The sequence below is a fragment of the Triticum urartu genome, chromosome 1A (assembly GCF_056163025.1).
Source record: "Triticum urartu cultivar PI428250 chromosome 1A, HENAU_Tu73, whole genome shotgun sequence".
Classification (NCBI taxonomy): domain Eukaryota; kingdom Viridiplantae; phylum Streptophyta; class Magnoliopsida; order Poales; family Poaceae; genus Triticum; species Triticum urartu.
Genome location: NC_141873.1, coordinates 592,024,445 through 592,168,623, shown reverse-complemented (window position 1 = coordinate 592,168,623; position 144,179 = coordinate 592,024,445). Strand labels below are relative to the sequence as shown.

At 44.5% G+C, this 144,179-nt stretch overlaps 6 protein-coding genes, 1 long non-coding RNA gene and 2 pseudogenes across 9 annotated transcripts; 6 read left to right on the top strand and 3 right to left on the bottom strand.

Annotated features, from left to right (window-relative positions):
- Window positions 1-31,936: 31,936 nt before the first annotated feature.
- Window positions 31,937-33,068, top strand: LOC147993242 (uncharacterized). Its single transcript, XM_087533865.1, has one exon. The coding sequence runs from the start codon at window positions 32,052-32,054 to the stop codon at window positions 32,907-32,909; it is 858 nt and encodes a 285-aa protein (XP_087389991.1). The 5' UTR covers window positions 31,937-32,051; the 3' UTR covers window positions 32,910-33,068.
- Window positions 33,069-33,210: 142 nt separating this feature from the next.
- Window positions 33,211-35,412, bottom strand: LSM8 (Small nuclear ribonucleoprotein family protein). The gene is made up of 5 exons (XM_048696447.2): window positions 35,204-35,412; window positions 34,952-34,992; window positions 34,753-34,827; window positions 33,661-33,713; window positions 33,211-33,564 (listed from the first exon to the last, which is right to left on the bottom strand). The coding sequence occupies exons 1-5, from the start codon at window positions 35,241-35,243 to the stop codon at window positions 33,474-33,476; spliced, it is 300 nt and encodes a 99-aa protein (XP_048552404.1). The 5' UTR covers window positions 35,244-35,412; the 3' UTR covers window positions 33,211-33,473.
- Window positions 35,413-35,423: 11 nt separating this feature from the next.
- Window positions 35,424-40,690, top strand: LOC125532339 (WD-40 repeat family protein / notchless protein). The gene is made up of 12 exons (XM_048696437.2): window positions 35,424-35,720; window positions 35,814-35,895; window positions 36,001-36,090; window positions 36,205-36,330; window positions 36,627-36,754; window positions 37,065-37,264; window positions 37,755-37,818; window positions 39,311-39,421; window positions 39,567-39,704; window positions 39,945-40,087; window positions 40,208-40,262; window positions 40,388-40,690. The coding sequence occupies exons 1-12, from the start codon at window positions 35,571-35,573 to the stop codon at window positions 40,526-40,528; spliced, it is 1,428 nt and encodes a 475-aa protein (XP_048552394.2). The 5' UTR covers window positions 35,424-35,570; the 3' UTR covers window positions 40,529-40,690.
- Window positions 40,691-40,932: 242 nt separating this feature from the next.
- LOC125532353 (alpha carbonic anhydrase 2-like) lies at window positions 40,933-42,225 on the top strand. The gene is made up of 2 exons (XM_048696443.2): window positions 40,933-41,087; window positions 41,216-42,225. Exons 1-2 carry the CDS (start codon window positions 41,012-41,014, stop codon window positions 41,998-42,000), a joined length of 861 nt encoding a protein of 286 aa, XP_048552400.2. The 5' UTR covers window positions 40,933-41,011; the 3' UTR covers window positions 42,001-42,225.
- A 3,040-nt stretch (window positions 42,226-45,265) lies between these two features.
- LOC147993239 (uncharacterized) lies at window positions 45,266-92,107 on the bottom strand (annotated as a pseudogene).
- Window positions 48,447-52,024, top strand: LOC147993241 (uncharacterized; annotated as a pseudogene).
- On the bottom strand, window positions 54,979-56,094 carry LOC147993240 (uncharacterized). The gene is made up of 2 exons (XM_087543176.1): window positions 55,225-56,094; window positions 54,979-55,149 (listed from the first exon to the last, which is right to left on the bottom strand). Exons 1-2 carry the CDS (start codon window positions 56,092-56,094, stop codon window positions 54,979-54,981), a joined length of 1,041 nt encoding a protein of 346 aa, XP_087399302.1.
- A 7,557-nt stretch (window positions 92,108-99,664) lies between the features above and the next one.
- On the top strand, window positions 99,665-104,523 carry LOC125532471 (uncharacterized). 3 transcript variants are annotated; one of them, XR_007294161.2, is made up of 9 exons: window positions 99,665-99,946; window positions 100,110-100,166; window positions 100,273-100,350; window positions 100,623-100,681; window positions 101,142-101,401; window positions 101,617-101,910; window positions 102,069-102,591; window positions 103,654-103,684; window positions 104,092-104,523. It is a non-coding gene; the product is annotated as an uncharacterized LOC125532471 (long non-coding RNA). The 3 variants fall into 3 exon arrangements; XR_007294162.2 differs by having other exon boundaries at window positions 99,667-99,946; window positions 101,575-101,910; window positions 102,191-102,591; XR_007294160.2 differs by having other exon boundaries at window positions 99,668-99,946; window positions 102,191-102,591.
- A 6,230-nt stretch (window positions 104,524-110,753) lies between these two features.
- On the top strand, window positions 110,754-112,254 carry LOC125540719 (uncharacterized). The gene has a single exon (XM_087539263.1). The coding sequence runs from the start codon at window positions 110,754-110,756 to the stop codon at window positions 111,888-111,890; it is 1,137 nt and encodes a 378-aa protein (XP_087395389.1). The 3' UTR covers window positions 111,891-112,254.
- The last annotated feature ends 31,925 nt before the right edge of the window (window positions 112,255-144,179 follow it).

Below are 144,179 nucleotides of genomic sequence, written 5' to 3'. Positions count from 1 at the left end.
AAGGCCCATTAGTTCCCTCGGGGGGTTCCGATAACCCTCCAGCACTCTGATAGTTACCCGGTACCTCCCGGAACTCATCCGGTGTCCGAGTAACATCGTCCAATATATCAATTTTAATGTCTCGCCCATTTCGAGACTCCTCGTCATGTCCGTAATCTCATTTGGGACTCCGAACAAACTTAGGTCATCAAATCACATAACTCATAATACAAATCAGCATCGAACGTTAAGCGTGCGGACCCTACGGGTTCGATAACTATGTAGACATGACAGAGACACATCTACGGTCAATAACCAATAGTGGAACCTGTATGCTCATATTGGCTCCTACATATTCTTCGAAGATCTTTATCAGTCAAACCACATAACAACATACATTGTTCCCTTTGTCATCGGTATGTTACTTGCCCGAGATTCGATCGTCGGTATCATCATACCTAGTTCAATCTCGTTACCGGCAAGTCTCTTTACTTGTTCCGTAATGCATCATCCCGTAACTAACTCATTAGTCATATTGCTTACAAGGCTTAGTGATGTGCATTACTGAGAGGGCCCAGAGATACCTCTCCAATACACGGAGTGACAAATCCTAATCTCGATCTATGCCAACTCAACAAACACCATCAGAGACACCTGTAGAGCATCTTTATAATCACCCAGTTACGTTGTGACGTTTGATAGCACACAAGGTGTTCCTCCGGTATTCAGGAGTTGTATAATCTCATAGTCAGAGGAACATGTATAAGTCATGAAGAAAGCAATAGCAATAAAACTAAACGATCATTATGCTAAGCTAACGGATGGGTCTTGTCCATCACATCATTCTCTAATGATGTGACCCCATTCATCAAATGACAACACATGTCTATGGTCAGGAAACTTAACCATCTTCGATTAACGAGCTAGTCAAGTAGAGGCATACTAGGGACACTCTGTTTGTCTATGTATTCACACGTGTACTAAGTTTCTGGTTAATACAATTCTAGCATGAATAATAAACATTTATCATGATATAAGGAAATATAAATAACAACTTCATTATTGCCTCTAGGGGATATTTCTGATACGTCTCCAACGTATCTATAATTTTTGATTGTTCCATGCTATTATATTATCAACCTTGGATGCTTTATATGCATTTATATGCTATTTTATATGATTTTTGGGACTAACCTATTAACCTAGGGCCTAGTGCCAGTTTCTGTTTTTTCCTTGTTTTAGAGTATCGCAGAAAAGGAAAATCAAACGGAGTCCAATTGACCTGAAACTTCACGGAACTTATTTTTGGAGGAAAGCAACCCGGGAGACATGGAGTCCACGTTAAGGAAGCTTCAAGGAAGCCACGAGGTAGGGGGGCGCGCCCACCCCCCTGGGCGCGCCCTCCACCCTCGTGGGCCCCTCGTGGCTCCCCTGACGTATTTCTTCCTCCTATATATACCCATATACCCAAAAACGATCAGGGAGCACAATAGATCGGGAGTTCCGCCGCCAGAAGCCTCCGTAGCCACCGAAAGCCAATCTAGACCCGTTCCGGCACCCTGCTGGAGGGGGAATCCTTCTCCGGTGGCCATCTTCATCATCCTGGTGCTCTCCATGACGAGGAGGGAGTAGTTCTCCCTCGGAGCTGAGGGTATGTACCAGTAGATATGTGTTTGATCTCTCTCTCTCGTGTTATTGAGGTGACACGATCTTGATGTATCGCGAGCTTTGCTATTTTAGTTGGATCTTATGATGTTTCTCCCCCTCTACTCTCTTGTAATGGATTGAGTTTTCCCTTTGAAGCTATCTTATCGGATTGAGTCTTTAAGGATTTGAGAACACTTGATGTATGTCTTGCGTGGGATAATCGTGGTGACAATGGGTTATTCTATTGATTCACTTGATGTATGTTTTGGTGATCAACTTGCGGGTTCCGCCCATGAACCTATCGACCAATTTATTGCCATATCGGGTGATTTATCGGGCGATTTATCTTATCAGTCAGACAAGGGTAAGCGATAAATCGGCCGATTTATCGGAATATCGGAAGATATCTTGAACATTGGCTGCAGATATGAAGTCTTTCATGTGTGGTTGAATTGACAACTCAGCTGCTAATACTTGAGAATATTCTTTGGCTCCCCTTGTGTTGAATCAATAAATTTGGGTTGAATACTCTACCCTCGAAAACTGTTGCAATCCCCTATACTTGTGGGTTATCAAGATCTTTTTCTGGCACCGTTGCCAGGGATCATAGCTCTATTCTTTGAGTCACTTGAGATTTATATTTGTTGATCACTATGAGGAATTTAAAAGATACAAGAACCAAGATTTTACCCTCTACTACGAGGGGAGGTAAGGAACTGTCATCTAGCTCTGCACTTGATTCACCTTCTGTTTTAAGTAAGCTTGCAACACCTACACCTGCTATTGATTCCGATATGTCGCATGTTATTGATGATGCCACTTCTGCTATGCATGATGCTTATGATGATGCTACTCCTTTGCTTGATAATACTGTACCATTAGGTGAATTTCTTGATGAACAACTTGCTAGGGTTAGAAAGAATGAAATTACTGAAACTGATGATATTATTGAAACTGAAGATTATGATTATCCCCGTAGATATGAATTGCCTATTGTACTTGAGGGTTATATTATGGATGAGGAAACTGCTAGAGACTTTCTGGGTTGTTTTTTTACCGGTCACTGATCGGGCCGCCCGCTTGGGTGTTTGAGGCAGGTTTGGACTACCCGACTGTAGATGCTCTTTGTAGAGAGAGAGAACACATGCATGATTGAAGTTGTAAAAATAAGACGATGAAAGTAGTTTTGGTTAATTTTGGTGTGCGGTGTTTGACTGTTAGCAAGCGGCTCGTGCAGATGTCCATGTTGTTCTTTCACGGCTGCAGGTGGTGGCTGGTCCGGCACCTCACGTTGTTGGACCTTTGGCTAGGGTGTGCCAGATGCGGATCTAGCCAGGGAGCTCCAGTTGGGTGTCACAAGGGTGGTGTTGGTGAGATGGTGAGACAGATGGGTGCGCCGATGTAGTCAGGCCACCCGTCATAGGCAAGGGTGTCTGTCATGGACATGGTCCACTCCCGTAGTTTCACCTCTTCCCAGATCTAGTGGATCCCTGATCGATCTAGTCAAACTAGTCACCAGTGGCTTTGTTGGTCAGTTCATCGCTCGCAGCCATGGATGGACTCTAGGTGTCCTTTTTCCTGGGCAGCGTCCCGTGTGGTGGGAGTTGTGGCGCTCGTGGGCTGAGCACGCGGCTCAGGTACAGGCGACTAGCTGCCATGGCTGCATTGGCGGTGTGGTGGTTGACATTTTCACGTTATGCAACGTTGTGCGACTGTCGTCTGTGTGACTCGGCGCACCCTGGGCATAGGCGGAATATACTTGCGGAGATGAAAACCATGTCTGGCTTTGTCCAGGCAGTGCTCGTGGACGTTGTCACTTCTTGAAGTCTCTGTTGTGGTTGCTCCTAGTCCTTCGCCATGCTCCTAGTGAAAACCTTGATCCTTGGATCGGGAGGTGGCGGCGCTCCGGTGTCATGTCCTTCCTAAAGGCATTGTCCTAGAGTTCACGGTTCATTGAATTTCAACTTCACCTCTTCGGAGTTCCGCCGGGAAAAGCTCTGGCGGCTCAGTAGCAATGCTTAGTGTCATTATGTAGTTCTTTGAGTCGTTTGGGGTATTGTAGTTGTTGGTCTTTGGCACCTACATATCTTGCCTTGTGTGTGTGTTTGTCTGTGTGTTATGGTTTGTGTGGTTTGCATTGGCTTGTATGTTGGTTGTTGCTATACGTAGGCGAGGAAAAAACAAACAAAGCGATCAGATCCGCCATAAGCAAACTACATCAATGACTATATCCGCACCATTCATCTCATGACATCACAGGAATGACGAGATTCTTCAACAGCAATGCCTTCAGGAAGGAACGAGCTCAAGCTTCATCGCCACCGGATTCAACCACTCAAGGCCAGAATCTAGGTTTTCACCCTGAAGAATTAGACCGAGCATACTCGAGCAATGCCTTCAAGAAGGTAACGATGTAACAGCATCGCCATTACCAGGTATAACCAACTGGGTCAGACCTAGGCTTTCGCCCCGGAACTCGAGACTAGTGCTCGAGAAGCACCACCGTCAATGTCACTCATGTGTTTGACTTTGCTATTTGTCGGCATGTTTTTGTGTGTGTGCGCGTTGGTGTTGGCTGTGTGCATCCTAAATATGCAGAGGCCGGGTGTGTGCTTATTAGATTTGTATTATCTTGATGCTTTATTTTGAGATAATAAAATCCACCCTTCATCAAGAAATGTTGGTTGTTGCTTTAACTCTAAAGCGGGGTGAAAGCCTTTTTTGACATCGACACTGTCTCTCGCGTGCGACATGACCAGCTCTAAATCCGGGGTTTCCTCACCTCTGGTGCCGTCAAGAGGAGGGGGAGGGGGAGAAGGGAGCTTTATGTCTCCTCTGACGGCGTCGGTGGCTCAACTAAAATCTCCCTAGTACCAAGTGAATGGTCGGGTCGATAGGTTTGTGGGGTTGTCTTGTGTTGTTCCTTGAGAAAATTCCTTATTTGACACTGTCTTAAAATCTGGTTCCTTATTTGACACTGGAAAAGTTTTTCTTCCCTATTTGACACTAGTCCTAAATTTTATTCCCTATACGACACTTCCGTTCATTTTGAGTCTAAATGACACCTGAAAAGACGATTTTGCCCCTCATGTGGTATGTGTGCGCGCGTGCGTGTGCTGTTGCGTGTGTGGGTGCAGGCGCACATGTGTGCTGCTGCATGTGTGTGTGCATGTGTGCTGCTGCGTGTGTGTTTGCTACTGCGTGTGTACGTGCGCGTGTGTGTGTTGTTGCGTGCCTATGTGTTACCTGCGTGTGTGCTGCTGCGTGTGTGTGTGTATGTGGGTGTGTGCTGCGTGTGTGTGTATGTGGGTGTGTGCTGCGTGCGTGTGTGTTGCTGCGTGTGTGTGTGTGCACGCGCGCGTGCGTGTGTGTTGGTGCATGTGTATGTGTTGATGCGTGTGTGCTTCTGCTTTCGCACTGATGCTGCGTGTGTGCGCTATTGCCCTCCACACACATACCACATGAAGGGCAAAATAGTCTTTTCAGGTGTTATTTACGCTTAAAATGGACGAAAATGTCATATAGGGAATAAAATTTAGAACTTGTGTCAAATAAAGAAGAAAAACTTTTTCAGTGTCAAATAAGAAAGCAGATTTTAAGATAGTGTCAAATAAGGAATTTTCTCATGTTTCTTTGGCATGATTATTTTTGCGTGCATTGGTTCTACCGACGGTGCGGCAGCGGCAACATATATGGTTTTTGTTCTCTCGTTGGAGCACTTCCGAAGCTGTTGATGAGTGTTACAGAGCATGGCGGTGGTGGTTGTTTCAGGCGATGACCTTGGACAGATTCTTCGCTGCACATGCACCGGCTTCTCGTTCGGGGTTCCAAAGGTACAAGACCGCCGGCTCCCAAAGGCCTATATGTAGGTGATTTGCAGCAAGGTTTTTAATTTCATAAACAAAATAATTCCGGAGCTCACTGAAATATGCGATATTTCGGATGTTGCGATTTCAAATTTCACTTAATTTTAATGAATTTTAGCATAATGTAAATTTATTTTCAAATCAGTATGAATCAGGATCAAAATTTCGGGGATAAAAGTATTTCGAATCCCACTAAAATATGTGAAATTTTGGAAATTTCACTGAAATTTTTAACCCTTTTGCAGTGCAGGAGTGGATCTTAGTGTCCGGTGCCCTTCTGTGAGAAAAATAAAGTCCCGTGGTTGGGTATACACGTGCCATCGGGGTTGTTGCATCGATAGGGTGCTAGCTCGGAGTTGCTTTGCTCGTGCTTAATTAATTTGCACCACGGGCTGGCTGGGTATATACTGTACGTACGTGCTCCCTTTCTCGTGACGATCAACTGAAAATTGATTAATTTGGATCTTCTCTTTTCTCGTGGCGGCTGGTTATATATCATCTTTCCGTATGCATTTTTGCATACTCACGGGACGGGAGAGCCGATCGAAACCGGGTTGAACTTTCCTCCTTTTTGTGGAGGAGATGCACGCACATTGCATGCTCTACTTTTTTTTCTTTGTGTGGCAACATTACATGCTCTATTTAGGGTGTCTCCAACGGACACCTATAAATTTCCTCTCCATGCGGCGGTCCGCGGGTACGAATACGGGAGGCTGTCATCCAACAATATCCACATACATCTAGTCTGTTTTTTATAGTGCATACGTTCAAATAGTCGCACACACAGAGTTCAGACATTCAAATAGCCGCGTACATAGCGCACAGACATTCAAATAACTACATGCAGCACTGGTTTAAATTTTAAAACATGGAAATTCTACATTCCAACATTGTTGTCCACTTTTACCGCCCACTCATGGTCAACCAGATCTACCTTCAGTTGCTCGTGAGTTAGTCGATGCTGAATTTATTGATGCAATTGAATAAACTCTTCAAAGGTGGTCGGATTCTGATCTGGGAGTTCGATAGGATCAGCCATGTTCTTAAATTCATCGAAAGGTTACCGGGCATGGTTGAAGGAAATATGCCCTAGAGGCAATAATAAAGTTATTATTTATTTCCTTATTTCATGATAAATGTTTATTATTCATGCTAGAATTGTATTAACCGGAAACATAATACATGTGTGAATACATAGACAAACAGAGTGTCACTAGTATGCCTCTACTTGACTAGCTCGTTAATCAAAGATGGTTATGTTTCCTAACCATAGACAAAGGAGTTGTTATTTGATTAACGGGATCACATCATTAGTTGAATGATCTGATTGACATGACCCATTCCATTAGCTTAGCACCCGATCGTTTAGTATGTTGCTATTGCTTTCTTCATGACTTATACATGTTCCTATGACTATGAGATTATGCAACTCCCGTTTGCCGGAGGAACACTTTGGGTGCTACCAAACGTCACAACGTAACTGGGTGATTATAAAGGAGCATTATAGGTGTCTCCAAAGGTAGATATTGGGTTGGCGTATTTCGAGATTAGGATTTGTCACTCCGATTGTCGGAGAGGTATCTCTGGGCCCTCTCGGTAATGCACATCACTTAAGCCTTGCAAGCATTGCAACTAATGAGTTAGTTGCGGGATGATGTATTACGGAACGAGTAAAGAGACTTGCCGGTAACGAGATTGAACTAGGTATTGGATACCGACGATCGAATCTCGGGCAAGTAACATACCGATGACAAAGGGAACAACGTATGTTGTTATGCGGTCTGACCGATAAAGATCTTCGTAGAATATGTAGGAGCCAATATGGGCATCCAGGTCCCGCTATTGGTTATTGACCGGAGACGTGTCTCGGTCATGTCTACATTGTTCTCGAACCCGTAGGGTCCGCACGCTTAAGGTTACGATGACAGTTATATTATGAGTTTACATGTTTTGATGTACCGAAGGAGTTCGGAGTCCCGGATGAGATCGGGGACATGACGAGGAGTTTCAAAATGGTCGAGACGTAAAGATTCATATATTGGATGATATGGTTAGGCCAAGGGGTCAAGCCCATGAGGATTTAGGTCGGTGCAAAAGGAGTTTTGCGGAGGCCAGGGGGGCCAAACGCCGGAGACCCTGGCGTCTGGCCCTGGGCCAGACGCCGAGGCCCATGGCGTCTGGGCCAGACGCCAAGGATTGTGGCGTTTGGTCCTGGAGTCCGAGTGGGACTCTTGCCTTTCGGGCAAAACCGACTTTGAGGAGGTTTTTGCTCCAAGTTTCGACCCCGGGGCTCAACATATAAATAGAGGGGCAGGGCTAGCACCAAAGAGAAAACAAGTTGATCCACGTGATCTATTTCTTAGCCGTGTGCGATGCCCCCAGCCACCATAGTCCTCGATAATACTGTAGCGGAGTTTAGGCGAAGCCCTGCTGCTGTAGTACATCAAGATCGTCACCACGCCGTTGTGCTGACGGAACTCTTCCCCGACACTTTGCTGGATCGGAGTCCGGGGATCGTCATCGAGCTGAACGTGTGCTCGAACTCGGAGGTTCCGTAGTTTCGGTACTTGATCGGTTGGATCGTGAAGACGTACGACTACTTCCTCTACGTTGCGTCAACGCTTCCGCAGTCGGTCTGCTTGGGTACGTAGACAACACTCTCCCCTCTCGTTGCTATGCATCACATGATCTTGCGTGTGCGTAGGAAATTTTTTGAAATTACTACGAACCCCAACAGTGGCATCCGAGCCTAGGTTATTTATGTTGATGTGATATGCACGAGTAGAACACAAGTGAGTTGTGGGCGATATAAGTCATACTGCATGCCAGCATGTCATACTTTGGTTCGGCGGCATTGTTGGACGAGACGACCCGGACCAACATTACGCGTACGCTTACGCGAGACCGGTTCCCCCGACGTGCTTTGCACATAGGTGGCTTGCGGGCGACTGTCTCTCCAACTTTAGTTGAACCAAGTATGGCTACGCCCGGTCCTTGCGAAGGTTAAAACGGAATCTATTTGACAAACTATCGTTCTGGTTTTGATGCGTAGGTGAGATTGGTTCTTACTTAAGCCCGTAGCAGCCACGTAAAACTTGCAACAACAAAGTAGAGGACGTCTAACTTGTTTTTGCAGGGCATGTTGTGATGTGATATGGCCAAGACATGATGCTATATTTTATTGTATGAGATGATCATGTTTTGTAATCGAGTTATCGGCAACTGGCAGGAGCCATATGGTTGTCGCTTTATTGTATGCAATGCAATCGCGATGTAATGCTTTACTTTATTACTAAGCGGTAGTGATAGTCGTAGAAGCATAAGCTTGGCGAGACGACAACGATGCTACGATGGAGATCAAGGTGTCACGCCGGTGACGATGGTGATCACGACGGTGCTTCGGAGATGGAGATCACAAGCACAAGATGATGATGGCCATATCATATCACTTATATTGATTGCATGTGATGTTTATCCTTTTATGCATCTTATCTTGCTTTGATTGATGGTAGCATTATAAGATGATCTCTCACTAAATTATCAAGAAGTGTTCTCCCTGAGTATGCACCGTTGCCAAAGTTCATCGTGCCCAGACACCACGTGATGATCGGGTGTGATAAGCTCTACGTCCATCTACAACGGGTGCAAGCCAGTTTTGCACACGCAGAATACTCAGGTTAAACTTGACGAGCCTAGCATATGCAAATATGGCCTCGGAACACGGAGACCGAAATGTCGAGCGTGAATCATATAGTAGATATGATCAACATAACGATGTTCACCATTGAAAACTACTCCATCTCACGTGATGATCGGTTATGGTTTAGTTGATTTGGATCACGTAATCACTTAGAGGATTAGAGGGATGTCTATCTAAGTGGGAGTTCTTTAATTAATTTGATTAACTAAACTTAAATTTATCATGAAACTTAGCCCTGGTAGTATTAGCATATCTATGTTGTAGATCAATAGCTCGCGTTGTTGCTTTCATATGTTTTGATATGTTCCTAGAGAAAATTGTGTTGAAAGATGTTAGTAGCAATGATGCGGATTGGATCCGTGATCTGAGGTTTATCCTCATTGCTGCACAGAAGAATTATGTCCTTGATGCACCGCTAGGTGACAGACCTATTGCAGGAGCAGATGCAAACGTTATGAACGTTTGGCTAGCTCAATATGATGACTACTTGATAGTTTAAGTGCACCATGCTTAACGGCTTAGAATCGGGACTTCAAAAGACGTTTTAAAACGTCATAGAGCATATGAGATGTTCCAGGAGTTGAAGTTAATATTTCAAGCAAATACCCGAGTTGAGAGATATAAAGTCTCCAACAAGTTCTATAGCTAAAAGATGGAGGAGAATCGCTCAACTGGTGCGCATGTGCTCAGATTGTCTGAGTACTACAATCGCTTGAATCAAGTGGGAGTTAATCTTCCAGATAAGATAGTGATTGACAGAATTCTCTAGTCACCATCACCAAGTTAGTAGAACTTCATGATGAACTATAATATGCAAGGGATAACGGAAACGATTCCCAAGCTCTTCGTAATGCGGAAATTGATGAAGGTAGAAATCAAGGAAAACATCAAGTGTTGATGGTTGACAAGATCGCTAGTTTCAAGAAAAGGGCATAGGGAAGAAGGGGAACTTCAAGAAGAACGGCAAGCAAGTTGCTGCTCAAGTGAAGAAGCCCAAGTCTGGTCCTAAGCCTGAGACTAAGTGCTTCTACTGCAAAGGGACTGGTCACTGAAAGCGGAACTACCCCAAGTGATTGGCGGATAAGAAGGATGGCAAAGTGAACATAAGTATATTTGATATACATGTTATTGATGTGTACTTTACTAGTGTTTATAGCAAACCCTCAGTATTTGATACTAGTTCAGTTGCTAAGATTAGTAACTCGAAACGGGAGTTGCAGAATAAACAGAGACTAGTTAAGGGTGAAGTGACGATGTGTGTTGGAAGTGGTTCCAAGATTGATATGATCATCATCGCACACTCCCCTATACTTTCGGGATTAGTGTTGAACCTAAATAAGTGTTATTTGGTTTTTGTGTTGAGCATGAATATGATTTGATCATGTTTATTGCAATACGGTTATTCATTAAAATCAGAGAATAATTGTTGTTCTGTTTACATGAATAAAACCTTCGATGGTCATACACCCAATGAAACAAGTTCATTGGATCTCGATCATAGTGATACACATATTCATAATATTGAAACCAAAAGATGCGAAGTTAATAATGATAGTGCAACTTATTTGTAGCACTGCCGTTTAGGTCATATTGGTGTAAAGCGCATGAAGAAACTCCATGCTGATGGGATTTTGGAATCACTTGATTATGAATCACTTGATGCTTGCGAACCATGCCTCATGGGCAAGATGACTAAGACTCCGTTCTCCGGAGCGAGCAACTGACTTATTGGAAATAATACATACTGATGTATGCGGTCCGATGAGTGTTAAGGCTCACGACAAGTATCGTTATTTTCCGAACTTCACAGATGATTTGAGCAGATATGGGTATATCTACTTGATGAAACAAAGGTCTGAAACATTTGAAAAGTTCAAAGAATTTCAGAGTGAAGTGGAGAATCATCGTAACAAAAATGAAAGTTTCTACGATATGATCGCGGAAGTAAAATATTTGAGTTACGAAGTTTGGTCTTCAATTAAAACAATGTGGAATAGTTTCACAAACTCATGCCACATGGAATACCACAGCATAATGGTGTGTCCGAATGTCATAACCGTACTTTATTAGATATGGTGCGATCTATGATGTCTCTTACCGATCTACCACTATCGTTTTGGGGTTATGCATTAGAGACAGCTGCATTCACGTTAAATAGGGCACCATCTAAGTCCGTTGAGACGACACAATCTGAACTGTGGTTTGGCAAGAAACCAAAGTTGTCGTTTCTTAAAGTTTGGGACTGCTATGCTTATGTGAAAAAGCTTCAACCTGATAAGCTCGAACCCAAATCGGAGAAATGTGTCTTCATAGGATACCCAAAGGAGACTGTTGGGTACACCTTCTATCACAGATCCGAAGGCAAGACATTCGTTGCTAAGAATGGATCCTTTCTAGAGAAGGAGTTTCTCTCGAAAGAAGTGAGTGGGAGGAAAGTAGAACTTGATAAGGTAATTGTACCTTCTCCCTTATTGGAAAGTAGTTCATCACAGAAATCTGTTCCTGTGGCTACTACACCAATTAGTGAGGAAGCTAATGATGATGATCATGTAACTTCAGATCAAGTTACTACCAAATCTCGTAGGTAAACCAGAGTGAGATCCGCACCAGAGTGGTACGGTAATCCTGTTCTGGAAGTCATGTTACTAGACCATGACGAACTTGCGAACTATGAGGAAGCGATGATGAGCCTAGATTCCGCGAAATGGTTTGAGACCATGAAATATGAGATATGATCCATGTATGAGAACAAAGTATGGACTTTGATGGATTTGCCCGATGATCGGCAAGCCATGGAAATAAATGGATCTTCAAGAGGAAGACGGACGCTGATAGTAGTGTTACTATCTACAAAGCTAGAATTGTCGCAAAAGGTTTTCGACAAGTTCAAGGTGTTGACTACGATGAGAGTTTCTCACTCGTATTTATACTTAAGTTTGTCCGAATCATGTTAGCAATTGCCGCGTTTTATGAACTCTGGCAAATCGATAAACAAAACTGCATTCCTTAATAGATTTATTAAAGAAGAGTTGTATATGATACAACCAGAAGGTTTTGTCAATCCTAAAGGTGCTAACAAAATATGCAAGCTCCAGCGATCCATCTATGGACTGGTGCAAGCATCTCGGAGTTGGAATATACGCTTTGATGAGTTGATCAAAGCATATAGTTTTATACAGACTTGCGGTGAAGCCTGTATTTACAAGAAAGTGAGTGGGAGCACTACAACATTTCTGATAAGTATATGTGAATGACATATTGTTGATCGGAAATAATGTAGAATTATTCTGCAAAGCATAAAGGAGTGCTTGAAAGGAATTTTTCAAAGGAAGACCTCGGTAAAGCTGCTTACATATTGAGCTTCAAGATCTATAGAGATAGATCAAGACGCTTGATAAGTTTTTTCAATGAGTACATACCTTGACAAGATTTTGAAGTAGTTCAAAATGGAGCAGTCAAAGAAAGAGTTCTTGCCTGTATTACAAGGTGTGAAGTTGAGTAAGACTCAAAAGCCCGACCACGGCAGAAGATAGAAAGAGAATGAAAGTCATTCCCTATGCCTTGGCCATAGGTTCTATAAAGTATGTCATGCTGTGTACCAGATCTATTGTATACCCTGCACTGATTTGGCAAGGGAGTACAATAGCAATCTAGGAGTAGATCACTGGACAGCGGTCAGAATTATCCTTAGTGAAATAAGGATATGTTTCTCGATTATGGACGTGACAAAAAGGTTCGCCGTAAAGGGTTACGTCGATGCAAGTTTTGACACTGATCTGGATGACTCTAAGCCTCGATCTAGATACATATTGAAAGTGGGAGCAATTAGCTAGAGTAGCTCCGTGCAGAGCATTGTAGACATAGAAAATTGCAAAATACATAACGGATCTGAATGTGCAAGACCATTGACTAAGATTCTCTCACAAGCAAAACAATGAACCCACCTTAGTACTCTTTGGGTGTTAATCACATAGCGATGTGAACTAGATTACCGAATCTAGTAAACCCTTTGGGTGTTGATCACATGGCGATGTGAACTATGGGTGTTAATCACATGATGACGTGAACTATCGATGTTAATCACATAGTGATGTGATCTAGATTATTGACTCTAGTGCAAGTGGGAGACTGAAGGAAATATGCCCTAGAGGCAATAATAAAGTTATTATTTATTTCCTTATTTCATGATAAATTTTTATTATTCATGCTAGAATTGTATTAACCGGAAACATAATACATGTGTGAATACATAGACAAACAGAGTGTCACTAGTATGCCTCTACTTGACTAGCTCGTTAATCAAAGATGGTTATGTTTCCTAACCATAGACAAAGGAGTTGTTATTTGATTAACGGGATCACATCATTAGTTGAATGATCTGATTGACATGACCCATTCCATTAGCTTAGCACCCGATCGTTTAGTATGTTGCTATTGCTTTCTTCATGACTTATACATGTTCCTATGACTATGAGATTATGCAACTCCCGTTTGCCGGAGGAACACTTTGGGTGCTACCAAACGTCACAATGTAACTGGGTGATTATAAAGGAGCATTACAGGTGTCTCCAAAGGTAGATGTTGGGTTGGCGTATTTCGAGATTAGGATTTATCACTCCGATTGTCGGAGAGGTATCTCTGGGCCCTCTCGGTAATGCACATCACTTAAGCCTTGCAAGCATTGCAACTAATGAGTTAGTTGCGGGATGATGTATTACGGAACGAGTAAAGAGACTTGCCGGTAACGAGATTGAACTAGGTATTGGATACCGACGATCGAATCTCGGGCAAGTAACATACCGATGACAAAGGGAACAACGTATGTTGTTATGCGGTCTGACCGATAAAGATCTTCGTAGAATATGTAGGAGCCAATATGGGCATCCAGGTCCCGCTATTGGTTATTGACCGGAGACGTGTCTCGGTCATGTCTACATTGTTCTCGAACCCGTAGGGTCCGCACGCTTAAGGTTACGATGACAATTATATTATGAGTTTACATGTTTTGATGTACCGAAGGAGTTCGGAGTCCCGGATGAGATCGGGGACATGACGAGGAGTCTCGAAATGGTCGAGACGTAAAGATTCATATATTGGATGATATGGTTAGGCCAAGGGGTCAAGCCCATGAGGCTTTAGGTCGGTGCAAAAGGAGTTTTGCGGAGGCCAGGGGGCCACACGCCGGAGACCCTGGCGTCTGGCCCTGGGCCAGACGCCAAGGCCCATGGCGTCTGGGCCAGACGCCAAGGATTGTGGCGTTTGGTCCTGGAGTCCGAGTGGGACTCTTGCCTTTCAGGCAAAACCGACTTTGAGGAGGCTTTTGCTCCAAGTTTCGACCCCGGGGCTCAACATATAAATAGAGGGGCAGGGCTAGCACCAAAGAGAAAACAAGTTGATCCACGTGATCTATTCCTTAGCCGTGTGCGGTGCCCCCAGCCACCATAGTCCTCGATAATACTGTAGCGGAGTTTAGGCGAAGCCCTGCTGCTGTAGTACATCAAGATCGTCACCACGCCGTCGTGCTGACAGAACTCTTCCCCGACACTTTGCTGGATCGGAGTCCGGGGATTGTCATCGAGCTGAACGTGTGCTCGAACTCGGAGGTGCCGTAGTTTTGGTACTTGATCGGTTGGATCGTGAAGACGTACGACTACTTCCTCTACGTTGCGTCAACGCTTCCGCAGTCGGTCTGCGTGGGTACGTAGACAACACTCTCCCCTCTCGTTGCTATGCATCACATGATCTTGCGTGTGCGTAGGAATTTTTTTGAAATTACTACGGAACCCAACAATGGTGAGTATAGTAGTAGCGGTACCTGGCGGGGCGGTCTACGGATAGGGGTTGAACGGCGAAGGAGGAGAAGTGGGGTGGAGCCCTCCTGGAACGCCGGAGGTGACGAAGACGTACAGTTCAGTCAAGGGTGTGGCATGACGGCCGGGGTAATGGAGCAGCGGCGAAGGCAAGAGAGAAAGAAGGAAGGAGAGAAAATTGGGAGGATGGAGGCGCGGGGTCCGGGAAGGGTTTTGGGTGGGTCGGGGGTGTCGGAGTCCTACATGTGTGTTGTCCGGACTCCCACAAAGCTCTCCGTGTTTGTCTTTCGTTTGTAAGAGAAAGTACGTCCGGACCGCACCGTGGACCGATACAGTCCGACGTTGTATGGCGTTCGCGGTCCGAACAACATGGCCCGGACGTATGCGGGCGGTTTGAGGGTCCATTTACATATGGTTGTGTGTATCTACATAAGTCGAAGATTTTTTTTTCTTTTCGAAAAATGATATGCTCCACTTTTAGAGCACGATGGCGTGTGTAAAAGGTCAAAGAACAAAATAATGTGTCAAGAGTCTATACCTCTATACCTATACCTATAACTACTTTTTTACTAATAAAGCAAGGGGTGTTTCATCAATTTTCTTATCCATTTATCATCAAATTTTTTTTCTATCCAAGATGGTACTAAATTTTTATGTGTTCGTCTGCTAGTAAAAAAAGATTATTCCGGAATTTCGTACGTGGGCCGTGTGTTGTGGCCCAGCGAAACCAGCTCACTAATTTTTCTGCCCACGCAGCTGGAAAAATTCTATTTTCTGCACAGGGTGGCAAATAATCGGTTCTTCACACAGGACAACCAATAATGGGTTTGCCCATTTTTCTCTGTTTCTTTGTTTTACTTTTATTTTATTCTCCTTTCCCTATCTCCTTTTTTCCTTTCCAAGTTTATTTTTCTTACAGAATTTATTTCATAAATTCAAAATTCTCCAAAAATTTAGAATTTCAAAATAAAATAATAAATTTTTGGAATTTTTTTCTGAATTTGAAAATTTTGTTCCTATTTTAAAAAATATTCGGAACTTGAAAAAAGTTTCCCATTTTTTTAAAAAAATTATTGCTTTTCAAAATTGTTTGAGATTTATAAAAAGAAAATGGCATTTCAAAAATTCGAAAAATATTCTTGGTTTATTGAAATTTTCACAATTCAAAATAACATTTGTGTATAAAAGATAAACATTTTCGAAAAAATTTATGAATTTTGAACACATGTTCTCGTTTAAAAAAAATGTTCACAAATTCAAATATTGTCCATGTTTTTATTTAAAAAAATTGGTGTTTTCAAAAAATGTTCGTGAGTTTTAAAAGATGTTCTTGTTTCAAATTTTGTTCGTGCTTTTCTGAAAGTGTACATAATTTTAGAAACCTATTTAGTATTTAAGAAATGGTTCATGTTTTTTACAATATTCAAAAATTTCATACCTGAAAATCTCCTCGATTGAATAGAAAAGTAGATTGAATAATCCATGGACCTTCTCTGGCGTACGATGACGTAACAATACTCTTAAATGCCCTTCATCAATGAATGGAAGAATAGCGGATTGATTATTTCACACCCGGCGAATCCAAGAAGCTAAATGTTCCTTTTCCACGTGCATACGGGGTTTTGTTTGCACATATAATTCTCATTAACTTTAATACATGTTATTTTTTCCTCATTATAACGCACGGGCATATGTGCTAGCATATACTTACATGTCAACGCACGCTTGCTGTACGATGCAATTTAGTAGCTAGCTTTAGATTTCACTATACAAAAAAAAGACGTACACATGAACCGGCACACCTCTCCAAACCCAAGGCAACATCGCAACTCTTCGACACAAATTAAGAGGAGGCTAAGTGAACGTTTGAGAGAGTTGAGGGGCCTAATTTAGGCGTACACAATGATCAAAATCTGAATAAGATAAATTTGGCGTAAATAATGACCAATTTTCGCCCTGAGGGGCCTAATATTAAGTGTTAAGCTTCAACACAAAAGTAACAAAAAGTAACATCCAAGTTCCAGAAGCACTTGCACAACAGACAATATTTCATTATTTCAAATCAATTCCGCCACTATCCATTGATAAACAAAGTGTAGGCTAGTTCATCAAGTGATAATTACGTTTTAGAGCATCCACATGATTGGCATACTCCCGAGGTGGCAGAATGGCACACTGCCCAAGGAGGCATTTATCAGTATATCTATATCTCCAATAAAGAGAATTTGACATTTTCATCCTTTCATCTTTTTTTTAATCCTCTCTCTTATGGAATCATATGCAGTAATGATTCTTCGCTTCTTAGCATTAGGCTGGTCGTAATGAAAGTATTATAGCTAGTATCATGCATGCCAACTAGGCAGTTTTGATAACGTGGCATAGAATTAAATGAAGAAAGAGATGGTTGAGTATCATATTATGATACCGTATCATAATAAATGCTAAACTACTATGCGTCATGCATGGCAATAAATAAAGACATCTATAATACTAATACATGATACTATGCATTAGAAAGGTAGTATTATACACTAGTATCATAAGCATGATACTAACTTATGATACTATCCATTACAACCAGCCTTAGTGAATCCACAAGCATTCCCTAGAATGCAAAGGGATTTTACCAACCCCACAAGTGAAAATTTCATTGTACTCCTATTTTCTCAGCATGGCATACCCTAGGCAATAAATGTTACTACCTCTTATAGCATCTATAGTCGGGTACCACAAACCCCCATATACACCTGGGCGGGCAGCCCGATCACTGACCAGTCAAGAAAACCAAACCCAAACGGATGCCTCATACTGGTCCTATACGCCCGGGCTGACCGGCACCCCTCATATCTAGCCCCAATCTGGGGCGGGTATGAGGAGGCTCGGATGCATCCGCCAACGTCGGACAGGACTATCCAGACACACTGCAAATCACACCAAAATGAACAAGTCCACCAAACCCACCGCCCTCCTCCCGCTTCTGTCCACCATTTCCCACACCCGAGCCGTCGTGCAGAAAGAAAGGATGGATTGGGACCGGGGGAGGGTAAACAAGAAGTTTGTAAGTGAGAGCGACAAGTTGGCAATTGAGATGGAGAAGATAGAGTTGGAGAAGAAAGAGACGTATCTCAAATGGGAGATCAAGAAGGCCTAGACTATCAAATAAATAGAGATTGAGAAGGAGAGTTTGCAACTTGCTCAAGACAGAGGGGATTCGAGGATAATGTTGGCGGACGCAGGCCTCTAGGATGAGAAAGCAAAGATATGGCTTGTCGAGGAGAAGGAGATCAACGAATGAAGAGAGTACAAGATGGCGAGAGCGGCGATGTCATCAGTGGAGCAGGTGAGGGAGTCCTGGACTAGGGGGTCCACGGGCTGCCGGCCTATCTCTCATGGGCCGGACAGCTGGGCGGCGCTATAGCTGTTGGAGGGCCGGACTACGGGGCGACATTGTATGCGGATAGGAGACCTTTGGTGCCTTGGTGTGTGCTCCAAGTCAAGATAGAAGATTCGGCATACTAATTCCTTTGTTGTAACCGACTCTGTGTAACCCTAATATCCCTGGTGTCTATATAAACCAGAGGGTTTAGTCCGCAGAGGCTAGAACAACAACCATCATCCTACTAGCCTAGGGTTTAGTTCATCTGATCTCGTGGTAGATCGACTCTATAATCCACATATACACAAGCAATATAATCAAGATGGACGTAGGGTTTTACCTCTTAGAGAGGGCCCGAACCTGGGTAAATATCGTGTCCCTTGTCCATTGTTCCCCATTGATCCAAGATCCACAGTTTGGAACCCCCTACCTGAGATCCGCCGGTCTTGATACCGGCAGCAGGCGACATGGATGGAGGCGAAGCAGGCGAAAGGGATGTCGCAACAGAGAAGACGGCACACGGATGGCCTACAACGAGTGATCCGTCATGCTTGGACTTGATTTTCATTTTGGCATGTTTTAATTATTGAACTATGATTATTATTATTTTGATTTGTTGGATTGTTGAACTGTTAAATTGTGATGAATTCGTGTTGTATGATCCATGTGCATGGATTGCACGGACTTGAGGGTTGAATTTGAGGTGTATGGATGCCTTGCATGCCATATGAGGGGCCGTCTGGCGCTGTCCGAGTACGCTTAGGGGCCCGGATATGCAAGTCCGGTTGTAGATGCTCTTAGTGTTGGATCTAACATTTAATTTAATGTTATGAAAACCTAAATTTGTGGAGGGATTAAAACTATAAAACTAGAAACATCGAATAAGGTAATACATATTAAGAATCACCGTAGAAACCATTCTTACTAACAAATCATCTCTTGGCTAAGAGAAAGAAAGATCCTTTTTGGGTTTTTCTCTCTTCCACCTCATCAGTTATACTATGTGTTGGGGATATTACTATCAGTCATGACCCGCCCAGGAGGGGCCGGGTCAGCCCCAATGGCGGGTTACGCAAGAAACCCAGTAAACATTCAAGACGATAGTTTATTAAACCTTATAGAAGGCCCAAGGGCCTGGAGGCGGCTTAAGGCCTGATATTGTAAACCGCAGTATGTAAGGAAAGACTTGTAAAGAAAGGCATGTAAAGGAAGCCACCGAGCCGGACACGATTATGAGCCGGCCGGGACTCTATAGGCCACCAGGCGTCAAGCCATGTATATAAGGGGACGACCCGGTGGCGGCTTAGGGCAAGAAACAACAAATCGATAACCAAGCCGGCGAGTTGAGCCTCTTGGTGATCGAAACCCTAGCAATACCAATCCCAACTAGACGTAGGCTTTTACCTTCATCGTAAGGGGCCGAACTAGTATAAAACCCTCTCGTGTCCTTTGTCCCGATTAACCCCTTCAAGCTTCCTAGTGCGATGGCCCTACGACTAAGTCCTTGCTCTAGGACATCTACTGTGACAATTCCACGACAGTTGGCGCCCACCGTGGGGCCAGCGCACGGTGGATTTGAGTTCTTGAAGGGTAGCTTCGAAGGGCTCAAGGGATACGCTGTGGGCCGGATGACCAAGAGTCGTTGCGGCAAGCTCTACATCAACGACGAAGGCTGGGGCCCCGAGGCCGGCTCAATTGAGTACGGGTACCGGGTCCCCTTTGGCGGAATTCACGTCTTCATCGGCCGGATCGGCGAGTCAGGTCCTGAGACGGACGTCCACACCAACCTCATCGAAACGGCTAGGCACGCGAGGACCGCCCGTGTTCAATCTGCCGTGAAGCATGCCTTTGTAGGTTGCGTCCACGGCGGTGAATACTCTGAAGGATCGGTGGAGGGCGGTGAGACGGCCGTCTGTTCTGACACTGCATCATCAATGGGCGAGACAGACTCTTTGTACCAACTGCAGGATGGCGTGCTCGGGGGCTGTTCCGATGGCAGCAGTATTCTGGACCCTCTTGAGCCGCCGAATTGGGCCGGAGTCTTCATGGCAGGGACACAGCCCGGGCAGAACTCTACAGCAGCGGCGGCAACAGCTACCGGGTCGGCTGCAGCCAGGTCAGGAGACCCCGTGCGCCCTCCGGCTCAGATCTTGATGGACCTCATGGATAAACTGACGACTCTGTTGACTGCCGTGGTAGAGCCGGCGGATAAGGCCCAGCATGACGCAGAGGTGGCACGCGTACGTGAAGAGATGGTGCAAGCTAAGGAAAATCTAGCCGCGGAGGAAGTCGGGATGGCGGCAGAGCGGGCGGCTTTGGACATTCGTGCTCAACAGATTCAAGCAGAGACCTTCCGGCTCTCGGTGGATCTGAACGCGTCGAACGAGGTCATGAGGAGGAGGCATCAGAAAACCCAATCACGTCTGCCTCTGACGCTCGATCCTAGGAATCTTTTTCACACACCCGGAGCCGAGGCAAGTAACCTGCCGGAGGCACCCCGGATTACAACACCCAACGCACTGGTCCAGCCGCGTGTCATGGATCCACCTCATATAATTACCGCTCCGCCTCATTACGTCCCAACGCCGCCGGGTCACTTCTCCAACCCTTTGGAAAACCTCATCGCAGCATCGGCTCGTCTGGCGGCTCTTCCGATGGAAGGTGACTCACCAGTGGCAGTTGAAACACGGAGGGTAAGAGAATTTCTTCAAACAGCTCTGGCGCGGCAGGATGCATACTCCTACAGTCGAGACAGGATCCATTCAACTCCTCGCCCAAGCCAGAGCCCGAGTTACAATAGGCATATGGAATTCGCAGATATGTCAAGCAATGCTCAACGCCACAACCGGCCATACAGGCATGAGCCGGTGCGGGCTGGAGCCCTTAACTTGGCGGATCAGGAGAGGATTCGACAAGAGGCGGAATGAGCAGTTCAAATGGCAGCAGATCAGGCGGCTCATCAAACTTTTCCGGCTTATCCAGCAACCTCAGTCGAGGCAGGAGTGGCCACAAGAACTTGAGGCGTTCCTTGCTTGGTGCCGGCCATACGTAATGAGTGTTTGCCAAAGGATTTTAAGGGGCCTCGTAAGGTGCCTAATTACACAGCTGACTTACAGCCCGGGGCTTGGATTGAGAGTTATGAGATGGCTATGGAGTTATTGGAGGTCAACGATGCAGCAATGGCCAAGTATTTCACTATGATGTTAGATGGAACAGCTCGTACTTGGTTGAAGGCATTGCCACCCAATTCTATCGGCTCATGGGCGGAGTTGAAGGCCCGGTTCATCCAGAACTTTAAAGACACGTGTAAGCAGCCTATGTCGATTGTGGACCTGACCAATTGCAAGCAAGAGGATGGTGAATCCACAACCCATTGGGTGCGCCGGGTCAAGGAGATAATACATTCATCTAATAAGATGGATGCCGGCTCAGCAGTCTTAATGTTGGAGAAAAATTGCCGTTTTGAACCTCTGAAGCAGAAGCTGGGGCGGCTCAAGCGTGACTGTAATGACATGGGAATGTTGATGGCGGCTCTCGTCAAGTATGATGATTCTGATACTACCAAGGACCCGGTGTATGACGAAGAAAAGGCGACGAAGGGAAAGAAGAATGGCAACGGCAAGGGTCACCAGCATAACCCGGCGAATCAAGGAGGTAATAAACGTAAGGATGATGAGTTTGTTGCTAACACCAATGCACAGGGCGGAAATCAACGGCGCAAGGGCAGACAGCCCCCTTGGTCGGGCGGGTCAGGTCCCACCCTTGAGCAATTATTGAATGAGCCTTGTCTAAAGCATGGCACCCGGGAGAAGCCAGCCACCCACCTGTGGAAAGATTGTATGATCATGAAGGCGTTTAAAAATTCAAACACGTTTGATGGAGGTCACGGCCCAGGTGGCGGCTCAGGTGGAGGCGGTTTCCAAGGCCCGGGTGCCGACTCAGGTGGAGGAGGATTCCACAGTCAGGGCCATCCCGGTAACCAAGGAGGGTATAATCCGCAACCCGGCCAAGGTAATCAGCAGCAGCAGTCTGGATATCAGAGCAACCCGAAGCAGCTGAATAGTGGGCAATACCATGTATTCACCACTAGCTTATGTAAGAGAGACCAGAAGCTTCACAAGAGGGCCGTCAATGTCGTGGAGTCGGCGATTCCACGTTACTTACGTTGGTCAGAGCAGCCTATTGTGTGGAGCAGAGAGGATCACCCACTCCGGGTCGATAATCCGGGTCACTTGGCTTTGGTAGTGGCACCTCAAGTTGGTGGATACAAATTCACTAAGGTACTCATGGATGGAGGCAGCAGCATCAACATCCTCTACTACGAGCTATCCCCACCTTGGGAAGGACCCTTTGTGGTCAGCAATAACTTAAACAACGGGTCGTATTACCTCATTGACGTTCGAGAACACAAAGATTCATGTAAGTCGGGGGAGGAGACCCTCCGGCCGTGGAACATTGCTCAACTTCGGCCATACTACACCTGAGCTACCGGCTCTCATCATGTACATACTTTAACATTGTATATACCATGATAAGTAATAAAGTAAGACCATAGGTCTCTTTTCTTTTCAAAGATTATGCATCTTTGTTATTTCTTATTTTCAAATGACTATTAAGGAGCTGATCATATTTGAATCAAGTCTAACCTTTTTTGGTCCGGCTTATGATCGTATTCGAATCTAGCTGCAATTATCATGGTCACTTGGGGGCTTCCTGTTCAAACATAGGTCATATTCGAACCAAAGAGAACATAGCTGTCGTAACCCTCTTGATCGGCTCAAGGCCAAACTCACTAGGGGGCTTCTTGATCGTATCCGAATCATAGCTTAACCCCTTTTGGGTCTGACTTGGATCGTATTCGAATCAGGGTCGTTAAAAACCTCTCAAGGTCATTTGGGGGCTTCCTGTTCAAACATAGGCCGTATTCGAACCAAAGAGAACATAGTTGTGGGTACCCTCTTGATCGATGCAATGCCACAGCCACCGGGGGGCTATATGGTCGTATTCGAACATTAGCTTAACCCCTTTGGTCCGGTTTACTGATCGTATTCGAATCAGAAGCCACCAACCTTTAAATATAAGGTCAAATCATACTTGTTAACTGTTATTTGCCTTTGAGTTTCTTGTTGCAAATAATTAGCATGATCTTCTTTGTCGGCTTGTCTATTTGACAACAAGGCTACCAAGGTATGACGATCATTAAAGTATTCAAAGGTATTGATTTCTTAGAAAGATTGAGTTATCAGCTTCATTACCTGGGTTACTCAAGCCGGTGGTCTAAGGATCAAAGGTACAAGTATGGCTATTATTTATATATAATTGTCTGCTGCATTAACTAAAGAGTTAGTTTCAGCCCTTGTCCTTTATTTATATCTGTTTTCTGTTTTCTATTATGATAAACATATTGGATATAAGCCGAGTGTTTTAACCCGTTCGGTTCTAAGCCGTCAAGCCAGTCTTTTCTCTTGTATCTATAGGGAACAGAGTTAAAGTGTTGCAGAAACAATCATCAAATATAATGCATATATTGCCATCAGGAAACACGGAGTCACATACAGTGTTTTATGCATGATGGCATAAGCAAGGCATTCAGTGTTTTGACAGCTAAACTATACACGGCTTTTTATAAGCCAATGAAGATGGTTATTATTCCTCCCTCGCCGGTTCACCGCCCTCTATTGGCTGGAAGTTGGGTTTTGACCAGTCAAAACCATTCACGGTGACGAATTCTGCTTCATCGTCGATCAGGCCTGCCGGGTCAACTTCCGGGGCAAATGTATTTTCTCTTACAGGCGGGATCAAATCCGTCACCTTGTACGAGGGAGTCGCCATCTTCTTATTTTCAGCATCAAAACCCGGCTGATACTTGTCAATGTTGGTATCATCTCCAAGGGTAGTTTCCTGAGGCCAGACTCCGCGCACGCAAGCCATGAAGTCATCCTGCTTAAAGGGAGATCCGTCTTCCTTCACGGTGGGATAGCCTCTGGCCACGTCCGCCGGGTCTAGGTCTGGCACCCAAGCCTTGGAGCAGCTCAAGACAGTCAAAGCCCCGGCTCCCGCACAGGAGCGCTTCACTTCTTGAAATCTGGCAGGCAGGATTGATAGTTTCTTCAAAATGTCGCTGAGCCGGTTGGGTCCTTGATTGGCAGGAGAGATGGCGGCAAGTGCCTATTGTGCGCCAATATACAGTTGTTCTACTAAAGTGTACACTGCCTTCAGTTTAATCAAAGGATCTTGGCTCGGGTTCTTGCTTCGTGGGCCTGCGCATGTTTTAAAAACAAAGTCAGCTGGCGGCTTATATTCCGGATCAGCAAAAAGTACATAAGATTAAAAACGGATGGCTTACCAAAGATGATGGCCACCATTTGAGACACCCGGCCCTTTAAGCCGTTCAGCTCTGTTGACACCTCTTCAAGGGCTACTTCGGCTCTCTCAGCGTGTTGTGTCAGAAGCATTTTTTCCTCTGCCCAGGTCTTCTTCTTGGCAGCCAAACTAGTCTTTAAGTTTCCCGTCTCAGAGAGACTTACTTGCAATTTGGAGTTAGCAGACTTGATTTCTGTTTCCTGACCTGCTAGTCGGGTCTTCGCATCAGTCAATTGTGAGTTTAGTTCAGATAAAGCATTCTGCAAAAAGAGCATACTCAAATGAGTCAAGATTTCGCTTCAAGTTCAACAATCAAGATTCAAGTCTCAAGTACTTTACAAAAAACCACTTGACACTTGGGGGCTAATGTATGCCAAATCAAATTTTTATGACTCTAAAGACAAACTTTAAGTCCCAAGTACTTTACAAAGTAACAGCACTTGGCACTTGGGGGCTAATGTATGCAATTCAGCAAGTTTCTCAAGGTTAAGCCGGAATATTAAGTTCTTTGAATACGGTACAAAACAATTTAAGGTACCGGCTCATTTATGATTAAAAAGAACCGGCCCTTGGGGACTACAGGTGAAGTTTTGTTTTATTTTATTGAATTCAAGAAAATCAAAGGTAAAGGTCTTGGCCTATATGCTAAAGTCTACAGATCATTCCGGTTGTCTCATAATCAGACTTGGGGGCTAAAGGAATATAGATAAGCCGGAAGAACATACCTCGTATTTCAGCTGCAACTGTTTGACCATTTCGATCTCAGAGTCGCGACTGGAGTGCACATGACTGAGATAGCCGGATAAAATATCGTTGGCATTTAGATGGTCGTAATTGGCAACGTCAAAGCAAACTTTCTGCCTCTCAAATGCCTCTTGTTTCACAGTACACCGAGCCAGCACGATTGGATTCCCCGGTTCAATAAAGCGGCTCCCGGTGATCTGAGCGTCTTGTGCAGACGGTGATGGAGGGTTGGATGAGCTTGATGGTCCAGTAGCAGAAGGGTTCACAGTGGTCTCATCAAACGACGGCTCGGGAGGATTTGCTTCTGCATCAACAGGCGGGTCTTCTGGAGCGTCGGTTAATGGAGAAGATGGCCTGGCCGGGTCATATGCAAGCACCGGCGGGTCTTCCGCCGGTTTAGCTGCCTTTGCCTTCTTGGATTTAGCTTGGCCACTAAGAGAAATGTTGCAGGATTGTCAGTATAAAGATACAATTTGAACAACTCGGAAAAAGGAGGATTTTTCATTACCCATGGGCAGTCTTGAAGGCCGGAAATTGCGTCTGCGATGAGTCGCCAGAAGAGCGAGACACCTCCTGAAAAGATAAAACAAAGTTAAAGTAAGGCAGGGGAAAGGATCCATTAAACAGAGTTAAAGACAGAAAGAAGTAAACCTCGTTCGGGCGCTTCTGAGGAGTCTGTTGAAGAACAACAGTCGGCTCATCCTCGGTTCGAGCCTGACGGCGGCTTTCATGTTGCTGTTTTTTCAAACAAAAGTTGGGATCCAAGTGAGCTAACGGGTTAGAAAACCTTACTTTACGGATCACTCGTCAATTTTTTTGTCTTGGCAAAGGCTTTGAGTCGGAGGAAATGATAGTTACCTCTGCTTCCGCGGCCTGACTGGCCCCGGTGTCATCCTGGTAATGATCAGTGTTAATAATATTGTTAAAAAATTGGCCAAGGGAATCAAGGGCTACCTCCGAATCAGATGTATCATCAAGCTTCATCCAATCTTCAGCAGTGTTCTTCTTCTTCTTTTTCAATCTCTGGGTCGTTTTCTTGGCGTTTATGGCGGCAACTTTCGCTTTCTTGGCAGCCTCGTGGTCATACTTAACTTTCCAGAAGTCAGAATTGGCCTGCAGACAGGTAAATATGAAAAGTCGGGCAAGTATTAAACAATAGGTCTGGGAAAAATACAAAGGAGAGAGTTCAGAATATTCTTAATTCTGGCACCGGGTTAAGCTTGCAGAAGGGGTTTAACCCAACAATGCTGCAATCTTCGTATTTCCCATTCACTAGAAGGGTCGACATTGAGACAATATCTTCTTCTGTCAATTGAACGGGGCTGTGGCGAAGAGAGTCATCCGGGCCTCCACCATACTCATACATCAGCTTTGACCAGCGATTTAAAGGAATGACCCGCCATGAGATCCAGCAGCGGGTCAGATCAACTCCAGTTAACCCGTTCCCCAACAGAGCATTGATCCTTTTGATGGATGGTATCAACCTCTTGCGTTCAGCGACAGTAAGCTTATCAGGAAGCGCAAACTTGGAGTCAAGATGATTGGGGCGATAATCCGACAGTGGCTTCTCGTTTGCTGGTGAATTGTCCTGGCAGTAGAACCAAGTCTGGTTCCAGTCCTTTGGGTGACTTGATAAGACAATGAGGGGGAAGACGGCACCCTGCCGGCGCTGAATTGATATGCCTCCAAGCTCTAAGCTAAGGCCGTTGGTGCACTCGTTCTGCCGGTTCAGATAAAAGTATTCTCTAAACAACTCCACGGTCGGCTCTTGTTGAAGATATACTTCACAGAGTACTTGGAAGTTACAGATGTTAGATATGGAATTAGGCCCGATATCTTGAGGATGGAGCTTTAAAAAGTGGAGGACCTCTCTGAAGAACTTTGAGCCGGGCGGTGAGAAGCCACGGTTCATCTGGTCAGTGAAAACAATCACTTCACCGTCTCTTGGATTGGGTCGTTCTTCTTCCGAGTCAGGGGCACGGTAAGACATGACGGTTTTCGCTGGCAAAATCCTATGGTGAAGAACTCTTTCAAACGTTCCTCAGTTACGGTTGAGGGAACCCAGTTACAGATGGTTGGTGCTTTGGACGGCATGATGTGCAAAGACGAACTAAAAAGAAAGGCAACATGTCGGTTCAGTTTAATGGTGAGATTGACAGTTAGCTAATGATGATGCAAACAAGTAATGGCGGCGTAGTTAAGGGCTAATGAAATCTAAGGAAAATTAAGCCGGCATGGTAAGCCGCCATGACTACAGATATTTGAGGAAGGCAAATTAAGCTAAGTGTTGAGACAAACAAGTTTCCTAAATTGTTTGGTATTATTCCAGATCAAATGGCTATTCAAAATGGAAAAAATTCTAGACCTAAAAAGTTTAGTGCAGAGGAGTCTGAAAGTTCTAAAGCAGCCTTTGAATCAGAAAAAGGGATTTGTGGATCAAGAAGAGGTACAAAAACACTACCGCGCGAGCATATATATAGCTTTTTGGATCAGAAAAGGCTTGCGGTGGAAGAACTACGATGAAATATGGAGAACATGCAGGAGCTCAGAAACCCTAATGCAGATCTGAGAAACGAAGGAAAGAACACTTACGGTTGCAGGTTTTCTGCGGAGGTCGCCGCGGTCTCTCTGAATCGGTTCGGGTTGATGCAGCGGCCAAAGTCGACGGAAACGGAGATGAGGCGCGGCGGCGGCAGAGCTCGAGCAGCAGGGGTTTGCGAGATGAAGAAGACGGAGTAAGAGAGGAGAATGAGAAGGCCGAGGCATGCCTATTTATAAGGAATGATGTGAACAGACGGGCGCGAAAACCGAGGAGAGCCGAATAAAGGTTATCTAGCTACATAGACGCCTCGATTCTCGGGAAGCATTAAAGATAAAAGATCCGTTGGGAGATGACATCATGAAAGTTCTTTGCGTATTCAAGAGATGACATCACGACGGGTTACGAAAACTTCAACGAAGATAAGAAGATGTATTTTTGTTAAGTATTGAAGATTGACAAAGAATGAAATTCAAAGTCAACCTGGGGCCTAATGTTGGGGATATTACTATCAGTCATGACCCGCCCATGAGGGACCGGGTCAGCCCCAATGGCAGGTTACGCAAGAAACCCAGTAAACATTCAAGACGATAGTTTATTAAACCTTATAGAAGGCCCAAGGGCCTGGAGGCGGCTTAGGCCCGATATTGTAAACCACCGTATGTAAGGAAAGACTTGTAAAGAAAGGCATGTAAAGGAAGCCACCGAGCCGGACACGATTATGAGCCGGCCGGGACTCTGTAGGCCACCAAGCGTCAACCCATGTATATAAGGGGACGACCCGGTGGCGGCTTAGGGCAAGAAACAACAAATCGATAACCAAGCCAGCGAGTTGAGCCTCTTGGTGATCGAAACCCCAGCAATACCAATCCCAACTAGACGTAGGCTTTTACCTTCATCGTAAGGGGCCGAACTAGTATAAAACCCTCTCATGTCCTTTGTCCCCATTAACCCCTTTAAGCTTCCTAGTGCGATGGCCCTACGACTAAGTCCTTGCTCTAGGACATCTGCCGTGACAATTTCACGGCACTATGTGACTTGATTAATTTAGCACTATTGTACATGCCCTTTATGCACGGCTATGCATGAGTTTGTTTAAGCGTTATATAGTTATTAGTTGATTTTTTGGAACCGGGCGGAACCCCTTTCCATTGCAAATGAACGGAAATACAACATTTCAAGAAACATCATCAGGGAGAGGGGAAGAGGTAGAGGAAGTTCGAGCACTGTCAAGAAAACCACTACATCCGCCCGCCTTCGAAACGGATGCCATGGGGCGAAAATCTGAGGAGTACAAACCATCAAAACTAGCCCCATTACATCTCCAAAACCAAAAGGAGAGCAGGAGAGCTAGTGCAACAGTACACATAGTTAGAGAAACCTCACACCAAGAGCCAAGAGAAAAGCTAACTAGAACGAAGCACATCCTAGAGACCGCCATCTACTGTCCTTCAATCGGACATCTGGCTGAATCACATAGCTTCATAAGATGCATAGTGCTTGCCCTCACCATCTCAGCACCTGTGCGGAGAGTCTTCGCGTCCTTGCCTTGTTGTAGACCTACTCAATATAACAAGAAAGAACACATGGATAAAACAACTTCAGATGGGGATTTAATCTACTTCTTCTCAAACATAACACGGTTACGGGCCAGCCAAGTTTCCCAGGATATGGCTACAAGTCCCACCGTATAAAACTTCTCTCCATCAGGGAGGAAAGTCTGGCACCAGGCAAAATATTGCCAATAAGTATTAGGACAGCTCTCGGTTCCCAGCACAACTCCAAGCTATCGCCAAACAATTCTAGCAAGAGGGCAGGTAAAAATAGATGCCGGGAAGTTTCTAACTCGCTGCAAAAGGAGGGACACGAATTATCGAGCCACTTTTTCTTCTTCATCACCTGCCTGGTAAGTACAACAACTTGTGACAACCGCCACATTTTTTTATCTTGAGAGGCATCCTAGCTTTCCAAATCCATTTAAAGTTATACCCACTAAGGGGTCTCTCAAGCCATTTGTACATAGACTTTGCCATATATTTACCATTGTTGTTGAGCCCCCAGTAAACATGATCACTATCACCGATAGGTGGATATCAGAGATAGTTTTGCACATCGAATCCCACTGCCCAGTCATATCAGAACTGAGCCTCCTTTACAAAAAGGTAGCAACATCTACAGACCGAAAGGTACTCATAGTACAATCTTGAAAGTTACAAATGTCAAAGAGCATAGGGTATTGAATCTGAAATGGGATCAGCCCATTAATAGAGTCTTTCTAGACCCTAGCGACGTTCCCAGATTCAATCCTAATTTTCTTACCAACCATGTAAAGATCTTTAATTTTTAGAAGGGCTTTCCAACAGGGGGGATCCGAGAACCTCAGACCAACTAAAGCTACAGTTTTGTTTTTCAGATATCTGGCACGGACGATGTCCTGCAAAATCCCATATTGGATCTCAAGCTTCCACAACCATTTGACCATCAAGTTGATGTTCTGTTTTCAGAGGTCCTTAACCCCTAGCCCTCCTTTATCTTTCGATCTACAAATTCTCCTCCATTTGAAAAGATAGTATCTCCTTTTTTATTACAAGCTGCCAGAAGAACCTTCTATTGTGCTTGTCAAGTTTTTCAATAAATGTTTTGTTCGTGAGCCACATAGACATATGATAAAGAGAGGTTTGAGTGAGGACATAATCTAAAAGGGTGTGCCTCCAACCCACAGATTCGGCATTTCCTACCCAGGCATCAAACTTTTCCGGGTACTTGCCAATAATAAACTTCCAATCCGAGTTTTTAAGCGTTGTAAAACTAACAGGCATTCCAAGATACTCAAGAGGGAAGCTACCAATATCGCACTTGAATAGTACTGCATATTATTTCACCACAATATCATCTCCCCCACTATTAAGATCTCACTTTTCTGAAAATTAACCCTAAGCCCGGACATCATTTCAAATATGTAGAGCAGCAACTTCAGATTAACTGCCTTGTCAACATCATGGTCTAGGCAGATGTATTGAAGTAGGGCCACACCATTAGGGATGAGGTCAGGTGCCATGACCACCACCAGGTTATTTTTTGGGGCATTCTTTATCATCTTAGTGAGGCTATCAGCATCTAGATTAAAGAGAAAAGGAGAATGGGGGTCACCTAGACGCACTCCTTTGGCACTTTGATGCTAACCGTGCGATTATGGAGAATCTGCTTGATCCATCCACACTAGGTATCACTAAATCCTCGGAGTTTGTGACATTCGAGGAGAAAATCCCAATTCACCTTATCATATGCTTTCTCAAAGTCCAATTCCAACACCACCCCAATTCTTTTCTTCACATGGGTATAGTTCATGAGTTCATCCATGATATTTCTTCCTTTAACAAAGGCATTGTGCCATTCTGGGTAGGGCTAATTAACTTGTCGGCATACTTAGCTACCTGACGATCTAACACCTTAGTTAACAGCTTATTTGGACAGTGCAACAGGCAAATAGGCCGGAATTGTTGAATCCTGCCAGCCCCGAATATCTTGGGAAGGAGGGTGATAACGCCATAGTTGGGACGCTGGACATCCAGTGTCCCATTATGAAAGTGCTTGAACAAGGACATAATATGGTCCTTGACAATCTCCCAGCATGCCTGATAAAAGTCGGCAGGGATATTATCTGGTCCAGGGGCTCTATTAGAGTCCATTGCAAACAAAGCTTCCTTCACTTGTTTCTCACTAAACTCTCTACACAGATCGATATTGTCATCTTCGTTTAACCACTCGATCGTTTCAAGATGAAAATGATTACCAGGAGCCGGTTATTAGTTGATGGTGATATGGTGTCCAAAATAAGCAAGTTCCGGTTTGTATGTCATGCATGCACGTCAAAAAAAGGTGAGGTAGCATGGACGCCGGCCGGCCAACCAAACTCCTTTCCTCTCCTCTCCACTCCTCCTTTGGTGGTGATATTATAGGTATCAATCATACAGTTGCATCCACGTCCGTACGTCGGCATTGAGATTTGAGAGAGAGGCCGGCGGCAATGGCGCGGACGACGCTCCTCCTCGCCGCACCACCACCACCTGCTCTACCACACGTACTGCTCCTCCTGCTCCTCCTGGGCATGGCCGCCGCCGACACCACCTCCACCACCAGCAGCACGGCCGCCGACACCACCAGCAGCAGCAGCGAACCGACGAGCGACCAACAGCAGCAGCAGGCGTCGTCGCCATCATCATCGTCCTCTCCAGCAGGAGCAGAAGCAACACCATCATCGTCATCATCCTATCCAGCAGGAGCGGCAGCAACACCATCATCGTCATCATCCTATCCAGCAGGAGCGGCAGCAACACCATCATCATCTCCAGCAGCAGCAACAACACCGGCATCGTCTCCGGCAGGAGCAGGAGCACCGCCGCCCCCGCCGGGGGCGGGGTTCTACAAGGGCATGTCCCGCGAGTTCGTGAACGAGCACAACAAGGTGCGCGCCAAGTATGACGCGCCGACGCTGGCGTGGGACAAGACGCTGGCCCTGTACGCGCGGCGGTGGGCGGCGCAGATACAGCAGGACTGCGACCAGGCCCGGCACTCGCCGCAGGCCCATCCGCTGGGCTACGGCGAGTGCTTCTTCGTGGGCAACAACGGCACCGCCGAGGACGCGCTGTGCAGCTGGGAGAGGGAGGAGTACATCTACGAGAAGGGCACCAAGCACTGCACCTCCGGCCACGACTTCCGCGACTGCGGCCACTTCGTCATCATGATCGAGAAGACGTACCACTTCGTCGGCTGCGGCCGCGCCCCCTGCCTCAGCGGCCCCCGCCAGGGCCAGTTCTTCATCTCCTGCAACTACAGCGCCGTTAGGCCCAACGCCACCACCGCCGGCGCCTCCAACCCCTCCTGAACCACCACCGGAGCCGGAGCCGGAGCCGGACCACCATCATCCACCTTTTTTTACCTACCTTTTCTATCTATCTAGATATCTGCTCTACTGTATTATATATTACCCTTCCTTCCTTCCTCCCTCCCTCCCTCCCTCCCTCACATGCAATGCATTGCAATGCAGTGCAAGCAAATGTGTATCATCTACACACATACATAGTGTATATTTACTACGGAGTACCTGTGTAAAAAATCGATTTCAATTTCCTTTGGGCGATTTCTCTTCTCTGCTGTCAACTAAATGGATCATCATAATATCAATGTAGCTTCCAACATCAATTGCCTACTTCATTCATTCATTCATTACTTACGTGCACAGAGATGCATGTATCACTCTCTCATACAAGAACATGACCGGTCCATCGACGGAGCAAACCCTGTTTTTTTTCATCATACAAGGGTCCATGATATGAGATATGAGATACGAGTGAGCGATCAATCGATTAACCTACGGTACAGATTGACTGAGCAACATCAGCTTCGGCTTGCGCGATCAGGATCAGATCGATAGAACATTTCATCATCTTCAGTGGATGACTGGCTTGAGGGGCTGCGCTCTCAGCTTCGACATGTCCAGCGCCGCGTCCAGCTCCTCGTCCACCTCACCCACCACGCCTCTGCATACGCCGTCAACAAACAACTCCATTTTTACATACATACATACAAAAAATTCAGTTAATGCATACATGTACAGAAGTGAAAGGGGCACGCACATGTTATCACCCCTGATGATGTACAGACCGAGGACAAGCTGCTGTACTCCCTCCTGCAACACAACACGGCGTCTGTCAGCAGGGAGATTGACAGGGAGGGTATAAAACTCAACAAGAAGAGTCAGTGTCCAAGGAACTAGTACGTATAATTTATTTATGCAAGAAAGACAGCAAGTCTTGTAGGATTTCCATATGAAAACCTTGATGATTACAAAAAGGAGCCTAACAGAAATACCGAAACTGGAAAACCAATCACCGCATGGGCAGACAGAGGAAAAAGGATGGGGCTGAAAATTTGATTTCATAAAAACCGGGGCAGCAGAGCACACAGAGTAAGCTTACTAACTAGCATGACACCTTGTGAACAAATAAGAGACCAGTAGAGTTATAATAGAAAGCTGGACTGGTCCTTGGTCCTAAGAAGATGATGTATACATGTACATATGGGGGGATGAAGTGTTGTGGTGTTGCATGGTAAAGCGTGGCACGGCTAGAACGAGGATTCCTCCTTCCTTATGTAATCACATGAGAAAAAGCTAAGCTTGGTAATTCTGTGCAGCCGCAAGGCACAGAGAGGATCACAAGCATGTACGTACTAGTTTACAGAGGGAGTACATGTTTGTGGATACTAGAACAGAGTGAGTGTGTGTTTTGTTTTAGCGGATTTGATTTATTATTGTTTCTCATCATCACATCACGGCAGACAGAATCAGGGGACATTGTAAAGATAGATAGACTAGAGGTAGGGTAAACAGAGCATGATAAGTAAGTCATTTTGGGGGAAGGAATGTGTTGTTGGATCATGAATTCATGATTGATGATACAAGCGAGCACACAGGCAGGAAGCATAGCATAGCATGAATGAATGAATTATTTGATTTGTAAAACAGACAGAGCAGACAATTGATTGGTGTGTGTTTCAAGTAAGGCAAAGACAAGCGTAAGAGAATTACAAGCGGCGATGGATTTTTGTGTCACATGACAGCAGCGCAATGCGATGTGCCTCTATCTACCTTAGTGAGGATGTAAGTAAATACAGTATATGATGACGATGTATTGGTATTGGCAGTTGAACTAAAGAGATAACCTTACCTTAGTGGAGTAGACCCTCTCGTGGGACTCGTCGAGGATTATGTTGGTGGCCTGGTCGAACCCGCGCAGAGTCCCCTGATTGAGTAAAGAAGAAAGATTTTTTATTTTTATTTATTTTTGTTATGAAGACAGCAGAGCAGAGGCAGCAATAGCAATAGTAAAGAAGAAAGAAAGAAAGAAAGAAAAGAGCTTAAATTACCACGATGTTGCGGCCGTCGTTGGTGATGACGGAGATCACCTCTACATACATACATACATACATACATAAAGAAGGAGAAAAGAGTTGAGTGGACGAAGAAATCCAAGGAAATTGAAACAAGCTACTCCTCTTGATTTGAAGGAGTCAGTCAGTCAGTCAGTCGAGGGACAGAGAGGATCACAAGCATGTACTCCTCTCCTTCTTTAGCATAGAGAAGGGGAGTAGGAAGGAAGGAAGGGCAGGGAGACTCACGGTCGACGAGGGACTCGAGCGTCGGCCCCACGGACGCCATCCTCTCCCCTTCTCTCCTCCTCGGGCTTGGGCGGCGGCGGCGGCGGTGGTGGAATCGAATCGTCCTCCTCGGGCTTGGGCGGCGGCGGCGGCGGCGGCGGAATCGAATCGAGCTAGGGTTCCCTCAGTTCACTTCATCAGACCAGACCAACAAGAAAGAAAGAGACTTGGTGGGCTGGGCCGTCTTCTTCTGTTATTATTAGCAAGCAACCGGCCCAAACAGTCTTTCCCTCCCTCCCTCGTCTTCTTCTTCCTCCGCCGCCGCCGCCGCCACCCTCCCCTCCCCTCCTCTCCTCTCCCCTACAGAAAAGAAAAGAAAAGGAGAGAGATGGACGCCGCCGGCGGCAACGGAAGCAGCAGCAGCGTGATGTGCCAGCTGGTGAGCGCGGAGGGGGAGCAGCTGGGCGCGGCGCTCTACCTGCCGCACAACGTCGGACCGCCGCAGCTCCAGGACATCGTCAACCAACTACTACACAACGTACCCACCTATTGCTTCTTCTTCTTCTTCTTTTCTTCTTGCTCTCTCTCTTCTTTTTCCTACCTCACCTCACCTGATGCAACGCAACGGCAGGAGGACAAGCTGCCCTACGCCTTCTACGTCGGCGACGAGGAGCTCTCCGTCCAGCTCGGCGCCTTCATGCAACGCAACAACGGTCAGTCAGTCAGTCAGTCAGTCAGTAGAATAGTAGTAGCATATAATCAACAACCAATCAATCTTCCTTCTCAAATCAAAATCAACAATTTGATTTGATTTGAAGCCACCGCGGAGGTCACCCTGCGCATCGTCTACCAGCCGCAGGCCGTCTTCCGCATCAGGCCCGTCAACCGATGCTCAGCCACAATCGCAGGTCAGTACGCTCACTACTTCCATCCAATCCATGATTCTGCTTCTCTGCTCTGCTCTGCTTCTTTCCGGTCAGTAGCAAGGAATGATGACAATCTTACCGTCTGCCTGCCTGCAGGCCACACCGAGGCTGTATTGGCCGTTTCTTTCAGCCCCGACGGGAGATGCCTGGCTAGTGGTTCAGGCGACACCACTGTTCGCTTCTGGGACCTCAGCACACAGACCCCATTGTACACATGCAAAGGTCAGTTTCTCAGCTTGAATTCTTTCTGCCCATTCTCTATGCTAATAACTATGCTTGTTACATTCTGCTGCTCATATACTGGAGTAATGGGAATTCATCTTTCTTTGCCTCTGCTAGTGCTAGCTCTCTTGTAACATTAATTATGATGCTAAAATTTGATTGTCTTTCTCATCTCTTCTGGGACTCTTATCACTCTTTCAGCTAGTTCCATTCGCACATCTGCGTTCCTTTTAGGGTGTTGTGATTTTGTCGCTACTTTCAAAGTGTTATGAAATAACCCTGTATTTTGTGAGTAGGCCACAAGAATTGGGTTCTCTGCATTGCATGGTCACCTGATGGGAAACATCTTGTTAGTGGAAGCAAGTCAGGAGAGCTTATATTATGGGACCCCAAAACAGGCAATCAATTGGGCACTCCTCTTACGGTAAGATTGCAGCACATTTCTTTATTTTCGGACATCTAGAATCTACTGTAAGATAGAATAAGATTTTATCTCATTTCTTCATTTGCACATCACACTCCATTATATCCTAATCATCAAGTGAGAATTTGCTATGAACCATTTACCAAAATAAATGCTAGTTAGCAAGAACTACAAGTTTGTTTGTTTCGTACAAGACTGAATTTCCTAACTCAGATTGCTAGAAAGAAGATATCCATATCGAATTTATTTCTTGCATATGTTTTTCCACTCTTGCTACATCTAGTCATTCATTCTGGTGTTTTTACAATAGGGACATAGAAAGTGGATTACTGCTGTATCTTGGGAGCCAGTTCATTTGCAATCTCCTTCCCGTCGTTTTGTAAGTGCAAGTAAAGATGGCGATGCACGAATTTGGGACATTACCACAAAGAAGTGTGTTATTTCCCTTTCAGGTCACACCAATGCTGTGACCTGTGTCAAGTGGGGTGGAGACGGTTTGATATATACAGGGTAAGATTATTACTTGGCTGTCCTTTTTCTTCTTGCAGTAAAAGGAAACTGTATACGTGCTATTGTGTAGTAAATCACTATTGTTTGGCCCTCTGATACATGATGTGTGGAAGACAATATATAAACTTAACTGTATAATAATACTCAGCGTTTTCTCTTTGGATAATTGTTGTCAACAAGAGCAAAATGTACCCTGTAGTGGTAAGCATATATGTTGTTGCGGGTAGGTTACTTTCGCTGGTTCATCAGTTCCTTGTTATTTTTACTTTTATTCGCTCTTAAATCCTTATAGCCACAATTGTTGGCAAAGCGGTTGACTGACACTCCCAGCACCCTTGATGGCTAATGCCATTAACTGAAAGCATGTTCTGAATCACTTACGTCCTAGACCGCAAGTGTCTAGTGTTGTCGTGAATGGCGTTTGTGAATTTCCCCTCTTCAGGTAATATATTACATATACAATTCTGAAAATAATGTCTTTCTACTGCAGTTCTGAAGATTGTTTAATCAAAGTATGGGAAACTACTCAGGGCAAGTTGGTCAAAACACTGCAGGTAATGTTAACAATTCCAAGCATATTCTTCTGCAAATGCTTATGCACAATAATGAAATCAATGTTCTTTTTTCAACCCACTGTATGTATGCCTTTCAAGTCATGTCATGTAGTTATTATCAAAGTAGGATCTGTCCAACTTGTGTAACTACATTAATGGCCAAGAACATGCCTGGTCAACTTTCTGACTAAATGTCAACACCAATCCACCTTTTTTTGATTGGCTATGGGAATGAATAACGGTATTGAGATTGGTCAGAAATTCCCTTCATAGCCATCTTTGTCATCTCAATAATTAATCATATTCTAATTTGGTATGTTAATGGTGTCACTATGTTTGCTTAGATATTCAAAAATTGCATTTACAACACACAGGGATATTACCCGAGTTGCTTGGAAGATTTCTTCGCAAATGAGAATTCTTGTAGCTGAATGTGTTTAGCCAGTCTCTCACCCAACTTGTTGTCACAGTGTAAAAATTGTTAAACAAGTTTTATTTTTTTCAACCAATGAGATATGATGAAGTCACAGTCTTGAAGTGAACAGCTTGTAGAAGTGTCTTGTCCTTTGCAAATTCTGTGTTCCGTTGAGCATATAACTTTCATCTTCAGTAGGGTGTCAGTTTATAACGTTCATGTTCAGCCCTGTTAGAAAGAGGGTCATATTGGCAAAAGTTTAGGACATAACTGGGCGTTAGGTTCCCATAGACCTCCATCTCAAGGTATAGGCTTTGAACTCAAGTATCTACTAGATTGATCTGCCAACCTGTCTAGTTTCATGGGCGGAGTGGAACACTTGAGGAGGCTGACCATAGCGCACTAGACTATCAGATTTTGGTCATGCTGGGATGCTAGCCATCAACAGAATAAGCTCATGTTTATGGCCTGTATGCTAATATCAACAGCATATCAGCCGACCATGGTTATTTCACTTGCTCTTCTATGCATTTAGACTATCAACTTTGATTAATCGAACAAATCCACCTACGAAAAAATTCCACTGTAAAAAAGGGTTTATTCGATACATGCGACATCTTTATTGGCATTTATTGATCTACCCAAGTGTTGGCAGCGGCATTTCTGTAAGCTTTTTTGCAGTTCTTTTTTTCAAATAATCAAAGTTGGCAATGGCACATATCGAATTAACCCTAAACACTTTTGTACCTGCATGCTATGAGTAGATCTTGCTCTGGTTTCTCAACTCTGCTTTTCATTTGTGTTTTAATATTTAATATGTATGTTGTGACCAATATACCAGCAAATACCAAGTAGAGATCCTTCAGTTGTGAGCTGTGAGCTCTATTGTGGGTGAATTGAGTTTGTCGAATGCTTTTCAACTGATTTTCATTGTGATTTTGGCGTGCACTTGGTGTCGTGTTCCATGAGTTGTTATCACACTATCAAATCAGCGATCCCATTTTTTTGTGTGGTGAAACCATCCCATATTAAGTTTTTGCTATGCATTTTTGACATAATTTTATTTTATGTATTCAGGGTCATGGGCACTGGGTAAATTCGCTTGCCTTGAGCACAGAATATGTTCTCCGCACTGGGGCATATGACCATACCGGCAAGACATTTTCAAGTCCAGAGGAAATGAAAGAGGTAAGTTCACGTGTGGCACAATTTGTTTAAAAAATTATTATGCTTGCCGGAACGATAAATTAGATTTTACTTAAGCTGCTTGACATTATTCTTATGGTAAAACTTTGGAAGCGAGACTGCACAACTGACAGCTTTGCATGTTTAGGCAGCTCTTGCAAGATATGAGAAGATGAGGGGTAATGCTCCTGAGAGGCTGGTCTCTGGTTCAGATGATTTTACCATGTTTCTTTGGGAACCAACGATTAGCAAACAGCCGAAAGCTCGCATGACTGGTCATCAGAAGGTATAATTATGATATAGTGTTTTGCGCTCCCCCACCCCGTGTAACCTGGACATAACAATGAATCTCTGACGTTAACTCAACGGAGTCGTCGCATAAAAAATCATTCAGAAAGAAAAGCAGAGCAGTGTTGAAATTGTTAGAACTTATGGCTTTGCATTCGTGCAAGGCAAGGAGGCAACTCATTTGGCTGAAGCTATGCTTACAACTGTTTGCGCTGTCTGTTTTGCTGTGTGCACGCAGGTGGTGAACCATGTCTACTTCTCCCCTGACGGGCAGTGGCTGGCGAGTGCCTCCTTTGACAAATCGGTCAAGCTGTGGAACGGCATCACGGGCAAATTCGTCGCAGCTTTCCGAGGGCATGTCGCGGATGTGTACCAGATCAGGTCAGCAGCAGCAGCAGGAGCCTTTCTTCTCTAGTCTAGAAACATATACATTGCCAGTTTAGTTTCACATGGATATCTGATGCCTATAACAATCTAACATGATGGTTGTCTTTTGTATAGCTGGTCCGCCGACAGTCGGCTTCTGCTGAGTGGAAGCAAGGATTCGACCCTAAAGGTATGTAATGTTATGTTTTTGTTGGCATTTCATCATGTCATTAGAGTAGAGAAGAAGATGAAGATGAAGACAGTGCATTTTGTTCTTGTGGATTGGTTGATGACATGGACATGGACATGAATCAGGTGTGGGATATCCGGGCGCGCAAGCTGAAGCAGGACCTGCCAGGGCACGCGGACGAGGTGTACGCCGTGGATTGGAGCCCCGACGGCGAGAAGGTTGTCTCTGGTGGCAAAGACAGGGTCCTAAAGTTGTGGATGAACTAAGCTTCATTCCTCTTGTAGTAGTAAGTATCTAGTACTACTCTACGTAGTAGTCTGTTGGGGAGCAGAGACAAGCTGGTGTGTTGGTCGGATCAACTAGAAATGTGATTGATGATCAATTTATTGAGCATGTGGATGATGAACGTTAATTACTCTACTACAGTAGATGCTTGTGTTGATTTTATATAATTTATTTACTACTATACTAGTAGAGTAGTAGTAGTAGTAGTATTTAGGTTTGGTGATTATTATTATTTTTTGATTGATTGAAAATAGACAAAGTTTGACTGTTGTCTATTTTTGGTCCATCCATATCCATATATAGAAGAAGCAAGCATACAAGGCAAGATGGCCACAAAATGATTTAGCGGTGCCACGCTATCTATATGTTTCTCCTTCCCTACTATTTCCTTCCTCCCTCCCTTACCTATTTAAGCCACTTGCCCTCAACAAACAAACACCCATCCAATTTCATCATCCAGATCAATGGCGTCCCAAATGTCATCGGCATGGGCCGCTGTCGTCGTCATCGTCTCCTCCCTCCTCGCCGTCGCTCTCTCGCGTAAGTGTCTCTTTCTTTCTTTCTTTCTTTCTTAATAATAAAATAAGAGATGATAATTGGTGGAGTGGAATTGCATGCGATGATGAAGAAAAGATGATGAAGAAAAGAAGGATTGAAATGAAATGCAGATGATGAAGGTGGTGGGCCCAGCTTCGGGTACACGCCGGGGACCCCCGACGGCCCGGAGAACTGGGGCAAGCTGAGCCCGGCGTACAAGGCGTGCGGCGACGGCAAGGCGCAGTCCCCCATCGACATCGTCATCGCCAACGCCGTCCCCAACCCCAACCTCGACACCCTGACCCGCGTCTACGCCCCCTCCAACGCCACCCTCCACAACACCGGCAAGGACATCGTCATGAGCTTCGAGCAGGGCGGCGAGCCCGTCATGCCGGGCTCCATCAACGTCACCACCGCCGACGGCACCGTCAAGGAGTTCAAGTTCAAGATGATCCACTGGCACGTGCCGGGGGAGCACACCGTCAACGGCAAGCGCTTCCCGCTGGAGCTCCACATGGTCCACGTCGACGACCAGGACCACAAGGCCGTCATCGGCATCCTCTACGAGATCGGCAACCCCGACCCTTTCTACGACCAGCTGACGGAGAAGCTGCGCGAGCTCAAGACGACGCCCACCGTGGCCGCCGGCGTGGTGGAGCTCAAGTCGCTGCAGAAGCGGACGGGGAGCTACTTCCGGTACATGGGGTCGCTCACCACGCCGCCCTGCACGGAGAAGGTGATGTGGAACATTCTGGGCAAGGGCAGGGAGCTGAGCCAGGAGCAGTTACAACTCATCACCGCGCCGCTGCCTCACCAGGACAACAGGCCGCCGCAGCCGCTCCATGGCCGCCAAGTCGCCTTCTACAACCCGCCAAACACCACCATCTCCATCCAATCCCTAGTACTCCCTCCGTAAACTAATATAAAAGCGTTTAGATCACTAAAATAGTGATCTAAACGCTCTTACATTTGTTTACAAAAGGAGTACAATAAGCAAGACATAGTACGTACTCCCTCCTCCGTCCCACAATATAAGAACGTTTTTGACACTATACATATCAAAATGAGTAAACATCTACATACATACCAAAAGGTGTTTGAATACGTACAAAGTTGAAATAAACATACTTACATACTAAAATGGGTATATATATATATATATATATATATATATATATATATATATATATATATATATTTCAATTTTGTAGCAACCGTCCAAATGTACTTTTGGGATGTGCGTGCACCACACCACAAGGCAGTCAATGCTATACGTATGTATCTCTACTCTCAAAAAGAAAAGTGGTGGGTAGTGGGCCAACATCTACAAGACAGCCAGGTCCGAGACGACAACTTGCATGCGCTCGACCACAGACAGAGATAACCACCAGGACGCAGCGGCCACGCAAACGATTGAGGGCTTGCTCATTGAGGACGTACGTACGGCTTCCAATCGATCCACGACGAGCTCCCGGATGCCGGCCGGCGTCCACACTAGGACGGGACGGATAGCTCGCAGAGGGCGGCGTCCACCCAAACGACGGTGGCGGGCGACGACGGCCAGCATCCATACGGACAAGGGCGTGCTGGCGGAGTGTGGCGTCCTCCCGGATTGCTGCGGCGGCCACAACATGCATGGCTAACAACAAGGGCCACTAGGCACTCCCAGACATACGATGTCAACAGCATGCATACTCGCGGACGGCGGCCGGCGTGCTCAAGGCCAGTGCTTGCGGAAGGCGGTGTGAGAGCGGCAACCAGCAGGACAAGGACAACCATGCGCAGCGATTGCCAGCAGAACGACGATGCACGACGGTATGTACGGCACGCTGCACCTGCTGGCCTGCGTGCTAGCTGACGACATATATAATGGCCCGATAACTGGTACACCAGAGGTGCGTCCTTCCCGGTCCTCTCGTACTAGGTAGGGAAAGGTCCATGTGAGGCGCGCGTGGACAATGCATGGCGAGCTCGCTGCTGGCGGTTCACATACTAGAATTTTCTGACTAATGGTTTATATATGTAGTGGAAATTTGACAATGATATGCTGGTTACCAAGTTCAACATGGCAATGTGCTAATGACATGGTACTGACTGCTCATGTCATGTGAGCCGCCGACTAGCATGCATACCGCACAGCGTGGGCAGGTAGGGAGGCTGAGCGGGAAGGGAGGTCGTCGGCTCGTCGCTGGGGTGGGTGGGAAGATTATATTGTGGGGAGAGAAAACATGCTGAGTGAGATTGGTTCTGTTCTGACTTGTGAGAGAGAGACTGAGAGATCGAGAGGGAGGCTTCGGCTGAGAGAAAGATTAAGATTTATTTTTCTTGTTGTTGTAGATTGAGTCGCTCTAATTTGTGCTCGTGCAGTGCTTGCTTGGTTCTAATCTTTGCAGCTTCTTCTTCTTCTATTACCCTGAAACTTTCTTCTTTTTATTTCTCAACTCTCCTTGTATTTTCTTCATTCTAGATTTCTGAATTAAACTGGTTATATATTAGCTTCATTACTTCCTTTCTGAAAATGATTCTAATAGTATTCAGTTCATTTCCTACAAAGACAGGAGTTAGAAAATGACACGTGGAGCCGCTGCTTTATTTTGTTTTCATGAAATTAAGAGGCAACTGTATATTCATGCATGCTGGCCAGGTTGGTTTATTCAGTTGCTAAAACGAGAATGTACAACTTAGTTATTTTTCTAGATGGCTAGAAAATAGTGGTATCAATAAATCTTATTAGGAATTTCCATCATACTTAATAGACGTACAAACAGTTTGATTTTTTTGTGTGTGTGAAGTACACATTGTTTCCAACGTTTGGATTACTGCCCGCAGATGGGGGGCCTACCCGTTGGTCTTGGAGAAAAAACGAGACATTCTTAACTACCCTTTTTGTAGAACTAATTTGTGCCAATCTTTCATTTCTAAACGGAATGCATAACACATTTGTTAATTTTCCATTCATATTTTTTATAGGTTTTTTCCTACCTCTTGTAGACCTTCACTTTATGCTAGCTATTTTTATTTTCCTTTTTCTCCTTCCCTGGTCTATGTTTTCTACTCCTCTCTGACGCAATATGGAGGATGTTGGTTTCAAACGCTAGCAGGGCAGCCAGTGCTGAAGTATTTTATACTCCTCTCTGACGCAATATGGAGGATGTTGGTTTTAAACGCTAGCAGGGCAGCCAGTGCTGAAGTTATCAGTGGTTTAGTTAGGTAAATATAACAGAAGTATAAGGTGTTAAGTAGGTGCAGTAATTGTTCTACTTCCACATATTTTTTCCCCTTGATTATACCATATACAGAATCTCAGGGGTTGTGCCCCAGGGGTAGATAATACTCCCTCCGTCCCATAATATAAGAACGTTTTTGACACTAGTGTAGTGTTAAAGACGTTCTTATATTTTGGGACAGAGGGAGTAGATTCTTATGACAGGTTATTACTTACAAGTTGCTAAGGTACTAAATTTTATGATAAGGAGTCCTGTTTATTCAGGTTATGCAAATTGTCAGAAGATTCTGTATTTTGTAGATTCTGGGACCTTGCTTATTCTTTCTATGTGATTGTTCAAAACCCACTTAAGAATTCAGGTACAGATTGGAAAGATATCCGAACACAAATTATTTTCTTGTTGTATAATTAATAACTAGCTTGATTCCGTTTTTTTTAAATAACTAGCTTGATTGCTTTGGAGGAGGATGGGGTTTATCTTCTAGAAAAACCATTAGTTACTCCAGAAAGTTATTGTTAGCACTAATGAGAAGATTCTGCAGTCAAAACTCATCCGTGTTCATGACATTGTTTCTTTGCCTCAACATTTTTTCTTCTTTTCTCCAAATTTTGGAGTCATGTTTGATGAACCAAACTGTGTCAATTATCAGATTTTTTTTCCAATTCTAACAGTGCTTACATTTCTTGCCTTATAAATATGTTACAGTGAATGAATGTATATACGAGGATTACATCCAAAGAAGGCCCCATGCTTTGTATGTAGGTTACATAACAAAAACCATACGTACTATGTGATTGTTTCATGTAACAACTAATTTTAAAAATCATGCAAATTGTTTCATGTAACAACTAATTTTAAAAATTATGCAAATTGTTTCATGGCTTGGGGGTAGGATAATCCAGAAATGGGCTTAATATGTTGTTGTGGCTTTATTAAATTGTGGCCGCTTGTCCAATGATTTTCCATTTTATCTAGCGCAGTGGCTTAGATAATAGAAAACACAACAATTCTATGAATCTGGCACTTTTGACAGTGTTATTTTCAGCGTCGTGTCTAGCACTGCTTCTGAATTCCAAAAAGAAGCTTTCATCAGTTATGTTGTATCATAATATTTTATGCACTAATACAGTGTATCGATTAAGAATTGATAGTACATAAGATTGTTGTACTTACAATTGCCTTCTTGATAAATTGCTATGCTTATTAATTATTTTACTGGTGTTGTGACTTGTGTGTCCTCCTACTCACAATGCCAAAATGCAAAAGCACAGTAAACTTCTTTTCACGCTGAAATACAGAAGCACAACTTACTCATGAGGTTCTTTTCTCAGAATAGCTCAGGTGAACCAACCATTTAAGTGTAATTGTTTATCTCTGTTACATTTCCTCTATAATCTTTTGATGGCCTTATGTTATGTACGCCACATATTGTGACATTGTCGGCACCATTTTCAATTGGTCTGTTGGTATAACTTTACTTAGTTATGTATAGCTTATAGACTGAATGGTTCGTCTGTGTACCCAAGATTGTTGAGATCCATTGTTGTCATTCCGTACGGCGGGTCTATCTTTATCTCGCCTCCTGTCAGATTGACCCATTTGCACCGAAACAAAGGGACCTTAAACGAAGGTCCGTAGTCAAGTTCCCATATCTCCTCTATGTAACCATAATATGTGTCTTTTTTCCTATTGTTGTTTGTTGCATCAAAGCAGACACCACCGTTTTGGTTAGTGCTCTTATTATCTTGGGCGATCGTGTAAAATGTATTCCCATTTATCTCGTACCCTTTGAAAGTCAATATAGTCGAAGATGGTGACCTGGCCAACAAGTACAACTCATCTCCAACTGATGGGTCATTCATGAGATGTTTTTGCAACCAACCACCGGAAGTCGCCATGTGTGTACATTTAATCCAGGGGTCAGATTGCCCCGGGTTCTTGGAGCGTACAATATCCATGTGTTCCTCGATATACGGAGCCACCAAGGTGGAACTTTGTAGACTGTTTAGTGTGCTTGAGTAAAAGAATGCCCGCCCATACATATTACTGAATCCTTTCCTAGCGTGCCTTTTCCACTCAGTCTCCCCTCATGCCGCGTTTGAGGAACACCAATCGGGTTAAGGTCAGAAATAAAGTCAACACAAAACTCAATAACCTCCTCTGTTTCATGGCCCTTGGAGATGCTTCCTTTTGGCCTAGCACAATTATGAACATATTTCTTTATGACTGCCATGAACCTCTCAAAGGGGAACATATTGTGTAGAAATACAGGACCAAATGGGCAATCTCTTCGACTAGGTGAACTAGGACGTGCGTCATAATATTAAAGAAGGATGGTGGGAACACCAACTCGAAACTGACAAGACATTGGACGAAATCATTCTATAAACTTGGTAGGATTTCTGGATCGATTACCTTCTGAGAAATTGCATTGAGAAATGCACATAGCTTCACAATGGCTAATCAAACATTTTCCTGTAGAACCCCCTCAAAGCAACCAGAAGTAATTGCGTCATAATCACGTGGCAGTCATCTGACTTTAGGTTTTGGAATTTTTTTCTCTGCCATGTTTATTATTCCCTTTATATTCGACGAGAAGCCAGACGGGACCTTCATACTGAGCAGACATTCAAAAAAGATTTTCTTCTCTTCTTTGGTAAGAGCGTAGCTGGCAGGACCTGAAGGAAATATGCCCTAGAGGCAATAATAAAGTTATTATTTATTTCCTTATATCATGATAAATGTTTATTATTCATGCTAGAATTGTATTAACCGGAAACAAAATACTTGTGTGAATACATAGACAAACAGAGTGTCACTAGTATGCCTCTACTTGACTAGCTCGTTGATCAAAGATGGTTATGTTTCCTAGCCATTGACATGAGTTGTCATTTGATTAACGGGATCACATCATTAGGAGAATGATGTGATTGACTTGACCCATTCCGTTAGCTTAGCACTCGATCGTTTAGTATTCTGCTATTGCTTTCTTCATGACTTATACATGTTCCTATGACTATGAGATTATGCAACTCCCATTTACCGGAGGAACACTTTGTGTGCTACCAAATGTCACAACGTAACTGGGTGATTATAAAGGTGCTCTACAGGTGTCTCCGAAGGTACTTGTTGGGTTGGCGTATTTCGAGATTAGGATTTGTCACTCCGATTGTCGGAGAGGTATCTCTGGGCCCACTCAGTAATGCACATCACTATAAGCCTTGCAAGCATTGCAACTAATGAGTTAGTTGCGGGATGGTGTATTACGGAACGAGTAAAGAGACTTGCTGGTAACGAGATTGAACTAGGTATTGAGATACCGACGATCGAATCTCGGGCAAGTAAACATATCGATGACAAAGGGAACAACGTATGTTGTTATGCGGTTTGACCGATAAAGATCTTCGTAGAATATGTGGGAGCCAATATGAGCATCCAGGTTCCGCTATTGGTTATTGACCGAAGACATGTCTCGGTCATGTCTACGTAGTTCTCGAACCCGTAGGGTCCGCACGCTTAAATTTTGATGACGGTTATATTATGAGTTTATGTGTTTTGATGTACCGAAGGTAGTTCGGAGTCTCGGATGTGATCACAGACATAACGAGTGAGGGAGTCCTGGACTAAGGGGTCCTCGGGCGTCCGGCCTGTTATCCATGGGCCGGACTGATGGGCTATGAAGACATGAAGACCGAAGATTATACCCGTGTCCGGATTGGACTCTACTTGGCGTAGAAGGCAAGCTAGGCGATTGATTATGAAGATTCCCTCTTATGTAATCGACCTCATGTAACCCTAGATCTCTCCGGTGTCTATATAAACCGGAGAGCATAGTCCGGATAGGACAGATTCATTACCATATACTCATAGGCTAGACCTCTAGGGTTTAGCCATTACGATCTCGTGGTAGATCAACTCTTGTAACACTCATATTCATCAAGATCAATCAAGCAGGAAGTAGGGTATTACCTCCATAGAGAGGGCCCGAACCTGGGTAAACATCGTTTCCCCCGTCTCCTGCTACCATCAATCCTAGACGCACAGTTCGGGACCCCCTACCCGAGATCCGCTGGTTTTGACACCGACATTGGTGCTTTCATTGAGAGTTCCACTGTGCCGTCGACAAAAGGATTCGATGGCCCCTTTGATCGTCAGTAATGGCGCCGTCCAGGGAGAAACCTTTCTCCCCGGACAAATCTTTATGTTCGACGGCTTCGTACTGCGGGCCAACTCACTTGGCCGTCTAGAGCAGATCGATAGCTACACCCCTGGCCACCAGGTCAGGTTTGGAAGCTTGAACTACGTCGCAGATATCCGTGGAGACTTGATCTTCAATGGATTCGAGACCGCGACAGTTGCTTCCCCGTGCACCGAGGAACATAACTTAAATCTGTTATCGGAGTACGTCCAGAAGACAGATCCTGTTGCTGCAACGGTTTCAGAACTGAAGCAGATCATGCCCTTCAAAGCCACGAAGCCCATGGCATTGGAGCCGCACACGGACTCGACACCCTGCAATGCTTGCGCCAATGGGACTCCGGACTCGTATCCGGCCATGTGTTCCAGACCAGATGCACCTGCGGACACCGAGCTGGATCAGTTATCGATTTTCAAATTTAGCGCTGCGGACATCTTCCAACATTCGCCTTTGGGTGATGTACTAAATTATTTGAAGAACTTGTCCTTGGAGGAAGACTCACAGCCGAACTATGTTTGGTTCGTGCTAGAGGCGGACGACGAGGAATTTTGCTTCCCACCCGCCACCCACTTCATAGCCACCGTCGATGACTTAACCGACGTGCTTGACTATGGCTCTGAAGACATCGACGGTACGGACGACGATGCCGACAGGGAGCAAGGCCAAGACCCGCCATTCACCGGACGTTGGACGGCCACCTCTTCGTACGATGTGTACATGGTTGATACACCTAAAGGATCTGGCGACGATAAAGAAGAGCCAGATAAGTATAAACCTTCTGAGACGCAGTCCAAGCGCCGACGCCCCAAACGCCGTCCTAAGCCTCACCGCTCAAAAGACGACAACACTGGCACCGGAGAAAATAGCACTCCGGGCGACGCCGAAAACAATGAAGACCCTGTCGGAGCTGCATCCGAAATGGAGGAACATGTCGACAGGCAAGACAACCCTGATGAGCAGGCCATAGAAGATGACTCGGGGGACGATAGTTACCGTCCACCTTCCAAAGAGGAAACAAGCCTTGGCAACGAAGATTTTATCGTGCCTGAGGACCCTCTGGAACAGGAGCGCTTTAAGCTTCAACACATAGCCACCGCAAGGAGCCTGAAAAAGAAACAGAAGCAGCTTCAAGCTGAACAAGATCTGCTCGTCGACAGATGGACTGACGTCCTGACAGTGGAAGAATACGGCCTCAAGCACCCAACCAAGAGCTACCCGAAACGCAGACTGCTACCTCAATTCGATGAGGAGGCACCGGAGCACACATCTCCCTCGCGTAATGTGGAACGACCACCGCGTGGTTGAGACAGGGCAGCTGACCGGCCACCCTGCGGCCGGGACAAAGCGGCAACTCAGGCCGAACAGCAGCCTGCCCCACCACCTCGTAAAAATAGAGACGGAAGAGTTCGGGGTCACACATACGACCTCCGGCAAATCCTGGACGGTAGAACAGGACACACAAGATCGATCTACGGATCGCGAGGGCGTGCTTCGAGGCACAAAGAAGGATACCTAGTCGGACATGATAAATCTAACCACGCCCAGGCCGAATACCGCAGACGGACTCCATCAGAGCTACACCACGACTCGGCCCAATATAGAGGCGCCGCACACCCTCTCTGCTTCAGAGATGAAGTACTAGACCATGAATTCTTCGAGGGGTTCAAGCCCGTCAACATCGAATCATACGACGGCACAACCGATCCCGCAGTATGGATCGAGGATTTCATTCTCCACATACATATGGCTCGAGGAGACGACCTCCATGCCATCAAATACCTCCCACTAAAGCTCAAAGGACCAGCTCGACACTGGCTTAACAGCCTGCCTGAAAATTCTATCGGCAGCTGGGAGGACTTGAAGGAGGCTTTCCTGGACAACTTCCAAGGGACTTATGTCCGGCCACCTGACGCCGATGACTTAAGCCACATAGTTCAACAACCTGGAGAATCAGCCAGAAAATTTTGGACTAGGTTCCTAACCAAAAAGAACCAGATCGTTGACTGTCTGGATGCCGAGGCCTTGGCAGCCTTTAAACACAGCATCCATGACGAATGGCTAGCACGCCACCTCGGCCAAGAAAAGCCGAAGTCCATGGCAGCCCTCAGGGCACTAATGACCCGCTTTTGCGCGGGAGAGGACAGTTGGCTGGCCCGTAGTAACAACACAGCCAGCGAGACATGCCCCTCAGAGGCCAAGAATAGCACTGGCAAGCTCCGGCGCAACAGACACAAACGCCGAAGCAACGACAACAACACCGATGACGCCACAGTCAACGCCGGATTCACTGGCTCCAAGTCCGTCCAGTGGAAGAAGCCCTATAAAAGAAATAATGAAGGACCTTCCAGCCTGGACCGCATACTCAACCATCCGTGCCAGATACACGGCACCCCGGACAAGCAAGCCAATCACACCAACAGGGATTGTTGGGTTTTCAAGCAGGCTGGCAAGTTAAACGCCGAAAACAAAGAAAAGGGTCACAATGTGAGGACGAGGACGAAGAGCCCCGGCAGCCGAACACTGGGGGGCAGAAGAAATTTCCCCCACAGGTCAAAATGGTGAATATGATATACGCTACACACATCCCCAAAAGGGAGCGTAAGCGTGCACTCAGGGACGTCTACGCGATAGAGCCAGTGGCCCCCAAATTCAACCCATGGTCGTCATTTCCGATCACCTTTGATCGTCGAGACCACCCAACTAGTATCCGTCATGGCTATTCGGCCGCATTGGTCCTCGACCCAATCATCGACGGATTTCACCTAACACGAGTCCTGATGGACGGTGGTAGCAGCCTCAACCTGCTCTATCAAGACACGGTGCGGAAGATGGGCATTGACCCCTCACGAATCAAACCAACAAAGACTACCTTCAAAGGAGTCATACCAGGCGTCGAGGCCCGCTGTATGGGCTCAATCATGCTGGAAGTGGTCTTCGGTTCTCCGGACAATTTCCGAAGCGAGGAGTTAATCTTCGACATCGCCCCATTCTGCAGCGGCTACCACACACTGCTCGGACGAACAGCGTTTGCTAGATTCAATGCAGTGCCACACTACGCTTATCTCAAGCTCAAGATGCCCGGCCCACGTGGCGTCATAACAGTCAATGGCAACACGGAACGCTCCCTCCGAACAGAGGAGCACACCGCCGCCCTAGCAGCAGAGGTACAGAGCGGCCTTCTCAAGCAGCACCATAGTGCGGCTGCCGAGCCCCTGGACACCATCAAGAAGTTCCGAACTACACTACAACAGGACAACAAGGCTCGTCAAGAGCTCGACTAGCAATTTGGCCTCCGTCCTAGTCCCGATGAAGTAGTGGCACTCGTACCACACGTACATAATTACGCACTTGAAGTTCCATGGACGTCGACGGAGGCACAAGCTAACCCGGGATCTACAGTTCGGCTATACCAACCCGGGACACACTTTTTCCTTTCCGTTTCAGGTTCCTTTTCTCGCAAGCCTGATCACCAGCCCCTTCGAAGGATCGGCATACAAAGGGGGCATGCAGCATAGGTGCGTAGGGTAACCTCCATACATTCTTCTTGACGGTATTTTTACTTATTTCCCAAGACCCGCACGCTGCCCCTTCTTGATCCCGGCATGTTAAATAGCCCGGGTGCTTATCGCACTATTTGTATAAGATACGCCTTGACGTATCCATTCAGTTATAATAAAAAATGATTTGCGGCCCAGTTTCTATGGTTTTCGCTTCTTACTTCATTTTATTTCGATCTGCTTATCAGCCACATCGGTACTCTTTTGTACGTTTCATATTCGCCAGGGGCTGCTTATCGCCCCATAACACGGCAACAAAGTCCGAACACTTCTTGTATAAAAGTTTGGCACCCCGAAATTTAGCATTATATGCATTGGCTCCGAATCATGTCTTTGGTCAATAGTTGGGTTGCCCAGCTCCTGTGCTTGCTACCCTACGTTCCGGTCTACCGACTAGGGTAGTAAAGGGAGAACTACTGTGATCGTGCCCTGGCCTTGACCGGATGAGCACCTCAGTAGAGAAAGCCGAAAACTGATTGTCATGATACGGCGAGAGCCGGTCAGCTGTTCGAGGGTTACAAAATCGTTGGAGATTTTTTCCGCGTCATGCGAAGGGTCGGCACTTCTCGATCAGATGCTGACAGCACCCTGGCTTGGACCAGGGGCTACACACTTGCTTAATTAGAAAACTCCTATGGCTAAGTGAGGGCGTTTAAGCCGTATAGTCTGATTGCCTTGTTCGTTGCGCTAAACAACTCCTTCAAGGACCATATAATTGTATCAAGATTGTTTAGATCCCATCCCGAACACCTTCGTACTAATTACATGAGGGCAGAAGCCGACGACTGGCCAACCCTCAGATTGCATATAACACGGCCGCACAGGAGGAAACAATTTAAAGCATAAACAAAATTACATTACAAAACAAGCTTTGTCTTTATAATACAAGGCAAAGGACAACATGAATGTATTCATTCTAGAATAATGTCCTTCAAACATTGAGCTGCCACAAGTCGAGACCCTTCTAGGACATCCGCAAAATACTTTTCGGGTGTGCGGTGCTCCTTGCCCGCTGGCGGCCCGCTGGCCACTTCAACAACAGTCATCTTCGCCCACCACATCTTGCAGCGAGCAAAGGCCATACGGGCACCTTCAATACATACAGAGCGCTTGATGACGTCCAGATGCGGACAGGCTTCCACTAGCCGCCTAACAAGTCCAAAGTAGCTGCCGGGCATAGCTTCGGGTGGCCATAGCCGGATTATTAAATCCTTCATGGCTAGTTCGGCCACCCTGTGCAGTTCCACCAGCTGCTTCAGCTGATCGGTGAAGGACACGGGATGCTCTGGCGTCGCATACTGCGTCCAGAATAACTTCTCCATCGAACCTCCTCCTTCGGCTTGGTAGAACTCTGCAGTGTCTGATACGCTATGTGGTAAATCCGCAAAAGCCCCTGGGGAACTCCGAACCCGGGTTAGTAAAAGGTATTGCTTCTCCACATACTTGCTTTGCACCTTAAAAGCCTTACCCGCCATGATCTTCCTAGCCTCCTAGATCTCCTGGAGGGCGGCCCGGGCCTCATTCTGTGCGGCCCCGTGCGGCCTCCACGCTCTGACGAGCCTTGGAGAGTTCGGCCTTTTGAGCCGATGCATTATTCTCCAAGATCTCACATTTTTTCACCGCGTCTTGGAGCTCCTATTGGACCTCCTTGACTCGGACCTCGAGCTTTTTTCGGGCAGCTTGCTGCTCAATGGCCTTCCCTTCGGCTTCGGCCAAGGCCTTTTTAGGGCCTCCACCTCGGTTGCGGCTCCTGCACATATTATGACACTACGGTCAGTATACAACTCTTGTTCTTTTCGAACACACAGCACGTCATCATTCACCTTGCTTCTCCCGAAGCCGAATCATCACCTTGCCGAGTTCGTTCTCGGTCCGCTGCAGCCTCTGCTTCAGTTCAGAGACTTCGGCAGCATGCGAGGTTGCGGCCAACAGCGACGCCTGCTTATGCATACATATCATGTAAGTCTCCTACAATAAAAGATTGATCCTCTGTCCGATTCTTGTCGCCGAACACTGGATAGTGTCTCAGGGGCTACAGACTACATGGGGTTTTTTTCTTTCTCTGTCACTTACCTCGAAACCCGTCAACAGGTTGCTGCAGGCTTCGTTCAGTCCACTCTTGGCAGACTGAACCTTCTCGATCACCGTGCCCATAAGGACACGATGCTCTTCCATAACAGAGGCGCCTTATAGCGCCTCCATCAGGTTATCCGGCGCCCCTGGATGGACAGGGACCACCGGCGGAAGCGGTGCACCCCCTCCTTCAAAGGGGGCTGCCCGCCCGACTCCGGAGCCATATAGGCCTCCGGAATCGTATTCAGATGAGGGCCAAGCTGGACACGGCCCTCTTTGCCAGTCTCCATGGGGATCGTCCCCTCCATATGTCCGGCAGAGGAGGCTTCGCCTCATGGTGCCTCCTGGATAGCGTCCTGGGTTCCTCCTGGTTCCGATCAGCCCTTCGGGATAGCACTTCGGTGTCGTCCCCGGCCCCGGGGGAATAAGCGGGCGGTAGCGACTGGCTCGCCATCTCCGATGGGGCCAACGAACTTCCAGACGAGGATCGCTGGATCAGGTCGCCGGCCGGACTGCAATGGTACGGTTAACTACATCAAGATAATGGAGAGAAAGGGCTGGATGTGCGCATAAATAAGCCATGTCACTTACGACGCGACCTGGGGCTTAGTGCGGGGGCGTCGTTTCGGACTGCTATCAACGCCCCACGCGGTGTTGACCGCGGGAACGCCCTTTCCCTTTTTGGGTGCCTCCGCCTCTAGATGCACCGGAGCCGCCCTCTTCTTCTTCCACTCCTCGGGGGGAGGATTGTTTTCTTCCTCCTCCTCCTCCTCCTCCTCTTCCCCGTCATCATCCTCAGGGACAGAGGAATGAGTTTCGTCATCCTTGGACGCCACGTCCTAAGTACCCTTACGGCAGAGGCCGCTCTTGGCCCCCTTTGCCTTCTTCTTGGCCTTCTTCTCCGGCGCCTTATAGGGCGCCGGTACCAGCATCTCCGCTAGATGCGGGATGACTGGTTCCTCAGGCAGCGGAGCCGGACACTGGATCCGCTTTGCCCTCTCCATCCAGTCCTGAAAGAGCAATAAGAAGGGCTCAGACATCATCCTCGAAACAATTAGGTTGGGGACTCGTTCAAAACAACATACCTTGCTGACGGGGTGTGTACAATCGTGACCACGGTCCGAATCTGTGGCCGGTGGTTTCTCATTGCCCTTGAAGAGCAATTTCCATGCACCCTCGTGCATAGTCTCGAAGAGCCTCACCAAGGTCCGGTGCTTCTTTGGATTGAACTCCCACAGCGGGCGGCTTCGGCGCTGGCAAGGAAGGATCCGACGAACTAACATCACCTGGATCACATCAACAAGCTTGATGCTCTTGGTTACCATGCTCTGAACACGCGTCTGCAGCGCTATTAGCTCGTCAGGAGAACACCAGTCTGTACTCTTCTCGACCCAGGAGGTGAGTCGCACAGGAGCGCCAGAGCGGAATTCGGCAGCCGCGGCCCAGGTGGTGCCACGTGGTTCTATGACGTAGAACCACTGCTTCTGCCACTCATTTATCGTATCCACAAAGGTGCCTTTGGGCCAAGAGACGTTGGACAATTTACTCACCATTGCCCCTCCGCACTTCGCATGCTGACCATCTACCACCTTTGGCTTCACGTTGAAGACTTTGAGCCACAGTCCGAAGTGGGGGTGGATGCGGAGGAAGGCCTCGCATACGACGATAAACGCTGAAATGTTGAGGAAGGAATTCGGCGACAGATCATGGAAATCTACCCCGTAATAATACATTAGCCCGCGGACGAAGGGGTGAAGTGGAAACCCTAGCCCGCGGAAGAAATGGGGGATGAATACCACCCTCTTTGTGGGATCCGGCGTGGGGACGATCTGTCCCTCGGCCGGCAGACGGTGGGCCATCTCCTTTGCCAAATACCCGGCCGCCCGGAGCTCAGCAGTGTCCTCCTCCGTGACGGAGGAGACCATCCGCTTGCCCTGACCACCGGATCCGGACATGGTTGCTGGGGTGGAAAGGAGATTGGAACTTGGGCGCTGGAGCTCGAGATCGGGAACGCGGAGACGAAGAGAAAGCGTGAGAAGAGGAAGAGGGGATCCCTATCCTCTTATAAAGGCAGCAAACATTAAACGCCTCCTCGCTCGCCTTAAGATTCGCCTATTCCCAATGGTTGTGAAAGTGGCGCGGTTGGGTTACCCATGCCCGCATTGATGAGAATCCCGCAATAAGGGACACGATCTCTGCTTCGACAAGACGTGCCAATAGCAACCGCGTCTCGCAACGTGGGGTGGCAGATGAAAACGGTTCAAGATTATAACTGGACAGGCGTAGCGTCATAAAACCTGTCAGCAGATTGGACTCGTGCAAATATTATATTCTCTCTACGGTTGTGTGTGGAATGCGTTGCAGGTTCGGATACAATCATCGCATCAGAAGACTATCTTGGAGTTCGGAAGAAGGGGAACTCGCCTTGCAATGTCGAAGACAATCTGCACGCCGAACTCCTCTCGTCATTGAAGCCAGGTTCAGGGGCTACTGAGGGAGTACTGGACTAAGGGGTCCTCGGGCATCCGGCCTGTTATCAATGGGCCGGACTGATGGGCTATGAAGACATGAAGACCGGAGACTATACCCGTGTCCGGATTGGACTCTACTTGGCGTGGAAGGCAAGCTAGGCGATTGATTATGAAGATTCCCTCTTATGTAACCGACCTCATGTAACCCTAGATCTCTCCAGTGTCTATATAAATCGGAGAGCGTAGTCCAGATAGGACAGATTCATTACCATATACTCATAGGCTAGACCTCTAGGGTTTAGCCATTACGTTCTCGTGGTAGATCAACTCTTGTAACAGTCATACTCATCAAGATCAATCAAACAAGAAGTAGGGTATTACCTCCATAGAGAGGGCCCGAACCTGGGTAAACATCGTGTCCCCCGTCTCCTGTTACCATCAATCCTAGACGCACAGTTCAGGACCCCCTACCTGAGATCCCCCGGTTTTGACACCGACAATGAGGAGTCTCGAAATGGTCGAGACATAAAGATTGATATATTGGAAGCCTATATTTGGATATCGAAAGTGTTCTGGGTGAAATCGAGATTTTACCAGAGTACCGGGGGTTACCGGAACCCCCCGGGGGTTTAATGGGCCAAGATGGGCCTTAGTGCAGAAGAGGAGGGGCGGCCAAGGCAGGCCGCGCGCCCCCTCCCCCTCTAGTCCGAATTGGACAAGGAGGGGGGGGCGGCGCCCCCCTTACCTTCCTCTCTCCCTCCTCCTTCCCCCTTCTCCTACTCCAACTAGGAAAGGAGGGAGTCCTACTCCGCCTCCTCCTGGCCGGCCGCCTATCCCCCCTTGCTCCTTTATATATGGGGGCAGGGGGCACCTCTAGACACAACAATTGATCTCTTGATCTCTTAGCCGTGTGCGCTGTCCCCCTCCACCATAATCCACCTCAATAATATCGTAGCGGTGCTTAGGCGAAGCCCTGCGTCGGTATAACATCATCATCGTCACCACGCCATTGTGCTGACGGAACTCTCCCTCATAGCTCGGGTAGATCGGAGTTCGAGGGACGTCATCGAGCTGAACGTGTGCTGAACTCGGAGGTGCCGTACGTTCGGTACTTGATCGGTCGGATCATGAAGACGTATGACTACATCAACCGTGTTGTGTTAATGCTTCCGCTTTTAGTCTACGAGGGTACGTGGACACACTCTCCCCTCTCGTTGCTATGCATCACCATGATCTTGTGTGTGCGTACGGTTTTTTTTTGAAATTACTACGTTCCCCAACAATGGCATCCGAGCTTGGTTTTATGCGTAGATGTTATATGCACGAGTAGAACACAAGTAAGTTGTGGGCGATACAAGTGATACTGCTTACCAGCATGTCATACTTTGGTTCGGCGGTATTGTTGGATGAAGCGGTCCGGACCGACATTATGCATACGCTTACGCGAGACTGGTTCTACCGACGTGCTTTGCACACAGGTGGCTGGCGGGTGTCAGTTTCTCCAACTTTAGTTGAACTGAGTGTGGCTACGCCCGGTCCTTGAGAAGGTTAAAACAACACTAACTTGACGAACTATCGTTGTGGTTTTGATGCGTACGTAAGAAAGGTTCTTGCTCAGCCCGTAGCAGCCACGTAAAACTTGCAACAACAAAGTAGAGGACGTCTAACTTGTTTTTGCAGGGCATGTTGTGATGTGATATGGTCAAAGCATGATGCTATATTTTATTGTATGAGATGATCATGTTTTGTAACCGAGTTATCGGCAACTGGCAGGAGCCATATGGTTGTCGCTTCATTGTATGCAATGCAATCGCCCTGTAATGCTTTACTTTATCACTAAGCGGTAGCGATAGTCGTAGAAGCATAAGTTGGCGAGACGACAACGATGCTATGATGAAGATCAAGGTGTCGCACCGGTGACGATGGTGATCATGACGGTGCTTCGGAGATGGAGATCACAAGCACAAGATGATGATGGCCATATCATATCACTTATATTGATTGCATGTGATGTTTATCTTTTTATGCATCTTATCTTGCTTTGATTGACGGTAGCATTATAAGATGACCTCTCACTAAATTATCAAGGTATAAGTGTTCTCCCTAAGTATGCACCGTTGTGAAAGTTCTTCGTGCTGAGACACCACGTGATGATCGGGTGTGATAGGCTCTACGTTCAAATACAACGGGTGCAAAACAGTTGCACACGCGGAGTACTCAGGTTAAACTTGACGAGCCTAACATATGCAGATATGGCCTCGGAACAGTGAGACCGAAAGGTCGAGCGTGAATCATATAGTAGATATGATCAACATAGTGATGTTCACCATTGAAACTACTCCATCTCACGTGATGATCGGACATGGTTTAGTTGATTTGGATCACGTGATCACTTAGAGGATTAGAGGGATGTCTATCTAAGTGGGAGTTCTTAAGTAATATGATTAATTGAACTTAAATTTATCATGAACTTAGTACCTGATAGTATTTTGCTTGTCTATGTTGATTGTAGATAGATGGTCCGTGCTGTTGTTCCGTTGAATTTTAATGCGTTCCTTGAGAAAGCAAAGTTGAAAGATGATGGTAGCAATTACACGAACTGGGTCCATAACTTGAGGATTGTCCTCATTGCTGCACAGAAGAATTACGTCCCGGAAGCACCGCTAGGTGCCATACCTGCTGCAGGAGCAACACCAGATGTTATGAATGTATGGCAGAGCAAAGCTGATGACTACTCAATAGTTCAGTGTGCCATGCTTTACGGCTTAGAACCGGGACTTCAACGACGTTTTAAACATCATGGAGCATATGAGATGTTCCAGGAATTGAAGTTAATATTTCAAGCAAATGCCCGGATTGAGAGATATGAAGTCTCCAATAAGTTCTATAGCTGCAAGATGGAGGAGAATAGTTCTGTCAGTGAGCATATATCAGAATGTTTGGGTATAACAATCACTTGATTCAACTGGGAGTTAATCTTCCGGATGATAGCGTCATTGACAGAATTCTTCAATCACTGCCACCAAGCTACAAGAGCTTCTTGATGAACTATAACATGCAAGGGATGGATAAGATGATTCCCGAGCTCTTCGCAATGCTAAAGGCTGCAGAGGTAGAAATCAAGAAGGAGCATCAAGTGTTGATGGTCAACAAGACCACCAGTTTCAAGAAAAAGGGCAAAGGGAAGAAGGGGAACTTCAAGAAGAACAACAAACAAGTTGCTGCTCAGGAGAAGAAAACCAAGTCTGGACCTAAGCCTGAGACTGAGTGGTTCTACTGCAAACAGACTGGTCACTAGAAGTGGAACTGCCCCAAGTATTTGGCGGATAAGAAGGATGACAAGGTGAACAAAGGTATATGTGGTATACATGTTATTGATGTGTACCTTACTAATGCTCGCAGTAGCACCTGGGTATTTGATACTGGTTCTGTTGCTAATACTTGCAACTCAAAACAGGGACTACGGATTAAACGAAGATTGGCTAAGGACGAGGTGACGATGCGCGTGGGAAATGGTTCCAAAGTCGTTGTGATCGCGGTCGGCATGCTACCTCTACATCTACCTTCGGGATTAGTTTTAGACCTGAATAATTGTTATTTGGTGCCAGCGTTGAGCATGAACATTATATCTGGATCTTGTTTAATGCGAGACGGTTATTCATTTAAATCAGAGAATAATGGTTGTTCTATTTATATGAGTAATATCTTTTATGGTCATGCACCCTTGAAGAATGGTCTATTTTTGTTGAATCTCGATAGTAGTAATACACATATTCATAATATTGAAGCCAAAAGATGCAGAGTTGATAATGATAGTGCAACTTATTTGTGGCACTGCCATTTAGGTCATATTGGTGAAAAGCGCATGAAGAAACTCCATACTGATGGACTTTTGGAACCACTTGATTATGAATCACTTGGTACTTGCGAACCGTGCCTCATGGGCAAGATGACTAAAACACCGTTCTCCGGAAATCATACATACAGATGTATGTGGTCCAATGAATGTTGAGGCTCGCGGCGGGTATCGTTATTTTCTCACCTTCATAGATGATTTAAGCAGATATGGGTATATCTACTTAATGAAACATAAGTCTGAAACATTTGAAAAGTTCAAAGAATTTCAGAGTGAAGTGGAAAATCATCGTAACAAGAAAATAAAGTTTCTACGTTCTGATCGTGGAGGAGAATATTTGAGTTATGAGTTTGGTCTTCATTTTAAACAATGCGGAATAGTTTCGCAACTCACGCCAGCCGGAACAACACAACGTAATGGTGTGTCCGAACGTCGTAATCGTACTTTACTAGATATGGTGCGATCTATGATGTCTCTTACTGATTTACCGCTATCATTTTGGGGTTATGCTTTAGAGACGGCTGCATTCACGTTAAATAGGGCACCATCGAAATCCGTTCAGACGACGCCTATGAACTGTGGTTTGGCAAGAAACCAAAGTTGTCATTTCTTAAAGTTTGGGGCTGCGATGCTTATGTGAAAAAGTTTCAACCTGATAAGCTCGAACCCAAAACGGAGAAATGTGTCTTCATAGGATACCCAAAGGAAACTGTTGGGTACACCTTCTATAACAGATCTGAAGGCAAGACTTTTGTTGCTAAATTTGGATCCTTTCTAGAGAAGGAATTTCTCTCGAAAGAAGTGAGTGGGAGGAAAGTAGAACTTGATGAGGTAACTGTACATGCTCCCTTATTGGAAAGTAGTTCATCACAGAAACCGGTTCCTGTGACACCTACACCAATTAGTGAGGAATTTAATGATGATGATCATGAAACTTCAGATCAAGTTGTTACTGAACCTCGTAGGTCAACCAGAGTAAGATCCGCACCAGATTGGTATGGTAATCCTATTCTGGAAGTCATGTTACTAGACCATGACGAACCTACGAACTATGAAGAAGCGATGGCGAGCCCAGATTCCACAAAATGGCATGAGGCCATGAAATCTGAGATGGGATCCATGTACGAGAATAAAGTGTGGACTTTGGTTGACTTGCCCCATGATCGGCAAGCCATTGAGAATAAATGGATCTTCAAGAAGAAGACTGACGCGGACGGTAATGTTACTGTCTATAAAGCTTGACTTGTTGCAAAAGGTTTTCGACAAGTTCAAGGGTTTGACTACAATGAGACTTTCTCACCTGTGGCGATGCTTAAGTCTGTCCGAATCATGTTAGCAATTGCCACATTTTATGATTATGAAATTTGGCAAACGGATGTCAAAACTGCATTCCTGAATGGATTTCTGGAAGAAGAGTTGTATATGATGCAACCGGAAGGTTTTATCAATCCAAAGGGAGCTAACAAAGTGTGCAAGCTCCAGTGATCCATTTATGGACTGGTGCAAGCCTCTCGGAGTTGGAATAAACGCTTTGATAGTGTGATCAAAGCATATGGTTTTATACAGACTTTTGGAGAAGCCTGTATTTACAAGAAAGTGAGTGGGAGCTCTGTAGCATTTCTGATATTATATGTGGATGACATATTGCCGATTGGAAATGATATAGAATTTCTGGATAGCATAAAGGGATACTTGAATAAGAGTATTTCAATGAAGGACCTCGGTGAAGCTGCTTATATATTAGGCATCAAGATCTACAGAGATAGATCAAGACACTTAATTGGACTTTCACAAAGCACATACCTTGACAAAGTTTTGAAGAAATCAAAATGGATCAAGCAAAGAAAGGGTTCTTGCCTGTGTTACAAGGTGTGAAGTTGAGTAAGACTAAATGCCCAACCACTGCAGACGATAGAGAGAAGATGAAAGATGTTCCCTATGCTTCAGCCATAGGCTCTATCATGTATGCAATGCTGTGTACCAGACCTGATGTGTGCCTTGCTATAAGTTTAGCAGGGAGGTACCAAAGTAATCTAGGAGTGGATCACTGGACAGCAGTCAAGAACATCCTGAAATACCTGAAAGGACTAAGGATATGTTTCTCGTTTATGGAGGTGACAAAGAGCTAGTCGTAAATGGTTATGTCGATGCAAGCTTTGACACTGATCCGGACGATTCTAAATCACAAACCGGATACATGTTTACATTGAACGGTGGAGCTGTAAGTTGGTGCAGTTCTAAACAAAGCGTTGTGGCGGGATCTACGTGTGAAGCGGAGTACATAGCTGCTTCGGAAGCAGTAAATGAAGGAGTCTGGATGAAGGAGTTCATATCCGATCTAGGTGTCTGATAACCCACAAGTATATGGGATCGCAACAGTTTTCGAGGGTAGAGTATTCAACACAAATTTATTGATTCGTCACAAGGGGAGCCAAAGAATATTCTCAAATATTAGCAGCTGAGTTGTCAATTCAACCACACCTGGAAACTTAGTATCTGCAGCAAAGTGTTTAGTAGCAAATTAATATGATAGTGGTGGTAACAGTAGCAAAATTAAAGGAAGCAAAAGTAATATTTTTGGTATTTTGTATTGATGGTAACAATAGCAACGGGAAAGTAAATAAGCGTAAACCAGTATATGGAAAGCTCGTAGGCATCGGATCAGTGATGGATAATTATGCCGGATGCGGTTCATCATGTAACAGTCATAACCTAGGGTGACACAGAACTAGCTCCAATTCATCAATGTAATGTAGGCATGTATTCTGAATATAGTCATACGTGCTTATGGAAAAGAACTTGCATGGCATCTTTTGTCCTACCCTCCTGTGGCAGCAAGGTCCTAATGGAAACTAAGGGATATTAAGGCCTCCTTTTAATAGAGAACCGGAACAAAGCATTATCACATAGTGAATACATGAACTCCTCAAACTATGGTCATCACCGGGAGTGGTCCCGATTATTGTCACTTCGGGGTTGCCGGATCATAACACATATTAGGTGACTATAGACTTGCAAGATAGGATCAAGAACTCACATATATTCATGAAAACATAATAGGTTCAGATCTGAAATCATGGCACTCGGGCCCTAGTGACAAGCATTAAGCATAGCAAAGTCATAGCAACATCAATCTCAGAACATAGTGGATACTAGGGATCAAACCCTAACAAAACCAACTCGATTACATGATAGATCTCATCCAACCCATCACCATCCAGCAAGCCTACGATGGAATTACTCATGCACGGTGGTGAGCATCATGAAATTGGTGATGGAGGATGGTTGATGACGACAACGACGATGAATCCCCCTCTCCGGAGCCCCGAACGGACTCCAGATCAGCCCTCCCGAGATGTTTTAGGGCTTGGCGGCGGCTCCGTATCGTAAAACGCGATGATTTCTTCTCCCTTGTTTTTTTCTCCCCGAAAGCAAATATATAGAGTTGGAGTTGGCGTCGGAAGGTCTCCAGGGGGCCCACGAGGTAGGGGGCGCCCCCCACCCTCGTGGACAGGGTGTGGGCCCCCTGGTCTTCATCTTTGGCAAGGATTTTTTTATCATTTTTTATAAGATATTCCGTGGAGTTTTAGGTCATTCCGAGAACTTTTGTTTTCTGCACATAAAACAACATCATGGCAATTCTGCTGAAAACAACGTCAGTCCGGGTTAGTTCCATTCAAATCATGCAAGTTAGAGTCCAAAACAAGGGCAAAAGTGTTTGGAAAAGTAGATACGACAGAGACGTATCAACTCCCCCAAGCTTAAACCCTTGCTTGTCCTCAAGCAATTCAGTTGACAAACTGAAAGAGAAAAAGAAAAACTTTTACAAACTCTGTTTGCTCTTGTTGTTGTAAATATGTCAAGCCAGCATTCAAGTTTTTAGCAAAGATCATAACTAACCACATTTGCAATAATTCTCAGGTCTCATGTTTACTCATATCAATAGCATAATCAACTAGCGAGTCATAATAATAAATCTCGGATGACAACTGATACGTCTCCGTCGTATCTACAATTTTTGATTGTTCCATGCCAATATTATTCAACTTTCATATACTTTTTGGCAACTTTTTATATTATTTTTGGGACTAACATATTGATCCAGTGCCCAGTGCCAGTCCCTGTCTGTTGCATGTTTTTGGTTTCGCAGAATATCCATATCAAACGGAGTCCAAACGGGATAAAATGGACGGAGCTTATTTTTGGAAAATATGGAAAATCTGGAAGGAAAATCAACGCGAACCAGTGTCCGAGGTGGTCATGAGGTAGGGGGCGCCCCCCCTAGGGCACCCCTACCCTCGTGAGCCACCCGGAAGGCGATTGATGCTCTTCTTTTGCTGCAAGAAAGCTAATATTCGGAAAAAAATCACGGCGAAGGTTTCAGGCCAATCAGAGTTACGGATCTCCATATATACACGAAACGGTGAAACAGAGCCAGAACAAAACGCAGAACCAGAGAGAAACAGAGAGATAGATCCAATCTCGGAGGGGCTCTCGCCCCTCCCGCGCCATGGGAGCCAAGGACCAGAGGGGAAACCCTTCTCCCATCTAGGGAGGAGGTCAAGGAAGAAGAAGAAGAAGGGGGGCCCTCTCCCCCTTGCTTCCGGTGGCGCCGGAGTGCCACCGGGGGCCATCATCATCATCGTCATCTTCACCAACAACTTCACCGCCATCATCACCAACTCTTCCCCCCTCTATGCAGCGGTGTAACCTCTCTCTTACCCGCTGTAATCTCTACTTAAACATGGTGATCAACGCTATATATTATTTCCCAATGATGTATGGCTATCCTATGATGTTTGAGTAGATCTGTTTTATCCTACGGGCTATTTGATGATCAAGATTGCTTTGAGTTGCATGTTTTATTATTGGTGCTGTCCTATGGTGCTCTCCGTGTCACGCAAGCGTGAGGGATTCCCGCTGTAGGGTTTGCAATATGTTCATGATTTGCTTATGGTGGGTGGCGTGAGTGACAGAAGCACATACCCGAGTAAGTAGGTTGTTTGCGTATGGGATAAAGGGGACTTGACACTTTAATGCTATGGTTGGGTTTTACCTTAATGATCTTTAGTAGTTGCGGATGCTTGCTAGAGTTCCAATCATAAGTGCATATGATCCAAGTAGAGAAAGTATGTTAGCTTATGCCTCTCCCTCAAATAAAATTGCAATAATGATTACCGGTCTAGTTATCGGTTGCCTAAAGACAAATAACTTTCTTGTAACAAAAAGCTCTTTACTAATTTAGTTGTGTCTTCATCTAAACAGCCCCTAGTCTTTATTTACCCGCTCTTTACTTTCTTGCAAGCCTATCCAAAAACACCTACATAGTACTTCTAGTTTCATACTTGTTCTAGGTAAAGCGAACGTTAAGCGTGCGTAGAGTTGTATCGGTGGTCGATAGAACTTGAGGGAATATTTGTTCTACCTTTAGCTCCTCGTTGGGTTCGACACTCTTACTTATCGAAAGAGGCTACAATTGATCCCCTATACTTGTGGGTTATCAAGACCTTTTTCTGGCGCCGTTGCCGGGGAGCGATAGCGTGGGGTGAATATTCTCGTGTGTGCTTGTTTGCTTTATCACTAAGTAATTTTTATTTGTTGTTCTTAGTTGTTCTCTATCTTTAGTTATGGATATGGAACATGAAATACCAAAAAATTAGGTGTACCTGCTACTCATGGAGATGGGGTAACTCCTAAAACCCTCGATTCTCATTATGTGAAAGATATTATTTACTACTTTGATAATCCTGAGAAAACCCCATTCACCTTTATAATGGGAGACACGTTGGATCAACGTGAATACTTTAGGGATTATCGCTTGACACAAAAAGGGAAACTATTATGGGACCAATTTATTATGTTGCGTTGGTATGCCCGGGATCTATGCTTGAGATATGATATTACTTGTTGCTCTAGGATGAAGGCTCCACACCTTCACTTTTCATGCAAATTTAATGATAATGAAACCTTAGCTTCTTATGCTAATGGTATATATGATTACTATGATGTGGAACAAATAGAAGAATTTGTTCCTTTTAAGGCTGCTTATGAAATTGAATCTTTGTTTGAAAAGTATGAAGCTTTAGATGATGATGTTTATAGGCCTGAAAATTTGGCTATACTTAGATATTGCTTTGAAAATTATGAATACAATTACTATATTAATGCATTTATTGAGAAAGTCTCCGCTGTCCAAGAAGAGACTAATATTTTGCAAGAAGCTATGGAAGAAGAAATTGATGAAACTATGAGCTCATTGGATGAAAAAGATGATGAGGAGAGCGAAGAACAAAAGGAGGAAGAGTGGATTGATCACCCATGCCCACCTTCTAATGAGAGTAACTCTTCAACTCATATATTGTTTAATTCCCCTTCATGCCTACCGAAGGATGATTGCTACGATGACTGTTATGATCCCGTTGATTATCTTGAAATATCCCTTTTTGATGATGCTTGCTATGCTTGTGGCCAAGATGCCAATATGAATTATGCTTATGGAGATGAACTTGCTATAGTTCCTTATGTTAAACATGAAATTGTTGCTATTGCACCCATGCATGATAGTCCTATTATCTTTTTGAATTCTCCAAACTACACTATATCGGAGAAGTTTGTGCTTATTAAGGATTATATTGATGGGTTGCGTTTTACTACTTTACATGATGATTTTAATAGTTATAATATGCATGTGCTTGCTGCTCCTACTTGCAATTATTATGAGAGACGAACTATATCTCCACCTCTCTATGTTTCCAATATGATAGAATTGCAAGAAACTGCTTATACTATGCATTGGCCTTTACTTGGTGTGCATGAATTGTTCTTTTATGACATGCCGATGCATAGGAAGAGAGCTAGACTTCGTTGTTGCATGATATATGTTACTTTGTGCCCACTACTAAATTACAAATCTTTGTTAATTAAAATTGGCTTTGATATACCTTGGGATCCGGGTGGATCCATTACTTGAGCACTAAATGCCTAGCTTAATGGCTTTAAAGAAAGCGCTACCAGGGAGACAACCCAGAAGTTTTAGAGAGTCATTTATTTCTCTTGAGTGCTTTCATATAGTTTAAAAACAACAAAAAATAAAGATGGGAACCCAAAACTTTTTCAAAAAGAAAAGTGAAAGTGAGAGAGACGAGCATTGTGAAAATGGGGGACGTCCTTGAACTTTGTTCATGCCCATGGGAACTTTGTGAATCATAATTACAGAAACTTTTCAACAAAAATAATTATCCCCTTGTACAATTCCATTGTATTATAGAAATAATTGGCCAAGGTTTGCCTTTAGGATGTTTACAATACTTGTTGGTTTGTGTGGTGCAGGACAGAAACTTTGGCTGTAGTGCGCGAATTTTAATTTTTTACTGGAACGTCAAATGGTTCTGTTTCTTTTTGAAATGTCTTTCTGTACAAATTTTTTATTTTTACTAATTTTTTCAGAATTTGTCAAGTATCAGAAGTATGGTGAATGTTCAGATTTCTACAGACTGTTCTGTTTTAGACAGATTCTGTTTTTGATGCATAGTTTGCTTGTTTTGATGAAACTATCGATTTATATCTGTGGATTAAGCCATGAAAAAGTCATACTACAGTAGAAATAATGCAAAAAAGAAATATGAATTGGTTTGCAACAGTACTTAGAGTAGTGATTTGCTTTATTATACTAACGGATCTTACCGAGTTTTCTGTTGAAGTTTTGTGTGGATGAAGTGTTCGATGATTGAGAAGGTTTCGATGTGAGAAGAAGGAAGAGAGGCAAGAGCTCAAGCTTGGGGATGCCCGAGGCACCCCAAGTAAATATTCAAGGAGACTCAAGCGTCTAAGCTTGGGGATGCTGGGAAGGCACCCCCTCTTTCTTCAACAAATATCGGTATGTTTTCGGATTCGTTTCGTTCATGCGATATGTGCAATCTTGGAGCATCTTTTTCTTTAATTTTCACTTTTCTTTTATGCACCATGCTGGTATGAGATAGTCCTTGGTTGATTTATAGAATGCTCTTTGCACTTCACTTATATCTTTTGAGTATGGCTTTATAGAATGCTTCATGTGCTTCACTTATATCATTTGAAGTTTGGATAGCCTGTTTCTCTTCACATAGACAACCGCCATTTGTAGAATGCTCTTTTGTTTCACTTATATTTGTTAGAGCATGGGCATATCTTTTCTAGAAAGAATTAAACTCTCTTGCTTCACTTATATTTATTTAGAGAGATGACAAGAACTGGTCATTCACATGGTTAGTCATAAAATCCTACATAAAACTTGTAGATCACTGAATATGATATGTTTGATTCCTTGCAATAGTTTTGCGATATAAAGATGGTGATATTAGAGTCGTGCTAGTTGAGTAATTGTGAAATTGAGAAATACTTGTGTTGAGGTTTGCATGTCCTGTAGCATGCACGTATGGTGAACCGTTATGTAACGAAGTCGGAGCATGAGGTGTTTATTGATTGTCTTCCTTATGAGTGGCAGTCGGGGACGAGCGATGGTCTTTTCCTACCAATCTATCCCCCTAGGAGCATGCGCGTAGTACTTTGTTTCGATGACTAATAGATTTTTCAATAAGTATGTGAGTTCTTTATGACTAATGTTGAGTCCATGGATTATACGCACTCTCACCCTTCCATCATTGCTAGCCTCTTCGGTACCGTGCATTGCCCTTGGTGCAAACTTCGCCGGTGCATCCAAACCACGTGATACGATACGCTCTGTCACACATAAACCTCCTTATATCTTCCTCAAAACAGCCACCATACCTACCTATCATGGCATTTCCATAGCCATTCCGAGATATATTGCCGTGCAACTTCCATCATCATCATACACATGACTTGAGAATTCATTGTCATATTGCTTTGCATGATCGTAAGATAGCTATCATGATGTGATGTCATTGCTACGCTAGATCATTGCACATCCCGGTACACCGCCGGAGGCATTCATATAGAGTCATATCTTTGTTCTAGATATCGAGTTGTAATATTGAGTTGTAAGTAAATAAAAGTGTGATGATCATCATTATTAGAGCATTGCCCTAGTGAGGAAAGGATGATGGAGACTATGATTCCCCCACAAGTCGGGATGAGACTTCAGACTTTATGAAAAATAAAAGAGGCCAAAGAAGCCCACCAAAAAAATAAAAAAAAATAAAAAAAAGAGAAAAAAAATGAGAGAAAAAGAGAGAAGGGGCAAGGTTACTATCCTTTTACCACACTTGTGCTTCAAAGTAGCACCATGTTCTTCATGTAGAGAGTCTCTTGAGTTATCACTTTCATATACTAGTGGGAATTTTCATTATAGAACTTGGCTTGTATATTCCAACGATGGGCTTCCTCAAATGCCCTAGGTCTTCATGAGCAAGCAAGTTGGATGCACACCCACTTAGTTTCAGTTTGAGCTTTCATATACTTATAGCTCTAGTGCATCTGTTGCATGGCAATCCCTACTCACTCACATTGATATCTATTAATGGGCATCTCCATAGCCCGTTGATACGCCTAGTTGATGTGAGACTTTCTCCTTTTTTGTCTTCTCCACATAACCCCCACCATCATATTCTATTCCACCTATAGTGTTATGTCCATGGCTCACGCTCATGTATTGCGTGAAAGTTGAAAAGGTTTGAGAACGTCAAAAGTATGAAACAATTGCTTGGCTTGTCATCGGGGTTGTGCATGATGTGAATGCTTTGTGTGGTGAAGATGGAGCATAGCCAGACTATATGATTTTGTAGGGATGAGATTCTTTGGCTATGTTATTTCAATAAGACATAATTGCTTGGTTGGTATGCTTGAAGTATTATTGTTTTTATGTCAAAGGATACTATTGCTTTGAATCACTCGTGTCTTAATATTCATGCCATGATTAGATACATGATCAAGATTATGCTAGGTAGCATTCCACATCAAAAATTATCTTTTTTATCATTTACCTACTCGAGGACGAGCAGGAATTAAGCTTGGGGATGCTGATACGTCCCCGTCGTATCTATAATTTTTGATTGTTCCATGCCAATATTATTCAACTTTCATATACTTTTTGGCAACTTTTTATATTATTTTTGGGACTAACATATTGATCCAGTGCCCAGTGCCAGTCCCTGTCTGTTGCATGTTTTTGGTTTCACAGAATATCCATATCAAACGGAGTCCAAACGGGATAAAAACGGACGGAGCTTATTTTTGGAAAATATGGAAAATCTGGAAGGAAAATCAACGCGAACTAGTGTCCGAGGTGGTCACGAGGTAGGGTGCGCCCCCCCAGGGCACGCCCCCTACTCTCGTGAGCCACCCGTAAGGCGGTTGATGCTCTTCTTTTGCTGCAATAAAGCTAATATTCGGAAAAAAATCACAGCGAAGGTTTCAGGCCAATCGGAGTTACGGATCTCCATATATACACGAAACGGTGAAACAGAGCCAGAACAGAACACAGAACCAGAGAGAAACAGAGAGATAGATCCAATCTCGGAGGGGCTCTCGCCCCTTCCACGCCATGGGAGACAAGGACCAGAAGGGAAACCCTTCTCCCATCTAGGGAGGAGGTCAAGGAATAAGAAGAACGGGGGCCCTCTCCCCCTTGCTTCCGGTGGCGCCGGAGTGCCACCGGGGGCCATCATCATCATCGTCATCTTCACCAACAACTTCACCGCCATCATCACCAACTCTTCCCCCCTTTATGCAGCGGTGTAACCTCTCTCTTACCCGCTGTAATCTCTACTTAAACATGGTGCTCAATGCTATATATTATTTCCCAATGATGTATGGCTATCCTATGATGTTTGAGTAGATCTGTTTTGTCCTACGGGCTATTTGATGATCAAGATTGGTTTGAGTTGCATGTTTTATTATTGGTGCTGTCCTATGGTGCTCTCCGTGTCGCGCAAGCGTGAGGGATTCCCGCTGTAGGGTTTTCAATATGTTCATGATTTGCTTATGGCGGGTGGCGTGAGTGACAGAAGCACAGACCCGAGTAAGTAGGTTGTTTGCGTATAGGATAAAGGGGACTTGACACTTTAATGCTATGGTTGGGTTTTACCTTAATGATCTTTAGTAGTTGCGGATGCTTGCTAGAGTTGCAATCATAAGTGCATATGATCCAAGTAGAGAAAGTATGTTAGCTTATGCCTCTCCCTCAAATAAAATTGCAATAATGATTACTGGTCTAGTTATCGATTGCCTAAAGACAAATAAATTTCTCGTAACAAAAAGCTCTTTACTAATTTAGTTGTGTCTTCATCTAAACAGCCCCTAGTATTTATTTACTCGCTCTTTACTTTCTTGCAAGCCTATCCAAAAACACCTACATAGTACTTCTAGTTTCATACTTGTTCTAGGTAAAGAAAACGTTAAGCGTGCGTAGAGTTGTATCGGTGGTCGATAGAACTTGAGGGAATATTTCTTCTACCTTTAGCTCCTCGTTGGGTTCGACACTCTTACTTATCGAAAGAGGCTACAATTGATCCCCTATACTTGTGGGTTATCAACAACACTTTCTCAAAACAATCATAATATGATATAATAAGATGGTATCTCGCTAGCCCTTTCTGAGACCGCAAAACATAAATGCAGAGTACCTTTAAAGATCAAGGACTGACTAGACATTGTAATTCATGGTAAAAGAGATCCAATCATAGTCATACCCAATATAGATTAATAGTGATGAATGCAAATGACAGCTGTGCTCTCCAGCTAGTGCTCTTTAATAAGAGGGTGATGACTCAACATAAAAGTAAATAGATAGGCCCTTCGCAGAGGGAAGCAGGGATTTGTAGAGGTGCCAGAGCTCGGTTTTGAAATAGAGATAAATAATATTTTGAGCGGTATACTTTCATTGTCAACGTAACAACTAAGAGATGGCGATATCTTCCATGTCACACACATTATAGGCGGTTCCCAAACAGAATGGTAAAGTTTATACTCCCCCTCCACCAACAAGCATCAATCCATGGCTTGCTCAAAACAACGAGTGCCTCCAACAAACATCAGGTCCCAGGGGGAGTTTTGTTTGCAATTATTTTGATTTAGTTTGCATTAAGCATGGGACTGGGCATCCCGGTGACCAGCCATTTTCTTGTCAGTGAGGAGCGGAGTCCACTCCTCTTAAGAATAACCCGCCTAACATGGAAGATAAGGACAACCATAGTTGATACATGAGCTATTCGAGCATACAAAACATAATGTTTATTTGAAGGTTTAGAGTTTGGCACATACAAATTTACTTGGAACGGCAGGTAGATACCACATATAGGAAGGTATAGTGGACTCATGTGGAATAACTTTGGGTTTTAAGGGATTGGATGCACAAGCAGTATTCCCGCTTAGTACAGGTGAAGGCTAGCAAAAGACTAGGAAGCGACCAACTAGAGAGCGACAATAGCCATGTACATGCATTAAAATTAATAAACATTGGATGCAATCATGAGTAGGATATAATCCACCATGAACATAAATATCGTGAAGGCTATGTTGATTTGTTTCAACTAATGTGTGAACATGTGACAAGTCAAGTCACTCAAATCATTCAAAGGAGGATACCGCCCCATCATACCACATCATAACCATCTTAATAGCATGTTGGCACGCAAGGTAAACCATTATAACTCATAGATAATCAAGCATGGCACAAGTAACTATGATCTCTAATTGTCATTGCAAACATGTTTATTCATAATAAGCTGAATCAAGAACGATGTGATGGGTAACGCAGTAATTTCAAAAAATTTCCTACGCACACGCAAGATCATGGTGATGCATAGCAACGAGAGGGGAGAGTGTTGTCTACGTACCCACGCAGACCGACTGCGGAAGCGTTGACGCAACGTAGAGGAAGTAGTCGTACGTCTTCCCGATCCGACCGATCCAAGCACCGTTACTCCGGCACCTCCGAGTTCTTAGCACACGTACAGCTCGATGACGCTCCCCGGGCTCCGATCCAGCAAAGCTTCGGGGATGAGTTCCATCAGCACAACGGCGTGGTGACGATGATGATGTTGTACCGACGCAGGGCTTCGCCTAAGCACTACAACGATATGATCGAGGTGGAATATGGTGGCAGGGGGCACCGCACACGGCTAAGGAACGATCACGTGGATCAACTTGTGTGTCTAGAGGTGCCCCCCTGCCCCCGTATATAAAGGAGCCAAGGGGGAGGGAGCGGCCAGCCAGGAGGAGGGCGCAGGAGGAGTCCTACTCCTACCGGGAGTAGGACTCCCCCCCCCAATCCTAGTTGGAATAGGTTTCCTTGAGGGGGGAAGAGAGAGAGGGGGCCAACCACCTCTCCTTGTCCTAATAGGACTAGAGGAGGGGGGAGGCGTGTGGCCCACCTTGGGCTGCCCCTTTCTCCTTTCCACTAAAGCCCACTAAGGCCCATATAGCTCCCGGGGGGTTCCGGTAACCTCCCGGTACTCCGGTAAAATTCCCGATTTCACCCGGAACACTTCCGATATCCAAACATAGGCTTCCAATATATCAATCTTTATGTCTCGACCATTTCGAGACTCCTCGTCATGTCCATGATCACATCCGGGACTCCGAACAACCTTCGGTACATAAAAATGCATAAACTCATAATAACTTTCATCGTAACGTTAAGCGTGCAGACCCTACGGTTCGAGAACAATGTAGACATGACCGAGACACGTCTCCGGTCAATAACCAATAGCGGGACCTGGATGCCCATATTGGCTCCTACATATTCTACGAAGATCTTTATCGGTCAGACCGCATAACAACATACGTTGTTCCCTTTGTCATCGGTATGTTACTTGCCCGAGATTCGATCGTCGGTATCCAATACCTAGTTCAATCTCGTTATCGACAAGTCTCTTTACTCATTCCGTAATACATCATCTCGCAAATAACTCATTAGTTGCAATGCTTGCAAGGCTTATGTGATGTTCATTACCGAGAGGGCCCAGAGATACCTCTCCGACAAACGGAGTGACAAATCCTAATCTCGAAATACGCCAACCCAACATCTACCTTTGGAGACACCTATAGATCTCCTTTATAATCACCCAGTTACGTTGTGACGTTTGGTAGCACACAAAGTGTTCCTCCGGTAAACGGGAGTTGCATAATCTCATAGTCATAGGAACATGTATAAGTCATGAAGAAAGCAATAGCAACATACTAAACGATCGGGTGCTAAGCTAATGGAATGGGTCATGTCAATCAGATCATTCACCTAATGATGTGACCTTGTTAATCAAATAACAACACTTTGTTCATGGTTAGGAAACATAACCATCTTTGATTAATGAGCTAGTCAAGTAGAGGCATACTAGTGACACTTAGTTTTGTCTATGTATTCACACATGTATTATGTTTCCGGTTAATACAATTCTAGCATGAATAATAAACATTTATCATGATATAAGGAAATAAATAATAACTTTATTATTGCCTCTAGGGCATATTTCCTTCACGATGAACTCACCATATTTACAAAAACAAGAGAGGTCGAGTTCATACCAGCTTTTCTCATCTCAGTCAGTCCATCATATATCATCATAATTGCCTTTCACTTGCATGACCGAATGATGCGAATAATAATAAGAGTGCACGTGCATTGGACTAAGCTGGAATCTGCGAGCATTCAATAAACAGAAGAAGACAAAGCAATATGGGCTCTGGGTTAAATCAACAATAATGCATATAAGAGCCACTTCAACAATTTAATCATGGTCTTGTCCTATCGAGCCCAAAGAAAAGAAAAGAAATAAAATATTTACACGGGAAAGCTCCCAACAAGGAAAAGAAGAACGGGAAATATTTTTGGGTTTTCTTTTTAATTCTTACTACTACAGCAGAAAATTAAGCTACTACTAATTTTTTTTTCTTAAGGTTTAACAAACACACAAGAAGAAAGCAGGAAAAAGAAAATAAACTAGCATGGATATTACAGTGAAAGAGTATGAGCACCGACATCTAGCAATGAGTGTGTGTGAACATAAATGTAATTCCGGTGAGAAATACGTACTCCCCCAAGCTTAGGCTTTTGGCCTAAGTTGGTTCATGGCCAGGGATAGCCTGGCTGATACCCGTAGGTGTAGCTGGGGTCGTACTGCGACGAAGAGGACTCTGACTGCCACTGGCTGACAGCCATCTCCGGATCCCAAGAATAAACAGACTGTCGTGGAGGATCATCTTGTGGTTCCGTTTCCGGGGCTGGTGCAGGATTCTGGTAGGCTTGAACGACAGCCCACATAACGAGATAAGGTCCTTCAAAATTAAACAAGGAAGGAGCAGGCAAGGTAATAGTTTCAGGATGATGTTTATGAAAGAATAGTTTATATTTGAGCTCTCCATCCCTGCCCTTAACAATAAAATCATGCGCTAGCATACTCTTATAATCTAAATAAGCACTAGGCAGCAATTTTTCTTCTTTCTCATGAAGCCTAATAGGTATGTTAAAATGTGCAGCAAGGTGTGAAGCATAAATGCCTCCAAAGATGGGGCCCTTAGTACGGTTCAGACTTAACCGTCTAGCAATAATTCCGCCCATACTAATAGTGTTATCGCGGTATAAACCATGGAACAAAATGATAATATCAGGAACACTAAGGTTTCCACAGTTTCCACGACCAATCAAGCAACGACTAACAAATATGGAAAAGTAGCGTAAAACAGGAAAATGTATGCTAGTGATTCTTGCATCAGAAACCTTCCTGGTTTCTCCCACAGTGATGGTGTTAATAAATGCTTCCACATCTTTACGGGATGGTTCATCTAAGGTACCCTCAGGGGGTATTTTGCAAACCTCGCAAAATTCAGCTAATGGCATCTTCTTAACAATGTCATACAAATGAAACTCTACTGAAGGAGGTGATTCCTTAGGGAAAAAGTAGAAGTTTTGCACAAAAGTATTTGTGAGTAAGAGATACTGATGACGTTGGTCGCGGAGGAAGTCGATGAGGCGGGCATTCTCAATTAATGAATAGAAATCCTCATAAATCCCAGCTCTTCTCAAGAAGTCATCGGAAGGCCATTCACACGGCCGGACCTCCACGGTACGAGGAAAATTATATTTGGGCCTCTGTGCTTCTTCATTTTGTTTCTCCTTCGAGCTTCGGCTCGATGAGCCCCTCAAAAGTCTCTTCATTATTTTCTGAAATATTCTGAAATTCTTAGTAACTTCAAATAAAAGTGAACCAACTTCAATAAAATTAATAGAAACTACTCCTACAAGTGCCTAGAGCCTATATCAAGCATTAGAACTACTTGGAACCATATAAATTTGACATGCAGGCTCAAGAACATGGTCACCTATGCAACACAAATTTGCAAAGAATGAAGCACTAGAACAAAAACTAATTGGACCAATGGAGGAGTCACATACCAAGGAACAATCTCCCAAAGCAGTTTTGCGAGAGGTGCTTTGAGCAAGGAGATCGAAAATTGCAGCAAAGAGAGCTAGAACTCGTGCTTGAGCTGGATATTCGTATTTGTGGGAGGAAGAAGAAGAGGATGGGTGCAGGAATAAGTGGAGGAGGGACACCGTGGGCCCACGAGGTAGGGGGGCGCGCCTAGGGGGGTAGGGCATGCCCTCCACCCTCGTGGCCAGGTGGCAGCCCCCCCTGCGGTAATTTTTGCACTATAAATCCTCAAATATTCCCGAAAAAATCATATTAAATTGGCATGGCATTCTGAGGACTTTTATTTTCAAGATATTTTTATATTGCACGGATAAATCAGGAAACAGACAGAAAAATACTATTTTTACTTTATTTCAACTAAATAAGAGAGAGTATAAAGAGGGTACAGAAGTTTGTGCTTCTAGTTTCATCCGTCTCATGCTCATCAAAAAGAATCCACTAACAAGGTTGATCAAGTCTTGTTAACAAACTCATTCCGATTAACATGAAACCGGAGAAATTTCGAATAACACTATGTTACCTCAACGGGGATATGCACATCCCCTATATTAAGTATATCATATTTCTTCTTGATAGTAGGAAGAGGAAATTCAAAACCTCCAAATATAACCGATGGAATTTTTCCAATAGAGTTGATACTATGAACTTGAGGTTGTTTCCTCAGAAAGTGTACTGTATGCTCATTACCATTAACATGAAAAGTGACATTGCCTTTGGTGCAATCAATAACAGCCCCTGCAGTATTCATAAAAGGTCTTCCAAGAATAATAGACATACTATCATCCTCGGGAATATCAAGAATAACAAAGTCCGTTAAAATAGTAACGTTTGCAACCACAACAGGCACATCCTAACAAATACCGACAGGTATAGCAGTTGATTTATCATCCATTTGCAAGGATATTTCAGTAGGTGTAAACTTATTGAAGTCAAGTCTACGATATAAAGAGAGAGGCATAACACTAACACCGGCTCCAAGATCACATAAAGCAGTTTTAACATAATTTCTTTTAATGGAGCATGGTATAGTGGGTACTCCTGGATCTCCAAGTTTCTTTGGTATTCCACCCTTAAAAGTATAATTAGAAAGCATGGTGGAAATTTCAGCTTCCGGTATCTTTCTTTTATTAGTAATGATATCCTTCATATACTTAGCATAAGGATTAGTTTTGAGCATATCAGTCAATCGCATATGCAAAAATATAGGTCTAATCATTTCAGCAAAGCGCTCAAAATCCTCATCATCTTTTTTCTTGGATGGTTTGGGAGGAAAAGGCATGGGTTTCTGAACCCAAGGTTCTCTTTCTTTACCATGTTTCTTAGCAACAAAGTCTCTCTTATCATAACGTTGATTCTTTGATTGTGGGTTATCAAGATCAACAGCAGGTTCAACCTCTACATCATTATCATTACTAGGTTGAGCATCATCATGAACATCATCATTAAAATTTTCATTAGGTTCATGCTCATTGCCAGATTGTGTTTCAGCATCAGACATAGACATATCATTTGGATTCTCAGGTGTTTCAGCAATAGGTTCACTAGAAGTTTGCAAAGTCCTATCATTTTTCTTTTTCTTCCTTTTAGAAGAACTAGGTACATCAATATTATTTCTCTGAGAATCTTGCTCAATTCTCTTAGGGTGGCCTTCAGGATACAAAGGTCCCTGAGTCATTCTACCAGTTCTAGTAGCCACTCTAACAGCATAATCATTCTTCTTACTATTCATTTCATCAAGCAATTCTTTTTGAGCTTAAGTACTTGTTCTACTTGAGTGGTAACCATAGAAGCATGTTTGCTAACAAGTTTAAGTTCACCTCTAATATTAGCCATATAATCACCCAAGTGTTTAATCATATTGGAACCGTATTTCAATTGTCTGCCAAAATAAGCATCAAAATTTTCTTGTTTGACAATAAAATTATCAAATTCATCAAAGCATTGTCTGGCAGACTTATAATGAGGAATATCACCTTCGTCAAATCTATAGAGAGAATTTACCTTTACTACCTGTGTCAAGTTATCAAGGTCTGGAGGTTCTTCAATAAATAAAGGATTAAGATCATATGTTTCTTCAACAGGCGGTAAATTAAGACCATGTATTTCTTCAATAGGTGGTAAATTCTTAACATTTTCAGCTTTAATACCTTGTTCTTTCATAGATTTCTTTGCCTCTTGCATATCTTCAGGACTGAGAAATAGAACACCTCTCTTCTTCAGAGTTGGTTTAGGAATAGGCTCAGTAATTTGAGCAGGAGCTGGCTCAGGAGGTGCCCAATTATTTTCATTTTCCAACATATCATTCAATAAAATTTCAGCTTCATCCGGTGTTCTTTCCCTGAAAAGAGAACCATCACAACTATCCAGGTAATCTCTGGAAGCATCGGTTAGTCCATTATAAAAGATATCAAGTATTTCATTTTTCTTAAGAGGATGATCAGGCAAAGCACTAAGTAACTTGAGAAGCCTCCCCCAAGCTTGTGGGAGACTCTCTTCTTTAATTTGCACAAAGTTGTATATTTCCTTTAAAGCAGCTTGTTTCTTATGAGCAGGGAAATATTTAGCAGAGAAGTAATAAATCATATCCTGGGGACTACGCACACAACCAGGATCAAGAGAATTAAACCATATCTTAGCATCACCCTTTAATGAGAACAGAAATATTTTGAGGATATAAAAGTAGCGAGATCTCTCATCATTAGTTAATAGGGTAGCTATATCATTTAATTTAGTAAGATGTGCCACAACAGTTTCAGATTCATAACCATCAAAAGGATCAGATTCAACCAAAGTAATTATATCAGGATCAACAGAGAATTCATAATCCTTATCGGGAACACAAATAGGTGAGGTAGCAAAAGCAGGATCAGGCCTCATTTTATCTCTAAGTGATTCTTTGTTCCATTTAGCTATTAACCTTCTAAGCTCATCGTTATCATTGCAAGCTAAGATAGCGGCAGAAGATTCCGTATCAAAAATATAACCTTCAGGAATAACAGGCCTATCCTCATCATCATTTTCATCAATATTATGAGATTCAATAATTTATTTCTCTCTAGCCCTAGCAATTTGTTCATCAAGAAATTCACTAAGGGGCACAGTAGTATCAAGCATAGAAGTAGTTTCATCATAAGTATCATGCATAGCAGAAGTGGCACCATCAATAACATGCGACATATCAGAATGAATAGTAGAAGCAGGTTTAGGTGTCGCAAGCTTACTCATAACAGAAGGTGAATCAAGTGCAGAGCTAGATGGCAGTTCCTTACCAAGTGACTCAAAGAATAGAGCTATGCTCCCCGACAACGGCGCCAGAAAAAGGTCTTGATAACCCACAAGTATAGGGGATCACAACAGTTTTCGAGGGTAGAGTATTCAACCCAAATTTATTGATTCAACACAAGGGGAGCCAAAGAATATTCTCAAGTATTAGCAGCTGAGTTGTCAATTCAACCACACCTGGAAACTTAGTATCTGCAGCAAAGTGTTTAGTAGCAACGTAATATGATAGTGGTGGTAACAATAGCAAAAGTAAAGGAAGCAAAAGTAATATTTTTGGTATTTTGTAGTGATGGTAACAATAGCAACGGGAAAGTAAATAAGCATAAACCAGTATATGGAAAGCTCGTAGGCATCGGATCAGTGATGGATAATTATGCCGGATGCGGTTCATGATGTAACAGTCATAACCTAGGGTGACACAGAACTAGCTCCAATTCATCAATGTAATGTAGGCATGTATTCCGAATATAGTCATACGTGCTTATGGAAAAGAACTTGCGTGACATCTTTTGTCCTACCCTCCCGTGGCAATGGGGTCCTGATGACCCACAAGTATAGGGGATCTATCGTAGTCCTTTCGATAAGTAAGAGTGTCGAACCCAACGAGGAGCAGAAGGAAATGATAAGCGGTTTTCAACAAGGTATTCTCTGCAAGTACTGAAATAAGTGGTAACAGATAGTTTTCTGACAAGATAAATTTGTAACGAGCAACAACTAATAAAAGTAAATAAAGTGAGCAAGGTGGCCCAATCCTTTTTTTAGCAAAGGACAAGCCGGAGCAAACTCTTATATAAGGAAAAGCACTCCCGAGGACACATGGGAATATCGTCAAGCTAGTTTTCATCACGTTCATATGATTCGCGTTCGGTACTTTGATAATTTGATATGTGGGTGGACCGTTGCTTGGGTGCTATTCTTACTTGAACAAGCATCCCACTTATGATTAACATCTATTGCAAGCATCTGCAACTACAACAAAAGTATTAAGGTAAACCTAACCATAGCATGAAACATATGGATCCAAATCAGCCCCTTACGAAGCAACGCATAAACTAGGGTTTAAGCTTCTGTCACTCTAGCAACCCATCATCTACTTATTACTTCCCAATGCCTTCCTCTAGGCCGAAATAATGGTGAAGTATTATGTAGTCGACGTTCACATAACACCACTAGAGGCTAGACAACATACATCTCATCAAAATATCGAACGAATACCAAATTCACATGACTACTAATAGCAAGACTTCTCCCTTGTCCTCAGGAACAAACGTAACTACTCACAAAGCATATTCATGTTCATAATCAGAGGGGTCATAATATGCATAAAGGATCTGAACATATGATCTTCCACCAAATAAACCAACTAGCATCAACTACAAGGAGTAATCAACACTACTAGCAACCTACTAGCACCAATCCCGGACTTGGAGACAGGAATTGGATACAAGAGATGAACTAGGGTCTGGATATGAGATGGTGCTGGTGAAGATGTTGATGGAAATTGCCCTCTCCCGATGAGAGGAGTGTTGGTGATGACGATGGCGATGATTTCCCCCTCCCGGAGGGAAGTATCCCCGGCAGAACAGCTCTGCTGGAGCTCTAGATTGGTTTCGCCAAGGTTCCACCTCGTGGCGGTGGAGTCTCGTCCCGAAAGATTGCTTCTGGTTTTTTCTCGACGAAAGACTTCATATAGGAGAAGATGGGCGTCGGAGAGACACCAGGGGGCCCACGAGGTAGGGGGCGCCCCCCACCCTCATGAGCAGGGTGTGGCCCCCCTGGCCTTCATCTTTGGCATCTGCTTCCAAATTTATTTTATGTTGACATAGAGTGGGACTAATGCCCTTAAAATCATCAAGAGTATATCCAATAGCGGCACAATGCTTCTTCAGAGTTTCCAATAATCTTTCTTCTTCATGCTCTGAAAGGTTAGCACTAATAATAACAGGATATATCTTCTTTTCATCAAGATAAGCATAGTTAAGATTATCAGGCAACGGTTTAAGCTCAAACACGGGATCACCCTTGGGCGGAGGAGGATCCCCTAGGATTTCAACAGGCAAATTGTGTTTTAGAATAGGTTCCTGTTTAAAGAATACTTCATCTATTTCCCTTCTTTCATTCATGAACATATCATTTTCATGGTCTAGCAAATAATGTTCTAAAGGATCACTAGGAGGTACAGCAATAGAAGCAAGACCAATAATATCATCCTTACTAGGCAATTCTTCCTCACGATGTTGCTTACTAAATTTAGAGAAGTTAAACTCATGAATCATATCATCCAAGCCAATAGTAACAACATTCTTTGTGCAATCTATGGTAGCATTAACAGTATTCAAGAAGGGTCTACCAAATATAATGGGACAAAAGCTATCTTGAGGGGAACCAAGAACAAGAAAATCAGCAGGATATTTAGTTTTCCCACACAAGACTTCAACATCTCCAACAATTCCCACTGGTGATATAGTATCCCTATTGGCAAGTTTAATTGTGACATCAATTTCTTCTAACTCAATTGGTGCAATATCATGCATAATTTCTTTGTATAAATCAATGGGTATTGCACTAGCACTAGCACCCATGTCACATAAGCCATGATAACAATGATCTCCTATTTTAACAGAAATAACAGGCACTCCTACCACAGGTCTATGTTTATCTTTAGCACAAGGTTTAGCAATTCTAGCAGTTTCACCGCAGAACTGAATAACATGCCCATCAATATTATCAGACAAGAGATCTTTAACAATAGCAATATTAGGTTCTACTTTAACTTGCTCAGAGGGTGTATAAGTTCTAATATTGCTTTTACGAAGCACAGTTGAAGTTTTAGCATGATCCTTTATTCTAACAGGGAAAGGTGGTTTCTCAACATAAGAAGTAGGAACAATAGGATCATTATAAGTGACAGTCTTTTCTTCAACTTTAATAGGTGCAGCTACTTTTACTTCTATGGGAGGATGATATTTAAACCGCTTCTCCTTGGGGAGATCAACATAAGTAGCAAAAGATTCACAGAAAGAAGCTACTATCTCAGAGTCAAGTCCATATTTAGTGCTAAACTTACGGAAAATATCGGTATCCATAAAAGATTTAACACAATCAAACTTAGGTGTCATACCTGACTCCTTACCTTCGTTGAGATCCCAATCTTCAGAGTTGCGTTTAATTCTATCCAATAAATCCCATCTAAATTCAATATGCTTCATCATAAAAGAGCCAGCACAAGAAGTATCGAGCATGGTGCGATTATTTTCAGAAAGCCGAGCATAAATTTTTTGAATAATTGTCACTCTTGAGAGCTCATGATTGGGGCATGAATATAACATTGATTTAAGCCTCCCCCAAGCTTGAGCGATGCTTTCTCCATCGCGACGCCAAAAATTATATATATATAATTGCGATCATGATGAACAAGATGCATAGGGTAATACTTTTGATGAAATTCCAATTTCAATCTTTTATAGTTCCATGATCTCGTATCATCACATAGCCTATACCATGTCAATGCGTCTCCCTTCAAAGATAAAGGGAAGACCTTCTTCTTAGCAACATCATCGGATATACCTGCAAGCTTAAATAATCCACAAACTTCATCCACATATATTAAGTGCTCATCAGGATGCTTTGTTCCATCTCCTGTAAAAGGATTAGCTAGCAGTTTTTCCATCATACCCGAAGGGAATTCAAAAGGAGTTTCATTCTCAATAGGTTCAGTAGGTTGAGGAGCAACTCTTTGCTCTACTGGACGGGGTGAAGATAGCCCGAACAAGCCCCTCAGAGGATTACTTTCCATAGTAACAAGTGACAGTAAATTTCAGCACACTATATAAAATTTTCCTTACCAAGTTCCACCTACCAAAGGCGCTTCACTCCCCGGCAACGGCGCCAGAAAAGAGTCTTGATGACCCACAAGTATAGGGGATCTATCGTAGTCCTTTCGATAAGTAAGAGTGTCGAACCCAACGAGGAGCAGAAGGAAATGATAAGCGGTTTTCAGCAAAGTATTCTCTGCAAGTACTGAAATAAGTGGTAACAGATAGTTTTGTGACAAGATAAATTGTAACGAGCAACAAGTAACAAAAGTAAATAAAGTGAAGAAGGGTGGCCCAATCCTTTTTGTAGCGAAGGACAAGCCGGAACAAACTCTTATATAAGGAAAAGCGCTCCCGAGGACACATGGGAATATCGTCAAGCTAGTTTTCATCACGTTCATATGATTCGCGTTTGGTACTTTGATAATTTGATATGTGGGTGGACCGGTGCTTGGGTGCTGTTCTTACTTGAACAAGCATCCCACTTATGATTAACCTCTATTGCAAGCATCCGCAACTACAACAAAAGTATTAAGGTAAACCTAACCATAGCATGAAACATATGGATCCAAATCAGCCCCTTACTAAGAAACGCATAAACTAGGGTTTAAGCTTTTGTCACTCTAGCAACCCATCATCTACTTATTACTTCCCAATGCCTTCCTCTAGGCCCAAATAATGGTGAAGTGTTATGTAGTCGACGTTCACATAACACCACTAGAGGCTAGACAACATACATCTCATCAAAATATCGAACGAATACCAAATTCACATGACTACTAATAGCAAGACTTCTCCCTTGTCCTCAGGAACAAACGTAACTACTCAAAAAGCATATTCATGTTCATAATCATAGGGGTCATAATATGCATAAAGGATCTGAACATATGATCTTCCACCAAATAAACCAACTAGCATCAACTACAAGGAGTAATCAACACTACTAGCAACCTACTAGCACCAATCCCGTACTTGGAGACAGGAATTGGATACAAGAGATGAACTAGGGTTTGGAGATGAGATGGTGCTGGTGAAGATGTTGATGGAGATTGCCCTCTCCCGATGAGAGGAGCGTTGGTGATGACGATGGCGATGATTTCCCCCTCCTGGAGGGAAGTATCCCTGGCAGAACAGCTCTGCCGGAGCTCTAGATTGGTTCCACCAAGGTTCCGCCTCGTGGCGGCGGAGTCTCGTCCTGAAAGATTGCTTCTAGTTTTTTTCTTGAGGAAAGACTTCATATAGGAGAAGATGGGCGTCGGAGAGCCACTAGGGGGCCCACGAGGTAGGGGGCGCGCCCTAGGAGGGGGGGGGCGCCCCCCACCCTCGTGAGTAGGGTGTGGGCCCCCTGGCCTTCATCTTTGGCGACAATTTTTATTTATTTATTTTAAGATATTCCGTGGAGTTTAAGGACTTTTGGAGTTGCGAAGAATAGGTCTCTAATATCTGCTCCTTTTCCAGCCTATAATTCAACCTGCCGGCATTCTCCCTCTTCATGTAAACCTTGTAAAATAAGAGAGAATAGCCATAAGTATTGTGACATAACGTGAAATAACAGCCCATAATGCGATAAATATCGATATAAAAGCTTGATGTAAAATGGACGTATCAGGTCCTAATGGAAACTAAGGGATATTAAGGCCTCCTTTTAATAGAGAACCGGAACAAAGCAATAGCACATAGTGAATACATGAACTCCTCAAACTATGGTCATCACCGGGAGTGGTCCCGATTATTGTCACTTCGGGGTTGCTGGATCATAACACATAGTAGGTGACTATAGACTTGCAAGATAGGATCAAGAACTCACATATATTCATGAAAACATAATAGGTTCAGATCTGAAATCATGGCACTCAGGCCCTAGTGAAAAGCATTAAGCATAGCAAAGTCATAGCAACATCAATCTCAGAACATAGTGGATACTAGGGATCAAACCCTAACAAAACTAACTCGATTACATGATAGATCTCATCCAACCCATCACCGTCCAGCAAGCCTACGATGGAATTACTCACGCACGGCGGTGAGCATCATGAAATTGATGATGGAGGATGGTTGATGATGACGACGGCGGCGAATCCCCCTCTCCGGAGCCCCGAAAGGAATCCAGATCAGCCCTCCCGAGAGGTTTGCTCAGTATCGTAAAATGCGATGATTTCTTCTCCCTTATTTTTTTCTCCCCGAAAGCAAATATATAGAGTTGGAGTTGGCGTCGGAAGGTCTCCAGGGGGCCCATGAGGTAGGGGGGCATGCCCCCCACCCTCGTGGACAGGGTGTGGGCCCCCTGGTCTTCATCTTTGGCGAGGATTTTTATTATTTTTTATAAGATATTCTGTGGAGTTTCAGGTCATTCCGAGAACTTTTGTTTTCTGCACATAAAACAACATCATGACAATTCTGCTGAAAACAGCGTCAGTCCGGGTTAGTTCCATTCAAATCATGCAAGTTAGAGTCCAAAACAAGGGCAAAAGTGTTTGGAAAAGTAGATACGACGAAGACGTATCAGTGTCATACCTAGTGCATCGGGTCCAATGAAAATCTTTTGTGACAATACTGGTGCAATTGCCTTGGCAAAGGAATCCAGATTTCACAAGAGAACCAAGCACATCAAGAGACGCTTCAATCCCATCCGGGATCAAGTCCAGGTGGGAGACATAGAAATTTGCAAGATACATATGGATCTGAATGTTGCAGACCCGTTGACTAAGCCTCTTCCATGAGCAAAACATGATCAGCACCAAGGCTCCATGGGTGTTAGAATCATTACTGTGTAATCTAGATTATTGACTCTAGTGCAAGTGGGAGACTGAAGGAAATATTCCCTAGAGGCAATAATAAAGTTATTATTTATTTCCTTATATCATGATAAATGTTTATTATTCATGCTAGAATTGTATTAACTGGAAACATAATACTTGTGTGAATACATAGACAAACAGAGTGTCACTAGTATGCCTCTACTTGACTAGCTCGTTGATCAAACATGGTTATGTTTCTTAGCCATTGACATGAGTTGTCATTTGATTAACGGGATCACATCATTAGGAGAATGATGTGATTGACTTGACCCATTCTGTTAGCTTAGCACTCGATCGTTTAGTATTCTGCTATTACTTTCTTCATGACTTATACATGTTCCTATGAGATTATGCAACTCCCGTTTACGGGAGGAACACTTTGTGTGCTACCAAACGTCACAACGTAAATGGGTGATTATAAAGGTGCTCTACAGGTGTCTCCGAAGGTACTTGTTGGGTTGCGTATTTCGAGATTAGGATTTGTCACTCCGATTGTCGGAGAGGTATCTCTGGGCCCACTCAGTAATGCACATCACTATAAGCCTTGCAAGCATTGCAACTAATGAGTTAGTTGCGGGATGATGTATTATGGAACGACTAAAGAGACTTGCCGGTAATGAGATTGAACTAGGTATTGAGATACCGATGATCGAATCTCGGGCAAGTAAACATATCGATGACAAAGGGAACAACGTATGTTGTTATGCGGTTTGACGGATAAAGATCTACGTAGAATATGTGGGAGCCAATATGAGCATCCAAGTTCCTCTATTGGTTATTGACCGGAGACATGTCTCGGTCATGTCTACATAGTTCTCGAACCCGTAGGGTCCGCACGCTTAAAGTTTGATGACGGTTATATTATGAGTTTATGTGTTTTGATGTACCGAAGGTAGTTCGGAGTCTCGGATGTGATCACGGACATAACGAGGAGTCTTGAAATGGTTGAGACATAAATATTGATATATTGGAAGCCTATATTTGGATATCGGAAGTGTTCCGGGTGAAATCGGGATTTTACCGGAGTACCGGGGGTTACCGGAACCCCCCCCCCCCGGGGGTTTAATGGGCCAAGATGGGCCTTAGTGGAGAAGAGGAGGGGCGGCCAGGACAGGCCGCGCGCCCCCTCCCCCTCTAGTCCGAATTGGAAAAGGAGGGGGGTGGCGCCCCCCTTTCCTTCCTCTCTCCCTCCTCCTTCCCCCTTCCCCCTTCTCCTACTCCAACTAGGAAAGGAGGGAGTCCTACTCCCGGTGGGAGTAGGACTCCTCCCTGGCGCGCCTCCTCCTGGCCGGCCGCCTCTCCCCCCTTGCTCCTTTATATACGGGGGCATGGGGCACCTATAGACACAACAATTGATCTCTTGATCTCTTAGCAGTGTGCGGTGCCCCCCTCCACCATAATCCACCTCGATAATATCATAGCGGTGCTTAGGCGAAGCCCTGCGTCGGTAGAACATCATCATCGTCACCACACCGTCGTGCTGATGGAACTCTCCCTCATAGCTCGGCTGGGTCGTAGTTCGAGGGACGTCATCGAACTGAATGTGTGCTGAACTCGGAGGTGCCGTACGTTCGGTACTTGATCCGTCGGATCGTGAAGACGTACGACTACATCAACCGCGTTGTGTTAACGCTTCCGCTTTCGGTCTACGAGGGTACGTGGACACACTCTCCCCTCTCGTTGCTATACATCACCATGATCTTGTGTGTGCGTAGGATTTTTTTTGAAATTACTACGTTCCCCAGCAGGACCTTCATACTACTTTGGGTGCAAGCCGTCTTTTTCGTTCATATGTTGCTGGTCCTCCTGTGCCTCCAGTGTATCTTTTGTCTTCCCATACACGCCCAAGAAGCCTAGCAGGTTCACGCAAAGATTCTTCTTCATGTGCATCACGTCGATTAGAGAGCGGACCTCTAGGACTTTCCGACAGGGTAGATCCCAAATTATAGATTTCTACTTCCACATGGGTGTGTGTCCGTCATCGTCATTCAGAACAGATTGTCCGCCAGAACCCTTTCCAAAGATTACTTTTAAATCCTTAACCATATGAAGTATATGATGACTAGTACGGTGGTCAGGCTTCTTCCAGTGATCTGCCTCACCTTTGAAATGCTTTCCTTTCTTTCTTACGGTATGCCTGATCGGAAGAAATCAACGATGTTCCAGGTACACATTCTTCTTACATTTATCCAAATATATGCTTTCAGTCTCATCTAAACAGTGCGTGCATGCATTGTATCCCTTGTTTGTCTGTCCTGAAAGGTTACTAAGAGCAGGCCAAACATTGATGGTTACAAACAACAACGCTTGTAGGTTAAATTACTGTTGTTTGTGCTCATCCCACACATATACACCTTTTATATCCCACAATTGTAAAAGTTCTTCAACTAATGGCCTTAGGTACACATCAATGTCATTGTCGGGTTGCTTAGGGTCTTGGATGAGCACTGGCATCATAATGTACTTCAGCTTCATGCACAATCAAGGAGGAAGTTTATAGATACATAGAGTCATAGGCCAGGTGCTATGATTGCTGCTCTACTCCCCGACAGGATTAATGCCATCTGCACTTATACCAAATCATAAGTTCCTTGTGTCATTTGCAAACTCTGACCACTTTCTCTCGATTTTTCTCCACTGCGACCCATCAGCAGGTACTCTCAACATCCGGTCTTTCTTACCTCTTCTTTGTTCCATCGCAACAACTCGGCATGCTCTTTATTTTGGAACAGACGTTTCAACCATGGTATTATAGGAGCATACCACATCACCTTGGCAGGAACCCTCTTCCCAGGGTGCTCACCCTCAACATCACCAGGGTCATCGCGGCTGATCTTATAGCGCAATGCACCGCATACCCGGCTTGCATTCAAATGCTCATACTCCTCACCGCGGTAGAGGATGCAGTCATTAGGGCATGCATGTATCTTCTACACCTATAATCCTAGAGGGCAGACAACCTTCTTTGCTTCATACGTACTATCAGGAAATTCGTTGTGCTTTGGAAGCTTCTTCTTTAACATATTCAGCAACTTTTCAAATCCCTGGTCAGATACACCATTCTATGTCTTCCATTGCAGCAATTCTAGTGTGGCACCCATCTTTTTCTTGTCATCTTCTCAATTTGGGTACAACAATTTTTTATGATCCTCTAACATACGCTGCAACTTCAACCTCTCAGTTTCACTAGCGCGGTTTCCCTTTGCATCAGCAATGGCCCGACGAAGATCATCAGCATGCTCATTTGATGCCTCTTGATCTTCAGCTTACCCCGTTGCAGTATCACTGTATTCAGGGAACATAGGATAGTTGTCATCATCCTCTTCTTCTTCATTGTCTTCCATCATAACCCCTTGTTCTCTGTGCTTTGTCCAACAATTATAGCCGGACATGAAACCGTACTTAAGTAGGTGGGTGTGAATGATTTTCGAGGCTGAGTAATTCATATCATTCTTACAGACACCACATGGACAGCACATAAACCATTACGTTTGTTTACCTCAGCCACAGGCAGAAAACTATGCACACCATTAATGAACTAGGGAGAGCGTCGGCCATCGTACATCCATTGCCGGCTCATCTTCATTCCACAACATCAAGAAGACCAAATTAATGCAAGTTCATACATACTTCTCATAAAACAACACACAACTATCTAGATAAAGCATTTAAATGCAACAACAAATACGATCAAAATCCCAACTAAGGTAATAATTGATCCAACAACATAATGATACCAAGCCTCTTTATTAATGGTATATTTTCTAATTTTTCTAATCTTCAAGCGCATTGCATCCATCATGATCTTTTGATCATCGGCGACATCGGCAACAAACAACTCCAATTTCATCTTCTCTTCTTTAATTATTTTTGATTTTTCTTTCAAATAATCCTTTTCTTTTTCAACTAAATTTAACTTCTCAACAAGATGGCCGGTCGCAATTTTCGGTTCACATACCTCTTAGATAAAAATATCTATGTTAACTTGATGGGCATAATTATCATAAACACGAAATGAAACAAATAGTTATGAAAGATAATATACCACATCCGAATCATAAACCGGACGAGGGCCGACGGGGATGGATATCAAAACCATGGCACTATATATAACAAACAATCATACAAGTAAGAAAATTATACAAGCAACTATCTAAATCATACAAACAAGATTTTTTTATTTTACAAAAATGATAAGAACAAGAGCCTCAGCAAGGTGGTCACGGCGACGAGACGGCGTGGGCGGTGAGGACGGGGACGGGAAGGCACCAAGTAAACCTCACCTACACATATGCAAACTAAGAAGTTACTTTGAGCTCAAAATGCATATAAATCAAATAAACTCCCACATAATTACTCTCAAACTAAAACCCACAAATGACTATACTTATAGAGTATGAAACGAGCTAAACTAGCAATGAGAGATGAAAAGACGAAGTTGCTAATATTTTAGAACCCTTGGATCGATGGAGTGTCTCAAATCTTGGCAAAAATGGAGGATGAGCTCGAGGTAGGGGAAGGAAAACAAAGAGGAGAAAGGAGTAAGTCTTGCTCGGGCTCGGGCTAGAAGAAGCAGGGGTTTATATAGGGATGTCTCTAGTACCGGTTGGTGATACAAACCGGGACTAAAGGTCCACCTCTAGTCCCGGTTGGTGATACCCACCGGGACTAAAGGGGCTCGTAGGGGCCCAGTTTGATGCCAGCCTGCCACCACCCCTTTAGTCCCGGTTGGTATAACCAATCGGGACTAGAGGTCCTTATTGAACCGGGACTAATGGTGTCCGTGCCCCTGACCGCTACAAGCCCTTGAAACCGGGACTAATGATCACATTAAACCCGACCGGGACTAATTCTCTGGGCCAAATAAGGCATGTTTTCTACCAATGTATACGACTACAAAAGGAATTTTTTTTGGTATTGTATCACATAACTTGGACTGGTGTAGTGGTTACGACTTGCAAGCCCTTGAGTGAGGGCATGGGTCAGTTCGCTAAGTAGATTCACTGCCTATTTATTTTATAGTTTGCTGGTTCAATTTTATTTTATAGTACTATACGTACACAGGCGCATACCGTCACAGATGAGTGGGCGAATAGGTTTTTTAAATATGACCATTATGTCCTTTGTTATGAAGATGCATGTATATATGGTTTAATCTCAGCTATCAATATGTTTAAGGGGGTTATATACCAAAGCATGGGTGTTGGGATAATCGAGCAACCTAATTTGTCTTTTTGAAGTAGACTGAACGAGTACGTGCACTCGCCAACTTCACAACTCACAACACGGCTTGTGGAACGGTGCGCCCATCAGCATCACCTTGAACATGAATGATGTATACCAGCTGGCCTCAACGGCCATGACATTGGGGTATTTTTTTGTGAGGTCTAAGCATCGGAAAGAACAACCTTACAACGCAACAGCCCAAACCTGTGAGGCAAACTCATTTAAGAGACTATTCAAAGATTGTCACACAAACGAATACTACAACCTAATACTTCTTCGTTCCTTGGCAAACCCCTTAATTAAAACTCATTTGCCTTACACACCAACAGTGGCGGAGCAATAATCCTAGACCTACGGGCCTATTACAGGCAAGTTACGGAAGCCCTTGGCTAATTCTCTTCGGCCTTCCTGATTTTCACTGGGGTGGCCCCGCTTTCTCCCCTTCTTGCCAATCAAACCATGCCATGTCAGCCTGTAATTAGTCTCAGCCTGTAAATATCCGTACGTGTAGCATTACTGCGGTGGCGGAGCCAGGGGGGACGAGCAGGGGACGAACATGAAACAGGTACATGTAACTAGCGATATAATCGCACGCGCACACCTACTTGCCCCCCCCCCCCCCCCTATCTCAACGTGTATTTTGGAAAAGAAAAAAATAAAGCCCATGTAAAAGCCCATTACCGCCCGGATCGTTGGCTAGTTAGCCTTCCGCTCTAGTCTCCTGTAAGCCACGTTCTCCTGTGATTAGCGTGTATCTGGGATTAGGTATCCCTAAAAAAACCTGGGATTAGCTAGGCGCCGCCGCCGTCCGTCTGCCTCTACTTTCCCTGCTCTGCTGCTCATAATCTGATTCATGTGCACAGTCGGCGATGCAGCCTACTTCACTGCTCCAGCCTCGAATGAGCCAAGGTTAACACATCACACTATATACTAATCTCGCTCAGTTCTCATCTAGATATTATATCAGATTTTAGTTGTTTTTTTGGGTGTGATTTGAGATGCTATCAAGTATTCAGATCTTGTGCGTGTCTTAAAAATTATCGTGATGCAAAACAGTTTTAAGATTATGTTATTTCACTAAGCTGTTTGCTTCAAATTTTCAACGAAGCCAATGTGGAAGTTCTCAACCTTGTTCTTGATGATTATTTTTTGCACTAGATTATTTTTATCTACTTACTCAAATCCTGGCTCCGCCCCTGCACACCAACATACGGCCTTAAGAGCGGTATCAAATTATTTATTTTTTATGTTCTAATATTTTTATCCCACCATAGAAAATGATATACCCATGATATCTAGATAAATATATATCAGCAACTTTCATGATTTAATCCTAATGTTATTCTACCTCCAAAATGATGGAAAATACTCTAAACAGCAATGTTTTCTTACTAAAAAAACTGCAGCGCCAGAATCAGATATTTGGTCGTAGCCTGGAAATCTTTTTTTTTTGAAGTAGCCTGGAAACCTTAAATAGGAAGTGAACAACAGTGGTTTTGTTGGAAATCTTAGTATACAAGCCCCGACTTTTACCATTGGCTTACTTTTGAAATTACGCACTGTTTAATCATTTACATGCACATACAACCAAATCTCCAGAAAAGTGCTTATCATGAATCTCTCCAATCCACCCATCTACTTTCTAATTAATGAATAATTAGGGTTTACCATGCAGCATGGAATCACTCTTGCATGGCAAGCTCACGAAATGTGGACAGAGCCCATGAATTCTCCTTCCATCCCGGTTAGATGTTGCTTGCCATCTTCCAATTGATGTATTCCCTTCACTCTTTCGATTAAATTCCCCCAAAGCAATTTGTGTTGTCTGCTGCCCATGAGCTGCTCCGGGCCATATCCTTATCTCCACTTTAGATTTCTCTCTTTTTCTTATTTGTGGCAAGATCAGACACAACCCACGCTGATACAGCAGCAGCGGCAACACCATCCTGCAAGCAGAGGAGTTCCCGGTGAAGAACTTTTGTGGCAGCCGTGAGGAACGGCAGAAGACCTAGACGAACCATGGGTTTGACTTCATGAACTTTTTCAGATCAGAATTATAATCTGGTCCTGCTGATCAATGGCTCTTTATTATAAGACTTGTAGCTGACATGGGCTTTGTCTTTAATCTGAGCCGTTATAATTCGGTCTCGCTGGATTAGTGTCTCCTAGTTTATCATTAACATGGTAATTTCTAGGACTGATCTACACCGTAATATATAACTCAGCCCCACCAGATTACCGGCTTCTAATTTCTGGTTAACATGGGAATTTATAGGGAGTCTCTAATTAATGTAGGTATATATAGACAGATTGGTAAATGAAAGCCAAAGTTGTATTAGCCTTGATTTGTTGCCACACATTGGTGACTGCTTTTGCTAAGTTTCAGTCGCAATGTTGCTTACTTTTGCTTCTGGGGTATGTTCAGTTTTTCTCTCATTTCTCTGAGGTTTAGTGAAGGTTTGTATGATGTGGCTAACATCTGAATTTTAACTCATCTGTCAGAGAAGTTAGGGAAAAACTCACCGTTTCACTTTATGTAAGGTAAGATGAATCTGGTTCTTGTGACCAAGTCAGGTGTAGGCCAAATCTGTAGCCAGCAAATTGTATTAATTGCTGGTCGATGGATCGTCAGTCAGTCAGTCAGTCATGCTGGTCCAACCAGTGAGTCCTTGCCTTGGTGGTTTGTCTATGGCCTACTTAGGTTAGCTAGGATCGGAGTAGCTAACGAGCTTGCTGCTTGCTTGCTTGTAGTACTACGTACCTCATTCATCCTTGCTTGCTTGCTTGTACTCGTACGCAGGGAGTAGTAATAAGTAAGAAAGTAAAGATGGATGGATGCTATCATGCATGTATGCATATGCAGTGCTATCGTGGATCTCTATCAATTTCTTTTTTGTTTTGTCTGTCACGACTCACGAGCGAGCTACTGATCCACCAACACCAACACCTCTCTCTCTCTCTCTCTCTCTCTCTCTCACACACACACACACGCACGCAGGCACGCACGCACGCACGCACTGCATTGCATTGCACCACCAATGCAATTATTTTTAGAGTGCATGAATAACTAACAATGCAATTATATAAGTAGTAGTAGTAGTAGCAGCAGCAACAGTAGCAGTAGTAATAGTGATGGTGATGGTGGTGTTAGTGTATTTTGCAGCTACAATTATTTTTTCCTTTCATTCTTCGTTTGTAAGCAAGTTAGTAGCTAGAATCTTCTTTAAGTATCATGGCATGCTACCCGCACAGAGCTCTAAAAATGCCATGCGCAGTCCATTGATTTCTAGAGTGCATGCATCATAGATTTATAAATTATGAGGTGTCAGTATATATATCCACTAGTAGTAGTAGGAGTACAATGGATTATCTATTATGGATGTACGTATGAACCTAGCTACAGTACGTACTACTACCTCTGTTCTAATTTATTAGTCCCCTTAGTATTTTGTATCAAACTTTGGCCATAGATTTAACTAAGAAATAATAATGCATGTCACCAAAATACTATATGGTTGGATTTATATCTGAACATAGTTTTCAATGATATTACTTTTTGTTACATGCATTAGCATTTTATTAGTTAAATCTAAGGCCAAAATTTAGCACAAAATACAAAGGGCACCAGTAAACCAGGACGGAGGTAGTACATAAAAAGTTATGGAGTCATAGCCCAGCAAATGAAATGTACGTAATCCTGGTACTTTAATTAATTAATTAATTCTGAAAAAACTTTTTCAGCCCACTTCTTTTTAGTTGGCCATGGGACAATTAAGGACCATCCAGGAGTGGATACGTATGGGTCAAAACCCTCGTGCCTCCTGTCGTGTCTCTTCCCCGCCTCTCTTTCCCCCTCATCCCCTCCTCCCCGAAGTGATGCTTGCGGGCGTCGCTTTTCTCTTGTGGCGCCGTTGTGGCCCTCTTCCTACCCTCCGGCATTCAAGACAAAAAACCTCTGTCCGGTTGGGCACACGATGGCGGCGGGGGATTTGCATCGTGACCCTCTTGGTATGTCTTTAATGAGTCTGGGTGTATCTCTGTTGCGATGGCATGCCTCATGTGCTTCTTCGGGGGTTAGCTGAAGACTTTCGGTAATGCACCCTTGTGTGTGTGTGTGTGTGTGTGTGTGTGTGTGTGTGTGTGTGTGTGTGTGTGTGTGTGTGTGTGTTTAGCACTCTCAGCATGTTTTCTTGTGTTTTCTTATTTTGATCAGCTTTTGAGGTTCTCCTCAACACCTTGTATCGTGTAGCTGTGTAGCTTTATTAATATGATGCAGGGCATAGTGCCTGTTTTGAGAGAACCACGGTTCATGCTTGCTTGGTTATTAGTACATACATACTGGAAAACTTAATTTTAGAACGTAACAAGAACCTTCTTACTCGCTCCACCATTCTAATTGATCGGGTCATTATTTATGTAATATCAATAACAATCTTTTAGGGTATACTATATAAAGGTTGAACCAAATCAAGCTAGGGGCAAACATGCTAGAGTATTGATAATGATAGGTTAAGATTTGGTAGTAATCACTTCGATACGATTCCTACCTTATTCCTAGGACACGTCTCCTTTCCCTCCAAGCTTTGCACTCTATATAATACGCCTGGGAGGCTCAGTACAACACATGGAATTACAACAGTTTTCCCCTCTCTAATCCTCTTACACGGTATCAACCGCAATTTCCTAGACTTAGCTCCACCACAACTTTCGTGCGGCCCCACCCTAGGGGGGTAAATCTACATGATCTCCGCCGAGGGCTGCACAACCCGTAGCGAGGGTTTATCCGCCGACCAGGTTGATCTTGTGCCATGTAGAGTCACCTAAATCTTCGCTCTCTCTGCAAAGGAGCATGTTGTATTCAGGGGGAATTTGAAGAAGCTTGCATGTCGCAGCCTTAGGGCATTTCCAATCCCGACCCTCAAACCTTCCGCAACCATCCAGGCCGTGTTGTCCGGACCGCGGAAGCCATCCAACACAGGCATGTATTGGCCCGCGGTGCATTTTCTACCGCAAACTGGAGACAAGCATCGAGGAGATTTGCGGGAGTCCGGACACGCAAAACATCGCTCTCCGCCCCCCTAGCGGTTGGCACGGCCGTGGTGGACGCTGACAGATGGGTGCGCCGACAGTACAGACAGCACCGTGGTCGGAGCTTACAAGCCTTCGTACTACTACACCGCCAAGCAGCTCAGAACCCCCATCGTATGGTGCCTTACATGGTCGACATTAATGTGGTGCCACTCTTCTCCGAGTATTCTTTGCTGCCACTCGTCCGGGCACGGGCTGGGAGCAGGTGCGTGCCAACACACTGTTTGCTGCAAGGCCCAGAGCGGTGGAGCCGGCATATAACGCGGACACGGAGATGGTTGACATCATACACGATGGAGGCGAGGGAGGAGAAGGGGGCTATGAGGACAGGCAGGTGGAAGACTCGGATCCCACCTAGTCCGGCAACTACCAACAGCAGCAGTCCTACACCCAGACGGCCACGCAACAGTCCTACACCAAGGGCGGCGATGGCACACAACAACAACAGCATTGGGCCACCGGAGAGCAGCATCCGAAGGGGGAGGAGGAGGATGACGATGACGTCGTCGATGATCCGGATGATACAGCCAGCGGTCTGAAGAAGAAAGTTAGAGGAGAACGCTTCAACATGCGGGAGGACGACCTGTTGTGCGATGCATGGTTGGCCACTAGCCTTGATCCTCTCCTCAGCACGGAGCAAAAGGGCACAACCTTTTGGAGGAACATTTACTATGGTTCCATGAGCACAAACATTTCGTGCCCTACTCCGACGCGTTGATCCGTAACCGTGAGTGTAAGTAACTCAACCATCGATGGTACACCATCCAAGAGGTCGTCTCCAAGTATTGCGGGCACTTAAAGCATCTCATTGCAAGGTGGCCTAGCGGTGCACAAATCACCGAGCAAATAAGTTGATTACTAGCGAGATATACTTTAGTTTTGTTGATCACGAGCTGGATATGCTTTAGTTTTGTTGATCACGAGCCGTATATGCTTTAGTTTTGTTGATCACCAGCCGGATATGATTTAGTTTTGTTGATCACTAGCCGCACATGGATTGTTTTTTTTCTCACTATACGGATATGCATTGTTTCAGTTTGTAGCCTACTCGTGCTTGTGTGATATACAAGAAGTTGAAGAAGAAGTCCTTCATGGTCGTCATGCATTGTTGGTTGAAGTTGAATGGGCAACCGAAGTGGAACATTTTCATTGCTAAGACCGACGCCCAAGCCAACAAGGAAGAAACTGGCGACGCTACCGAACTAACCCAAGAACCGCTGAAAAAGGTTAGAAGAATTTTACAGGGAAAGAAGTGGGAGGAGGAGAGGACGAAGCGAGAAGGTGCGGTAGCCAAGCTGACGGAGAGGTTCGAGGAGACTTGGCGAAGGAGGAGGCATGTGTGAGGCGCTCGGACATCAAGGAGGAGAGGAAGGTAGAGAGGTTCAAACAGTTCATGAAGGCGACAGACAAAAAGATCCAGCTCGAAGAGAGGACGGCCATGATTGAATAGAGGAAGGCGGCGCTCGAGGAGAAGAGGGTGAAGATTGCCGCCAATGCGGGGACGGCAAGATGTTGACCTTGAATGCGGTGGAAGATGAGGACGCGGTGGAGGCGGAGGTGGACACGGATGCAGAGGCTGCCTACGCGGCGGCGACGACACCTCCTTGATCGGGGAGCAGCTTTCTGCGATTGCTGGTCTAGAAGGGCAGAAATGCATGGACTGTCGGACTGATATTATTTTGGATACAAGCATGTAAAAATTAAGCATATTTACCTTTTTTTTTGGTTGTGATCGGGGATGCGATCTAGCGTGGGTGTGATCCGGCGTGTTGTGTGGACTAGCGTACATTTGAATTTGAATTTGCTGATGGATATATACATGCTACGGTTGGATGGCGTCCTCTCACATCTATGTCCGCGGACTGGTCTTCTTGTACGCGGACAGATGCGGGTGTATTTTGCTGGTTGCCGTTGGAGCTGTCCTTGCATAGAGAAACCAAGTGCAAGAAAGACACATACTTTACAAAGTTGAAATTAGGATAAGCCTAATATATATAATATGCACGCGAGGTAGAAAATTAGAAATGGAGGGGCGAATCATATACTTATATGATGGCCGGGGTGATATATATAGGCGAATTGCAGGAAGATGCTATATATGTAGTAGTATATTTGTATGATAGTCTGGAATAAATGATGGAATCCAAAACAATAAGGTGTGCATCAAGCTCGTTTTCTTGCGATAGCCACGTCGCCATGGTACTGTCCAGGTAAATCGAGAGCGAGAGATATTTGCGGGGTAAATCGAGAGCGAGGCGGCTGCCCAATCACGTCGTGTGCTGCGCGGCCAGCTGGAGGCTAGTGGTTGGTTCTGCGCGTGCTGGGTGGGCGATTTCATTGGGTGCGGGTGGGACCTTCCTCTGTCTCGTCCTGGCGTTGTGGGCGTCGGTTACGGGGCTTGCGTACGTGCGCGGGGCTGCGGTTCGTTGACCTGTGGGTCGTCTCCCTTTTACTGTGTCGAGGTAAAACCGTCCCGCGATAACACCTCCCCCGAGTAAATACGAAGCAAATCTGCTCTACCACGCAACAGAAGTAAACTCGCAGCACCCCTCCTCCTCATCAGTCACCGCCTGGTCTTCTCGATGGAGGTGGAGGAGTAGGGGATCCCGCCGGATCAGAGGTGTGCGGGCACAGTGGTGGGCATCTCCGGCAGCGGCGGCGACCTGCAGGCCAAGTGCTACGGCGGGGGCGCTCGATTTAATGCAGCGCCATGGACCGGTCCCTGCAGAAGTGAGAGAAGATGAGGGAGAGAGAGAAGGAAGGAGAGGAGCATCGATGGTGGTCCGAGCGCTGCCGCCTCCATCCTTGCACCATCTTCGTCACACGCAGCCGCCTCCTTCCGCACCCCTCTTCTTTGCGCACGGCAACAGAGGCAGGTCCTGTCAGGTGAGATCACACCGTCCTCCACAACCTTCTCTACAGCCACGCAAAAACAGAGAGGAGTCTGATGCGTGCGTGTTATTGTTATTTTGGCTGTCTAAATTGTCCCTTGAACTAATCCAGCAACCTGACATTTCTTGGACACTAAATAATATCATTCTTATGACAGGGAATAATATTATTCAGTTAGCATCTTTTTTCGTGGAAGAGGAGTGAGAATTTAAAGGTTAGAAAATTGTAACTGAATGAGTGTTCTCTTTTTTCTGCCTCTGACTTGAACGAATATATTTCTTAATATATCAATGCTCATCATTGCCATGTCTGGCTCTCAGGTGCATGCTACATAGAAGCTTAGATCTGTAATCAAGCTGTGGAAGAGAGTACTGTAAGAGATACTTCTATAAGCAGAGGTATGTGCCTGCATTTACACCTTAATTATCCCTTAGTTAGTTCTCTATGGTTCGTCGGATTCATGTTGAAATGATTTTGTTTAGTCGGTGTTGTACTATGTTGATGGTATACTGATTTGGCGTAAGAATTACTGACATTGCTCTGTGTGTACAAATCTTACAGGTTTATGATATTAAGAATTAGCGGTGTGTTTTTTGTTTACTGCTGGATTTGCTAACAAACTGTCTCTTATGTTGTTGATTGATATGCTGATTTGTTGTTTTTCATTCAGTTGAAGAGCTCTCCATGCTTAAGATCTTTTCTAGGATAATTGCGTCGTTAAATCTGAAGGTATATGATTGGTTTCTCTACTAATGTATCGATAAGCATATTTTTCATCCTCAATATATTGTTGCTTGCCTAACTTTTTCCTACATTTGTGAGGTGGCCGTGGAAGTTCAATTCTTGTAGGCGGCGTAAAACTTGTACTGCCTATAGATGATTTTGCCAGTTTGACAAAAACATATAATAACCAAGGGAACTTTCTCAGTTTTTTTGTTTTTGCACTTCTCGGATTTTAGGCTGGGGGTATTAACATATATGGCACATAGGAAATTTAGATCTGCAAGATTGGATAGGGATAAATCCTTCTGCCATGTTGAAAAATTAGATTTACAAAGAAGAAAAGAAATTATTAAAGAAGAGATATAGTCGATTAGGTTGTTGTGGTGTTTCTTTGATCTTCCCTAGACCTCTCGTTTTCTGATTGGCATGGTGATGATCTGTTTCTTATGGTGTTTGTCTGGTTCAGGATTCACTCATGTGCCAAAGCCAGCTCAGGGAAGCCTTCCTGGACTCCTGGTTGACCACAACAATCACGACACGGTGAGTGGATTTTGAATCTTTCTTGAGCTGTCGGATCGGATTAGATGTGTATATGGTAGTTATGGACTGCTGACTGCTTAATGTTGTGTTTCCTCTGTGTACTATGGTGTGAGCTTAAGTGAGCGGAACGCCGAAGGAGGATCTTGGGGATGACGGAGGCATAGACGACAACCTCAAAGGCGAGAGGTACTGAGACTGCAAATTGCTTTCATGTCTCTGCGTTTCTTTCTTTATGCAACTCCGTCGGTATTAAGGCCGTATAGTCGGTGGGGAGCAACAAAAAACTGAATTTGTTGATGTTTACAATTTGGACGATCTGTTTGATACATCTGCATTGGTGATGGGGAACATTGTTCAAGACAGTGTGGGTTCAGAAGTGAGGAAAACAATTTGGCTTGCAGGGTTCAGGCTACTCTCTTGTGACGTTGGCTTAGGAAAAGTTATTCGGCTCCATTTACGATTGGTTCATTTTGCCGTGCTCTAGCCCCGCATCGTCCCCTCCTCCTTGGCTGCCGCTCTCGTCCTCTGACGAAGAACCATGGGGCTTGCAGCTGTGCCTGAGTCTCCACAAGGACGTTGGGTGGAGGATATCCGGTGCCAACGGGCCGCTCATGTCGGTGTCCGAGATCTCGGAGCTGTCGGAGTCACCGTCACCGTCCGGAGACGGGTCGATGGGGGATGCTATGATGAATTGGGTACATCCAAACATCTCCTGTGATATCTTTATTTTCTTTTTCGGTTTAAGGTAGTGAAGCCTCAGTTAATCTGCAAGTGTGCTATGTTCTTGTTTGTTGCTGGCCTCTACCTGTTTGTTGGTATGCGTTTGCAAACTGAAAATATTCGTGTTTTTCAGGTCTCTGTTAGAGGAATGTATTTTCTTGCAAACTAAATTGGTTTTCTGGAACATGTCTTCATATTTTAGATTTTAGTATATGGCTTCAGAACTATTCATTGGATATACTTTGTTGATTCCAGCCCGTGGATAAGAATATTTTAGTCACTGGAGAGATTGTTGAACATGTGACATTGATGCAAATCTCTGGCCACCTACGGGTGAAACTGCTTGAAGACCAAGTTTGAATATGGACAAGGGCAGTGAATTTCGGCATGCGAGTTTACTTGCAGTCTCTGACCCTAATGTAATCAGTCCCAGTAGTGAGGGAAAGGCGCTGCCAACGAGGATGTGGAGGAGAACAAGGTCAAGCCGGATTGGTGAAGGGTTTTGAGGCTGGCTCTCTCTCCTCCTCGTCTTCGACAGTGTGAAGAAGATCGATGTGGAAATGGACGCATGCTGCAGGAGAAGCAGAGGCGTCTTGTGAGCCTTGGGCTCTTCATCGATCTGTTTGTGTGTGCTCTTGGTCGCATGCACGCATAAGGTACAACTTGTCTCTCAATCTCTCCTCCCGGTTATGGATCCAACATGAGGAAAAACCACTCTCTTTTTATTGTTGTTGCTTTTATTTATCTTCCAGTTCATGGTTGTTAGTGTATGGATGCCAGACCAAATAAAAAGAGATCTCAACTCAGTTTCTTTAGATGCAGGTTCATCTCGTGTATTATAAAGAAATGCCAACACTAAAGAGAGCAGAGCTATTATATTGACAATAGAAGCTAGAGAAATTAATCCATGAGCATTTTGATGCATATGATTTAATCTAATTTTTAGTTATGCTAATTTAGTAACAGTACTATTTATATTACTAATTTGGAGATATATGCAATACATCTTTTAGCAATCAACTGTTCACCGACATAACGTGAACACTAAAGAGAGCAGAGCTATTATCTCGACAATTGAGCTAGAGAAATTAATCTATGAGCATTTTCATGCATATGATTTAATCTAATTTTTAGTTGTGCTAATTTAATTGATTTGGAGATATATGCAATACATCTTTCAGCAATCAACTGTTCACCGACCTGTCTATTGTATGCATTAATTGGATTAATTAACAACAAATGCATGATTTATTGAAGTCAAGTTACTAAATATTCATGATGGTATCTTTTTCCCTGAACTTCTTATCCATGATCAACTGAGAGTCGAATACTTAAGTGGTTGAGGAAAGCTTCAAATACAATAGTGGCAAACATCTCCATTGATGCTACAAAGCATCTCGATGATTTTGAAGTGAGTCTGCATGTTAATTAACATTACTTCTTTCATCACACCCTATTGATCTAAAAGTTACTTAGTTTTCTGAATTTCATAGGATGCTTATGATATAAAAGAACTATGCCCTTACCTTTATAGACTGCTGTAAATTTGATTCTGCAGTTTTTGCTTGCATCATGTTTTTGTGCTTTATTAGGCACTTTATGTTGCACTGTTCTATATTAGACAGATCAGGTTATTTTTTCAGGCAGTGTACAGATGTGGATTGTACTGTACTTACTGCTTATCATCGTCTATATGACCATAACCTACTTTTGTGCAGGATCGATGGATGGAAGGTGGGACACGATTTTGTAAGTAGAGACAAAAAATGCAGTATGTTTGATTTTCTTATTATTGTACCTTTTCTTTTTCTGTTCAGGTGGATCCTGAATATATTCCACTTTTTCTGCTATCTTCTGCGGTATATTTTGTTGCGAAGGTTGAAAACATAATATTGATAGAAATAATTTCCATTTGTTTGCCATGAACCTTCTGCACTAGAGGAATGCTTGCATTAGATCATCAAAGTTAATTGCTATTTTATCAGTATCTGCATGTTAAATGTGTCTATAGTGATTGAACAACTCTCATTAATAGATGAAGCCGTCGAGCAGAAGGCATTTTTTTACTTAGTTATAATGATGGATTATATAATAGCTGCGCTCGACGAGATCCTCCCCAACCTGACCCCTCCTTCTTCCTTTTCTATATGATGCAGGTGTGGACACCTCTGTATGCTCAAAGACTTAACTCTGTTGATTTATGGCATGGTGATTGGTGATTGATTTCGATTGCACGGGAATCCTGGGGAGAGCAGTGGAAAAGCTATGGGGAACTTGTGTGTTAACGATGCTAGCAGTGAGGGTTTCTTTTGAGCTTCTCTTCGCTTCTCCTTAATAATCGGACCTTCCTGCTATGCATAGTGAATTTTGATATTTTGATGATGCAAGCATTGTTGTTTCTAGTGGCTGCAAGGATTTCCTTTGGGCATATTTTCTTCTAGCTTAATTAGTTAGGATCGTTGATTTTATAAACAATATTCAGACTGTTCCTTGTATTAGCAAAAATCAGATAAGAATTGAATTATTGTACTTAAAAACAACCTGAATGTCTTGTGCCATGCAAAAGAGATGCTCTGCATTTCCTTTCACCTCCTGTTTGGCCAAAGCAACTACCTATTGTGGTCTTTTGATGCTGTACTGGTTGTGCAAAGAGTTGTTGTTGTCACAGGCTGATCAAAGTGGGAACAGAGCCAGAAAGCCGTCGAGGCACCACATACTGTGGAGCAGACAATCTTGGAGTCGCCGCAGACAAGTGTAGCATCGAAGTTGATACAAGACAAGGAGGAAGGTGCCAATCAGCTGGCAGATGTTCCGGCTGCTGCGACTGGCAGTGCTCTGGTAGCGCGGTACTCCTGGTCAAGAGACTGCGGCACAGCCGCGGGTCACAGGCGCAACGACTGGCTGCATCATGGCGGACAGGGATTTTCAATCGACGAGACGCCGACGAGCGTTGGCTTGGTGCGTCTGGCGTAGAGTGACGGGATGCCGGAGTGGACTTGAAGACGGACATTGCTTGTTTATTTGCTGAATTTGGTTCACTTTAGCCATGCATCAGCTATACATGTATGCGTGCTATCAGGGAATCAATCAGCGCTAGAACCATTGGAAAGGGTGGGAGTTTACCTGGCACCGCACAGCTGCCGTTTCAGGCAGCGCGCCGTGGGCGCGCCCCCAACCGCTAGTTTAGTATACAGGTACACAGCGGTGCGTGGCTTACCCCCTCCACCCCACGTGTCACCCAGTGTGGCGACTCAGGAGCAAAAGCCTTCCTCCCCTAACTGACGCCTGAGGCGCCCACCGGCAAAGTGTGACCGGCTCCGAGGACGACAGTGGGGTGTTTCTCTGGAGGTGCGGCGTAGGGGCTTGCCTCGTTCGGCTGGTTCGCTCCCAGCTACTCTCTTCGTTCCTAAATATAAGTCTTGTTAGACATTTCAAATAAACTACAACATACGGATATATGTAGACATTTTTTAGATTATAGATTCATTCATTTTACTCCATATATAGTTACTTGTTGGAATTTCTAAAAAAAACTTATATTTGAAAACGGAGGGAGTAGATCTGGCTTCCATGAGTGCGGTGGCCGAAAGGAGGATTGCGCTGGCCGCTGGCGGCGTTGGGCGTTGTTGGCTGGGGCAGGCTCCCCTACTTTGATGGATGCGTGGTGGTGGCATGCATGAAGAGCACGCGGTGGCAGTGCAGTGCCGATGCGCTCCGAGGGCTGGATTTGACCCAGGCGGTCCTGTCCCATGCAGCAGCGAGACTGTGTGGCGGTGGTGTCCTAACATCACTTACTCCTTGCCCTTGGAGTCTCCATTTTAGAGTCCTTATTGAAAGCCGTAGGTGCGTCCTGATTGATGCGGGGGAGCGCTGTCTCGTGGACTGGGTCAGCGACGCCGGCGGCGTACCAGCTGCTGCGCGGAGGCGGGAGCTGTCCGGGCCTTTGAGGGCCCGGCCGGGCCTGTGGGGCTACGGGCCCGGTAGGCTCCTGCCATGGCGTCCGGTCGGCTACCGTCGTGGACGGTGGAGGTGGGGCCCTCCCGTATGCCGATGGTGTTGTTACCCTAGTCCCGACTCCTCTTCTTCGGTGTGCAGACCATCTTCGCGGTACTGTGGTGAGACAGCGTGGGAAGCTTCGTGTTCGTGTTGGCACAGGGTGGTGGTCGGTCTGGTGGCGAGCTCCGGAGTGCCTGAGGGAGAGGCTGGGATCGGGAGAAATCTTTGTTGGCTTGGCCGACACCGACGCGGTGGCGCCTGAGGGTGCCGCCGGACCTTCTTGGAGGGCGTCGGGGCTACCCTTCCTCTCTCCTCGCCGTGTATCGGGGAAAACCCTTGGCAGCAGCGTCGTCATCGTCGCGTCCCTTCTTGGAGGTGTTGTTGGCAACAGGCACTTCGAAGTCTCGGAGCTTGGTGGGTGATCTCCGGTGGACGCAGCGGTCACGAGGCTTCGTCGTTTTTTGTCGATCCGCCGTTATCGGCATTTGTTTCTTTTCTTTTTTCTCTTTCTTTTCTTTTTGGGCATGTTTGTGCTGTTTTCGCCCCAGCCCCTATCGTCGGTTGTATCGGTTGGTTGCTTTGTAATACAAAGCGGGGGGAAACCCTTTTTCGTCGAAGTTGGGTTTTGCGGAGGTTTGCGACATGTGTTCAGTAGTTGGTGGTGGTGGAAGTGCTATGCTTATTCGTGCCAAGCTAAGTATTTTTGGTTCTTCATCTTGCTCAGTTTAGCCTCCTCTCAGGGGTGTTTGTGGCGGCGGTGAGGTCTCGGTGTTCCATTCCTTCCTTCAAAGATGTTAGAGGTTCTTGTTGCTTTGCATAGTGCTCATTTGGTGATGGTGGTTGATATGACGCCGAGAGGAGGTGTACGTTGTGCTCATCTCGGCAGAACATTGTCCTTTGGTGGCTTCCGCGACTTTCATTGTCGCGAAGTGGCCTCGGTGATGGGATTCCCATCGACGGCAGATGCGACTCGCCTAGGTCTGTAAGGTGAAGAGTGATCGACGCACAAATGGGTGATTCTTTTACCTACATCTATCTATCGACATCGGGTCTCTGTTCGATTGATCCAGCAAGATTCCTCCCTTGTCTTGTTGGTTTGTTTCCGTTTTGTTGGGTGCCGAGTTCAAGGTTTGTACGGCTAGGCATAGCCTGTTTTGGTTCCCTTTGTCCATTCCCTTGTTACTTGTTGTGTGTGTTGTGTGCTACGTCTAGTAGCAGTAGTAGCCGTTGTGTTGTATCTCATTCTTGGTTATGAAAATGAAAATGGTTCAGGCCGGTGTTTGCCGTGTGTAGCAGCTTCAAGAAAATGATGGAATTTAATAATTAATTTGTTACGGAACGTAGCTTGTCGACGGAGGTGGACACAGTTTTGGTTATTAATTACGAGGAGAGGCTATGGGGCAATAATTATTTTTATTTTATTTACAGCGGGGGTGTGGTGAGGTAAAATTAAGTCAGTGAAAATCATGCATGGGAGCTAGAGTAGTTGATTTTATATCACCAGCATCAGCATTGGTACATGTATTGGATTTGATTTAGTCCGACCCTGTCTATCTATGCATCAGAAGAAGCTAGCTAGCACGTAGTACGTGTCTAGTCAAGTAGTAGTACATCAGTGTGCATGCATGCAGCTGGCAGTATCTATCTATCTACTCCCTCCGTTCTTAAATATTTGTCTTTCTAGATATTTCAACAAATGACTACATACGAAGCAAAATAAATGAATCTACATTTTAAAATATGTCTACATACATCCATATATGTTAGTCTATGTAAAATGTCTAGAAAGACAAATATTTAGAAACGGAGGGAGTATCTATCTATCTATCTATCTATCTATCTCGAGCGGACAAGAGAGGAGGAGCGCTGGTGTTGAGGGTCCATCAATACATGTGGCATCGGCACGAGGCAGCTTACTCATTACTTTACTACTACCCTAACTAAATTGATGCATTAAATACGATTAAAATTGCAGTGCATGCATGCTTGGTCACTACTCTAGATATGGTTTCAGATTTGAGCCTGTGAACCGGAAATGAGGGAGTACTTCTCCTACAAGTACGTAATGCAATGCATGCATGGCATGGTAGTAACTGCATGCTTTAGCTAGGTAGTACTGGTACGTCGTCCGTAGTACTAGCTAGTCGTCGTAGGTTACGCGCCCGTGTCACTGACTACATCCATCCATTTTATATTCATTGAGCTTTGAGCGCCTTGAGCTTTCCCGTCTGTGGGTCGATCTGTGCGTGCGTGTGTACATGCCTTGACTGTGGCGGTAGTACGTACTATATCTATAGTAGGCACGGTAGGCGGGCACAGATGGATGCATGTTAATTACTGCTCATGAGTCCTGACTTATGCATGCGAATGCCCGCAATGGTCCAACGCCATCCCATCCATCCTTGTAGACGAAATGCAACAAACTGAGACGTACTACTCCACTCCAGTAGAGTAGAGTAGAGTAGAGTAGCATCTCTCTCGATTCATTCACCAACAAAATCCATCCACCGTACCACCACACCCAAGGGCGCGCCGGCCGGAGGGCAATGCTGCGTTGCATCGTACGTACGTTGCAAGCAAGCAAGCAAGCAAATTAATGCTACTACCATACCATTACCATTGGATGACAAAGAAGATGGCCGGCCGGCCGGGATGGATGCATGCATGCTCTCCTATCCATCCATCCAGCCAGCCAGCGAGCTCGATAGTACGTACGTACTGGTCCTGGTCCTGGTCCTTGTCCTTGCCCTAAAGGAGTACCTTGGAACATTCGTATAGACGCTAGCTGGTATTAGTACAAAGTTGAGTCATCTATTTTGAAACGGAGGAAGTAATAGCATGGTAGCATAGCAAGCATTCACTGCTTAATTTACATATTCAATCTTGCACTAATTTCACTGGAAACATACTAGTACTACGTACTATTCCAATATATATGCATGCATGCTACGCGCTCACAAGAATCTCTTAAAATTAACTCTGGTCCAGGCAGTGGCATGCATGGGCTTGTTTGATGGCGGTGCTTTCTTTCACCTTGCCCTGCACGCACACCAGTTAATTAGAGTAATTAGCTAGCTAGATGCCTCTCCATCCTACTCGATCATTCCTTTTTCTCTCCCACCGTCTCATTCTCTCTCTTCTTTTATTTTAAACCACCTCATCAGAACAGTCTAGTACATAGCAGATTTACCAACGATGACTGTGTGTGTGAGTGAAGATGCATGTCTGCCTTGGTACGTAGCTAGCTATTGATCACTAGGGCATGCACTAGGCCGGTACGATAGTACAGTAGAGCAGAAGGTGATGGACCTAGCTAGCTAGCTAGTTAATATTACAAGGAAGCTGCCAATTAATTTGCAACGAGACGGAGATGACCGTGCTGAATGGAATGGAATGGAAAAGCGAACTAGACAGCTTTTAGCTAATTAAGCTACATCTTTTCTTCTTCTTCTTCTTCTTCTTCTTCTTCTTCTTCTTCTTTTCCGCGGGAAGGAAATCCAATTAATTACGGAACCTCCAACGACTATATATATAGAGAGATGATGTATCTATATCAACCGAACCGAGCGGAGCATGATGCCTCCTCCTCCTAGCCAGCCAGCCAGCCAGCCAGCCAGCCAGCGAGCTTGATGCATGTACTACTAGCTACTGTACTACTCCTGGTCCTTGTCCTAGAGAGACGATCGTAGCTAGTAGCAAGCATGCATTGTGTTGCATACTTCTATACTTGCGCTAATTTCACTAGCAAGAAGCTAGCTAGTTCGTACTACTTCCACTATGCATACATGCTGTGCGCGCACAAGAATTAAAATTCGCTGTGGTCCGTCATCCATACTCTCTCTCTCTCTCTCTCTCTCTCACTCTCTCTCTCTCTCACTCTCTCTCTCTCACACACACACCCCCACCAGCAAGCATGCATAGTAGTTGATGCATGGAGTATATATATATATATATATATATATATATATATATATGAGATATAATAATAAGAAAATACAAGAAAGGAAGGATGGATGATACATGCATGGCTTCGATTGGCCATTAGTTCTTTATTTTCAACTGTACGTACTAGACTAGATGTATGGAGTAGGAGCATGCATGCTCGGGCTAGCACGTGAAATCGATCGATCGATGCATCCTAGCTAGCTGCTATACCACCTAGCTAATTGCAATGCAAACGGGCTTGATCATGATATGGTAGTACGTACATGCATGGTTTGGGCGTTTAGTATGCATGCATGCAGGCTCGGGACGGCGTCCCATACGCACGCCACGTACGCCCCCCTTATCCTATCCTACTTGCTGCAGTATAAGTAATTTTTTTTTTTGCATTGCGTTTTCTTATGAGAAGGAGGATGGATGGCAGTGCAGTGCAGCATGCATGCCCCCTCTTTTGTTGATCAACAATTAAATTGTTAGTGCAGCAGTAACAAATGCATGGTCCTCCATCTCCTCTCCTCACTAGGAGTATGTACTGTACTACTGTATTGTACTTGATTCTTTCGGGCGGGCCGAGAGACAGAACAGAGAGGGATAACAAGCTAGCTAGAGCCTAGAGCTAGGGATAGGTAGTTAGGAGGGGAGTACGTTGAAGAGCAGGAGTAGGAGTACGATGAAGAGCAAGTTAATACGTGATCGAGCTAGTACGTACGCTTACCGCGGAGTCCGGCCGAGCGGAGCCGGCCTAGCTAGCACGTGAATTCGATCGATCGATGCATGCATGGTTACATTTGCATTGCAACGTCGTCCTAGCTAAAGCTACCTAGCTGCTGCCTAATTGCATTGCAAAAGGAGGTTCTCTTCGGCCGATGGGCTTGATCGAATGGTAGCTGCCTGCCTACTTCATTTATGGGAAGATGCATGCATGTGGAGCCGGCCCTCCCTCCCTCCCTCCCTCTACTTAAACCAAGTGGCACAAGACCTCACTGCACAAGACAGAGGCACATCCGATACCTCCATCCACACACTGCCTGCCCACTGCCACAACCACCACAAGGGCGAGAGAGCGGCCGCCAGCCATGTCGCCGCCTACCACGTTCACGTTGCAGCTGCTCCTTGTCCTGGTGGTTGTGGGCTTGGCCTTGGCCGCAACCACCACGGCCGCTCCTGCGGTCCTCCGCGGAGGAAAGCACCACCGCGGCGTCCGCCGGCTCAAGCCGGACGTGCGGGTGTCCAAGCTTGGCGGCGCCGGCGGCGGCGCTGTCACCGTCACCTCCGTCGGCGAGGCGTTGAGTCTCTGGAAGAATCTGACAGGAGCGCACTTCGTCATCTATGTGACCGCCGGCACCTACGAAGAGCAGATCATCGTACAAGAAGGGCGCGACAACGTGGTGCTTATCGGCGATGGCGTCGGCCGTACAATCATCACTGGAGCCCTGTCCTTCGGCACCTGCAATTCTACCGTGAGTGTGAGATATCAGGCACCGTAGACTTTATTTTTGGGGATGCGACAGCCGTGTTTCAGGACTGCATCTTCTTCGCACGCCGGCCGGCCGACGGCAAACACGACGTCATCACCGCTCAAGGCCGCGGAGCACATCTCGGTGGTTCTGGGTTCGTGCTGCAGAACTGCAGCATCACCACGGCGCCAGGGGAGAGCCTCAACGGCGTCCAGACCTACCTGGGCCGTCCTTGGAAGGACCACGCAACCGTGGTGTACATGTTCTGCACCATCGACGACATCATCCACGCGGACGGATGGGTGGCTTGGAACAAGACCAACCCCAAGGAACGCGTCAAAGGCGGCGTCACGCGCGGCCACGAGGGCCATATCTTCTTCGGTGAGTTCGCGAACCACGGCGCCGGCGCCAATGTCGACCACCGCGTCGACTGGCATGGGTTTCATCGCCTCAACGAGGCACAGGCTAGGCTGTATGCGCCGGGGAGGTTCATCCAGGGAGGCGCCTGGCTTCCCCAGACAGGGGTCCCACATTACCTTGGCCTCCGTGATGGTGAGTAGTGCATCCATCCATCATACCTGTCTGCCTGCTGCCGCCGTTTGAGAGCCATCCGTTTGTTTCTCTAGTAGTAGTATTGTAGTAGTAGTTCGTACAAGTACCGCGGGCGTATTGTACGAGTGCGTAGAGGAGCTTGCAGCAGGATATGATGGATTCTTCAGCAGTCGGCCAATTAGCTAGCTATGTCCTAGCTAGCTTCTGAGCATCATTGGCCCAATAAAGTAAGCATGCATGCGACCCCCTAGCTAGCTAGAAGCTAGGCCAGCAGTCCGTAGTAGCTTGTGATCAGTGATGTGTATCAGTGTTGTTCGTGTGTGTGATCAGATCTGTCATGTATCCATTGTTGAGCTATTTGTCTTGGTGATGTTTGCAACAAAAAGCGTGGTTGTTTGTGATGGATTTGTTTGTACAGTAAATGCATGCTATTAATTTATTTAATTACTCTAGAAAAACAAACCAACATCAAAGGAAGAAAATGAAACAAAATTCATCTCTGGAAACCCAAACTTAATAATTTCCATGCGTACGTGCATTTTGTTTAAAAATACATACACTAGTCAAGTTCATGCATCTCCTCTCCTGTGCTAACCAACTATTAGATGCATTGGTTCTTAACGCGTAAGTATGATCGACCTTGGTGCAAAGCAGAGACTCAAATGTATATTTGTGTATATATACGTGTGTGCACGTTAATTTGGAAAGATTGATCATTACGTGCTGATAATCGAGCACTGGACTACCTCAGTGCTTGGTTTCCAGCAATGACGTGTCAGTAATGTGTACTCACTTGACGCATGCATGGTGACCCAATTAAGGCAAGTGCAGAATGCTAACTAATGTTTTCAAAATTATCTAAAGATCGATCGAGCATACTAACTAAGCTAAGCTAAGCTAGCTTGGGGACGCCCTCTGAAACGATTAATCAATCAAAATGCATTCATATTGAGAGAATAACTAATTTTTTTGTTTTTGTTTTTTAGGCGAGAAAGGACAGAGCAAGTGGAGAGAAGGAAAACATAATTCCTCCTTAACTTAATATAAGACGTTTTTTGATACTACCAGTAGCTAGCTACGTGTAGCTAGCAACCAATTAACCATGCCCCGCAAGCTTTTGTTTTAAGCCATCAGATACACAAATCGCTTTCTTCAACCTCCAACCCAACCACCTGTTCATTTTCTTCCCTGAAACCGCCCCACATACCACCGGATTACGCCGCTGCCGGTCGGCAGCGGTCCCGCGCCAGCCTTGCCGCCCCGCCCTCCCCTCAACCGCTGCCCACCATCGAGTTGCTTCCGCCCCGTGCCATCCCTCTAACCATGACGATGAACTTTTTTTTCCGGCGAACCTGCACCCTCTAACACACCAAAGATAGATACCAAGGTTGCTTGCCATCCTAAGATAGACATCTGGTAGCCTGCCATCCTAAGATAGACCCAGAGGGCTTCTCCGGCGAGCCGGAGGCTGTTCCTTCGGGTGAAAATCGACTGGCCCAATATTAACTTCAGAGGACTTACAAGTGCTAGCCTGACACACTAGTGGAAATAGTGCTAGCCACAACTTACGTTGGTGGCGCGCCATTTACAACTAACGCCACCACTATTTTTTTCAAATAGTATGGTGGCGTTGGCTTATTTGGTACGTGTGATGCCCGGATAATTAAGGTACAGTAATTCCCTCCTAATGATGCCACATCATCATGATTACTGTTGTTAAACTCACGTTGGTTCGAAACCGGTTCAAATTTCAAATTCAAATCAAAGTCCAAAATTCAAATTGCCAAACATGAAAACTAAAATGTTCAAAGTGTGGCAAATAATCCCTAGATATTTGTCATGTTGGAACCAACCTCATTTGAGTTCCCAAAATGTCCCTAGGATTTTATCTTGTGGTCCAACAATAATTAAATTGGCCTTTCCAATTTCTAAAAATGGTTATCCAACTCCTTCTGACCCCAAACTTTTTATGCAACTTCACTTTGTTCCTATCTATTTTGGTGCAAAGTGCCACATTTAACAAAAATAATTCAGTAGCTCTTTTAAATAGGAAACAAAGGCAAATCAAAAAAAAGAAAGAAAAGGCCACCCCCTAGTGGGCCTCGTGGCCCAGCTGGACATCCAGCTGGTCGGCCAGGCCGGCTCACTCGAACCACCCACGCCGCCGAGGGGATAAGTCTCCCCCTCGGTCTCGTCCTCGTCAGCCCCAGATATTTGCCCCCCTCGCTCGGCTCTCTCCCTCTCGGTTCTCTCTGTCGGAGCGCCGTCGGCGCCGTTGCCGCGGCCTCGACCCCTCCCTCACCACGCCGACGCGTCCAACGGCTCCACCGGCCTCCTCCACGTCGGCTACAAGCCCCGGATGGAGCTCGGAGTCGGCGCATCAAGCGGATCGATGCCTCCCCACCTCGTCTCCCTTCTCGAACGCCGCTCCCCTCGTCGTTGTCTCCGGCCACCTCGACCCTCCCCGAGCCCGCTGCCGACCCCTACAACACCGATGTGAGGCCCCGCTCGTTTTCCCCATCCCCTCACCGCAGAATCCATCGTCGTAGATGCCGTAGCCGCTGCGGTCGACTTCGCGCTCGTCAGGCACCGACCGCGCACGAACCTCCGCCGCCAACGACCGCACGGTCCCGCCTCACCTCGCCGTACGCCGCGCTGATGCGCCGGCCAAACCCCGCAACTGCCTTGCGTCATCCTCTCGCACCCGTCGGAGACCGCCCGTGCCCACGCGCCTCCTTCCCCCGCGCTAACCCCCTGCGCCCATGGCCGCGCCCTCGGCCGCCTCCTGCTGCTTCGCTCTCGCCGCTCACCTTGCTGCCCCACGCGCGCCCCTATCGCCCAACCCCCGCCGCGGCCTCATCCCGCAGCTCCCAACTCCGGCCGTCGCCGCCTCGGCCTGGCCACGCCCCGCCCCGGACGGTGCCGTGGCCTCGCCGGCGCCCCTGATGCCCCGTGCCCTCGCACGGGCGCTCACCCGTTGACCCGCTTGCCCATCACCCGCTTAACCCCCCTGGGCCACTGACGTTGGGGCCCCATGCCCCTGTAAAAAAAGGTTTAAAAATTTATTAGTAAAAATAATCAATTAATTAATATTTAATTAATTATTTAACTTAATTAACTCTGTTCAATTACCCTAATCACATGGTTAGTTATTTAAGGTCTGTTTAATAAAACTGTGTCTATGACAGTGGGTCCCCCATGTCAATTTTGACCAGTCAACATCCTGTTGACCGCTGACGTCATGCTGATGCAGTATTTTCTTTTTATTTAATAATATTTTTTAGAATATTGTTTAAACTTTGAAAAATAATAGCAAATAAACCGTAGCTCAGATGAAAAAGTTTTCTACATGAAAGTTGCTCAGAACGGCGAGATGAATCTGAACACGTAGTCTGTTCGCCCGCCACACGTCACTAGCATAGCAAACGTTGAACTTTCCCCTCCGGTTCATCTGTCAGACAGACGTCCGGAGCCGGGAAAACTTTCCCGGATGTTTCCCCCTTCGCCAGTACGGCCTAGCACTGCGTTAGAACACTTCTAGCCCCACTTATTGTCTTGTTATGCATATGTTTGCATGTATTTACTGTTTCTTCCCCCTCTTCTATCCGGTAGACCCCGAGACCGATGTTGATGTCCCCGTGATCGACTACGTCACTAACGACCCCTAGTTCCCTTTCAGCGGAGCTTCCAGGCAAGCCCCCCCTTTGATCATCCCGATATCGCCCATTCCATTCTCTCATGCTTGCATTAGATTTTGCTACTATTATTGTTTGCTCCTATTCTGATGCATACCCTGCTTTTGTAACCTGCTCTTTATACCTTACCTGCTTATCCTAAACTGCTTAGTATAGGTTGGTTAGTGATCCATCAGTGACCCCCACCTTGTCCTTGTTGCCCCAGCTTCATCTTCGACGACTTCGAGGACCAGAGCCTGACACCTCACATCACATCACGCCCTTTAGTTGCTCGACTCTACAGAGCTACTATAGAGTGCCGAGGGTGATCCCTCATAACGTACTCCTGATGATTATTTTGTAGTGTAGCTATTCGGTCATGGTCATCGAGGGTGATTTCCTCTTTCACCATTCCCGATACGGCTCTGTCGTGCAACACCTCAAGTGTGAACCTCGAGGGTGGTCCCTCTTATGTTCACCTTGATGATTACATTGAGTGGAATCCACCGGGGGTGATTCCTCGGGTTTTCTTCCTTGATGTTTTGGACACACGATTACCTTGACTTTACTTGAGACCATTGTTGAAGTCGGGTCGGCCCTGAGGGGTACTCGCGAGTTGATGTGAAAGTCGGGCGGGCCCGTGGAGCACCTGCGAATTTTCTACGTGGCACGGCTGGGCAGTCTGGGCCCTTGCCGTAAGTCCATGAGACGGGGTGACGGGGTCACATTATTGTGAGTTGCTGCTCATCTCCGCGAGCCCCCAATGCATTAACAGGTTTGGGTATTTGTTCTGAGTTGGCCTTTGGCCTTTACGCACTAACCACCACGCGAGAATAGTTATGGGCCTCGACGTCGTGGTATCAGCCGAAGCTTTGTCAGATGTCCAGTGTAGCATTGTGGCACGGTCGGATCGTGCCATCCACTACACGGGTGGTGCTGGTATCCACCCTGCACACAACGACCCGGAGTGCAACAGGCGATGTGCCCAGACCCCGGAGTTCTTAGGATGTAGACCGACGGGGAACTCTCTGCTGAGCCTAGGTAGGGCTGTGATGTGTTGATCTTCCGAGGCCGGGCATTGACCCCAGAAAGGTGTGTCCGGCCAGAGTGATCGAGCGTGTTGGGTAACGTGGTGCACCCCTGCAGGGAAGATATATATTCGAATACGGTGTCCACGGTAATGGACATTCAGACTTGTATCCCGATCTTATATAACTAGAAATGGATACTTGAGATATGTGATGGATATGTGGCTCCGGGATTGCTTTCTCGCAGGTAGTCGAGGAGGGATCTTTGGGCATTAATGTTACAACATGTTTGTTAATTATAAAATGCTATTCTTTACTCTTCTACATGCTGCAAGATGCTTGGAGCTGCTTGAAGATGCTAGTCTTCGATAGGTTAGGCCTTCCTCTCTATTCTGGCATTCTGCAGTTCAGTCCACAGATACAGCCCTTCCATTTGATACCAATGCACACTTAGTGTAGATCTGATGCTTGAGAGTACTTTGGATGAGTACTCACGGTTGCTTTGCTACCCCTTTTCCCCCTTCCTTCTTCTTTCCGGTCGATGCAACCAGACGGTGGATCCCTGGAGCTAGATGCCACCGCTGACGGATGCTACTATGTGGAGACCGCCGACGACCAGGAGTAGTTAGGAGGTCCCAGGTAGAAGGCCTTGCCTCTTCGGTCGTTGATGTTTGTGCTAGCCTTCTTAAGGCATCCTTGTTTAACTTATGTCTGTACTTAGATATTGTTGCTTCCGCAGACGCTTGTGTATCAAGCTTGTATTCGAGCTCTCGAGGCCCCTGGCTTGTAATATGAAGCTTGTGTTATTTTTATTTGTGTCTAGAGTTGTGTTGTTATATCTTCCCGTGAGTCCCTGAATTTGATCGTACACATTTGCGTGTATGATTAGTGTACGGTCGAATCGGGGGCGTCACAGTACGACATTAGTAGGGGCATAATGGTGGCGTTGGAAAACAGGGTAGCGTCAGAAGTATATGGGATCAACAATTTGTACCAGGCGTAATATAGTGCTATCGTGGAATACCAAGGAACGCCAGCACTATTATATTTAGTTGTGGCGTGTTATTGGTTCCGACGCGAGTATTGCTATTTTGTCAATACCACCATTCTTATATTTTTTATAGTATATTATAGTGTACTTTTATTAAATTACTTTTTAGTTTAAGACTTGAAATATATAGTTTTAAGTTTTCAAATATGTGGTTTGACACTTCCAATTTTTTTAAAGTTTTTTTATGTGGTGTATTTTTTTAGTATATTATAGTTTAATTTTATTAAATTTCTATTATTTTTAAATAGAAATAATGTCATTTTTTAAAATATGTACTTTGAGACTTTAATTTTTTTCTTTTTAGTTAAAGACTTGAAATATATAGTTTTGAGCATTCAAATATGTGGTTTAACACTTCCAGTTTTTTCTTTTTTGTTTTTTTATATGGTGATCTTTTTTATAGTATTATAGTTTACTTTTATTAAATTTATTTTATTTTAAATGGAAATAATAACATTTTCTAAAATATGTACTTTGAGACTTTAATTTTTTTTTTTAATTTAAGACTTGAAATACTCCCTACATTTATTTATACAAGGCCAGTATGGAGTATATGTTTTGCATCTATACAAGGCCACAAACAGTAATCGAGGAAAGAATTAATGATATCTCCTCATACTAGCAACTTGTTTACTATTTGCATGCTTGCAGTCATAATGACCCTAGCTATTTCTTCCACTCAGTTTCCTTGCATGCATGGTGTGTATTAATGATCTCATTAAATGAAAAGAAAAGCAAGCTTGCATTAAATTCTACCTTGGTACCTGTAATTTGAGTTTATGGCCTTGTATATAAAAATGGAGGGAGTATATAGTTTTGAGCCTTCAAATATGTGGTTTGACACTTCCATTTTTTTAGTTTTTTATGTGGTGATCTTTTTTATAGCATTGGGCCAAGCCCAAGTATTAGGAGGCAGTGCGAGTCAAAACCAGGGCAACGACACCCTCACCCCACTCCATCTCTCTCGTTCCCCTTCCTCTCCATCTCTCTCCGCTCGTCGTCGCTAGCCGCTCTCCCTCTCTTGCCGCTCTCTTCCTCTCTTGCCGGTGGTTAGGTAATCTTCCGCTCTCTCCCCCTCTCTCCCTCTCTCGCCGCTCGTTGCCCTCCAATTTGATTGGAGTTCATTTCGTTCTGAGCTAGGGTTTCTTTGACGGCGGCGGCAAAAGCGACGGCGGCGGTGGAAGCGACGGACTGCTAGGGTTTATCGCCTCCATCTTCGTCCCTCGGTGAGTTCATCGCCTCCATCTTTGCAGTGGCAATGGCATTTTGTAGTGGCATTTTGCATCAATGATAGTGGCAGTGGCATTTTGTATCTGCACTTTGCATCAATGACAGTGGCCTAATGCTAACACTGCAAAAAAAGACACATCCGTGACATTTTGGGTCGAACGAATTTTTTTTGTCATGCTTATGACACTTCTATGACCATAATTGTGAGAAAAACTGGTATCATCATGGATGTGGTGGGCTCCTACTTCTATGACAAAAAATCATGACAGAAAATGGGCTTTTCATCCTGGGCGGGCTAGAGACACAAGCACATGACATTATTTGGGCCGTCCATGATGGAAAAAACCATGGTAGAAGTGAGGGCAAGGAAAATATCGGGGAGTTCCCGGTTACGGTGGGTGGTCGGGGCCGAGCGATGCGCGTTTCTCTCGTACACGTTTTCGGTGTCAAAATCGGCGGATCTCGGGTAGGGGGTCCTGAACTGTGCGTCCAAGGCGGATGGTAATAGGAGGTGGGGGACACGATGTTTACCCAGGTTTGGGCCCTCTCGATGGAGGTAATACCCTACTTCCTGCTTGATTGATCTTGATGATATGAGTAGTACAAGAGTTGATCTACCACGAGATCATAGAGGCTAAACCCTAGAAGCTAGCCTATGCTATGATTGTTGTTGTCCTATGGACTAAAACCCTCCGGTTTATATAGACAACAGAGGGGGCTAGGGTTACACAGAGTCGGTTACAAGGGAGGAGATCTACATATTCGTATTGCCGAGCTTGCCTTCCACGCAAAGGAGAGTCCCATCCGGACACGGGATGAAGTCTTCAATCTTGTATCTTCATAGTCCAACAGTCCGGCTAAAGTATATAGTCCGGCTGTCCAAGGACCCTCTAATCCAGGACTCCCTTAGTAGCCTCTGAACCAGGCTTCAATGATGATGAGTCCGGCGCACAGATTGTCTTCGGCATTGCAAGGCGGGTACTTCTCCAAATTCTAAGTACCTGTTGAGTAGTGTCCGGCTTCCCATAAATATTGCACTCCTTGGCTTCCGCGCCTAATAATGGCTATCTTCCATGTGTCGAGCGAATGCGAGAAGTCAGGGCATTTTTACATTTGCCACCCTAGCCATGTGAGTAAATCGTCTATTCAAGAAACGGGGATTCTCATATCCAGATCACACCATTCCCCCATAGCGAGTATCCATCGGAGCGCACCCGGAAAAGTCCATTCCATCATGGCCGGCCATCGCAGCTCCTCCTCTCGCTCCCGTTGCCCTAAGCCAGGCGATTGGAAGAAGTGTTCCGTCCCTCACAGCCAATTAGTAGAGTTAGAGACCCAGGGATTTCTCCCTCCAGCGTATATGGTCCCCGTTCGAGCCGGGCTCGCCACCTACAATGGTGGGGAGCAAGTGGAGAGCTTTCCCAACCCATCCATGGGGGAGCGGGTATGCCTTGTGCCTTGCTTATTAAGGGGCTTGGATTTCCAATTCATCCGTTCCTCCGTGGGCTCCTGGAGCTCACTACAAGAAATATGTCAAGCAGTGACCTTCTGTCAGTGACCCTAGAAGAATTGGTCATAGATCTATTACCATTTTAGACTAATTAGTCAAAAGCTGTTTGGGGGGCTCCAAACCCTAAACTATAACGACCATTTTGGTCAGAAAGGTCGTAATTTCCTTACATGAAATGGTCATAAAGCAGATAGCACTGGTCCGCTGCCTTATTTCTAGCTGATCACGACCAATATAGATGGTCATAACCTTGTAAATTGTGGTGGGTTGCTATGACTAGGCACCACCTCATCAGTTTTGCCTATGTGTCATGTCCATGTGGCAAGTTTTGCCCTAGGTTGTGAAGCAACCTATATTTCTGTCATTCCCAAAATTCCCAAAAAATCTCATAAATTCTTTGGGTCATATCTTCGTCAAATATGTAAAAAACCTTCCTTGCCTAGTTCAAAAATAATTCAACAATATTCATTTTCCTATTCTGTTCAAAACAACACTTTGTGAAAGAAGTACCACTTTGGCATGTCCAAATAGTATCCATTTTCTACGGTGCTTTCCTATGCCCAAATAAACATCCTCCACCAAATGCCAGCTCAATCCATTCATTATTTTGAGCCCAGCTTCAACATTCGTATTTATGTCTAGTGTGGTAGTTTGCACAGCAAGTATCACCTAGGCTCCTCCCTTTGAGCTAAAAATTTGTGAAGACGGTCTTCTTAGTAACTGATCATCCTCAGCCAAAACTTACGCCCATTAGCCATGTACATTTCCCGTACCGCTAATCAAACACTTGGCTGCTAATTCATGTTTGAGCATCGATTGGTCTCCTCGTGAGAATCTTATATTGTAATTTTCTTCCTAGAACTTACCTCGGGAGTGCCCAACCCACTAGACATGCCTAGGCCGCCCAGAACACATGGCAACTCCACGGTCACGCGGTGACCATGCGGCGGGCATGCGAGTTTACGCGCTCTAGAGTTAGGGCCCTCGGCCACCGCCCAAACCTCGACGTATCACCACCAAACCGTGTATTTATGATTAAATAGGTACTTATGTAACTAGAAATGATTTTTGGAAAAAATAAATAGCAAACTATGAGGCAGCTGCAGTTCAAATTTGACCCGCTTCTAGCTGAATCGGTGGAAATTTGTCTTTTTCACGAGAGGTGGATCAAAACTTTTTACACCCAACCATTTTGTCAATTGTGAATTAAATATGTCCTAGTATTTTAGAAAGTTGATTTGGTCCAATTTTGCAACAACTATTTGGGAGGTCCTTCACAAAAAACCTCCTTTTGGGCACTCGAAAAATGGAATATGGTTTTTTCATCCAAAGAAAATGAAAACTTCCTTAGGCAACATTGTTTGCCATTCCAATATGCAGCCTTGTGCATAATATGAGATCATTTGAACAAACTATGGCAAGAATGTGGCCATTAGATTGATCATTTGGATTGAAAGCCATTGATCTCCACACGCGATAGCTCATTTCTGAGAACACTTTCTTAAAATAATTGTCGTATTGCAAGTTTGTTATTTTTCCTGGGAACATGGCCACATATAATGACACAATGCGAAGGTTTCCCAATAAATTTTTTTTTGAATTTTTTATGCCCGTTTCAAAATGCGGTCAAAACGGCAGGAATGACCGTTCGTAGCTAGTGGTTGAATCTTGGAATTTTTTTGGTGTTTCTCTCATTAAATAGATACTTATGTACCTAGAAATGATTTTTGGAAAAAATAAATAGAAAACTACAAGGCAACTACAGTTCAAATTTGACCTGTGTCCAACTGAATCGGCAAAAATTTGTCTTTTTCACGAGAGGTGGATCAAAACTTTTTACACCCAACCATTTTGTAAATTGTGAATTTAATATGTCCTAGTATTTTAGAAAATTGATTTGGTCCAATTTTGCAACAATTATTTGGGAGGTCCTTCACAAAAAAACCTCCTTTTGGGCACTCGAAAAATGGAAAATGGTTTTTTCATCCAAAGGAAATGAAAACTTCCTTAGGCAACATTGTTTTCCATTCCAATATGCACCCTTGTGCACAATATGAGATCATTTGAACAAACTATGGCAAGAATGTGGCCATAAGGTTGATCATTTGGCTTGAAAGCCATTGATCTCCACACGCGATAGCTCATTTCTGAGAACACTTTTTAAAATAATTGCTGTATTGCAAGTTTGTTATTTTTGCTGGGAACTTGGCCACATACAATGACACAATGCGAAGGTTTCCCAATTATTTGATTTTTTTGAATTTTTTATTCCAGTTTCAAAATGCCTCAAAACGGCGGGAATGATCATTCCTAGCTAGTGGTTGAATCTTGGAATTTTTTTGGTGTTTCTCTGATTAAATAGATACTTATGTACCTATAAATGTTTTTTGGAAAAAATAAAGAGCAAACTACAAGGCAGCTAAAGTTCAAATTTGACCCGCTTCCAACTGAATCGGCGGAAATTTATCTTTTTCACGAGAGGTGGATCAAAACTTTTTACACACAACCATTTAGTCAATTGTGCATTAAATATGGCCTAGTATTTTATAAAAATGATTTGGTCCAATTTTGCAACAATTATTTGGGAGGTCCTTCACAAAAAAACCTCCTTTTGGGCACTCGAAAAATGGAAAATGGATTTTTCGTCCAAAGAAAATGAAAACTTTCTTAGGCAATATTGTTTGCCATTCCAATATGCACCCTTCTGCACAGTATGAGATCATTTGAACAAACTATGCCATGAATGTGGCCATAAGATTGATCGTTTGGCTTGAAAGCCATTGATCTCCACACATGATAGCTCGTTTCTGAGAACACTTTTTAAAAATAATCACCGTATTACGAGTTTATTATTTTTCCTGGGAACTTGGCCACATATAATGACACAGTGCGAAGGTTTCCCAATTTTTTGATATATTTTGAATTTTTTATGCCCGTTTCAAAATGCGGTCAAAACAGCGGGAATGACCGTTCCTAGCTAGTGGTTGAATCTTCGAATTTTTTTGGTGTTTTTATGATTAAATAGATACTGATGTACCTAGCAATGATTTTTGGAAAAAATAAAGAGCAAACTACAAGGCAGCTACAGTTCAAATTTGACCCGCTTCCAACTAAATCGGCGAAAATTTGTCTTTTTCACAAGAGGTGGATCAAAACTTTTTACACCCAACCATTTGGTCAATTGTGCATTAAATATGGCCTAGTATTTTATAAAAATGATTTGGTCCAATTTTGCAACAATTATTTGGTAGGTTCTTCACAAAAAACCTCATTTGGGGCACTCGATAAATGGAAAATGATTTTTTCATCCAAAGAAAATAAAATTTCCTTAGGCAACATTGTTTGGTATTCCAATATGCACCCTTGTGCACAATATGGGATCATTTGAACAAACTATGCCATGAATGTGGCCATAAGATTGATCATTTGGCTTGAAAGCCATTGATCTCCACATATGATAGCTCATTTCTGAGAACATTTTTTTAAAATAATTATCGTATTACAAGTTTATTATTTTTCCTGGTAACTTGGCCACATATAATGACACAATGCGAAGGATTTCCATTTTTGTTTTTTTTTTGAATTTTTCATGCCCGTTTCAAAATGCGGTCAAAACGGCTGGCTTGACCGTTCCTTGCTAGTGGTTGAATCTTGGAAATTTTTTGGTGTTTCTCTGATTAAATAGATACTTTTGTACCTAAAATGATTTTTGGAAAAAAAATATAGAGCAAACTACGAGGCAGCTACAGTTCAAATTTGACCCACTTCCAGCTAAATTGACGAAAATTTGTTTTTTTCACAAGAGGTGGATCGAACCTTTTGACACCCAACCATTTGGTCAGTTGTGCATTAAATATGGCCTAAGAGTTTAGAAAATTGATGTCTTCCAATTTTGCAACAACTATTTGCTAGGTCCTTCACAAAAAGACTCATTTTGGGCACTTAATAAATGGAAAATGATTTTTGTGTGCAATGGAATTGAGGACCACAAAATCATCATTGATTGAAACCCTAAGATACACATATGTGCAATATTGGGTCATTTAAACATACAACATGAAGCCAATATGTTGAGTGTTTACTCGAAATAAGAGGGTAAAAAATATAAAAGAAACAAAAAAAACACAATTACATAAGCTGGATTCTGATTGGTGGAACCATCTATGACACGGATCGATGACATGGCAGACATCCTACCATTCATTGCTAGCCCTAACCCACCGCATGTCCATCCATCCATCCATAACCCACCGCACCCACTCCTCGTCCTCGCGAACCCTACCCAGCCACTCGTCGCCTCCTCCCCTTCCAGATCGCCGCTGCCACCTCCTTCCCCACCCCTTCCGCACCCGCAACGGCTCCCACCCTCCCCGCACCCGCGCACGCCACCGTTGGCTCCTCCACCTCCAGGCGACGCCGAGCCCGCGGTCTCCCTCCCCAAGATCGCGCCGGAGCCCGCGGTCCTCCACCTACAGCTCGTCTCCTCTCCGGTCGCGCCACCGACCTGTTCGTGGTCGGGCTTCAGTGAGCTGAGCAACAGAGCACCGACGACTCCTCCTATCCCCCTGCAGCCGCCTGCCGCGCCAACCTCCCTCCCTCCCTCCTCGCCAACGAAACCCTAGCCAGCAGCCATGGCTAGGGTTTGTGCAGTTTCTTCCCATCCGATCTGGCGAGTCTCCGTCCTCCTCCCCCGCTCCCTGAACCTTAGCCACTCCAAACCCCTGACCCCTTCTTGTCTTGTCTCTACAGGTAGACCGCGCTGGCAAGCGACCAGGACGACGCCCGGAGAGGAGAGGAGGGCCTTCTCCTCACCGTGTAGCCGCCAACCTTGTCCTGCTCGAGGAGGAGGAGCAGGAGGGGCGCACCCAGCCACCACAGTCGCCACCGTCAAGGGCTTCTTCCACCTAGACTTTTAAATCCACGACGTCGTTGTCCAGCCACCCAAGGTGAAGGTGCCCCCAACTCCCCTCCGTCCCCTCTCCCCTCCTTGTTTCATTCGATCTAGCAGCCATGGATTTGGGTTCCTCAAGGCTGCCTAATTACTCAACCAGAGTAGACCATCTCCTGCACATGTACCAGAGTAGACCATCTATATAGTCTCTAGCCATGTTGATAAGAATTTTTTAAGAAGAAATCAAGTCAGATTATATACGTACAATTATTATGCGCATCTGATAGTTTAGGTTCTGTCAGGGATTGCCAAGACCATTCAGGTTCAGGTTCAATGAGATGGCTCTCTAAACCATGAGTAGGTAGCACAACACATGCCTTGCCGGCTGACAGACAGGACCACTAGTTGTGCTGCGGCTCTACTACTGTACCATGTGTTCCTACTACTAGCTCTAGTCGTGGATGCTGGGTAGCTCCCTGTTTTCTCTGTTTTTATGTAATGCTAGATAGAACCATACAACTGTGGATGACAAACACTGCAATTTAATCTAAAATTGTCATCATGATCCTAGCAAATACTCCTCAAATTACTGTAAATTGTTGCATGATTAGGGGCTAGTGTAGATGCAAAATAAGGTTGCACTTTTAGAGGAGGTAAGACACTGATGTTGGATGCTTGGTAGTTGTCTTGTGTTGTGTGCATGTCGGTACTAGCAGTATGTCCGTGAGCACCGTGCTGGTGTTAGTCGCAATGTTCAGCTTCAATAGCATGACCAGTACCCGAACATGATGCATATTTATTAACAAAAATGGTAATGCATTTTGCTCATACCAGGGTGCTCGATTTAGTCTGTTGCGAATGCTAATAGATCATGATAACTTGTATATTGGACCTGCCCCCTCTCTCTGTTTGACTCGCTCAATATCTCTCTATCTTTCTACAGGCGCCGCCGGATTAGAACTATACGGCTTAGCGGGTGGCCCTATTTTGCCGTCGGGAGGGGTGCTCTCGTCACTGACCCCTCTTCTCCACCAAAGTGTTCAACAGAAACCGTTTTAGTTTGTCATACATAATTGACTATGCTTATGTTGGTTATTATTGAGTGTATAATTCATTAGATTAATTATTTGTTTTGAAGTATAACTGAAACTTCATATATGTATTTACATTCATTGAAAGCATATAATCAATATCTGGTCTGATGATTTATGTACTATTATCTCAAATAAAAAAGCATATAACAGCAGCAGTAGCACAAATTTAATTGAATTCAATTAAAATTTCTAGAATCTCTTCTTGATTTGTAATGTTTTAGTGCAACAAAGTCATACCGAGTGAGGTCCATGTGCTGCTCTGAGATGCTCTTGATGGTTTGTTGTCAAGACTGATATCCCCTGTATGTCATGATGCTGCTAGCTTGTTTCAGTCCAGTATCTCTTCTTGATAGTCTTGTTAACATAATTCAGTCAAGTACTCTAATTAATTAACTGAATATATTTGTTTAATTAAATTACATTGAAACCCTTCCTTTAATTATAATTAAAGAAGGGTTTCAGTTTAATTAAAACTAATGGAAACCTTTTCCGTTAATCCCGTTGTTTGCTGTATTTGCATGCTTGCAGGAATGTGTTAAATACTTGTTATGTACATGTAGTGGCACGAGAGTCAAGATTTACTAGTGCTTGCCTTCTTATGTTATCTCGACACATTGGTTAATCTACTTTTCTTGTGATTTCCCAACTCAATATCTAAGAAATGAATCTATAGACTTTAATGAATTCAATGTATGATCCTGATTAGAATTATATGATATCTACCTGTTTTTATCCTTGATCAGTATCAATTGTGGTAGCTCTTAAGCGACACATAGTTTTTCTCGTTCCGAGTTCCTAAGCATGGTATTATATTTTTGTTAGCTAGAACATACAATCTTTGAATTTGCTGAAAATTAGTAGCTAACTAAGTTGTGCCCCATTGGTGTCTCAATTGTTACATTACATCTAAAAAAGTTAGCCTCAACTAACTGTGAAATTTAGAATGTTCAAATTCAGATCTTAAGTTCTCAAACTGGACCGGCTTTAGGACTTATATATACACAAATCAGTACTGAAGTAGGTTTGTATGGTCTCCTGTTAGTAAAATTACAGCATAAATAACTTCCCATGTAGTTCTGCTATTTTTAGTTTGGGTTGAAGTGATTGGTAGGCCTAGTGGTTGTGCGATTCTGTGACCCTATCCTGTAAAATTTATATGCACACCTCATATGAATCTGTGATCATATCCAGTGAAATTTGTATGCATGTTCCACTCCACCGTCTACACATTTACTTAGTAATACATACTTCTGCACTTCTGTTATGCTTCTCTCTTTGTTTGTATGAGGCGGCCATGCTGCCTCTTTTGTAGCAGTCAGCTACCATAGTGTTTGTATGGAGTCGAGATAATTGTGTTTTCCTCGGCAGTAGGTCAGCAGACACCACTCTTTCTATATATGCTAAGCTGCCGCCAGTGTTTGTGCGATGTTGCCGGCTTAGAGCATCATCTCCAATAGATGCTGCCTGTTGATGTGCTTGTTGTGGTGTCATGTGCTTCTCCTGAATCTGTTGTACGCTTAGCTGATTAAACGTGCAGTTTTTTTAGTATTTTGGTCTGACGGTGTTTCTTTTTTTGGCTCAAGTGCTTAACTGATGAGCTTATGTTGAAGTGTGCTGATTTTGCACTATTGAAATTGATAGGAGATACTATCGATGCAAGATTCATTGTTTGTTCTTGCTCACTATGTGCTTAACTGATGATGATTGTTGTTGTTAGAAATTATGATTGCTTGTGTCTTAATTTTTTTCTTCTGTAATGATGATATGAAATGTCACGCATGTCCTTATTGGTGCTGCTGCTGTTGCTGTGGTTGTCAGAGGTGTTGCTGCCGCATCTGGAGGAGCCGCAGTCCGAGAAGGTCAAGGATAAGATCATCCTCGATGGGAACGGCATTGAGCTCGTCTCCCGCTCTGCCGCCCTCATCAACTAGGTGAATCAAACAGGACCCATAACATGTCTTTGTTCATGTGCATGTTGTGCTGCTTGAATAATTTGGTTGATGAGATGCAAATGATATTGTATCATGTTTGCTTATGCTCTTTGCGGAAACTAGTATGCTAGATGTTCTTAGAAATGATTGCAATGCATGTCTTCAGATGTTGGATGTCGAGTGTTCTTTCTTTGCGATGCATATATGGCTGCTTGTGCTGTTCAACATGATGCAAATAGGGCTACTTCTGCCATTGTGCTGTTGTTTCTGGTTTGTCCAGTTTTGGCCTATATAGTTGCTTCTTTCTCTTCATGTATTATTATGTGCTCCGTAATGATTTGTTTTTTGCTTCAATATAATCTGCTTCCACATTCTGTTCCTATGTAATCTGGTCTGCAATGATTCAGTTTTTGGTTCCATATAATTAATCTGCTTCTATGCTCTGTTCCTGTGCAATTTTTCTGCTGTTCTTGCTGTTCTATGCGTTCGCTTTCCAGGGACAACATATATGTGCTTTTCTTACTTGTTTTTCTTTATTTAAGCTGGTAGCTTTTTATGTTCACTCTTTTCCAGGAGCTTCAGGCCTAATTTTTTTTCCTTATGTTCACCCTTTTACAGTAGCTCCAGGCCTAATCTTTTTGAGTGTGAAGCTGTGAAGCCAAGTGCGAAGCAGCGAAGCCCTAGTTAGGAAGAGTTTTTTGGTTCTGTAGTAGACTATAAATTGTAATTTTGTAAAGGATTGTAAAAGGCTACTATAGTGTTATTTGATGAATTATATTTGTTCTGTCCTGTTTGAAATAGCTATTATGTATGTTAAAAAGATGTGAAATGGAAACTTGACGAGATGGACTAATTTATGTCCCACTTATGAATATAATCTGTGAGCAATTTTGAAATTTTTGACATGTGGGACCAGTGTATGGCATTATGAGTAGTGGGACCCATCTGATTAGTGGGACTAGCTTTAAAATATAATAAGGCCACGGCCCAACAATAAAAAAGGCTGCAATATTGGGCTTGGCCCATGAACCTGATAAAAAGAGAGAGAAAAAACACAAATAGGCTGAATTGTTGGGCTTGGCCCATGTAAAACACCGAACTGGACCGGGCTGATTCTTATCCACGTTAGCTTGCCACGCTGGATCCTACGTGGTCTTGGGAGACTGCTAGTGACCAAAATTTTGGTCGAAGAACCAATGACCGTTTACAAAAGGTTGTTAATTTCCGTTTACGACCGCCAACTTTTGACCTTTTATTTTTGGTCAAAAAAGGTCACAAATGAAAAAGAATGACCTTTCAGCGGCCAATAGTGAGGGTCACAAGTTGACATATTTATTATAGTGGCTCTACGGCCTCCAGCTGCATAACCTTACTCCCGCCAGCATATTACACATTGCTGGCTATGTCGCCCTTTACGAGCTGTTTCAGGGCTGCGAAGCTCATTTCGAGCTATGGAAGAGGCTATTTTGCCTCGTACCCCGTACACAGGAGGGGTCAATATATCAAGTGGGCGGAGCCGAGATATGGCGCATCGCCGGGACCGGATACCTGTCCGGTACTCCGAAGAAGACATCCGAAGACTGGCCTTCGGAGTGGTTTTCTATGGAGGACGTCCCCCTTCCGGAACCTATTTGGATGGGCGTCCCTGAGTTTGACAATGCTCCCTTGAAGAAAGGCCGCAGCTGGCGCCCTCGGAGCCCCCAGGAGGAAGATAACGGAGAAGTCCTTTACCTGATGGGCCGGATAAAGATGCTGGCCCAATCAGGATTGACAATAATTGAGGTTATGTCAATATGTATAATGCGGGGGGTATAACCACTTCAATATCGGGGACAACCCATGTGGCACTTCAATGGCGAAGACGATGCTACCCGCTGCGGTCGTAAGGGACCGGACTCCGTCGCTGCTCTAGCGAAAATATTGTCCGATTTATATAAAGGAGGAAGAGGAGTTCATCCGCATTAAGCCATGGGATGGATTCTCCATGTACAACCCCCCAAGCTGGGTGAGCTGCTACTTTTCACTACAAACCTTCCCACATCCTTCGTCGTAAGTATTTACCTTGCCCTTTCATAGCAGGAACTGCAAAAAGCTGTGAGGGATGTCCGCAGCCTGCCTCCACAACCAGAGGACCCTGACCGGGCCCTCGACCCAGACTCGAAGAAGGCCCGGACACATTTGTGGAGCTTATTGACACGGCGTTCTATCAATTAAGCTACGACGGTGCCATGGTGGCCATCATAGCCAATTATCCCGAACTTCTCCCCGCGTCGCATGTAAGTAAAACTGGAGTCCCAACTTCCGAGAAGGATCCCTTTTTCTGCACTTCACCTACCGCACGCATATGGTGTCTTATAGGGAAGGCCTTCGGGATGCCATGCCGAACCCGCAGTGACTCTCCAACAAGTGACTCTCCAACAAGGGGCGTCGAACTAAAAGATGTTCGAGCCCAGCTTGCTGACTCCGTAAATGAGAATATGCGGCTTTGACGTGGCATTTTTAGTAAGTGCTTGTACGAACTTTTATAGAGTTCGGCGAAGAAACCGGCTAACAGAGTTATATCTGTAGGTATGCTGACGGGTCGTCCCGCGGAGGAGATGCCTGGGTCTATAGGTGATCTTTTGCCAGAGCTCTCGCAACTGCACGAACAAGCACGAGAGGTGATGTAGTGCATTGCCCAAGCCTTGTGGCCATCCGCCTCCCTGCCAGGAGGCATGGGGGAGCTCGTACAGATGCTCAGGGGAGCATAGCGGCACTTCCGGTTGTGGAAGATATCAGCCTGCCGACAAGGTGCAAGGGAAGCCTGGGCCATGGTGAAGACGCGATATACCAAGGCTGACCCGAACCACATGGCCAAGGTCGGACCTGTGGGGTCTGATGAGAAAGAGATCCCCGTCAGTTTGGTTTATGACCAGGTAGAATTAGACGCAAAGTATTCCCAATAGGATTGTAGGCTAGAAAGCCTGTTGGATGGTATAGAAGAAGAATTTAGTCAGTCTAAGTGACTGTGTACTTCAGATGACATGTATTGTCCCTAGCCAGATTGTAAATCATTTATCATGGCGGACCTTTTCACTTCGACCTCTGGACCCGACAGTCCAGAGTGATTCCTGTAGGATCTAGAAGTAGATGTGTCTAGAGGGGGGGTGATTAGACACTTAGTGCTAAAGTTGCAATTTTTAGGCCTTTTTGGTTTGAGTGGAGTTTTAGGCACAATTTCAACATACACAATACATATCAAGCAAGCATGCAAAGAGTATATGAGCAGCGGAATGTAAAGCATGCAACTTGCAAAAATGTAAGGGGAAGGGTTTGGAGAATTCAAACGCAATTGGAGACACGGATGTTTTTCCCGTGGTTCGGATAGGTGGTGCTATCCTACATCCACGTTGATGGAGACTTCAACCCACGAAGGGTAACGGTTGCGCGAGTCCACGGAGGGCTCCACCCACGAAGGGTAATGGTTGCGCGAGTCCACGGAGGGCTCCACCCACGAAGGGTCCACGAAGAAGCAACCACCCACGAAGGGTCCACGAAGAAGCAACCTTGTCTATCCCACCATGGCCATCGCCCACGAAGGACTTGCCTCACTAGCGGTAGATCTTCATGAAGTAGGCGATCTCCTTGCCCTTACAAACTCCTTGGTTCAACTCCACAATCTTGTCGGAGGCTCCCAAGTAACACCTAGCCAATCTAGGAGACACCACTCTCCAAGAAGTAACAAATGTTGTGTAGGTAATGAACTCCTTGCTCTTTTGCTTCAAATGATAGTCTCCCCAACACTCAACTCTCTCTCATAGGATTTGGATCTGGTGGAAAGAAGGTTTGAGTGGAAAGCAACTTGGGGAAAGCTAGAGATCAAGATTCATATGGTAGGAATGGAATATCTTGGCCTCAACACATGAGTAGGTAGCTCTCTCTCAGAAATAGGATGCTGGAAGTGTAGGCTTAGTCTGATGGCTCTCTCCATGAATGAAGAGGAGGTGGAGGGGTATATATAGCCTCCACACAAAATCCAACCGTTACACACGATTTACCAATCTCGGTGGGACCGAATCAACAAACTCGGTCAGACCGAAATAGGAAACCTAGTGACCGTTAGAGATTTTCGGTGGGACCGACTGGATCAACTCGGTGGGACCGATGTGCTAGGGTTAGGGTAAATCCAAAACTCGGTTTGACCGATTACTCAAACTCAGTGGGAACGATTTGGGTAATAAGTGAAACAAAGAGTTGGCCAAGCAAACTCGGTGGGGCCGATTGCATATCTCGGTGGGACCAAAAATATTGCAATAGGTAACAGAGAGTTTGCAAGCCCATCTCGGTGAGACCGAGATCCCATCGGTGAGATCGAACTGATTAGGGTTTCTGGCAGTGGCTATGACAGGTGAAACTCGGTGGCGCCGGATAGGAATAATCGGTAGGTCCGAGTTTGGCTTTGGGTTTAGGTCATATGTGGAAGTGGGAAAGTAGCTGAGGATTTTGGAGCATATCATTAAGCACATGAAGCAAGAGGCTCATTATGCAACACGTCATCCCTCCTTGATAGTATTGGCTTTTCCTATGGACTCAATGTGATCTTGGATCACTAAAATGTAAAATGAAGAGTCTTGATCTTGAAGCTTTAGCCAATCCTTTGTCCTTAGCATCTTGAAGGAGTTCCCACAACCTTTAGTCCATGCCACTCCATTGTTGAACTTATCTAAAACATGCTAGATAGAAATGTTAGTCCAACAAGAGATATGTTTTCATCAATTATCAAAACCACCTAGGGAGCACTTGTGCTTTCAATCTCCCCCTTTTTGGTAATTGATGGCAACATACATCAAAGCTTTAGATAAAGATATAAAGAACAACAAGTAAAGCTTTGGAAGGACATGTAACAAGCATAGGCTCCCCCTACATGTATGCACTCATGTAAATATGAAATATAGAGGCATGTGAGAGCATAACCATGACAGAGTAGGCAATGTGTTACATGTATCTTGGCCATATGCATTAGAGCAAAAGATTATCAAGGAAAATACCTTCATGCTCATGAGTCCTTCTTGCAAACAGTATGTACATAAGCAAGAACTCCTCATACTCATGATTTTGATGCATACACTTATCGTGTAGTCTTTGAGTTGGCTTAGGATGGAATGAACCTGCTCAAACAAAGTTAGATAACACAGGTACATCCACTAGCCAGAGCAAACAAAAGAAACCACAATAATACCAAGACTGGGATGACATGTAGAGAGTGAGTACAAGGTACCACATTGGATTCAACATGTCCCCAAAAATAAAGATATGCAATGAATTTGACTGATTTCTTTCCCGTAGGTGTCTTGCTCCCCCTGAATCTTACATGGGATATTGGGAGAAGATAGGAACAGAAAATCAGAGCTGAAAGATACAAATGGATAGAACTTAATGCAAATACATGTCTTTCCCCCAAAAAGGCATGTGACATCTCTCCTCTTGAACATCAAGCATCTGGGATCCTTGAGTATTCTCTCCCCGTGGAAATCTCTTTCTCCCCCTTAATACTTCCTCTCTTGTAGATTTAGTTCTTGAGACTTTTTCTCTCCCTTGATGTGATCTCTCTCTCCTACAAGCTTTGATGTGATCTCTCTCTCCCCGTTTGACATCAATTTCCAAGAAGGGCTTTCTGGAATCCGTTGTATAGGTTTGGTCCTTGAGACTCAGCACAAAGCAATGGATAAAACTGTGATGCTTGTAGAGGACAAGATTCATTGAGTAGAGCTGGATCAGAAGAAATATAGAGTAAGTGGCAAACTGTTTTTCCTATTGCGAAGTCGGTGGCACCGAGTGGTATGTTTTGGTGGCACCGAAAAGATTCGGTTGGACCGAAAATTACAAGTCGGTGAAACCGAGTTCACATAGAGAAAAACACTTGTCACCTCAGCTCACTAGACATGTAGGATCTCACAAAGATTTGCAATGAATTACCTGAAGGATTTGCAAGGAATTAAATGCAGAAAATGCAAAACAAAAACAAAGAGAAAAGAGAAGAAACTAAAAGATCTAGATGAAGTTTTTTTTGAAAAAGAGAAAGAAAATAAATATGCATGAGACAAATGCAATAACACAGAAAAGAACACAAGAGAACTTCATCTAGAGTTGGGCGGTGTAATAGTCACCTATGTTAGAGTATATTGACTTAGGAGTCAGTGAGAACACTTGATCATAGGTCATACTCATCGTTTAAGCTCAAAATGGGGTTACCATTTTTCGTTTAAGCATCTTGATGTATTCACATCTTGTTGAGTTACTTTGACTCATGTCTTGGAGTAAAGCTTCTCTAAGATGGAATAACATACCTTGGGTGGTGGTGTGGTTCTTGCTCATGTAGTTGAACTTGTGTGGGTGCTCAAGGTTGATGTAGCTCATCAAGAGTTGGGAGCACCACTTGGAGTTTGAGTTCATCTACCTACATGGGTTAGTTCTTGCAAGGAAGAGCACTTGTGTATCCAAAAATGACAATCATGAAGCTCAACATAGAATTTGTCAAAGGATATGTTTGAATGGTTTTGTGCTTCCTTGTCTTCAACCACCATTGTGTAGAGTCTTGGTGATGTAGAGATTGCTCAAGATGTGAGTGAGTCGCAATCTCATGGAATTATATTCAACCAAGCACCTACATGGGTTAGACAACATGCAAGGTGCAAATATATCCAAGACATAAGATAGTTATCATAAGAGATATATCATGGATTAGTCATAAGCTCATGTCTTGCATGTATCCAATGGAGTTTCTACTCCAAGTTCGAAGCATCAATGATGTTCAATTCTCCTCTCAACCTGCAAAACACTTTCTCATCAAGAGGTTTAGTAAATATATCCGCTAATTGCTTATCGGTGCGAACATGCTTAAGATCAATGTCACCCTTAGCAACATGATCTCGAATGAAATGATGACGAACTTCAATATGCTTAGTTCGAGAATGTTGTACAGGATTATGACCAAATTTGATAGCACTTTCATTGTCACAAAGAAGTGGAACATGTTTCACATAAATCCCATAATCTTTAAGAGTTTGGGTCATCCAAAGTAATTGAGCACAACATGAAGCAACGGCAATGTATTCCGCTTCGGCGGTGGATAAGGATACCGAGTTTTGTTTGTTGGAAGACCAAGACACAAGAGATCTACCAAGAAATTGACAAGTACCCGAAGTGGACTTTCTATCAACCTTGTCTCCGGCATAATCCGAGTCGGAATAGCCAACAAGATCAAAAGAAGACCTCTTAGGATACCAAATGCCAAAATTTGGTGTATGGATTAAATATCTCACTATCCTTTTCACAGCCTTAAGATGACATTCTTTAGGAGCAGCTTGATATCGTGCACACATGCACACACTTAGCATAATATCGGGACGTGAAGCACATAGGTATAACAATGAACCAATCATAGAGCGATAAACCTTTTGATCAACCGGTTCACCATCTTTGGTCAAATCATTATGTCCACTAGTAGGCATGGGTGTAGACATACCTTTGCATTCTTGCATATTGAACTTCTTGAATAAGTCCTTGGTGTACTTTGTTTGAGAGACAAATGTACCTTCCTTAGTTTGCTTGATTTGCAAACCGAGAAAGAATTTGAGTTCACTCATCATAGACATCTCAAACTTCTCTGACATTAGCTTTCCAAACTTTTCACTAAAGAGAGGGTTAGTTGAACCAAATATGATATCATCAACATAAATTTGGCATACAAATAGTTCTCCATTAACCCTTTTAGTAAAAAGAGTAGAATCAATTTTACCAATTTCAAAACCACTTGTAGTAAGGAACTTGGTCAAGCATTTATACCATGCTCTAGGAGCTTGTTTAAGACCATAAAGAGCTTTGTGAAGTTTGTAAACATGATTTGGTTTCTTAGGATTGATAAAACCGGGAGGTTGTTTGACATAAACTTCCTCCTCTATTTCACCATTTAGAAAAGCACTTTTGATGTCCATTTGGTACAAGGTGATATTATGGTGATTAGCATAGGCAAGTAAGATGCGAATGGACTCAAGTCTAGCAACGGGAGCATATGTCTCACCATAGTCCATACCTTCGACTTGTGTGTATCCTTGGGCGACGAGACGTGCTTTGTTGCGAACCACTTGTCCATCTTCATCTTGCTTGTTGCGAAACACCCATTTGGTACCAATGATGTTGTGGTTGTTGTCGGGCTTCTCAACTAATGTCCAAACTTGGTTTCTCTCAAAGTTGTGTAGCTCTTCATGCATAGCGTTTATCCAATCCGGATCTTCCAATGCTTCTTCAACCTTCATAGGTTCAATACTAGAGATGAATGAATTGTTTTCACAAAAGTTAGCTAAATGAGTTTTTGAGCGAGTGATTCTCCCGGTTTGTATATCATTGAGGATTTGCTCGACGGGATGATCTTTGGCAATTCTTGCTCGAACTCGTGAGAGCTTTTGCTTGGGTCTTCGTTGAACATCTTCTTCATCTTGTTCTTCTTCTTGGCCTTCTTCATTGTTGACGTCGTCGTTCTCTTGTCGTGGTGGAGAAAGAGGTTGTTGATGTTCGCCTTGATGCATTTCCTTGTCTTCTTCATCTTGGTGTGTCCCACTTGTGGATGCTTCCGTGTCGATTCTTGGTTCACCTTGTCGTGAAGTAGAAGCTTCCACTTGGACGGATGAAGTACTCTCCTTCACCTCCGTTGGACAAATTTTGCCAATGGACAAGTCTTGGATTGCTTCTGAAGGGTCTTTGTCTCCTACATCAATTGCCAATTGCTCTACTTGCGAGCCATTAAATTCATCAAACTGCACATCTACCGTCTCTTCAACCTTTCGGGTGAAATTGTTGTAGACACGGTAAGTGTGAGAGTTTGAGCCATAACCAAGTAGAAAACCTTCATGAGATTTAGGAGCAAACTTTGAACGACGATGCTTATCAAGAATGTAGCACTTTGAGCCGAATACTCGAAAGTATCCAACTTGGGGTTTGTTACCGGTGAGAAGCTCGTATGCCGTCTTGCCGAGTAGCTTGTGAAGATATAAGCGATTTGTTGCGTGACAAGCTGTCTCAACCGCTTCTGCCCAAAAGTGCTTCGGCGTCTTGTATTCATCAAGCATCGTTCTTTCCATTTCAATGAGCGTCCGGTTCTTCCTCTCAACAACTCCATTTTGTTGAGGTGTGTACGTAGCCGAGAACTCGTGTGAAATCCCTTCTTCGTCAAGAAAGGTGTCCACATTTGCGTTCTTGAACTCCGTTCCGTTGTCACTCCGAACCTTCTTGATCTTCACGTCTAACTGATTTTGGGCCTTCCTAGCGAAGTTTCTGAAGATCTTCTGGACCTGCGACTTGTCATTAAGAAAGAACACCCACGTAAATCTTGAAAAATCATCAACTATAACTAGACCAAAAGAATTTCCACCGAGACTCTTGTAGGCGTTGGGACCAAAAAGATCCATATGAAGTAGCTCGAGTGGCCTCCTTGTGGTCATGATGTTCTTCACGGGATGTCTTCCTCCAACCTGTTTACCTGCTTGACAAGCACTTCAAATTCTATCCTTATCAAATATGACATCGTTAACTCCAAGGATATGATTTCCTTTAATAAGCTTGTCAAGGTTTCTCATGCCAACGTGACCTAGTCGTCTATGCCACAACCAACCTTTTGAGGATTTAGCAATAAAGCAAGTTTTAGGTTGTGCCTTTTTAGAGAAATCGACAATGTAAAGATCACCTCTACGCATACCGGTAAAGACCATTTTATGATTGTCTCAATGAAATATTTGGCAATCTACCTCAGTAAATAGGACATTCAAACCGAAATCAGCAAGTCTAGATACTGAAAGTAAGTTGTAGCTGAGAGATTCAACGAGCATGACATTTTGAATGGAACTATCATGTGAGATGGCCACCTTACCAAGGCCAACCACTTTACCCTTTGAATTATCACCAAAGGTGACATATTTTCGAGGGCCGTCATTTTCAGCAAGCTCACGAAACATCTCTTCATCTCCGGTCATATGATCAGTACATCCACTATCAAGAACCCATTCCTTTCCTCCTGATTCATATCCCCGAAGATTTGCCATAAGACCAAAATGTCTCATTGCATCATCAAGATCGAAGTCACTATCATCATCATCATCATAGTATCCATGTTCATCATGATCTTGTGACTCATCATTTCCTAGAGAGGGTAATTCATTAGATAAATGATCATCAAAGTGGTCACTTTTATGAATTCTTATAGCTTCGAATATGATATCACTAATGATTCCAAAATCTCCTTTAGCATGCTTAAGATTGGTAAGTTCAAATAGACAATTACCAAAACTAGGATCACTAGAGTTCATCTTACTCAAGGCAATAGATTTATGGAGAATTTCATCCAAAGTTTTCAAGGAATGATCGGGAAATCGTTCCTCAAGAAATTTCCATATAGTATAGGCACAATTAAGAGTAGGCAAACTAGCAATCAAATTTTTGGGCAATCCTCTAATGATGAGCTCAATAGTTCTAAGATTGCGAATCATGTCAATATCTTCATCTAGGGTAGGATGCAAAGGATCAATATGAGGTGCACAAGGACTAGCAATATACTTGTTCAAATGATATTGATTGAAGATTACAATCATCTCATTTTTCCACTCGTGAAAATACTCTCCATCAAGAATAGGCACTCTATGTTTAAGACTCCCTAAAGTAGACACATCCATCTTCCTCCAATGGTGATTAAACCAAGGCAATGGAGACCAAAGCTCTGATACCACTTGTAGGATCTAGAAGTAGATGTGTCTAGAGGGGGGGGGGTGATTAGACACTTAGTGCTAAAGTTGCAATTTTTAGGCCTTTTTGGTTTGAGTGGAGTTTTAGGCACAATTTCAACATACACAATACATATCAAGCAAGCATGCAAAGAGTATATGAGCAGCGGAATGTAAAGCATGCAACTTGCAAAAATGTAAGGGGAAGGGATTGGAGAATTCAAACGCAATTGGAGACACGGATGTTTTTCCCGTGGTTCGGATAGGTGGTGCTATCCTACATCCACGTTGATGGAGACTTCAACCCACGAAGGGTAACGGTTGCGCGAGTCCACGGAGGGCTCCACCCACGAAGGGTAATGGTTGCACGAGTCCACGGAGGGCTCCACCCACGAAGGGTCCATGAAGAAGCAACCACCCACGAAGGGTCCACGAAGAAGCAACCTTGTCTATCCCACCATGGCCATCGCCCACGAAGGTCTTGCCTCACTAGCGATAGATCTTCATGAAGTAGGCGATCTCCTTGCCCTTACAAACTCCTTGGTTCAACTCCACAATCTTGTCGGAGGCTCCCAAGTAACACCTAGCCAATCTAGGAGACACCACTCTCCAAGAAGTAACAAATGGTGTGTAGGTAATGAACTCCTTGCTCTTGTGCTTCAAATGATAGTCTCCCCAACACTCAACTCTCTCTCATAGGATTTGGATCTGGTGGAAAGAAGGTTTGAGTGGAAAGCAACTTGGGGAAAGCTAGAGATCAAGATTCATATGGTAGGAATGGAATATCTTGGCCTCAACACATGAGTAGGTAGTTCTCTCTCAGAAATAGGATGCTAGAAGTGTAGGCTTAGTCTGATGGCTCTCTCCACGAATGAAGAGGAGGTGGAGGGGTATATATAGCCTCCACACAAAATCCAACCGTTACACACGATTTACCAATCTCGGTGGGACCGAATCAACAAACTCGGTCAGACCGAAATAGGAAACCTAGTGACCGTTAGAGATTTTCGGTGGGACCGACTAGATCAACTCGGTGGGACCGATGTGCTAGGGTTAGGGTAAATCCAAAACTCGGTTTGACCGATTACTCAAACTCGGTGGGACCGATTTGGGTAATAAGTGAAACAAAGAGTTGGCCAAGCAAACTCGGTGGGGCCGATTGCATATCTCGGTGGGACTGAAAATATTGCAATAGGTAACAGAGAGTTTGCAAGCCCATCTTGGTGAGACCGAGATCCCATAGGTGAGACCGAACTGATTAGGGTTTCTAGCAGTGGCTATGACAGGTGAAACTCGGTGGCGCCGGATAGGAATAATCGGTAGGTCCGAGTTTGGCTTTGGGTTTATGTCATATGTGGAAGTGGGAAAGTAGCTGAGGATTTTGGAGCATATCATTAAGCACATGAAGCAAGAGGCTCATTAAGCAATACCTCATCCCTCCTTGATAGTATTGGCTTTTCCTATGGACTCAATGTGATCTTGGATCACTAAAATGTAAAATGAAGAGTCTTGAGCTTGAAGCTTTAGCCAATCCTTTGTCCTTAGCATCTTGAAGGAGTTCCCACAACCTTTAGTCCATGCCACTCCATTGTTGAACTTATCTGAAGCATGATAGATAGAAATGTTAGTCCAACAAGAGATATGTTGTCATCAATTATCAAAACCACCTAGGGAGAACTTGTGCTTTCAATTCCGAATACCGGCTAAGTTATATAAAAACCGGGGTATGCATGGAAACCAGGCGTAGGGGTCATGATTGCTTGAACAGACAAGTACCCAACTAGCTATGTTATATTACATGGATTGTAAGAAACATCTTCCAGGGAGAATAGTTTCATTAAGGGTTCCTTTCCCCGGGTACACATGCATTGATGTGCATGTCCAAAATGCGAACAGAGACGCAGGATATGAACATCTGGGGGAATGTATTACAATAAATAAAAATCATCTTATGTTCACCGACCGAATATTCCCTTAAGAACGCTAGCTTTCGGCTTCACCAAGTCTGAGGTACACATCCGGCTGACCCGGCAGTAACAATCGCAGAGGTGCTCCCCTTATGCCCTAGCCGATTAACAGGAACATAGGTCATAAACACAAGCGCCAGGTAACCCAGCTTGGCCAAAACTTAAGTCATATCGATGCATATAATGGCGAAGAAAAGGTACATGTGGAAAAGTAACACATGTGCGGAGGGCATAGAGCCCGAAACATAGCTATATTAAGCTTCTGTATAAGAAGCCACCATGTATAATGAGCACGCCGAGCGCATAAAGATTGTGTAGTCAAGACACATTTTAGCCTTTTAAGGCCTTGAAGAAAAAGGGAAGAAAGAAAGAAAGAAAAGACAGATAACGGATATATAAAAAATTGACGTAGTTAAGGAGACGAACATAGAGTCCGGCACTAGGCGTAGAACCTTCGGAGTCTGGCTAAGTTCCATGGGTTTGGCTCGAGTCGATTGTCCAATGCATCCTGCAGACGGTACGCTTCGCCGGTCAGAACCTTATCAATAACAAAGGGACCTTCCCATTTGGGCTTGAGCTTGTTCTTTTTCTTCTATGGTAGGCGTAGAACGAGTTCGCCAACGTTATAAGTTTTGGGCCGTACTTCTCTGCTTTGATACCGTCGAGCCTGTTGCTGATAGAATGTGGAACGGGCTTTTGCCATGTCACGCTCCTCCTCCAGGGTGTCCAAACTGTCCTGCCGATCAAGCTCGGCTTCTTTCTCTTCGTACATGCGCACTCAAGGTGAGTCATGAGTTATGTCACAGGGTAGTACCGCCTCTGCGCCGTACACCATAAAGAATGGTGTGTATCCGGTAGTGCAATTCGGCGTGGTCCGCAGCCCCCATAGTACGGAGTCGAGCTCCTCTACCCAGTGCGTATCGGATTCCTTCAAGGATCGCACTAATCTGGGTTTAATGCCGCTCATGATAAGACCATTTGCTCGCTCTACTTGACCGTTAGTTTGCGGGTGATAGACAGAAGCATAATCGAGCTTAATGCCCATGTTGTTGTACCAAAATTTTACCTCATCGGCTGTAAACTTCAAGCCGTTATCGGTGATGATGCTGTGGGGGACGCCGTAACGGTGTACAACCCCAGATATGAAGTCTATCACTGGTCCGGATTCGGCCGTTTTAACTGGTTTGGCTTCTATCCATTTGGTGAATTTATCAACCATGACTAATAGGTATTTTTTTCTTATGGCTTCCCCCTTTAAGGGGTCTGACCATATCAAGCACCCAGACAGCGAAGGGCGAAGTAATGGGGATTGTTTGTAGAGTGGTAGGTGGCATATGGCTTTGATTTGCAAAAAGCTGGCAACCGACGCATTGTTGAACGAGATCCTGTGCGTCTGCTCGGGCCGTCGGCCAGTAAAAACCTCTATGGAAGGCCTTGCTTACAAGGGCCCGGGCTGCGGCGTGGTGGCCGCCAAGTCCAGCATGAATTTCTGCCAAAAGTTGCCGTCCTTCCTCCTCGGAGATGCACCTTTAAAGGACTCCGATCGCGCTTTTCTTATAAAGCTCTTCCTCGTGGACCTTGTAGGCTTTAGATTGCCGCACAATGCAACGTGCCTCGTTTGGGTCCTCAGGTAGTTTCTGCCTAGTTAGGTAGGACAAGAAGTGTTCTGTCCATGGGGCGATGACAGCCATAATCTCGGTGGCCGAGCCTCTGATTATGTCAGAGTGTTCGGTATCTGGTGTTGTGGCCAAGTCCGGACTGTTGTTGCCGGTCTCTCCTTCCCATACCACGGATGGCTTAAACAGCCTTTCCACAAAGATATTGGGTGGGACAGGGTCGCGCTTAGTGCCAATGCGGGCGAGGATATCCGCCGCTTGATTGTTTTCTCGGACCACATGGTGGAATTCAAGCCCCTCGAACCGAGCTGAAATTTTGAGGACGGCGTTGCGATAAGCCGCCATTTTTGGGTCCTTGGCGTCAAAGTCTCCATTTATTTGAGATATTGCGAGGTTCGAATCCCCACGCACCTCTAGGCGTTGAATGCCCATGGAGACTGCCATCCGGAGACCATGCAACAGGGCCTCGTATTCCGCTGCATTGTTGGAGTCTGTGTATAATATTTGGAGTATGTATTGGACTGTATCTCCGGTGGGGGATGTCAGGACGACGCCTGCCCCCAGACCAGCTAGCATCTTTGAACCGTCAAAGTGCATGATCCAATTGGAGTACGCGCCGTACTCTTTAGGGAGTTCGGCTTCCGTCCCTTCGGCGACGAAATCGACCAGTACTTGCGACTTAATGGCTCACCGTGGTTTATATGTTATGTCGAACAGGAGGAGCTCGATAGCCCATTTAGCAATCCGGCCCGTGGCATCACGGTTATTTATTATGTCGTTGAGTGGTACTTCCGAGGCCATCGTAATTGAACACTCTTGAAAGTAGTGTCGTAATTTCCAGGATGCCATGAAGACCGCGTATGCTATCTTTTGATAATGTGGGTACCGTGATTTGCATGGAGTGAGGATAGTGGATACATAGTATACCGACTTTTGAAGCGGGAACTTATGTCTGTCCGTGTCTCGTTCGACGACGAGCACTGCGCTTACAACTTGGTGTGTTGCCGCTATATATAACAGCATCGGTTCGCCGACATTTGGCACGACCAAGATTGGGTTGGTGGCCAAGACGGCTTTTATTTCTTCCAATCCGGCCGTGGCCGCATCCGTCCACTCGAAGTGTTCGGTGCGTTGAAGAAGGCGATAAAGGGGTAGTGCCTTTTCTCCTAATCGGGAGATAAAGTGGCTTAAGGCAGCCACGCATCCAGTTAATTTCTGGATTTCCTTGAGGTCTGTTTTGGATAGCCAACTATGACAGAGCTCAGATTTTAGCTGGATTTGCTTCGATTCCTCAGCTGGAGACGATGAAGCCCAAGAGCTTTCCGGCGGGCATGCCGAAAACGCATTTTTCCAGATTGAGCTTGATGTTGTAAGTTCGGAGATTGTCGAACGTGAGCCTCAATTCGTCTATTAAGGATTCGACGTGTCTAGTTTTAATGGCCACATCGTCTACGTATGCCTCCACTGTTTTGACGATCTGTCTCTCCAAGCATGTCTGAATCATGCGTTGATAGGTTGCACCGGCGTTTCTGAGCCCGAAAGGCATGGTGTTAAAAC

Coding starts and splice junctions, on each gene's coding strand:
- LOC147993240 (XM_087543176.1), bottom strand. CDS start 56,094: ATGTCCGGATCCGGTGGTCAGGGCAAGCGGATGGTCTCCTCCGTCACG. Junction 55,150..55,224: donor GTACACACCCCGTCAGCAAG/GTATGTTGTTTT, acceptor TTGCTCTTTCAG/GACTGGATGGAGAGGGCAAA.
- LOC125540719 (XM_087539263.1), top strand. CDS start 110,754: ATGGTAGCTGCCTGCCTACTTCATTTATGGGAAGATGCATGCATGTGG.
- LOC125532353 (XM_048696443.2), top strand. CDS start 41,012: ATGGCGTCCCAAATGTCATCGGCATGGGCCGCTGTCGTCGTCATCGTC. Junction 41,088..41,215: donor CCTCGCCGTCGCTCTCTCGC/GTAAGTGTCTCT, acceptor AATGAAATGCAG/ATGATGAAGGTGGTGGGCCC.
- LSM8 (XM_048696447.2), bottom strand. CDS start 35,243: ATGGCGTCCGTGGGGCCGACGCTCGAGTCCCTCGTCGACC. Junction 34,828..34,951: donor ACGACGGCCGCAACATCGTG/GTAATTTAAGCT, acceptor TTACTCAATCAG/GGGACTCTGCGCGGGTTCGA. Junction 33,565..33,660: donor ATCATCAGGGGTGATAACAT/GTGCGTGCCCCT, acceptor CGGCGTATGCAG/AGGCGTGGTGGGTGAGGTGG.
- LOC125532339 (XM_048696437.2), top strand. CDS start 35,571: ATGGACGCCGCCGGCGGCAACGGAAGCAGCAGCAGCGTGATGTGCCAG. Junction 36,091..36,204: donor ATGCTCAGCCACAATCGCAG/GTCAGTACGCTC, acceptor GCCTGCCTGCAG/GCCACACCGAGGCTGTATTG. Junction 36,331..36,626: donor CCCATTGTACACATGCAAAG/GTCAGTTTCTCA, acceptor TTTTGTGAGTAG/GCCACAAGAATTGGGTTCTC.
- LOC147993242 (XM_087533865.1), top strand. CDS start 32,052: ATGGCGCGGACGACGCTCCTCCTCGCCGCACCACCACCACCTGCTCTA.